Raw genomic sequence first — 144,179 nt, forward strand, 5'->3', positions numbered from 1 at the left:
GATTTGCTTAACAGTTCTTCTATAACCTCTCTGGGTCAACAATGATTCTCCATATTTTGAGCCTTCTTTGGGTAGCATAAGAATTGGGTCATCATCAATGTTTCCAATATGGAAGTACTTGTTTGACATATTGCCGCCCCAAGCATCACACTAATTAAGGATCATAGGAAAGACAAGTAAACAAAATAGTGTTTTCTTCATTTCTAATTTCATAATTCTACATTACTGCATTCAGTTTGTAGTGAATGCAAATCTTTCCATGTCTCTTGTAATCTTTTTGATCTAAATGTCTCTTAATTGAACTTGTAAAAATTGAACTCAAGTTACATGTATTCTCCAACTATTTTCAATAAGCTACCTTTAAAAAGAAGTTAATTTGATTTCCTTTCTTCATAACGAAGTAACCACGACTTTGTTTTCATTAGTGTTCACTTGCATCCTCACCTCTTAGCTAAAAAGAGTGTTAGATTTTGCCAAGATCAAGAGCTCAATGAAATGTACAAAATAGAGACACAATATAGGACAAGAATAAACTGTATTCTCATCAATAGAAAATGATCAATAATCAACTGGATTCAATAGTTACATACAATGAATAGAGGCCTGCTTATATAGGCAAGGCCATATGGATGCATGAGCACACAAATATGACATGTGTCTCAATGAGAAACAAGGGTAGGTAGGAAATAGGTGTGGGTAGGTAGGAGAAATAATATAATATTCCACATGAGGTGGATCACCCACCGAAGGTGGAATTATCACTCCACAATAAGTGGATATGATAGTGTAATAACAAGATCAACACCATAAAAGGTGGAATTTCTCCTACACACACTATCCCAATGTGGCACAAACACCCAAGTGTCTCATATCCAAACTACTATGAAATGCATTATCCTAAGTAAACTTAAGTAAGTGTAATAATATTCAAGATGAATAATTATTTACACCAACACCCCCCCCTTAAGTGCAACTTAGGGGAATGCACTTAACTCTACAATGCAACTAAGCAATGCAAGATGGGTCCCAGCTACTAGGCCATGTTAGGTACCCATGAACAAATGTAAATGCATGCAAACCAATGCAATGAAATCTCTCACAAAGTGGGGAAAGAGAGAAAATCCCAATGGGAAAAAACCCTCCCCCAAAAGAGAGATGAAAGCTATACAAAAACTCTTAAAGAAGTATGTGAGGAACAAAACCCCATGTGAGGAAAAAGTCCCCCCATATGAGAGAAGAAGAGAAGTCAAACTGTGACCCCCCCTCAATGGAGAATCTGCACCAATGATAGAAGCTTGATGTATGAAGAAACTGCTCCACGAATGTCGAACAACATTCCTCCCCTTAAGAAGAAACAAAACCAAAGGTGTATCCATGAAGTCTCCCCAATCATGAAGGGAAGATGTATGAAGAAAACTCATGATGAAAGGAATCTCTGAAAACTGCTCAAGTGTCCCCATGTCGATGCTGAAAGATACCCCCTCCAAAGGTGGTAAACTATGCCACACTGCTGAAAAAGGCACTCCAAGATCTAGTGGAGATGGATGTAGAACATGTCCCAAAGACTCATATGTCTCCTCAAAACATAAAGAGACCTCCTCCAACTGCTGTACATAAGTATCCACAATCATGTCAACCTCGAAAGAATGTTCATGTAGAGAATGAACAAGAGGGTCAGAGTGTGCCCTCGCAACAATCGAAGAAGGATCATCTTCATCAAAGAGAAGATGAATATCATCAATGATGTCTCCCAAATCTGCAATGTAGGATTCCACAAACAAACCTGCAATGTTTGTCAAGTAATCATCCCATGAATCTGAAGTTGGAAGACAATGAATATCCTACTGCACTGAATCACATGAAGGCAAAACTGTCGCACTATTTGCATCATCAGGTGCAATAGGTGATGTGATATCAATATGAGGAGATGAAATACAAGACTCGAGAATGGGGTTACATGTGAGAATCCCCATGTTCAAGTGTCCAAAGTTCTCCTCAAAATATGAACCATCACAAGAAGTGTGATCATTATGTGTAGAATCATCAAATGTGAAATCATCATCATCAACAAAATCTGAAAAGGAGTATAACTGAGATGCATGATCAACCACCCCAGTTGCAATGATAGCTCTAGTCTCCATGTCTCTAATGAAAACTGAGTCAGGTGTGAACTCCACAACTCTCTTAGTTGCGCCATGTGTGATTTGATAGATAGAAAGGAGATTGTTTGTCAAGTGGGGTACACACAACACATCATTGAAGGAGTTATCCCCAATGTCAATAGATCCTTTCCCAATCACATCCATGTATGTATGATTGCCCATCAAAATCTGTGGCATGGTGCAAGGCTCAAATGTAGAGAACATAGACTGCGAAGATGCTGTATGATGAGAAGCCCCCGAATCTAGAAGCCATCTCTCTGAATCATGACTGATAGTAGCACATAGAGCTTTTCCTTTTCTTGTTCCAAAAAGTGAGTCTTCCCACTTGTAGAAGCCATGAATGCTTGCCCTTTTCCTTTTGAATGTGAGGAAGTGGAAGTTGATGAATCATCCTTCTTGTAGACTTTAGGCAAATCAATGTTATGCTTTTTGATGATATGTGTGAGCTCATCAATCTTCTTAGAATGGCAACAATGCTCCTCATGACCAATCTTTTTACAATAAGTACAAGGAGGTCTCTCTCTCTTTGGTGAATTATCTCTCTTGGAAGAGGATGAATCTCCTTGTTGTGGAGAAGATGGTGCTTTTTCCTTAGGCTTTGATTGCCATTTCTTCTTGTTTGAGTTGTCCTTTCCTTGATTTCCTTTGTTCCCTTGATTTGCCACTAATGCTTGAGACTTAGAAGCCTTCAGAATGCCCATGCTTATCAACTTAGTTTGTTCCATCATCAACATTTCATTGAAAGCATCAAATGTAGGCATTTTGTAGCTTGAACCCATTGTCATCCTATGGGTTTGGAAACTAGAAACAAATGCTGCATATTCTTGTGGAAGCTTGCCTATCAAGTTGAATATCAATTGAGTATCCTTCTTATCAATGCCACAATCTTTGAGTTGTGCCCTCAACTCATTTGCCTTAGTGACATAATCTTGTATAGTATCAAATTTTTTGGGATCTAACATGGTGAGATCACTATCAATTTGATATCCCCTAATCTCATCAACTTGACCATACAAGTCTTGAAACTTTTGCCAAACATCCTTGATTAGAGTACATTTCTCAATATGAAAAATGAGATCCTTTGATACATACTTTCTTAAGGTACCAATTGCCATGATATTTTTAGTGAGCCAATCCAAGTGACCAACTGGATCAACCTTAGGATCAGCGGGAGCAACAATAGTTCCATCAATATAATGAGTGAGTCCTTTTTCCATAAGTTTACTCCATGCATCAATTTTCCAAGTAGCATAATTATGAGGAGTTAAGAGAGGAAACTTAGAAAAACCCATAGCAGCAAAAAGGAAGGAACACAAAAGCACAAAAGCACAAGAGACACCCCCCCAAATTCAATCAATCAAAGTACCCCCCCCAAAGTGATGATTTTGACACTTTATACTTAGTGCAATTACAATGAGCCACTTGCAAAACAAGGCAAAGTGGACTTATGATGCAAATTTTACAACTTCTCAAATGAGATACAAGAGACTTCAATCAATAGTGCAATGAATATAACTAAGATTCAAGCAAATATACAAGTACCAAGAGAGCCAAAAAATGCCAAGATCTGAAAATATAATTTCTACTTACAATGGCATCAATCTGATAGCATCATGTGAAAGTAGATGAAAAAATACGCACTTTCAAAAAAAAGGGCACCTGAAAAGGAGGTCATATGACCCCAAACGAAGCCTTTGAAGTTGCAAAAACTGGGATTACTTAGGTACAGTCACCAAAAACTATATTTTTTGAAAAATCCATGCATCAAAATCAAAAAATTTCTTCACCACTGCGGAGAGCACGAAATTCTAGCCCATTTCAAAAAATATTGCACTAAAAAAGGAGCAAAAATGAGCAAGTTATGGCCATTTGAAGTTGAATTGCAAAATCAAAAAGCTCAATGAGAGGGGGGTCCAAAAATTTTCAAACCTGCTAATGTGGCACTGACATCAGCAAGTCACTGGGCTAAATTTGACGGCCGTATGACCGTCACAAAATTTCGCCCCTCTGCTGACTAGACGTCCGTACTGTACGAACGGATGACGTGGCAGGTGACTGTGCGGATGATTGTGCAGTCCGTACCGTACGGATTTGATGACTGGACAGGCTGATTCGGCAGATGACTGTGTGTACGGAAGTCTGCGTGGCACTGCACGGAATGCTGATCGGGTGTGACGCGTGGCGGCCGTATGGATGTCTACGTGGCAGGTTTGTACCTGCGGGCCAGTGGCCACCTGCCACGTGGCGGGCGTAGGTCCTCCGGTCTCGTTGAATGCCAGTGGAAGGAAGCGACCGGGAGCTGTTGCCGGTGGTAGGTGATGCGGCTCGGGGACATGCGGAGACCTGCGGGCGCTCGTGTGGCGGTGGAGCACAGGCTGCGTCGGAGCGGAGAGGGAGGGAAGCCGGTGGCAGAGGCGTCGACGGGGACGAATAGGTACGGGCGGCGGCGCGTGGACGCGCGGCGACAGAGACGCGGCGCAGGTACGGAGCGGTCAGACCTGCAACCTGCAACACGCAGGTACGTTCGGCACGGGGGGGGTCTGCGGACCCCCCAAAAAAAACTTTTTTGATTTTTTTCTTGATTTTTTTTCGAAACTTTTTTTTTTTGCTTTCGGAATTTTTTCCATTTTTTTTTTTCGATTTTTTTGAAAATTTTTCCGAAAATTAAATTTTTTTTTTTTTTTCGAAAAATGAATAAAAAATTGAAAATCCGTACGATACAAGCAAAATTGGAGAAAATTTTTTTCTCACCAAAATAGGCTGACTTTATAACCAAAATTCATGGAAACGTCCTTCTGGACGCAATGGCGAGGTCGGATCTGGTCTAGGACGCCTCCAAAAGATGCTGCTCTTCAGATCTGCCTCTTGACGTCGCAATAATGCCTCTTCAAGACGAATCAATGAAGCCCCAATGGCTCTGATACCATGTTAGATTTTGCCAAGATCAAGAGCTCAGTGAAATGTACAAAATAGAGACACAATATAGGACAAGAATAAACTGTATTCTCATCAATAGAAAATGATCAATAATCAACTGGATTCAATAGTTACATACAATGAATAGAGGCCTGCTTATATAGGCAAGGCCATATGGATGTATGAGCACACAAATATGACATGTGGCTCAATGAGAAACAAGGGTAGGTAGGAAATAGGTGTGGGTAGGTAAGAGAAATAATATAATATTCCACATGAGGTGGATCACCCACCGAAGGTGGAATTATCACTCCACAATAAGTGGATATGATAGTGTAATAACAAGATCAACACCATAAAAGGTGGAATTTCTCCTACACACACTATCCCAATGTGGCACAAACACCCAAGTGTCTCATATCCAAACTACTGTGAAATGCATTATCCTAAGTAAACTTAAGTAAGTGTAATAATATCCAAGATGAATAATTATTTACACCAACAAAGAGCTCTAAAGCCTCAAGTGATCTCTCAAAATATAATTTATTTTTGTTTCACATAAAATTATCAACATTTATAAATAACTTTACTATATATCTAATACGTTGAATATCTCCACTACCAACCTTCTCCATCCACTCTTTTAATTTATCAATATATAACCTAAACAAAGTGAAAAAACAAACAACCTTGTTTCATCTCGCAATGCAGTTCCAAATCATTCAAATATTTGACCACTTTGTTTTAATTTTAACTCTCAACTTACTCATAAAAACTATAAAATATTGTTTTAAATTAATTTGGAACTTTAAATTCTTCCACCCTATTCCAAAGTTTATTTCTACACCCGTATTAAAAGGTTTTTTAAAATCCATAAAACTACAAAAATCTAAAAAGTGACACAAAAATCAATAGTGAAACGCTTCATATGAACCTAAATGCCTCTACTTTTTTCTTGTTTTTCTATCCATTGGTAATCCTTTACTCAACCATACTTCGATTAACGATGATAATATAGTAGTTTGACATATTGCTGATATCTCCATTTTGATAGGGTGCCATGCGAGAGAAAGATGGCGGTGAGAATAGCGGCATTCCAATTCTTAGCAGAAAAAATAAGACATCTCTAAATATAGTTACGTTTCCAACGAGTAAAATAAAAGAAAACATTGGTTCAAGTCGCAGAAGGCGAGAGGTTTGGCGTGATTATTGCACATATTAATTATTTTTACGGCTGATTACGTTTAGCAAAACTCGCCGGAGTGGCGATGATATTTCTTTCCCGGCAGGCCGGCGACGCGTTTTGCCCGTGGAGAAGAAGAGCAGTGAAATCTACGACGACGGAATCAGCGACAAAGTTGACGGCCACGGTTTATATCAGCTAAGCAAATCAGTAAACCCTTGCACAAATCTTGTGAAGTTGGAGGTGCTGCGATCGAATTCATTTAAGGTGATGACGATGCCTGTCATTCTTACCGTTTACAACTAATACGCTATAATTTGTGTATTTTTTTGTAAGATTTTGCGCTTGATGTGCTGTAGATTTAAATTGTTATGCTGTAGATGAAATTTGTTATGCGCTGTGTTTGAATCCATGGATTTTACCCTCTGTTTGCTGGTTTATGGGTCGATAACACTTAGCTGTAAGTTGGACAGCACTTGTATGTGTCGGGGTTTACTGGCATTTTGTTTTGGCTTGCAACATAGTCGTGTAGTTTTGAGTTAATCTTACGTTGTCACAAGATTTCGCTGTGCGTCGGATAAATTTTTAACAAGTTTGTTTGGAATGCTGGCTATTTTGGCAGAGTTCGAGATGAAATTTGGCGAGTGCCTGTAAATCGTTGTCGTAGGCAGGGTTGGTTCTGGTTTGCGCTCCATTCGTAGTTGTATTTCTCTACATGCGGCTGAGGGATCGTACGTGGCGTGTTCGAGTCCGTGGCGGTATAATAATGGGGTTTTGGCTGTTTATTTGTAGCTCAGGCCTCTGTTTTAGCGAAATAGAACTTTAATTGATTTATTTACAGTCGAGGCCTTTGTTTTAGCGAAATAAGAACTGTAACTCGTTGTTAACCCCGCCGCTGGTTTTTTCAGCGCGCGTCAACGGAAATGACGTTAAATTTCCCTTGAGGCTGTGGAATCCTCTGGCTTTCTTCTGGCAGGGTATACAACGAGCATATTAAACGGCAAAATGGCAGAAAACCACGTGAGTCGATGTAACTTCAAACCTTCTAGCTACAACTTGCAAATAAGTTAACATCGGTGGGAGACCTGCGCGGACGGATGGTAGATTGGGGTGGATTTTAAGTGCGCAGTCTTGCGGTGATGCTGGCTAATTTTGAAAAAAGAAGCTGTAAATGCTAAATTGACCGTGAAGTTTAAGGAGGAACAGAGTAGGCTTTACTAGGTTGGTAAATATTAACTCAGCTCGGGCAAGAATGGTTTTGCATTGTGAAGAAGACTAGGTGGCTATAATAAGACTATTAAGTTGGGGATCGATGTGTGCTCATGGAAGGTTATTGGTATTGTTTATAGCATACAATCATAAAATCCGTGAGATTATGTGCTGGTTTATCTGTGTATTTCAAAGTCTTTTGCTTCTCTGTTGACATTTTTTTGTATATTTTATTGACCTATCAAATACAAGAAGTTCCTTTACAACTAATTGATATTTTATAGGGAGTGAAGACATAGGATTGTGTCAATTTGATTTTCTTTCAGTCTTCTAAACTCTTTTACTTTGACGTGGAGATAGTTTCGAGTATTTTCGGGACATTGATATTATAGATTACAATTTTCTTCCTTCTAGTTGCTGGAAGTCGTAACAAATTGTTTTATTGGATGAAATATTTGCCTCAAGTTGTTGTATATCATAGAGTAGGAAGGGTTGAGCATTGGAACAGAAATTGCATATTCAATAGGTGTTTTATGTAATTAGTAACGGCATCGATCTGTGCATATTAACTCATTGGTGTTGTCTGCCCTGCATTGGAGTAATTTTGACTGCATAAATGAGTGTAACAGGAGTACTCTAGTTGTAGATGTTAGACCCATTTTATGCCTGTATATTGCTTATTTGATTTAGCTTTGTTTCTTTTCTGACAGGTTAAGGTGATTATTAACTTCTTTATTGGACCAACGTAATACACACCGAGAAGGATCAAACTATGGAAGAGTAGGGAAAGCACTCTGTTGTTTAGTGTATGAGATTGAAATGGGGACTTGATTTCTAGTCCAATTTGACAGGCAAATTGAAATGGATTGTGAATCACAATTGAAGGTGGGCCAATATGTAGAAATATGCAAGTGGGAGGGACAATCATCTTGTTCGTGGATAGAAGCAAAGGTTATACTTTCAACTTCTTTGCATTATGGAACTAATTTTTTAGATGTATTTGAATTATCCTATGTCTTATTTTTCTTGTTAGTAGTCCCAATATTATATTTGAGTGCATTTGTTCTATTTAAATCTAATTTAGCTCATAGACAATACCTGCAACAGCATGCGATTTATTTTTACATTAGAAAACAATAATGGTACATGTGAGTGTACATTAGACGGAAACTTAGAAGTCATATCAAAGTCCTCTCCCAACTTAGAAAACTAGGGTTAACACATACTTTGGCAACCACATTTCGAGATTAAATATCTCCTCTAAAAGCATCCAGTTTGCCACAAAATTAGCAGCTAATGTTCCTGGAAGATTGCTGTTAGAATAAGAGACGATGATTTCTCTGTAAATATTAGATCGACAATACAATTATACAAGTATATTAAAGGGGCATGCTTTACTGTGGTGAGATGATGTCCAGAGTTACAAACAATGATAGGGGAAGGAAAAGATTCACAATTGGGACAGTTCTTGCTTGTGGATTACTAGATTTTGTTAAGGAAGCTGTGGAGCTTGAAAAAGGAGATGATGATGAAGGAATTCTACTAGTTGGCTATTTGTGCCTGTTCACATGGAGGATGGTTTAGTGTAATAACCCCTACCAAATTTTTCCACAAACTTGTATATATTTCAGCCCAAAATCACACACATTTCGTCAAACAGTTTGAAAATCATAAAATCAAGGAATAAATCTGATTCGAAGGGCTTAGAACAGCTTCAACTATCATAATCACAAATAGTTGCCTTACATGAAGATAGTCATTGACATTTTTAGAAACACTTGGCATTCGACAATTTAATTGCTGATAAAAGTTTATAATGCAAATACATAGCTGAAGGTAAATTTTGCCAACCTTCAATTTTTGAAGACTCTCATATTCGTCAGAAATTTTATAAATCAGTCCTTTTTTGCCTCATACATGGTTGTCGAAGTGAATTGGCTTGGTTTGAGTGGCCGACTGGTGGTATTTTAGGTTTGATATATGCATACAGAGGTGTTTAAACCTTGATTAATCTGCCTTAATAACCTGCAAACTGCTTTATAGCTGATTATGGTGAATACTCATAATATTGAGTGCCCAAAATCTGCAATCGCCTTTCCACTAATCCATGCTCTCCATTATAACTCTATAAATTCCAACGCGCCTCTATACAATGTAATGTCCCTTACTAGGTTTAGGCCTGTTTTAGCTATAATTAATCTATTTCAATATACTTATGACTTGAACTAAATTGATTAGGAGACAAATCTATCTTAACATGAATCAAATCTGTGATGTTCAATTAATTTATCAATTATTAATAAGTAAATTGTTCATCTACCATACTAGATAATTAATTCTATTATACTAGATAATTAATTTTATCATCCATAATTCTTAATGCAAGTGCCAATCTTTGTCACTACTTCAATTCTAAGGAAGAAGAGGATGTCTATGTTACCAAAGCGCTTAGAGACCAAATACAATAGGTTCCCTCAAAGTTTACAGATCCAAGCCCTTACCTATCTTGGGTCTATCCCCTCAAGGCTTATGGGTTGCTGATCCCCACCCTATCTTGGGACTTAACCTATTGCTTGGATTTAGACTGCCCCTCTTTGGAAACAATTCAGTCCCTTCTTCTTAGGTACTGACAGAAATAACAAGAATTAGACTATAAGTATACTAACTTGTTATGTATTATGAATATATATGAAATTAAGTATGACTGTCATACATATTGCAGTCTATATTAATATTACTATTAAATTTTGCATAAGAACATTATCAGGCTTCATATATTAAGCATACATATTAAGCACAACCTCAGGCATACCACCAAGAACAAGGATGTTACTGCCTGCAGTTCTGATCTGATCTGATCTGATCAATGGTGATGTCACTAGATGCTTTTGATTCCTTCCCTTTATATCTCTCAATGTGAGGGAGAGGTCACACCTCTTCATCATGTATGCCCTTTGGCAAGAGACACACCCTTTCAGCATTAGCACCCTTTGAAAGAGTGCAACTCTTTATTATTTCTGCCTTTTGAAAGGGACACAACCTTTCACAATCAGATCTGCACTTCATATTTAATCAGAAGTTAATAAGGCAACAGAGCCAGTTGAAGCACATGTTGAAGAAAGAGTACAAGCCAGTCGATCCAGTTGAACCAGTATAACCAGCATAGGGTGGATAGTAGCCCTAAAGGCCCTCACACACCCCCTCATTGATTGTTCGTTCTCGCCCATCTCCAGAAGGCTGATAGTCCATGCAAGGGAGGAGATTATAGACTATGCCAGCTATATAGGTAGGGGGCGCGGGAGGGAGTTATTCTGGCAAAACAGAACTATTGATTGGGAGAGTAGGCTGGTGTGACTTCTGATTCCCAAAATTACCCCCCCTTCAAATGAGTTCTCTTCTCCCTTTTATACCTCATATTTGGGGGAGTCACAACTTATCATTTCATGCCTCTTGACCATTCATTTACTTAATTAAATTTTAATTATATTTAATTATATTTTCTTATATTTTTAATCTAAATTTTATTTTTGTTCTTTTATATTTCAATTTTATTATTTTATTTATTATTAAATTCTATTTCAAAGTGGGGACATTACATACAAGTTGCGGCTGGCTGTAACATACACCAAACTCTCACAAATAGTATTCAATGCAACATTTCATCACTTATGATGTCCTCATTTGGACAATGGTCAGCATCAGAAGCATAGGAATTTAATATAGAATGACCAATACAATAAAAAATGATCTTTCTTTACGAATTTATTATTTCCTTGCAAATTCATAATAATTTTTTTCTTCGTAGCTTCCTACAGGCATACTTAAACATATAACAAATATTGCAATACTTTGGCACAAGTTCATAAACTTTCAATCAATTAGCACACCTTTGAAACTAGAAACATCAAATAAAATGCAAACCTAGAATGCTATTTGGATGTTTAGCATAAAACTCTGCAAATCTCATAACAAAACATTGCAGAATCAAATGGCACAATTATTCAGCTCCTTTGTGAATCTTGTGTGAATCCACCTTTGCATTGGCTAGGGAGAAATCCTTAATCAAAACCAATCTTCACCATAGGGTTTTCATCCTAGGGTTACTACTGAACAAACCCCCTCAACCTTCACAATTGGGTTTAAAGAAAATGCAAATGCCAAGAATGAGGATTTGTCTCCTCACTACCTCCTTTTATAGCCATCTCAGTAATTTTCTAGAAATTATATATTTTTTTTACCTTATTGACTTTTATTTTATAATTTATTTTTTCGAAACCTTAAGTCACTTAATGTCTCCTTTTTAAATAATTAAATAAAAGCTGTCTTTTATTTTTTATTTTTCGACAACTTAAAGATTTAGTTATTTAATTATTTAAATTATTTTTCGCACATCCACCAAAAGTTACAAACAATATTAAGATAATGATATCAAATTTCCACAGTCCATGATGATAATTGCAAAATTGTTTCTGGATTCAATTGTGTCAGATTTTTTTTTGTATCATCTTGGTGATGGATCACGGAGTGTGATCCGAAACGTTGATGCAAAAAAATCTGACACAATTGAATCCAGAAATAATTTTGCAATATTAAGATAGTCCAAATGTGAATTTTGTTCACATCACACAACCTTACATTCTTAGGATATTAATCTATCTGAAAATTGATGCTTTCCAAAAACAATAATATTCTCCAAGAAGTGTGGAGTACTCCTAGAATGTTGAAATTGCACCCAAAAAGTATCGTTGGACCCATCTTGATCTCTTGAGGTCATTGCTACTATTAGAATTCCTTTCCAAAAGAGTAGGAACTCTCCAAAGAAGTTGGAGTTTTGGAAGATGTTAGAATGGGCTAGAAAAAGAGGACATTACATGCAATGAACTTTGCAAGGTATTTGAATTGGTTGTGACTAGCCATATAGGATGAGTTTGGAATGATTATTCCTATGTCCATGGAGGAAGCCTATTAGGGCATGTTGAAGGCAATGGAGAGGTTGCAAAGACAATAACGTGCAAGTCAATGGAAAATTTGCACATGGAAGCATGATGTGCAATGACAAGGCAAAGTAAGCACAAGTGTACAAAGGAGAAGCAAGTATATTGCAAGGTTGGGAGGATGCACCAAGGAGAAAGGAATCCTTTCGAGAAGGATGTAGATGAGGAAGTAGTTTCTCTAGAGAAAAATCAGATTCGGAGAAACAATGTACTATGCATTTGAGTGCCTAAAGGTGCAACAAAGTAGCATTGCATGAAGGGAAGTGAGCAACCATGTTGCTCAAGGAAGTTCAAGAAGTAGTGCATCAATCAATGGGGTAGAGAAATTGGAGGGTGGAGAAGCGCTTGTGATGAAGTGCATATTGTTGAAGCCAACAAAGGAGAACATGATGGCATAAATGAAGAATATATTTTGCAAATTAGGAGGAAGTGCTGCAAGATGATTATTGTTAGTGGTGGCACAGGTAATCTTGTTTTAGTAGAGATGATGGAGAATTGGGCTTGTATAGGATTGCGCATCTTGCTCCATAAGGGTGTTATCATTGTTGAAGATATGCGAGCTATTGGTGAACAAGTAGTACAAGTTTAGGTTCAGAATTGATAGGTATGAAGATGAGGTCCTATGTAACATAATGTTGATGGATTGTTGCTATGTTTTGCTAGGTCGACCTTGGTAGAGTGACAAGAAGGTCTTGCTTGATGGGTGCACAAATACATACACTTTGTGGTAAGATAGTCAGAAGTATGTTTGCTCTGTTGAAGGACCAAGGTTTAGAAATGGAGAGTAGCCCATGAGTGTTGGTTAAAAACTCTCAAGAAAGGAGTTCGTGAAGAAAGTTAGGAAGCAGCATTTATGTCTAGCATTCATGTTAAAGTTTTCATAGAGAGTGTGTAAGGTGCAATAGAAAAGTTGCTGCTTGAATTGAAAGAGATGCTAGTTGAATACAAGGATATCATGTTGGAGGTTGTGCTCAATGGATTGCCACCCTTGTGTAGCATCATTCATGTGATGGATCTAATTCCTAGATATGGCTTGCAAAATAAAGTGGCCTATATGACGATGTCATAAGAGAACAAGGGGGTAAGGAGGCAAGTGGAAGAATTGCTTGCAAAGGGGTTGATTGGATAGAGTTTGACCTTGTGTGCAACACATGTAATGCTAGCACTAAAGAAGGATGGAGAGTGGAGGATGTAAATCAACTCTATGACCATTAATAAAATCAACTCTAGGACTCATGAAAATCAACTTGAAGAGTGGCTACCACCAAATTAGGATCGAGGAAGGTGATGAGTGGAAAATAGTATTCAAGACTAAGGATGGGGTCTACAAGTGGCTAGTGGTGTTGTTTGGAATAACAAGTGTGCCTAGCACTTTCATGTAGTTTATGAACAAGGTGTTGAAGCTATTCCTTGGTAAGTTTGTCATTGTATATTTGGATAGTATCTTGATCTTTAGTAGGATGAAGGAAGAGTGCTTGGTGCACATAAGGCAAGTATTGTAGCGGTTGTGTGAGGAGAAGTTGGTGAATTTGAAGAAGCATAGCTTCATGAAGATAGAGCTAGTGTTCTTGGGATTTGCAACCCCACATGAGGGGTTGAAGATGGACCTTGAGAAGGTGAGGGCGATTGGCAAGTGACCATCACTAAGGAGCATGATTCAGGTTCAAAGCCGGGTTGGCAAGCTTCTATAGCAAGTTTATTAGGAACTTAAGTGGGGTTTGTGCATTTATGAGGGATACAATGAAGAGTGATAGCAAGGAGTTTGTTTGGACCATAGTCACAAAGCATTGATTCCAACTATTGAAGGGTGATGGAACCAACAATGTGAGCATTACCTAATTTCATCAAATTATTCAAAGTGGATTGTGATGCAAGTGGTGTAGTGGTTGTCACAATATCGAGTTGAGAAGACAAGACAATTGCATACTTTAGTGAGAAGTTGAATGACATGCACAAGAGTTATTGGATGAATAATTAGTAATTGTATGTGATCATACAAGTGTTGAAGAAGTGGAGCCACTATTTGTTGCTCTAGGAGTTTGTATTATATATGGACCTTTATGTGCTGCAATTCATCAACAGTTAGGGCAAGATAAATCTACGACACTTGAAATGGGTAGAGTTCTTGTAGAGCTACTCATTTGCCTTGAAGCAGAAAGGTAGAAGTCTAACAAGTTGTAGACTTATTGAGGAGAAGATGTGCATTGATGAATTAGATGTGTGGCGGTCATGGGATTTGATTTGATGGAGTTGCATGTGCAAGATGTAATCTACGACACTTGAAATGGGTAGAGTTCTTGCAGAGCTACTTATTTGCCTTGAAGCAAAAAGGTAGAAGTCTAACAAGTTGTAGACTTGTTGAGGAGAAGATGTGCATTGATGAATTAGATGTGCGTGGCAGTCATGTGATTTGATTTGATGGAGTTGCATGTGCAAGATGTAGAATTCATAGAAACTTGGAGAGTGTGTATAACATGTGGACGTCAACCAATCATAGTGGTTGGAATAATTTTTGCAAGATGGACTATTGTTCAAGGGTGTAAAATTGGGTATATCCAAGGGGTCAATGAATTAAAATTTTTTCAAGGAGAAGCACAATGGAGGCTTGTTTGGTCATTTTAGCATTAATAAGATGATGTTGTAGTTGAATCAAGGGTATTATTTGCTGCACATGTCTATAAATGTATGAAAATTTGTGCAAAGGTGTAGGATTTGTTGGTTGGCAAAGGACAAAAACTAGGACCTAGGTTTGTATCAAGCTTTGCTAGTTCTTGAGAGGCTAAATAACACTTGACATTGGATTTTGTTCTTGGTTTGCTTAGAATGCAACGAGGCCATAATTCCATTATGGTTGTGATGGATGGATTTTTTAAGATGGCACATTTTGTGGTATGCAAGCATGCAAATGATGCATTGTAGGTGGTAAAGTTGTTCTTTAGGATGGTGTGGCTGCACAAATTGTCACTTAGCGTTTTGTTGAGTAGGGACAATTTGTGGGGCAAGTCTAGTGAAGACCGTGGAATTAGTTGAACACCCAATTGCAGTATAGTTCAACATATCATTGATAAATGGATTGGCAAACAAAGGTGGTCAATAAGAGCTTGGGAAACCTCTCGTGATTCTTGGTGGGAGAGAAGCCTAGACTTTGAGATTTAGTTTTGACACAAGTAGAATTTTCCTATAAAAACTTAGTGAATCAAAGCACTAGAAAGATGCCATTCCAGAATTTTTATGGGTAGGGCTGAACAGAAGTTGTCGAATTGCATGGTATTACAAAAGTACAAGTAAAATAGTGTAGAGGTGAAAGATTTAGTGATTTATGTGCAATGTAAACAAACAAGTATGCATGCAGTTGGAGTGAGCCAATATGATATAAGGAGTGTGTGGATAAGAAAAGGAGAGAAGTGGAATTTCAAGTTGGTAACATGGTCCTAGTGCATTTGCATAGGGAGAGGTTCCTAAGGGGAATGAACAAGTTGAAGTAGAAGAAGGTAAGGCCATGCAATGTTTTGCAAAAAGTTGAGAAGAATGTGTTTGTGGTTGAGTCGCTATAGGGGATAGATGTATTGGCTATCTTTAATGTTACAAACATATACTCTTATGTTTATGTTGAGGGACAGCTTGAGGTGTGAATGAAGACATACATATTGGAGTAGTGGATTGGAGAAGAGAATTCTCGGAGAAAGTACAAGAAATAGAGGTAGTGTTGGACACTAGAATCAAGAAAATATGTAGGAAGGAGTATAAGCAGTATTTGGTCAAATGGAAGGGCAAAGAAGTTGAGAATGCGACATGGTTGAATGCATTAAATTTTGAGTATGGCAGATTAGAAGAGGATTAATTGGAAGGTGCAAGGGCAAGGATGCATAAATCATTTCTTACCCAAAGTGTTTGATGCATAGGTATTTGGGTGTAGAACAAACTTTTAGAGTAAGCGGATGGTGCACAAATATTGATGCATGTGCAATATTGTAAATATATGGAGGCTAGAGGTTTTACATAGTGGCGATGTGCATAGTTGAGATCAAAGTGTGATAGTATGCACTTTGGAAAGTGGCCTATGTGATGCAGCATAGGATTTTGGGGGTTCCAAGCAAAAACTGCAAAATTGCCACAAAAGCTTGATTATTTTCCCAAGCTAAAATATCAGCCCAACTTTAAATTTTTTCAACACTATAGACTAGGGGGACATGAAAACATTCCAATCCTAGAGGTCAAATGGGGGCGTCAATTTTTGGAGGAAAATTGGGTGTGTTGCACAGGAAACGACAGATGGCAACTCTCAAGTGGGAACATTGGAAAATGTTAAGAATCCAAAATCTTTGGTTAGAAGAGAAAAAGTAAACAAGACAATATCATAATGCAAGCTATGTTATTTGAATCCGAATTAGAGTTGGACTTGGGGCAAGTGTGGACTAGGTTCATTTGATTAGAATATGTGTGTGCATGATACAATTACCCCTTCTAAGTCAACTAGGGGCTAGTGTTATGGAAAAAGAAATCATGCAAATAAATCAATCTGTCCTAACAGATGCTTGGGCATTGCTCTATTGCTAGCTAGATGTTGATAGCCATGATGAAGTTATCTGTAGTCCGCCTCTAGGCCTGGCTCCACCATTAGTTGGGTGTACAAAGCCCTAGTAGAGATACTTGAATCACTCAAAGAAATTGAGTTTTAATAATCTTATTTCATTTTTGTTCAATTTCATTTTTTCTTTTGATTTTTTTCTTTTCAGTTGAATCAACAAACAATCAAGCTCCTTACTTGGGCTGGGGACCACCATTACTATGCGGCAAAATCAATCAGGAAACAAAAAACTTGATTTCCTAAAACCACAATGGGTCACTCTAGTAAACTAGAAAGTACCATATGGTATCAACTTATTAAATGTTTTTGATTAGTAGAATTGTCATGTATACTTGATGAGTCTCGGATCAATTCATATAGGCCTAACAAAGCTTGGGAAACAGTTTTAACTTGTGTAAAATGTCTTCATAGACTTGAAAAAAGGATTGAGAGCATTAAGCAATGCTTTCCCTGGAAAGTGTGCCATAGGGTAGCTTGGTAACACAAGGCAAAAAGAGGCAGGAAACCAAGCAAAACAACATAAAAATGAAAAAAAATAGTCTCTCCAGAAAATCAGTTTTTTCGTCTCCTTCAAATTTGCATAGGCTATCATCATTCACAACCAAAGCATTTTCGGTCTCAGTTCTTAAAGTAGCATTGTCAGTCATATTTTTCCATTTGTGCCACTTCCCATACTAACAAGATTCAAGAAGTCTGGAGAATTAAACTGGGCATGCTGATCAGCAGGGTGAATTCTATTGATTGAATATCATAGGATGGACATATCTTTTCTCAGCATCAGTATTAAGCCCATCATGTTTCAATTTCATAAGTTTGAGTGCATGGTATACAACTAGAATGATTCTCACAGGCCTTGTTTATTCATTTGAACGTTTTCCTGACTTCTTGGAGTGTATGCTACTTACCTTGTCTTTCTCATGAATATTGGAATCAGTGGACTTAAAACTATCACTGTGAGAATCATCAGCAGATGGATGACTGATTAGATCCACTGTTAGCAATGACAAAAGACTCATCAAATTTATTATGTCTATCATTTTCATATTTTCATTATCAGTATGGTTAGTATAGTCAATACTCGGCATGTTATTAATATTAATTACAAGTTCTTGATACTTGATGTCTTCCTCAGTTGACTAACTTGTTTCCATGAACTCATTATTCTGACTGCCCTTGTTTTCAGAACTCTCATGACTCATCATGGCTACTTTTAGAAACTAGAATCTCTCTGGGATGAATTAATCCTTTTAGAATTAGGTTTACCCTGGTGAGGAAAGTAAGACAATTGATTTTTTGATGTTGGGTTGTAACATGCATTCTATGTATGGTATTAACTTATTTAAATTATTTTCAATTAGTAGAATTTTCATGTATACTTGACGAGTCTTGGATCAATTCACATAGGCCTAACAAAGTTTGGGAAATAGTTTTGTTTTGTTTAAAATGTATTTGTAGACTTGAAAAAAGGATTGAAAGCATTAAGCAATGCTTTCCCTGGAAAGTGCCATTGGGTAGCTTGGTAACACGAGGCAAAGGGAGGCAGGAAACCAAGCAAAACAACATAAAGATGAAAAAAACATTGTCTTTCCAGAAAATCAGTCTTTTTCTCTCTTGCAAATTTGCATAGGCTATCATCATTCACAGCCAAAGCATTTTTGGTCTTTCCAAAGGAGCATGTTCAAAGTCATTTTTTTTCATTTGTGCCACTTTCCATGCTATCAAGATGGACAATCAAACTGAGCATGCTGATCAGCATGGTGAATTCTATTAACTGAATATCATAGGATGAACATATCCTTTCTCAGCATCAGTATTAAGTCCATTATGTTTTCAATTTCATAAGTTTGAGTGCATGCTATACAACTAGAATGATTCTCACATAGGTCTTGTTCATTCATTTGAATGTTTTCCTGACTTTCCTTCTTGGAGTGTATGCTGCTAAAATTTATTATGCCTATCATTTTCATATTTTTCATCATCAATATGGTTATTAAATTCAATACTCCACATGTTATCAATATTAATTACAGGTTCTTGATACGTGATATCTTCCTCATTTAAAGATCTTGTTTCCATGAACCCATTATTTGGATTTTTCCTATTTTCAGAACTCTCATGACTCATCTTGACTCTTTCTAGGAACTAGAATCTCTCTGGGATGAATTAATCCTTTTAGAACTAGGTCAACCGTGGTGAGGAAAGCAAGACAATTGATTTTTTCTTGTTGGGTTCTTCCTATTAAAGTAATTTTGTAGTGTTTCTATAATGGGCATTCAGTTAGAATCTTCCCCTTTTGTGGTTAGTTTCTTTTTAGTATGTTTCCTCTCGTGTTTCTATTCTTGATTGTTTCCGTTATAGAAAGATCATCTTGTAATTTTCTATATAAGGAGTATTCCTCTTCTTAATTTATATACAACGAATTATCATTTCATGGTATCAAAGCATAGGTTCTTTTTTGGCAAATTTGTGGGTTTTTTGATTTTGGAAGGGTTTTGCTTGATTTTTTCCACAAAAACCAAGGAGTTTTATTTCTGTTTACTACTTGTGATGGCCGCGAGTAAAGTTTTTGAACAAATTGGGGGGTATTGTACGATTTTCTCCTAAAAAATTGTGGATGGGTTTTCAAATTTTTCTCCACAAAAAATCATGGAGGGTTTTGTATGATTTTCTCTTCAAAAATCTTGGTTTCTTTGTTTGTTTTTTGCACGATTTCTTCACACAAAAATCATGAGTTCATTCTCTACTAAAGAATTTTCAGATGTTTTTCCACAAAAAATCATGGAAGGGTTTTGGATGATTTTTTTATAAAAATTAGGAAGGCTTTTTTGATTTTTTTCCCACAAAAAATCATGGAAGGGTGTTGTATGATTTTCCATAAAAATCAGGGAGGGTTTTGCATGTTTTTTTTCATGGTCATGAGGTTTTACCGGTCTTCCATGAAACAAAGGTTATTGTCGATTTTTTCACAAAATCGTGTGTAATGTCAGCATCACATGGAGGGTTTTCTAATTTTTTTTCAAAAAAAATCATGATGGGTTTTTTGCACAAGTTTTGAGAAGCTGATCTCGGTGTCTCTGGATAAAGGGAGGGATGGCTTTGTTACCCAACATCATGTTGGAAGGATTGTGGTAGAAGGATTATGATAAACTTGGTCATATCTAGAAGTTTTGTAGAACTAGGGAGGGTCTCAGCAGCAAGCTCATGTCACAGAACGTTCTGAGAAGGGGGCAGCCTTCTATGCATTCGTGGCCAAATGACCGCAGATTATGTCAAGTTCCCTGTAGGGTAGTTACCGGAATGACCATTAATGGAGGGTATTAAAGTAATTTTGTAGTGTTTCTATAATGGTCATTCAGTTAGGATCTTTTCCTTTCGTAGTTAGTTTCCTTTTCTGTCTCTATTCTCGATCGTTTCCATTATGGAAAGATTGTCTTGTAATTTTCTATATAAGGAGTATTCCTCTCCTTAATTTGTATACAACAATGAATTATCATTTCATTACCATGTGTTTTACACCTGCCCGATAAAGCCAAGTCTACCAGTCAGAAATATCATCCTTTGAAACATGCATAGGAGAGGTAGAACTGTCTTGTGTATCTAATGGAAGAATGCTAGTGCCTACATTTTCCGATTTTTGAGTGTATTGACCATCTTCATTTCTGGCATTGCCTTTATCTATTCCAGTAACAAGTGGTAATTTTTCTATTGTCTTTTCATTTGCATTTTCAGACTTGTTTTTGATTTCTTCGTTTTCAGCCTTGTGTGATTCATTTCAGCCTTTTGTTGGTTTATGTTTTCATCATCCAAAGACTATGCCTCTGTATGTTGACTCAAAATAGGTTGAACAGCTACAAATGCACTTCAAACAGCTTAATTTTGACTGTTTTGGATAGAAAACTGCTTTTGTAATTGGCTGATATGCAGGGCATAACCCATTGAATTCTGAAAATAATTGACCTTATTTTGCAAAAGGCTGATCTGATTTGTCTTGTATACTGTTTGTTGATAATTTTGTGCTTGTGAACTGTTGTAATAGATTGAATTGATGCATGATTGTGGCTGGGATTAGGGTTATGAGGGAGAAGGTTTTGGTTTGTTTGGCAGTTGTTATTTATTTGTTTCAAAATGAGAGTCCTGTTCATAGCATATTGCATGTTGTTTACCCCTGTTGTTTGTCTAATGAATATTTCATAATTCCTAAGGCTTGCAGGTATGATTCTAAGATTTCCTTGTCCTTAGGCACATAAGAATCAATAAAGGTTTCAACTGTCTGACAAAATCTGAGCGAAAGCATGGTAATTATTTCATTGGGTCCTTTCCTTATCAACAAGAGTTATCTCCATGCCTCTCTTGTGTCTAAATGTTTGCCAAATTGTCTCAAAAAGGCAGCTTCCAGCTGAGCTCACGAGTGCATTGAATGTGCTTAAAGATGCCTGTAATGTTTATAGGCCTTTTTCTCCGAAGTATAACATAACAAGATGCAAACAACTTCCTCATTCACAACCTGATGCTGAACAAACAGGTTTTTAAATGTTTTACATGATCTTGTGCATTTTGTTTATTAGGGTAGAAAGAAGGGTTCCATCAAATGAAGTCCTTGGGAAGCCTAGGGAACTCTCCTTGAAAAGATAAAGGACTATCCATTGGACTATGCATTCTAGCAATATTTCTAATTCTTCAAATTTAAAATTCCTTTGTCAGCCCTCCTTCCATTGCCAATCTGTTGATGACTCAAGATAACATGGGTCAAGGTGTCAGCCAACTCAGAATGAAAAACCACCTTTTTCTTGGAAGGAGATTAGATGATCTCCACAAGGTCCTCAGGGCTGCCAGGTTTTGGTTAATTTTTGGATGGCATAGTGAAAGATGAGATTCTATTTTCACAAGGGGTCCGGTAAAGATTCAACTAGCACTGATTGCAGGGTGTTGTCAATCTCAGGTTAAGCAATGGAATGCAATAAACAACTAATTGGTTCCTACCTTAATAAATTTACAAGAAAATGCAAAAGATTAAAGGGAATGTAGGAAAAAAAAAGACATTAAGAAAGAGAGGAAAGGAGAGAGAGTGAACCTACTGGCCATATAATAGTTTTTGACTTAATAATCTTCCATGCAAATACATGATAAACAACTAAACACATTGTTGGTCCTGGTGCAACATGTCATGAAACCTGCAAGGGTCTCGGAAAATTAGTCAATTCTACAAGTATATTTGTTAGTGAAAACAATGGAAGAAATCCATCACCAAATTACTTGAGCAGATGATAGCCAGTGAATTCATGAACAAATATCCATTAAGCATGAAGGAAATGTACTCATATGAAAGGTTAAAACAAGTTATGATTTCTGTGTATACAAATAGTAAGAGTCAGACTGGAGATGGAATGTCTTCCCACCATATTACTTGCATAGAAAAAAAGTGAGGCAGATACACTTCTGAGGCAGATACACCTCTAGGTTCAAGAGAGATTGAAGGAGTCTTAACTCAAGTATAAAAAACAACATGATTGACAAAGAATAGAGCATAAGTTTGATATTGCTGACATGGTTTGGGTATACTTGGGCAAAAAGTGACAATAAGGGCCTTAATGGAAGCTTAAAATTCTGTAGTATGGCTTGTTTCACAGCATAGAGCAGGTGGGGCAGAATACTTTTTGTTTGGAATAATATATGAATACATTTGCAGTGATCAAAGTTGACTGGTTATGCTTGTTTGACCCTTCTATGTTGGATGAATAGCAAGAGATGTACTTCCTTTTAATATTTTTGTGCCAGAAGACATGGATGAGTTGGAGGAAGATGTCAATCTTGATAAGAAGGCAAGGTGGACCATGTGAGGAGAATGGGAAACATGGCTGATTGGAAAAACAAGGTAGTTCTTGAATAAGGCTGAGTGGATGTTTTGTGAGGATGTGGGAAATAAGTTCCCACATTTGTTTGTGTCCTGAGGCTTTTGGGGACCAAAAGCCCATTGGTGAGGGAGGTATAATCCAAAATTTGGTTCCACAATCAAGCTTATGCTGTAAGCTCAGTTGCAGTAAGGTGTAGGTCACTTTTTGGTCTTTTTTGGTATTGCTGCAGGTTTGAGTTTAGATGCTACAGGTGGTCTGCAAGTTGTTGCAGGTGTTCTACAACATGCTGCAGGTGAATGATAGGCTATTGCAAGGGTTTAGAACTTTAGAAACATATTGTAGGTGTCCAGAAAGCTGCCGCAAGTGTATTTAACACGTAGGCTTTTTATTCATGTTCTAAATGGCATAGAGCCGCTTGAGGAGTCATTTCTGATGTTGCAAAGGTTGTTTGGACATCATTCTTTTGTTAGAGCTGATAGTTGGAGCGATTCTAGAGCTTTCAGAAATATTAGAGTGCTGGAACAGATGAACAATGAAAGTGTGAGTGGAAAATGGTTCTGTAGTTGACTAGAGAGGTGGTTTAGAACATTGTCATGAAGCATATGGAGATAACTAGCCATTCACATACTAGCTGCAGGTCAGTTCTGAGTGCTTAATAACATATAGGAGGTTGTTTTAGGGCAGAAGAATGTATTAGGGATGGCTTTATCCCTTCCGAACATCCATTTGATTTGTGTCTTGTTTCTCTCGGCAACATTTTGTTAGGGCAGCAGCTGATTATGCATCGTTGGTAGGTTGCTTATTTGCTTGGGAGCTGCAATAGATTAATTTCCTTGGCAAGTGATACTCCATGCATTGCTGGCAGCTGTTCTGGAGGAGATGGAGGCCGTTTTGCTTGCCCGCCTAGGTGTTTGGTAGGTGGTTGAATGATTGTTAATTGGTGACCATTGGGGTATTGAGGAATGCCCAACTTCCACAATTGGGAATCACTAGAGAAGTATATAGGGCAGCCAAGAAGCCGTTGGTAGGGTGTTTTTATCAGTTTTTGATGATTTTTCAACAAAAATCATGGGTTTTTTTGGTGATTTCCAAATCTTTGTGATTTTGCCTAGGGTTTTTGGCAATTTTTTTTTCTGTTTTTTGACAACTTTTCGATGAAGTCGTGGATTTTTTAGCACCTAGGGTTTTCTTCAAGTTTTTGCTAATTTTTCAGTGGCCAAAGTTTAAAATTTTTTAATAGTTTTTTGATAAAATTGGGTTTTTGTTTGCTAGGGTTTTGACCAAGCAAAATTCAGGTTTTCTTTATTTTACGTGATTACAAATTGTGGGAGGCTGGCTTCATTACCCAACATCACGTTGGAAGGAAACCAACGGTTGATTGACGAGAATTTCAACACCTAGAAACAATGCATCCTCCCAATCTTCGAGTATAGATGCCTAGATAAGATTGTCCTCAGTATTGACACTTGGCCAATGGTTGTGGATAAAGACTAGGACAAGTTTGATGAGCATGATTGACAAGTGGTCATGCTGATCAAGTTATTAGTTACAAATGAAATGCTTCCGAATGTTCAAGCAAGAAAAACCTCTGAAGGAGATTTGGAAGCATCGGTGAGATCTACATGAGATGTTAGATAAAGGCAGGGTCTTCTTCCATAAAAATATGCTTTTCTCAATCATGATGGATGAGAAGATGTCTTTGCAAGATCATTTGATGAAGATCAATGACATTCACGCTCAATTAGAAGCCATAGGTCACAAGATGGAAGAAGATATGGTGGTTGTAACATTGAAAAACTTACCATAGGCATATGAACATTTCATAAGCACTCAACATCACATCTACCAGTGTTGACTTGAAGTTCAAGAGTTGTTCAACAAGCTCTTGCAACAAGACAGATGGAAGAAGCAGTTTGGTAGCAAGAGTGATACACAAGGACAAGGACAAATGCAAGCAGTCTTAAAGAAATTTCAAGGGAATAACGAGGGCACTTCAAAGAATATGAAAAATCACATGCCACTATTGTGGTAACCTCGGTCGTATGAAAAATCACTGAGGAAGAGGTTGGCTGAAAAGAAATCCAATGCGAGAGGTCCTCCATCAAAAGCTCATGTTGCAAAGGAGAAAAAGGAATCAACTTTCTATATTTTCATGGCCAAATGAGGAGCAGATCAATCAAGGTCTTTTGTGTAGTACATAGATTTTGGATCCTCTTGAGATTTCACCCGTAGGAAAGATTGGTTCATGGAGTGCACAACTTGCTCAGATTTAGTTGTCTTTGGTGGTGGTGAGACGTACACGGTTGTTGGCAAAGGAAATGTGTAGATATCTTCTAGAGGTGCAAATCTCATCTTTCAATTTGTACTTTGCACTTAGTGAGCCAGATTATGTGCCATTGTCCCAATTTGGATGTCATATTTAGCAAACATAAATGCTATATTATTGACAAGGAATCCAAGAAAACCATTGTTGTTGGTATCAAAGATCATGGTTTGTATTGACTTGTTAATACTGAATAGGTTAAAGAGTGCATTGGCAGCCAAGAGTACATCAGATTTTAGTACACTATGACATCAATGGTACAGGCACCTCAACCTAACCTACCTTTCTTAGTTGGCAAAAGAATCTAGTAGAGGGTTTACTTGATATACAACAATAGATTTAGGGTGTTTGTAGAGCTTGCCAAGAAAGGAAGTAGCATAGAACTCCATTTTCAGTCGGACAAGCTTTGGAGAGCCTAGAGAGTTCTACAGTTGGTCCATGTAGATGTTTGTGAACTGATGAATACAACATTGGTCATTGGTGCTAGCTACTTTCTTTTGTTTGTTGATGATTTTAGTAGGAAAGTGTGGGTGTTTTTCTTTAAGTCTAAGTCATATGTGGTTAAGGAATTTCAAATGTTCAAATCATTAGTAGAGAAAGAGTTAGGATGTGACATCATAACTCTTAGATCTATGTAGGTGAATTTTGTTCAAATGATTTCAATGAGTTTTGTGCTAAACACAAGATCAAGCATCAATACACAACACCTTATACTCTAGCAAAATGGAGTAGCTGACAAAAGGAACCATACAATTACGAAGATGGCCCAATGCATGTTGGAGAACAAGAGTGGTCCTTAGAAGTTTTTGGCTGAGGTAGTTTACATTGCAATTTATCTTCTCAATAGGTCTCCAACACATGCTATGAAGGAGAATTCTCTAGAGGAAGCTTGGTTTGGGAGGAAATTGAAGGTGAGTCATCTTAAGGCTTTCAGTTATACTGCATATGTTTGAATTCCAAATGCAACAAGATCCAAACTGGGCTTGAAGAGTCAGAAGTTGATGCTTACAAGGTATAGTGATATTCATAAAGCCATAGGCTAATTGATGTTGACACTAACCACTTGACATTCAACAAGGATGTTGTGATTGATGAAGAAGTTGGGCCTTTCAGCTCCCTTCAGAGATCAAGGGTACTAAAGATTAACCTTTAAAGGCTAAAGATTTAGGCATCTAGCTTCCATTAGCTTCACTTGAAGGGGGGGACTGATGATTTTAAACATGTGGAATCTCTCAGGCAGGTACCAGTTCTAGAAGATTTTCTGAAGGAGAACTTGGATCAACATCTAGATGTCATAGAAACAGGCAGCACAAGTGATGGTGGTGCTAGCAACAATATTGTACGCAAATAAAACTAGTTAATTAAGTTGTAAGCTGTAATTGTCTTTGTTAGTCGGTAGCTGAAGGATGGTAGTTACGGTGTGACGGTTGGCACTCGCACCCCCTCGGTATCTTTATATACTTCCGAATGTAATTTGTAAGAGACGATTATGAATGGGATAACATCTCTTATATTTTATTTGATATCTATGGCATTATTATTTTGCATTACGTGTTGTATCTATATGCTTTAAGCTATTCACCTGAGAGGGTAAACATTTGGCGTCGTTGCCTAGACATACTTGGGAAAGGAAGGAGCGGATGGCGAACGGACACGATGGGCCTACCCGTTGGTGAGATAAACCCAGAGGCCGATGATGCGCAAACAGAGCTCTACCACGGAGAAGACACTACAACGAGGGAATTCTCAATCCTCCTTCAGGTGGCCATCAAGACCTACGTCCGAAGGGAGGCCATGGAGGCTGAAATCCCAACAAGTGCTGTGTGGACTGCACTGGAAGTTAGCCCCGCAGTAAATCGGTTGATGAACCACCTCCCCCGGTTGCTTGCACATGCATCATTGGCACAACGAACTCGCCTGGAGGAGATTGCCCGGGAAGAGCGACGCCAACAAATCCTCCAACAGTACGAAGAAAACAGCCGTTGGGAAGTGGAGTGTGATGGCACGAGGCCAAGAGGAAATTGAACCCTGAATCCCAGAGGGATAAAAGAACATTCTATATTTGAATAAAGGTGTCATAATATTGACACAAGTTGTATTTGATGAGATAAATTAATAAAGGAGTGTTTTGTTTTTATGTGTTGTTATTTATGGAAATGTATGGGAATTAATGCCCAACCTATTAAACAAAGATAGAAATAAGAAAGCACAAAGGGAGGAGTGGGAGGCCGCATAGAGGGCCTTGATTTTGGAACAAGAAGTAGAATGTAGACGGAGGCTGAGGCAACTTGCCGAAGGACGACCTATCGAAGGGTTGCCCGAAGGGAACCAAGGAGGTGTCACGGAGGGGGTAGAAGCCGAGGGAAATTTCTACGCGTCGCCAGAACACCGTAGGGTGAGAAGCCATGAAGAGTTTTTGGAGGAAACAAGGTTATGGAGGAATCTAGTTGAAGAGACTTGGGATTAGTTCAGGAACTTATCCCTTACGCCATGAAGTGAGGACCACCAAAGGGAGCCAGTAGCGGGCGCAGGTGAGAAGGGAGGGGAGGACAATCGTACGGTTGTAGGCGCGGGGGAGCTGCAGACACATGACAGACAAAACACCGTACCCTCAGTCACCCAAGCAGGACACACCATCGGTTCCGGAGGGAGTGGCACAGGTGCATGACAGACACAGCCACAGCCACATCCGGGGACACGACCCCCATCAATGGCCAGTAAACAGAAACTGCCGAAGTTCAATGTTGATGAGAAGGAAGATCCCATCCGCTATTGCTGCACTTGCAAAACCATATGGTTAGCGAACGGTGTTATCGATCAGGACGAATGGGTAACACAATTTCCAACAACCTTAAGGGGAGTGGCCATTGACTGGTACTCAGATATGGATAAGGCCAAATTCGACACATGGCCCGACTTGAAGGAGGAGTTCGGGATAGAGTTCCGCCTCCTTAGAAACGACAATGAAATAGTAGTCGAAATCTATGGCACAAAGCAGAACAAGAACGAGACTGTCCGAGCCTATAGTCAGCGGCTCAAGGAACTGTTGGGGAAAATGGAGAGTCAACCAGCAGATGGGTTGAAAAAGAGATGGTTCGTGGAGGGACTGAAACACTCCCTCCGGAAGAAGATGAAAATTGTTCCACCAACCTCGTTCGAAGACGCATATAATAGAGCGATGGATCTTGAGAGCGAGACCAAGACATCCAAGAAAAAAAAGGATGGCTCATCCGAGGATGATGACTCTTTCGAGGGAAGCAGCAACAGCGATGGCGAGGCAGGCAAAAAGGTGCAAACGCTCCAGAAAGACATGGAGCGAATGAGGAGATAATTTAAAACAATGAGAAGCACGGGTCGGACCGAAGGCGGCGTATGGTGCACGGAGTGCAAAGAGGAAGGACATACGAAGGGTACTTGCCCGAAGAAGGCCTTTTGTGAGATTTGCCAAGTGATGGGACACTCCATTAAGGAGTGCCCATGCAACATGAAGACCCAAAGTACGCAAATGAATCAAGTGTTGTTCACTGAGTAGGCCACAACATCCGCACCAGCGGGTACGGCCCAACAAACCAACACAACAGCATCATTTGGAGGTTACCGGGACAACACACGCGGCGGTGGAAGGAATAACAACAATAACAATAACAACAACAGAAGCCGTATCTAGTATGACTCCAAAGGCCGACCAATGATCCAGTGTAGGGCTTGTAATCAGTGGGGGCACTTCGCCCGTGATTGCATGAAGGAAGCCACCCCTCAGCACCTCTGCCGATGGTGTGGGCCAGGCGACCATGAGGACGCAAATTGCCTTAAGCCAGGGGTTAATCTCCTCAACATCGAGAAGACTGGTGAGAAAGAAGTAGTGGCGATCACCTGCGCTTAGATGAAAAAGGCCACTTATCCCGACCCTCGTATGGAGGAGAGATTATGGGAGGCAAAAGCCAATATTGAACATGAGATGACGGCCGAACGATGGAACAACGAGGTGGTAAGTACATCATCCCGTACGGAAGCTGAAAATAACATCATTGGGTAAGTACTGCAGATGGAAGTACCTATAAGGGTAAAAGACCTTCTAGAAACAATGCCACAATTGAGAACTGCCATTTTTAGTTCCATACAAACCACTGCACAGGCACCTTTGCGTACCACATGGGCGGAAGTTTCGGTCAACCCCTCGGTTGACCCAATGTTGTTGGCCTTAAATAGTGGTTGACATCCTGCTGTAGTAGAGATGGGAATTCTCCGGACTATCCTCAAAGACACCATCGTGGACAGAGGTTCGAGGGTGAATGTACTACCAGAGGATACGTGGAAGAAGCTCGGGAAGCCAACACTATGGCCACCCACGTTCAACTTGGTAGGTGCAGACTAGCACGACATCAAGCCACTCGACACCCTGATGGCCCAGCCAGTCACCATTGGCATGCAACCCTTCATACTAGATTTTGTGGTAATCCCACTCAAGAAGAAGGGGTACGACGCCATCTTGGGTAGAGGGTGGCTGGTTATAGCAAAGGTGAACCACGACTGGAAAAAGAACACCCTTTCTATGGAGAAAGAGGGGCGTGTTGACGTGTATTTTGTACACAATCACACACAGAATAAAATACCCAAAGGCATCTTATCCTCTCTTGAATAAAGTCTCTAATTGCTGAAGATATCGCAAGAAGGATCAGTTAGGGTGACTCCAATGTTCTTTTAAGTAGGGTCTCTACGTGTGGATAAGCTCCAGTGGTATGATGTGATTTGCTGGAATCACAAGGGGACTTACATTTGATGATTGAACTTCTGATTTGCCTTTGAATATTGCTGGAACACAGGATCTTACTGCCTTAGATTTAAAAAAAAATGGAAAAAAGATGAGGGCGAAGAGAGGATCTAATCCTAATACTAAGAATGTAGGAGCAATGATTGATCTTTGATGAAACTCTAACTAGGACTTGTTTTGACATTGCAGGACCATCTCCACAAGGCTAGTGCGATCTTCGAAGGGAAGCTTTATGATGTTCAAATCATCACTGCAGGCATAGACACCATCAGGTTGATGCATATCAATGAAGAAGCGACAATTGAAGTTAAGCTTAAGCTGAACGATTCCAGTTGACTACACAAGGCAAGTCTGCAATCAACAAACTGCTAGTAGTATGGATATGCGAATTTCACCATCAATCAAGCATATTTCTTCCACTCATCTAATAACATGAAATCAAATACGAGAAGTATAAAGACCATGCAAATTGTCGAATTGACCCATAAATTTCACCATTTCTTCAATGAAGTTTTACAAGTCTCTTACAACAACATCTTGGCAACAATCTTTGCCTTCTCTCTCTACTCTACTCTAATTGCTATTCTATCAACTTCTAACTACTCTCTATCTACTAACTGCTTCCAACTATTTTCTACTCTCTAACTGCCTTTACAAAATGAAATGCCAGGGCATATATAGTGCCCACAATACAATTTGATGGCTTAGATCAATTCGAGATCAATGGCCAAGATTTTACAATGAAAACCCTAATTAGGGTTTGTTACAACCATTACATAACATTTAATGCTTGACCAATGATAAAATTGTATTGCTTGGACACATGTCCTCTCTAGGAAATTCCACCAATGGATTGCTGGGGTAGGTACATCGGAGTTTGTGCCACCTTCCATGAGTTAGGTACATTGAATCTGGATGTGCTGAGGTAGACCACACTGACTGGAGAAGTGATGACTAGGATGCCACCTCGTCCGACACTTGTAACTTGGTAAGTATTCAACTTGATGTTGTTGAGAAGCTAGCTTTAATTAATTCATCTGGAACTATTTGCTTCTTCAACGAACCTTTATTCTAACTCCTTGTGTCCTTGATGTGCAGGATGATTGATGTACCTCGCCTTGGAATACTGGATTGGAAGGGGTCGCCCTTATCTTGATGATGCTGGATCGAAGAAGGTCGTCCTTGTTGATACTAGGCTGGAGGTCGCCCTTGTCCTTGCTTGATCGTCCTTGATCTGGCTTGATTTTCCTTGAGAAGAGTCCTCCGACTTGTAGATCTTTCGAGCTTGGAGTCGCCATCTTGATACCTACACAACATTTCAAAATTAGTAATAGATTCTGCAATGTATAAACGTAGATTTAGATTAAAGATTGAATTTAGGAAACTTCATGATAAGTCTTTGAGTTATCATTTCCTAAATATGATTGAGCTACTGGGAATTCAAAATTTCAAAATTCAAAATTTAGATTGAGACTATGACGATCAACATTCAAAATTTAGACAAAAGAAGACCTCGCCATACCTTGCTCGAGAGCTAACTCTAAAAATGCAAAATAAGGCAATTCGCCTAGGCAAAATCGAAATTTGAAGTTTTCAACGTGATCTTCCTCTAGCGAATGCCTTCCTTGTCAATTCCACCACCTTTGGGGTCTTCAACGTGATGATGGCAAATTCGCTCCACTTCAAACCAAGTTCGCACTCCCTTTGATGATATTTCGCACTTTCTCCTTGTCTTCCAAAATCGCATGTGCAAAGATGATAAAATGATGATTAAAAATGCAATAACTCACCTCTCCTTTATAGGCGCTCACCTCCTTAATCTCCCATAGGCCGACTTTTTTAAAATAAGGCAATTAAAAACAAATTTTAAATAAAAATCAAGGCCGACTTTGTTAAAATATGGAAAATAAAATCCAAGCGCCCCAATTTTATTAAAATTAATAATTAATTAAAATGCCTTCGTGATTAATTTTTTTGATTTTCTAAAAGGCAAAATTAATTAATAAATGTTTCATGCGCTATTTTTAAATGCTAATTTTAATTGAATATTTCAAACTTTATCGATTTTTAGCATTTAATGTAATTTGAAAATGATGTTGGCGCCAAACATGGAAGATGTAAGGGGTACAAACCACATCGCTCTGGTCCCTGGGAGAGGGACAGGGGCGATTTAGCGTTTTGCTCTTGTATTTCTTGTCTTTTACGTTCAAAACCACCTCCTCTATGTTGAAACTGGCATCTTCATTGGGAATCCTGAACTTGATTGATTCAATGTTGTAAATGAATGCCCCTTAGATCATTTTCGCTCTGGTCCCTGGGAGAGGGACAGGAGCGATCTTGTATTCACTCCTTGGCCTTTGTCTTCTAAGTTGTCAAATTGATTCGTGAGGTAGGCAATGATCCCCTTGTTTGTTTCACACACGCAAAACTTCTTCTTTGCAAAGCAAACTTGTCCTTCAAGTGGTCTTCGCTCTGGTCCTTGACTGGAGGACAGGAGCGAATTTTAGTTTCTAGCTCAAATTTGTCATCTTTTAACCTTAACTCCTTGTTCATCACCTTTCAAATGACGTTTTCAACCTTGTGTAACTTTGATTTGAGGTGATCCTTTGGAAAGAATGATTGATTTTATGAATATCGCCCTGGTCCTTGACTGAAGGACAGGAGCGAATTTTGGTCTATGGTGCAAATCCTCCATCATATTGATATCAAATTATCTTCAAGGCATAAAATAATGTCCTTTATTCCTTCTTGAACGTATGAAATGGGAGTGACATTCAACATTTAAGCACATTTAGACATTTCGCTCTGGTCCCTAGGAGAGGGACAGGAGCGAACTTGGCATTTCCATCCCCTTTTGCGGTCCTTGCAACTTTATTTCTCTCGAAGCATCTTCAAAACATCATTGCCCCCTTGTACCTTGGTTTGGAGTGGTTTAAACTTGGAGGGAATATTAAATAGTCTTGATTTCGCCCTGGTCCCTGGCTGAGGGACAAGAGCGATTTTGCTTCCACAGGCCAAACTATCAAGATTTTAAGGCTTCAGTCACTTGACAAGGCAAAATTAAGCCATTTCCAATGCCTAGGATCAATTATTAAAATTTCCAAAATTTGGTCAAAATCATTCAATCAGACAAAATTCCATAATTCCATCATCAACACTTAGGCAAAATTTGGACTCGCATTCAAAATTCCGACTGCACCCAGACAGACTTACTTGACTCCTGACAGATTCACCTCACTTCAAAATTGCATCTTATGGGAGGAAGCTCAACAACTCTTCAAAATAGACTGGACTCTAGCTTGAAAACATCAAAATGGAAACCCTAAGACTTAACCCTAGTCTAGACGACTGACTCACTAACCCAAAACCCTAAAAAGGCAGAGAGAAGAATAGGCAAAACGAGCAAAAAGAGGGGGTCCCCATTTGCAATGGGGCGATGTGTGAAAACGTCACAACAGGGCAGAAGTATACCATTGATCTGAGGACCTAGGTTGTCGGCGAAGAACTGGTGTCATCTGTCTTGGATTCGGAGGATTCAAATAGATGGAAGTGGGACTCCTATGAAGGTAAAGACGAGAGGGAACCAAACAAGGAAGGAGTGCTGGAACTTGGCGGATGTTCAGAAGATGACACTTCCTCATTGAATGGACTCTTCCACTGGCAAATGGAAGACTATGAAGTGTTTCACCCAGCTTGTCACATGCTACAGATTGAGGACGAGCAAGGCGAGAAGGAGTTTCCGCCAGAATACACGGAGTACAAGGATGGAGACGCCAAAGTAAATGATGCCTCGGCATACGAATTTTCGAAAGATAGGCCAATGCGGTACAAAGACCCCACTGTGAAGGAGACAAACCTGGGAGACACTACCAATCCTCGAAAAATCTGGGTAGGCAACGATTGGAGCCCAGTGCTGAAGGCTGGAGCATTCAAAATCTTCTTGGAATACAAGGATGTATTCGCGTGGTCCTACAAGGATCTGAAGGGGGTTCCGCCATAAATGTGTGTCCACCGGATACCATTGGTCCCAGGAGCTCAACCGGTACGGAAGAGGCCATACCAAATGAACAAAAACTATGTTGCGAAGGTGAACGAGGAAATCGAACGGATGTTGGAGGCCGACATCATATTTTGAGTGGAGACAAGTGAGTGGGTCTCGTCGATTGTGATTTCACTAAAGAAGGAGGCCAACGAGATCCGCATTTGCGTGGATTTTCGGTGCCTCAACGCAATCACCATCAAGGACCCGTTTCCCATACCCTTCACAGACAGTATCCTGGAGGAGGTGGCTGGCCATGAAATGTATTCATTTCTTGACGGCTTCTCAGGGTACAACCAAATTTCGATAGCTGAGGAGGACAAGCTAAAGACCACCTTTGTGGTGGAAGATGGAGTCTATGCGTACAACCGGATGCCTTTCGGGTTGTGGAACACTTCCGCAACCTTCCAGAGAATAGTTCTTCACATCTTTGATAAGATGTCGGTGGGAAATTTTAAAGCCTTTTTGGATGATTGGTCGATCTTCAGTAGTGAAGACACTCACTTGGTGGCGCTGAGAGAGTGCATGGAGCGATGCCGAAGGGCCAGGCTCGCCTTAAATCCACGGAAATGCCGGTTTATGGTACCACAGGGGAAGTTGCTGGGCCATATTATTTGTAAAGCTGGACTGAAAATTGACCCAGATAAGGTACGAGTAATTATGGAAATGGAGTTGCCCATTGATGTGACAGGAGTCAAGTCCTTTTTTGGACACATTGGATACTACCGGAAGTTCATCAAGAACTTTGCCCAACTTTCATTTCCACTCGTCAAACTAACTCGAAAAGGCGAACCTTACATATGGGAATCAACACAAAAGGAAGCATTCCAGGAACTCAAGACGAGACTCGTGGCGGCACCCATTTTGGCCTATCCAAACTGGGACTGAGAATTCTACGTACACGTGGATGCCTCGAACTATGCCATTGGTGCTACGCTGGCGCAGGAAGGGGCACATGGGTTGGATCACCCCATCTATTTTGCGAGTAGGTTGATGTCGAAAGCTGAAAGGAACTACAATATCACCGAGAGGGAGGCCCTCAGGATGGTCTATGCCATACAAAAATTTCGACACTACCTGCTAGCGACACCCTTCACCTTCTATGTGGACCGTCAGGCCTTGATGTACCTGGTAAACAAACCCATCATCCAAGGTAGGATAAGCAGATGGCTACTGCTACTTCAAGAGTTTACGTTCACAATAATTGTACGGCCAAGCAAAAGCCATGTCATTGCTGACCAATTGTCCCGGATTAGGTTCGGAGAGCCGCCAGAAGGGGTAAATGATGACTTCCTAGATGCCCACCTATTTAAGAACGCAGTACTACCACCATGGTATACTGCCATCGGGGAATATCTCTCCACCGCCGTATTCCCCCAAGGCATGCCGTCGGGAGAGCGAAGAAAGCTTGTGTTGAGAAGCCGCACATTCCAGCTGATTAATGGGTTATTGTATAAAATGGGGCCCGATGAGGTGTTATGCCGGTGTCTAATGGAGGAAGAGGTGCCAAGTGTCATGAGGGAAGCACATGAGGGGCCCGCAGGAGGCCATATGGGACCAGACACTACGACAAGGAAGGTATTACTAGCAGGCCTCTGGTGGCCCACATTGTATAATGATGCGAGAGAATGGGTAGTAGGTTGTGATATGTGCCAGAGAGCGGGGAGGTCGCTAAAAAGGGATTTCATGCCCCTCAACCCTTCGCATGCTCAAGAACTATTCGAGCGCTGGGGGCTGGATTTTATCGGGCTGCTCAAGGTGAGTCACGCTAGGAGGTGTCGCTACATTGTGGTAGCCACGAAATATTTAACTAAGTGGGTTGAAGCGCAAGCCCTACCTGACAACTTAGCTGTAAGTACAACAAGATTCATCTACGAGCAAATTATTACACGATATGGGATCCCTATGCAGTTGACAAGCGACAGGGGTGGACATTTTGTGAATCACGTTATTAAACTCCTTACTACGGAATTCAAGATTTTCCATTCATTGTCTAGCCCCTATTACCCGTGAGCCAATGGGCAGGCTGAGGCTACCAACAAGATTCTCGTGGGCATGGTTTACAAGTCGTGCGGTGTCGAGGGAGAAGACTGGGAAGAAAAATTACCTTCGGTCTTGTGGGCCTACCGCACAACCTATAAGTTGACCACCGACCAAACTTCGTTCCAACTCATGTATGGGCAGGAAGCTGTGGTGCCAGCGGAATTCATGGTGCCAAGCCTTCGCATTGTAGTGGAGAACAGACTCGGGGATATAGAGAGCCTAAGGGAGAGATTGTATGCCTTAAGCAAGCTGGACGAAAAAAGAATGATGGCATAATGGGCCACAGAGGTAGCCTAGAAAAGACGGAAGGTCTGGCACGACAAGCATCTTCGGCGAATGAAGTTTAGTCCGGGGCAATTAGTGTTGAAATTCAATGGGAGGAACGAAATCAAACTAGGAAAATTTAAAGTGCGATGGCTAGGGCCCTTCAAGGTACGCGAGGTCAATGCCAACAGGGAGATTAAGTTGTGGACAGTCGACGGGAAGGAGATACTTGATGCCGTCAATGGGTTGAAATTAAAACAGTACCACGAAAGACGGGCGACCGACCTCGAACCCTCTAGACGGGCGACTGATCCTGAACCCTGTAGAAGGAATAACAATTAAAAAAAGAAAAAAGAAAAAAGAAAAAAAGAGAGTATGGTCGTACGAGTTTGTATGAGAAAAAAAAAAAAAATTTAAATTAAAAGAAAAAGAGGAAAAGAACACGGGGGAATCACCGGACGGTGGACCACCGAACGGTGGCAACACCGTGCGGTGGAAACCTCCGCAAACATAAAGGCACCGCACAAGCACATAGCGACATAAGGAAAACACGCAGCCCTGACCCAGCCCACACACGCAACCCGCACCGACGGAGTAGTAAACCATCCCGGGGCCATATAACACACGAGCAAAGTATTAACGGTATGACAAAAAAGGGAACAACATTACCGTACGGTTCCAGCAGCCCGGTGAAGGTACAGGGAAAGAAAAAGAGGCGTGTGCTTGATTATTCTAACCCTATTCTTTTTAAAAGAGGGCACAAACGACAAAGGGAGCATTATTTAATGGACGCCAGTGGGAAAAGTTGGCAAAAGCAGTTATGGCAGTTACCTGTTACAGTGCCGTCAACCTCAGGGAACTAGAACGTGGTCCGGATCCTACCTTCGGGTGTAAAGGTAAGAGGTGGCATGGTTGATAGCAACAAAAAGAAAGGGAAGAGGGTACAATCCAAGGTGTAACAGACTCCCGCAAAGAGTGAGGTGACGATGGACACGATCACTTTCGAGGGTTTAACTGGCACAGATTGCAGAAAATGGTGAAACGAGACCCCGAATGATGACCCTATGAAGATACAACTTCGACTTGCATAGGTACAGTGGGCCATCCAGATGCCAATTTTTTGCATCAGGGACTTCGAGGTGGTGCTGCGGGCCATGATTGGTACTTATGACTCGCACAGGCGGTAGTCAGTATTTGATTATGACCATCAACAAATTACAGTATCGTTTGCTTCGATCGAATTTACTAGAGTTTTTGGTATTTCGGGGGTGCACGGAAAGAAAGTGGATAAGGCATAGAAAATAGCCCCAGATTTCAAAGACAAACTTCTGAAACTAATGTGTCGCGACGACCTCACACAAGCGGAACTTGCTAGTCTTCAGCACGCAAGCAAGAGTCGCGGTCTGAAGAAGTCGTTTCTAAGAGAAGAATATGGCGGTGTCTGGTGGATGTATTGAAGAGCCGGTTGATGGGAGCAAGTCGGGCTTCAGATATTGCCATGGCACAGGTGGTGCTCGTGAATGGCATCCATAACGGTATAGTATATGACTGGGCATCTGTATTAGCAGATAGGATGGAGGAATTCATGACTCTCCAGCACAAGACTTTCTACATGCCCTACCACGCTATCGAGCTCTTTTTGGATGCAGTATGCCTTCGGGGCTCACCGGACGAGTACTTGGTGCCACAAGGTCGTGTACACCCTACTCCATGGCACCAAGCGGAGATATCCACTCTGGCACGAAATGGAAGAGGAGGGTAGTGGTTTCAGCGTCGGCAACAGAGTCGGAGTCCACCAGTAGTGACCCCAGTGAGGAGGCAGAGGACAGTGATACGGCCACGGAGACTAGTTTCAGAATGGTAGGTCAGAGTGGGCAATAGGTAAAAGAGGACATGGGGGCCACATCAGTAGCAACCGCACAACCTCTCGATGGGTAGACGACTCCAGCAGGAACCACGTTGCCTCCTCTAGGCGCTACAGTGACCACGTTACCTCTAGGTGTGGTAGTGCTGGCCGTGCCCGTTCCTGGTTTTGGGCAAGGCCGGACACCCGTGATTATGGTTCCTCCACTTGCGGCTGCGACACTGGTAGAGTCTCTGGTGGTCGATGAGAGTCATCCCACGACAGTAGTAGAGTTTGGAGGGACAAATGCTGGGAAGATGGGGGTACTAGTGGAACTTCCTGGAGAGAGTGGTCCCCCTTCTCAGCAGGATATGAATGCATGGCTGAGCCGGTTCAAGTTGGCACCAATAGCCCCGGCTGGAATGGTAGTTCTTTCTCCAAGGCGTGAGCAAAGTCCTCACGAGGTTGTGGACCTCATCGGAGATGGTTCGCCAGAGCCGACCCGGAGTGTACCGAGGGACCACTCACCCATCCGTGAGTTGATGTTGAGCCCTACGTAGGAGTTCACCCCGAGCTCCCCACAGACTTCCCACGAGGCTATGGAGGAGCATGGTATCGTAGCATCTTCGAGAGGGGATGGTGACAAGGAATTAGAGCAGTTCCTGGCTGATATGGTAGTGGAAGCGAGACGGGTGGTAGCCTCCGTGCGGTCTCAGGGCGAGGCCCGGGCAGACGATGAGTTGGAGTGGCTACTGGGGTTTATGAGGGACAAGTGCAGGACCCACTTTACTCAGTGCTTTGAGTTTGGTGGATGGCTTACCATAGAGATCTTAGAGATGTTGGAGAATTGGGGCCTCCGGGAGCAGGTTGGCGAAACCAGCAGACATGCATTGTTGAGGCAACTAGAGCAGTCCTTTTGAGAAACTTACTATGAGTTACGGAGGACGCAATATATTGCCGACAGTACAGAGACCTAGTGCAGGGAGGCCATGTTGGCACTGGACAAGTTGGCTACTAGGCTCCAGCAGATGGAGGAGCTCCACAGAGAGCAATTGGCTCGGGTGATGGCCGCATGGGATGAAGAACGAGCTGCCTTGGAGACAGTGTTAGCCGGAGAGCGGACGGCTAAGGGCGCCTTGGATGCACGGTTAGAGGAAGTGCACGAAGACAGGACTCTATTGGAGAACCGACTGCGTAGTGCTTTGGAGCAGGTGGACCAGAAAGACAAGGAAGTCTTGGAGGCAGCATTGATGGTGAAAACAACGATGGAACGCCAGATGGTGGTGGAGCGGGACCTCAAGCTACGAACTGAACAGGTCTACGAGTTACGTGCTCGCTTGAGCGCCGCCCCCTCTCCACCAGGGACACTTCCTCCACCCCCTTCTCAGTCCTTTATGTTGTAATCCTTACATGTTGCTTTTCAGTCGTCAGGGGACGACCTTGTTTTTTGGGGGGGATGATGTTAGCGGCAATATTGTACGCAAATAAAACTAGTTAATTAAGTTGTAAGTTGTAATTGTCTTTGTTAGTCGGCAACCGAAGGATGGTAGTTATGGTGCGACGGTTGGCACTCGCACCCCCTCGGTATCTTTATATACTTCCGAATGTAATTTGTAAGAGACGATTATGAATGGGATAACATCTCTTATATTTTATCGGATATCTATGGCATTATTATTCTGCTTTACGCTGATTTGGATAGAGAGGTTTCTAAAAAGAGATCCAAGTGGTAGTAAAACACCATTGCTAATGTTTGGGATGATGAAATGATCAAGGGTTATTCATCTAGAGGCAAGAATTAGTTGAACACAATTAACTTTTCTCTATTGTCTAACATTTAGGAAATTTACAAGCCATAGATGTTTGAGGAAGCAAAAGGTAAACCTAAATGGTAAAAGGCCATGAAAATCAAACATTAGAGTCTTATGAAAAATAGACTTGGATTCTTTAGATCTTCCATCAAGGAAGAAATCCATTGATTGTGAATTTGTTTGCAAAGTCAAGTACAAATCTAATGGTACATTTGACAAGTACAAAGCATGGTTGGTCGCAAAAGGGTTCTCACAAAGAGAAAGTATTTACTATGATGAGACCTTTGCTCCTACAACAAAGATGAGCACCATCTATTTAGTTTGGCTATGGTAACATAATTTTGTTGGAAAGTCCATCAAATGGATGTAAATACCTTCCTCAATGGTGACTTGGAGGAAGAAGTGTACATGACTCAACCTCAAGGTTTTAGGTTGCAAGGAAGGGGCATTAGCTATGTAGATTGACTAAAGCTTTGTATGTCCTGAAGCATGAACCTAGGGCACAATATTAAGATTGATAGCGACGGTGGGACCACTGGCGGTGGCACCACCGGCAGTGGAACCACCGTACGGTGGCAACACCGACGGTGGGACCATCGATGGTGGACCACTGTGCGGTGGAAACCACCGCTGCTGCAAGGAATAAAGGCGCGGAGACATAAAACGCAGCCCCGCACAAACACGCAACCCCCGCACAAACGCACTCCGCCCAACAACGCAGCGCCCACGCAAGGCATACACAGCCATACACAGCCATCCAGGAGGTAGTTAAGCATTCGGCGTGCAGAAGGAGGCCCGTATGGTGTGTATGGTAGACAGTTGGTCGTGTATTCTGTATGGGGTGATCCGTACGGTGGAGGGGTGTTGACCGCATGATTGGAGGTGTCAGTGTTGTTGTTGACCGTACGGGGAGGTTGTATGGCCGGGGTGCCATCGGGGACATTACAGTGAAAAAAAAATGACGACCAGATTTAAAATCATTTGATGGAGTCTGGAGCCAAGACACTGAAAATATTAGAGTGGAGAAGACGGGTTTTGACATCTTAAAATATCACAGAAATGATGTGTGCCATGGACTTTCGTGTGGTTCTGAGGGTTGTAAATTGGTGTACTGGCGCTGCCCCCGGACCCCGCAAGGGGCACTGCCCCTCGACCCTGCTGGGGTGCTACCCCAGACCCTGCGGTGGCGCTGCCCCTCGACCCCGCTGGGGGCATTGCCCCCAGACCCCCAGTTTATTTTTGAGCTACAATACACTTTTTCAGTTGGCCGATCGACATTAGAGAAGGCACGGTAAGTGTTGGGTTGTCCCGTATTGTGAGAAAGAAGCCTAAAGCTTAGCATTGGCAGGGAAGCCATAAGCCGTAGAGGGAGACAGATTTGGACGTTGCAAACAAACAGAGTCTGAGGGAAGGCATTGTAGGCACGCGAAGTTGTACGGTACCAGGGAGTTATTAAGTTTAGTTATTAGCCTTTGGGGAGTGTGATGGAGGATTTGAGGCGTCTCCTAGCCTTTGTGCCAGAGGGTTGTGGCCACCTCCATGTAGGAATGGTACGCTTGAGGAACTTGGAGTATGTCTCGGCTGGACGAGAGGTTGCCTTGGTGGATGCAGAGAGGGCTCGGGAGGAGCTGACCACCAGGTTGGAGGCAGTACTAGCGTGAGACGTAGCTCAGCGTACCCAGGAGTTGGATGTCGAGAGGGCAGCGTGGGTGGCTATTGAGGACAAATTGGCTAGGGAGACAGTATCATTTGAGTAGCAGTTGGTGGAGGCTGAGACTGAAAAGCGTGTTTTGCAGACAAGTTTGGTTTAGGCACAGGAGGAATGTGATGTCAAAGGAAGCAATAATGGTGAAATCCACACTTGAGCATCGGATGGTAGCAAAAAAGAGTTTTCAGGCGAGGACACAGCAAGTGTATAAGTTCTGGGCTTGCCTGGCGTCAGTAGTTCCTGCCGTTCATGTCTATTTTGTATTAAGTCGTCCGGAGTCGACTTCTTTTCTTGAGGGGATGATGTTGCCGGGAATAATCATTATGTTATGTTGTCATATTATGTTTATGTTGTCGTCGGTAGTAATGAGTTACAGCGGTCAGTTAGTTAGTCATCCTGAAGGGCAGTTGGACACGACAATTGGTTGCACCCCTTCGGGTATTATATATTGCATACCTTTTCTTCGAAGTGGCATCAGAATAGTGGTATCAAATGTGATGTTATGGCACTTGATGTATATGGACTGTTGAATTAATACAGAGATTGGTTCTTTAATATATTTCCATTATGTTCTGTGTATTTACTTTCTGCATTTAATCGTTCACCCGAGAGGGCAAACAACAATATTAAGATTGATAGGTTTTTTGTTCAACATGATTATATTGAAGCATGAACCTAGGGCACGGTATTAAGATTGATAGGTTTTTTTGTCAAAAGTGTAGGCAATGAGATCATTTTATTGGTCATTTATGTAGATGATATCATCATTACAATTAGTGAGGCACATTGAATTGAACAAATTTAATATAATTTGAATAAGGCTTTTGACATGACAGACTTAGGTCTCCTACATGATTGCCTAGGTGTAGAAGTTTGGCAAAGAAGTGGTAATATTTATATTTCTCAATCTAAATATGCTAGGAGTTTGCTTAACAAATTTAGAATGATAGATTGCAAAATCTCGTCTACACCTTGTTGACGTGTTTTTTATGACAACACCTAATACAGAATAAAGTTGCCTAGATGGTCACTTCACTCTCTCTTGATCAAAGTATGATTGCATGCTAAGATTGCAGGAAGTTCATACAATCGACTCCAAGGTTCCTTTATGCTATGGACGTGACTCAGTTGGCGGATGTGTGATATGCTGGTAATCCAAGGGGACTTACGTTTGAATCGTTCTTTCACTCCTTTGTTGTGGCTTGGAACTTCATCATCAGATATGGCGATTCTGTGATGCTTCTGCTTCAAAATGAACTAAAACTAAAGGGGAAAGGGTTAGAGGATCTAAATCTACTCCTAAGGGCAATGATATCAATGAATAGTGCTCTGGTGGACAAATTCCAAATAAACCAAGCTCTGCTTCACCAAGTTTAACTACAACTCCGCAAGAACCGATGCAATCTTCTGAGGATGTTGAAGGATTTTCACATTGAGAAAGTGCATTTGAATACCCAACACGACGCAATTCAAACGACTATTCACAATCAAACTTAGCACAAATTTGGTGGCTCAGGCTAACTTTGCAGTGCAACTTACAATCAGCAAGATGCAAAAAGTATGAACCATGGAAATTCATCAAACACCATTACATTCTCCATTGAATCAAAGCACTATTCTACTTCTACTGTAAGTGAGGAAGGTGAAACCATGCAAGTTTTGAAAAAATAACTTAAGTGGACACCATCAGAGAACAATATTTCATTGTTATTATCTCAAAAACTCATCGCAACAATTTCATACAAATCTCCCTTTCTTTACAAATGAGGGGGGTCACCCCTTTATATAGGCTTCATGCCTTGGCCACATGCAAAACCCTAATTATGGTTTTCCCCTAAAAGATTTCCCACACATGATGCAACAAGGTGGAAATCAGCAATAAATGCCCATTATGCCCATATACAATCAATTCCAACCCATTACAATTGGTATCCAAAATGCATTAAATGCACCATTTCCCACTAAATGTGCCCAACATGCAATAAATATTCCTCCATGCAAAAAAATCGCCTCATCATGCCATAAACGCACCATCATCTCCACATGCGACGGTTGCTTGCAAAAGGAATCTGCCATAATACCCTAAACGTGATGGCTGCATGCAAAGAGATGCTCCATTAATTTAGCATGCGTTGACCCTGGAGAGAGAAAACTTTATCTGGGAAGAATTTCCTTGAGATTTTGAATTTCCCTGTCTTTGAGGATATTTTTCATCAATTTTCAACATCTCCTATTTCTTAGGAATTTTTTCAAATTTGAGTTTTGGGGTCCAGGAGAGAATTATCTCACTATTCCAAACCTGTCATCATTTTGAAATTTGGATGATTTTTGATGCTCGAAAATGGATTTTTTCAAAATTTTTGCTAAGGGGAATTTTCTTGTTTAGTTCATCTTTGATTCCTTCCTTGCCTTGGAATTTTTTTTCACCTTCAATTCATCCCGGCATGGAATTCATGTTATGAAGGAATTTTCATTTTTCCTTGATAACTCCATTTTGGAGCAAATCACTCTCCTTGGGCTCTAAATCACCCTGAGGGAGGAATTTTCAATTTCTTCATCTTTCCTTGGCACTGGGGTTTTAGCTCTTTTTCCTTGCCTTGGGCGTTAATTTCACTGGAGCAAAGAATTCTTGTTTTTGAGCATTTCCATGGCAATGTTATTTTGGCGCCCTTCTTCTTGCCTGGGCGTTGTTTTCACCTTGTGATGGAATTTTCAATGTTTTGAATTTTCCACGAGCCTTTGATTTTAGCACCTTGACTCCTCGGGCACATTTTTGCTTGAGCAAGGAATTTCAAGTTTTTAAACTTTTCCATGGCATGCTTGATTTGGTGCCCAACCTCTGACTTGGGTGCCAATTTCACTTGGTCAGGGAATTTCATGATTTTGAAGTTTTCCAGAGCTACCCCCATTTGGCGCCTTTCCTTTATCTTGGGCGCCATTTTCATCTGGTCAAGAAATTTGACTTTTTTCTCACTTAGACTTAGTTGATTTTGATCATTTTCGGATCAAGATGCCATTTTGAGGAATTGAAGTGATTTGCTATCTCTAGACTTAGAAGATTTTCACGCTGCTATCCACTTCTGGAAGGGGAGTTCCATACTTAGCCATTTTTTGATCAGTAGCCTGCTTTTTCAAACTTTCCGGATTTAGACAATTCTTCAGGATTGTTCAGTCTTCAGTGTTTGCTTGTGAAGAACTTGCCAAAAATCGACTTTTCCAAAATAGTAAGTGTTTCAAAAATGTTAGGATTAGGGCAAAATATGTCAGGAAAGCACTTACTAAATATAGAAGCTTACTAAAAATAGTAAGTTTGATTTTTGGCAAAATTAGACCAATCCAAGAGGCAGTGAAATCCCTAAAAAAGGAACTTTCTAAAAATAGAAAGTTGCTTAGAATTCATTCAAATTTCACGTGCCAGTTCCTTAGAGGGGAGGCTCCATTGCAACTTTCAGTTTTTGAAAACCCTAAAATCTAGGACTGAAGAATAAACCCTAAAACTAATAAAACGAGCCCTAGACTTAGCAAAATTGCCCAAATGAAAAGCAGACTTGATCAAGTTGACCCCCAAACACTTGCAAACTGAGGAGACTGACGAGAATGCCGCAAAGAGACCCAACAAACAAAAACCAAGAGATCGAGAGGGCCTAAAAAGTAGGGGGTCCCCATTTACAATGGGGCGATGTGTGATTAGGTCACAACACACCTATGGAGAAAGGGTTGAAGCTTTCAGCCAAAATAGACTCAAAGGTAATAAATGGGTCAACATTTAGGTAACTAGTGGACAACCTTATCTATCTTAGAAACACTAAACTTGATTTAAGCTATGTCGTGAGTTACATCTCCAGATTCATGACAACACCAAAGATAGAACATTGGGTTGTAGCAAAGCGGGTGTTGAGGTAGGTGTTAGGGACATTTGACTTTGGCAATCTACACAAGAGAAGCAAATATCTTAGGCTGGTTGGGTTCATAGATTTAGATTGGGCAAGTTTTTGTTGATGATAGAAAATTCACTTCTAGATATATTTTCAATCTTGGCACAAGTGCAGTTACATGGACCAGGAAGAAGCAATAGGTAGTAGCTCTTTCCTCAATAGAAATAGAGTATGGAGGAACAATCAAAGCAGCATGCCAAGTATTATGGCTTCAAAGGATGCTTTCAGAAATGGAAATGTCTCAAGTATGACCCTTCACCCTTGTTTTGTGACAATCAAGGGGTGCTAAAGCTTGCCAAGAATTTAGTCTTCCACGAGCATTCATTGTCATTTCATCTAGGAACTTGTAGAAGATGGATCAATGATGTTGCAATATTGTTCAATTGAAGATCAAATTGTAGACATTCTTACCAAGTCCTTGAATGCTAACAAATTTGTAAAAATGACAGGATAAACTTGCTATAGTTAGTAGATTGACCATTAAGGGAGGGGATTAAAGTAATAGTGTAATATTAAGTTTCTAATGGTCAATTAAATCGTTAGAATAGACTTTACGGATATTCTTTTATTCCATTAGATAAGTTCTTATCCTTTGCTTTATTAGTTGATCTTATCCTTTATGGATATATCTTTTGTAACTCTTATTTATGGAGGTTTTTGCTCGTTTGTTAACATCAAATATCTTTTTAATCATTTTGTGTCTTGTATTTTTCGTAATAATAATTTAGTAGACTATTACTGCATATCAAAATTGTGATGTACGATCATGTTAATTAATGCACACTGCAACTAACTCTTGCTTTTTGAGATATGGAATTGGTATTCATGTCACAGATTTAGTCAATTTGATTTGGTATTCAAGGAAGTGTTGATCTACTAAAGTTGATAAAAAATTGTAAAAAAACATGATAAGAAATCGAATATACCCTTATAATTATATTTCTGAATAGATTTTGATTTTCCATTAATATAATAGTGTTTATGGGATCCCAATCAGATACTGTTCAGTAGATGACCCTGCAAGCACATAGAAACAATCTGAATGTGCTGGAGGTACTAGAAGCTTAAAATGCCCCTACAAGTACGTTCCACAAAAAAAAAGACATTTCCATATTTTTAATTACTGTTTCCTGCATCATGGAACATGAAGAATCCTTTATTGCCTTAAGATAAAGCAGCCGCTACTATGTAGTGGGTTAAGGTTTCTGTATTAGGTTAGACATTGTAACTTACAACACTTTCTTTACCTTGCAGATTTTAGATATTGAATGGGCAAATGGAAGGGCACAGTTCAATATTTCATTCATAGATGAAAATAGAAAAAGTAAGTTCTTTCTACAAAATAGTAAACTTATTTCATTCAAATACCATATGTTCATTTCTTTTATAAATATAAGTTTATGAATACAGTTCGGGATTATATTAAAAGATACCTTGTAATTGTCTGTAGCTGTTTCAAATAGGTCATATGCCTATTGATTTTAAAAAATCTCTGTGAATATGGATATGAACATTCTTAAGAAAATCTGTGTATAGCATCTCATGTAAGTATAAATTCAGGAAGGAACTTGATCATTGGTGGAGATTACACCAAAAGCTCAGCATTTGATGAAAATGGACCTTTGATTCGACCAAGGCCACCAAGTAAGGTCTATTGTATTTCAGAAAATGGTGAAAGCATAGCCCATCCTTTATTCAAAGACAATTGGCAAGCTGGGGATGTGGTAGAAGTGCGTTATGGAAATTACTGGAGACCTGGAAGAGTAGTTGAGATGTCGTGTACAAAAGAAAAAATGGTAAGGAATTCAATCACTTTGTATCTAAAAAATAGCAGAAACGCCAGCATAGTTCAAATGCCTTAAAGCTATATTGGCACTCCTTCAATTGAGCAATTACAAGTGGTATTTTTTTGGGACAATAATGAATTGTTATAGATTTTCAGTGATTTTAAATACCATATTGATTAGGCATTACATCAAGGGATTCTTTTGTTGAATGGGACTGGTGTAGATATACTTTTATGATAGCTCAAATATCAAGGTTGATTCAACCATGGAGATCAGGGCACAAGTTACCTGGATGGGCAAGAGTTGGTTTCTTGTCAATGATGAAACGCTTCAGGTATGTCCTCAATTTAATTTTTTTTTCCATTTGTTAATGGTTATTTACTCTGTTTGAAATGGAATGTCAATAATTCAAAGTGGATTTTTTTACTTTGTTTTTCTGAATCTAGAACTTTGCACAAGTTTCTTTATAGATTTGTTTAATATTTATTGTTAGGTGGGTGCTAAAGGCAGCTTCAAGAATAAATTTAAACCATATGTTGGTGAAGGTCTGTTGAGTCCCAATAGGGTAATTGTTACAGAATTTGTTAGAGAGATTTTCACCGAATATCCTTCATTTGCAAGGACAATCCAAAGAAAGTGTCTCGGTCGCAATGGGAAAATGGCAAGTTTCAAGTGTTTAAGTTTGTGTTTTAATTATTAATTTGCAATAACTTGTATGGTTGTATAATTACCTTATTTTCTTGCATAGTATAGTTCTCAACTTCTTTCTGTAAAAGGACTTTTTTCTTGGCTCCTGTTTTTTCTTTGTAATATCACTTGATGTCAATCTTGAATGTAGTCTCTGTTTTCTTTTTGGTGCAGTCTTTCCCTGTAATGTTCATGACTAATTATCTCTCAGGGTCACAAGGTACGGTGACATTTGAGGATAGTGACAGGCTTGGATGGACAGTAGAGTGGTGTGCATACATGCAATCTGGGCGTAGGCTTGTGTTCACCAATGGATGGGCCAAGTTTGCTTCTGATCACAATGCAAAAGATGGGGATGTCTTGCTTGTTGAAATCTTGAACCCTAATCGCTTTAAAGTTCAAATTTTATCAACAGAAAGTGGCATGTGCATTAATGAGAATGCCCTTAAGGAGAGGGCAATTACTCAGGTTAGTTGTGTGGAAATTTTAGTTATATGTACTTGTAGAATAGCTTGGGTCCAGACTATATTGATTTCCTTGCCATTCATAAGAATAAAAGAAACTTAGAATTTAGCTGTTCTATTGCCAGTGAAAATAATTTTGCTGTTGAAGAAGGGATTATTCACAGGTTCTCATAGAATAAAGTTATAAACTTCAAAAGTACACAAATCAGTTTAACAATTAAATACTTTTGAACTGAATGGTCAAAGATAGCTTGCTTCCACAGAAAATACGAGTGTAACTTTTGATCTCTCCAGTTGGTTTTTGAAAAGACATGAAGATGTGTGGGTGATATTTGGTATGCATTTTTTTGTTATGGAAATTGCACAAGTAACCTTATTGTCTCTGACATTCGTATATTTCTTCTATTCAATCAAAGATACCTTTCTGGGTTAGAGAGTACAATGTCAATCTTGAAATTTCTCGAATTGGTCTTTAGAAATAAACGAAGATCTATGGGGGATATTTTGTTGCCAGGAAAACTCAACTTTCTTGACAGATGATCCAAGGAGTTAGGTCTCATTCTCAAAGGATATCCTCTCAGTCAACTAAATCGAATCCTAACTAGATTACCCTAGCCCGAAGGAAGAAATTGCACCTGTCTTAAGAAGTCTATGTAAATTTGTTTATTACCTTTGGCATTATGGTCATGATAATGTTGGCAGATAGTGTAGACTTCAAGTTCCGATTTCTGTGTTGTTGTCAAAGCAAATTCTCTTCATCATCTGTTGGCATAATTTTGGATTGTGATCAATTGTGTCAGAGTGTTGAAGCAACTCTCTCATAAATCTATTCAATATGCCATGCATTTTGGTTGTGGAAAGTACCTGTTTGTGCTCAGACAGTCTTCTTAAGTTCTTACAATCAATCTACAATATATAGAACCTTAGGAAACATGATATTTGTTTTATGGATTCGATGGATATGGTGGTGCAGTTTGTTTGGCTCTATCATCATTTGTCAAGTCTGTAAGCTGGCAAACATGATCTGCTTCCTTGAGAAAACATCTAGAGGGTTATATATAACACACTTTTTATTCTTGTTATTTAGGTATATAAGTGTAACATTAAATATATAATCAACTATTTCTTTCAGCAGCTACACTTGTTCTACAAACCAATGCTAACTAAAGAAATATAAATGAAAAATCTTAAGAGTTTAAATTTGTGTGTGCCAAAGTCATATTTTGAAATACAGTTAAGAAATGTTTCAATCTAAGATGAGGAATAGCATTTAGATGTATGAAAATCCTACCTCATGTGCTTGATGATAGCTACTGGATATCAAAGAACTCAAATGTAGTAAATGGAGAGGGCACCATGTCCATTGAGATTCAGTGATGTGAATTACACTGAAGAATTTGTTGATAAGAGGTGGAGTAAATGTTTTTAGTATGCATGTTAAAAAGATCTAATTATGCAAGTATGAGCAAACAAACCATTTTTGATATCAAAACAATTGAGATCACATGCATTGTCGCTTAACACAGACCATTGGTATCAACTATCAACTACAAGAGCTACACCTAGAATAACAATAATAAGGAGTTCATAAGTAAGCTTACTTCCACCAATGGTACAAATTCAAAACAAAAATGGTTTGTTTGCTCATACTTGCATAATTAGGTCTTTTTAACACTGACGAATTTGTTGATAAGAGGTGGAGTAAATTAGATCTTTTATGGGATTTTTCATGGTTAGAAATCTTTTATTGCTTAGGTGCTCTTCAATTTTGAGGTGGCAAGCCACCGATGAACTACATACAAATGATGGTCTAAAATCAAATTGAAAATAGCTCAACAAATGATCAAAACATGTGTCATGTTTGCTGTGTGCATAGACATGACATATTTCAATGATCAATCATAAATGAGCTACTTTGCTATTAAGCCAAATTATGTCATGTAAACAGTGGGCTTATGTGCTTAGGAGTTTTACATTTCGTCACATAACGAGACATCACTTATGTCACATGCTTCCCTTTGAGTAGGAAATGAGTGGTTAGCATATCATACTGTCCTCATTATAAATAGGGGTTTCCCCTCATCGTTTGCACTAAGCTATTTCTAGTATTGTGGAGTACTTAGCCCATATTTTTAATTTGAAGTGCAATCCTTTACTTATTAGATCTGCAAGTCTCCCCATTTATCTTAAGTGTTTTGTATAGTGCTGCCCCATATGAATGCAAGTATGCTATAAATATGGTTTCTTCCCTCATCTTTTGTATTAATCTATTTCCAGTATTTTCGATAAGTACTTTTACCATCTTTTTAGATTTGAGGTGCAGTCCTTTACTTTTTAGATATGCAAGTGCTCCCATTTATCATACACTTTTGTGTAGTTGCACCTCTTATGAATGCTAGTGTGCCATACTAGGGGTTCTCTCATCTTTTGTATTGATCTATTTATAGTATTTTGAAGTACTTTAACCGTATTTTTAAAATTTGAGGTGCAGTCCTTCACTTTTTAGATTTATCTTACAATTTTTTTATGTTTCTGCCTCTAATGAATGCAAGTGTGCTATAAGTGGTATCTAATTAGATTATAAACCAATCCCTTTATGTCATTGGAGAGTGGTAAGAGTAATTTATTTAGTTCAAAGAAGAAACTTTGTGAACTCTTGGGAATTTTTATGGGTGAGAACAAAATTATTTGTTTCATCAGCTAGAAGAAGATTCTTCATGAAGATAACAAATCATCATGTGTGGGATGACCTCCATGAAGATGAAGATGTGCTACATGGAGAATGGGATGTTCTATATTACCATAGGTGATATAGAACAAGATTCTTCATGAAGATAACAAATCATCATGTGTGGGATGACCTCCATGAAGATGAAGATGTGCTACATGGAGAATGGGATGATGACTCACCACACGTGGTCTAGTATGGGGATCTTCATGAATAAGACCATGAGGAGCAATGAAGTGTGGAAATAATTTAGGATAGAAAAAAGAAAAGGAAGGAGTTAAATTGGAGGAAGAGATGGAAGACGAGAGTAGTGAAATGAATGAAGTTTAAATCTTTGCACTGAAAATTTCTCATCTTCTTTCACGATGTGACTAATGTTCTTGTTGGTATTATTATAAGATGGTTTGAAATGAAGAGTCACAGCCATCATTGGAAGGACATGCATAAATATAAAGTAAGGAAAATGGGCTAGATGCATGGAAGGGCTTTGCTTCACCCTATTTCATGGTTTCCAAATTCCTAACATGCAAACCCTACAAGTCACTTGGATGGAATGTTAAAAACAAAGAATAATTCATTTGGAAGGTTTATGGTTTAGACTTCAGACCTTGTTATTTATTGTAGAAGTAATTTTGCGGAAGACCAATATTAGTTGCTGTTCAAATTCTTATTATTCCTATATTATTCTACACCTTAGTTTATTTGTATGTTTTTTATAGTGAATTTTCAAATGTTATTGAGGAGGTTTTGGGAGGCCAAACGACATTATTATTTTCAAATTGGATGATGTCTTTCCATATTTTTAAATCCGTTAAATGACATACTTTTGAGTCTTGATGAATACCATAATTTCCATATGTTTTAATTTCATTTTGCATCCAATATTCCTTGCACATATTTGAAAGTTTGAGATCGCTAGCTTTGGGGATATCGTTTTCATGGGAGATGGTATATTGTGTAGCTAAACAAAACATACCTTATGATTTAATGTAGATGAGTTAATTTGCTATTTGTTTAGTGACCTTATTGTCTTTAAGGATTTTTATAGTTCGTTATGTAAAAGAACACGTATGAGACAATATGGACACAAGATAGGTGAGTTGTGGTTAGGGTTTCATGGCCTCTTATTATAAAAAAACTTTATTTTTCACCCTCATCTTATGTATCAATATATTTCTAATATTGACGGATTACACTTTTGGAGAAGTAATTTGTATATTTTGGATTTGGAGGTGCAATCCTTAATATTTTGGGTTTGTGGGTGCTCCCATATATTTTATGATTTTGTATATAATATATGTATTAATGTCACAATATTATGAGGATTTCAACTATAATCAGTCTATTTCTAATATCAATGGAATTATACTTTTGGAGAATTATCTATTATTTTGGATATGTTAGTGCAATATTTTACTTTTTGGGTTTGTGGGTATTTCTTATTATTATTATGAAAACCGATATATACAAAGAAACCAAGCAAGAACATGAGATCTTGAAAGAGAGATACTTATTGGATATATTATTCAAAGAGCATTAGTTATTTTATAGGAAAGTGACAACATAAACCTTATAAATCCTAGGGAAGTTGTAAATATTTAGTTATTTTAACTTCTTGTAATAATTTGTCCCTCATGGAATTGGGCCCCATGCTTTGGAGGGATCTCAAGTTTCCTTTGATGACGCACTATGCTGCTTGGAAATTGTATTATGATGGGTGTAAGAGAATATTGAAGATGAGTGTTACAAAGTGGACTAGGGACATCATCTTTGGCTACTAAAGTGAATCCATTAACCGTACAAGGTAAGCTGGTTGTGAAATTGTAATTGGCGATTATTCATAGAACTCTTGCAAGTTACATTGGACCCCTTTGGTCTTAAGGGCAAAGGTCATTGTTGGGAGTTACATTCTTTGGTGTGCAGCTTGGGTGTGTGTTTTATGCGTGTTAGTAAAATTTCTGGGTATCTTCCTTGCTGCCCAGATCTATTGCAGCATGTTTCAGTGCATTTTCAGACATGTACCATCGTTTCTATTCATCCAATCAAAGTAACATATTGTCAGTTTATAGCCAGGTTGTTGAGTACATGTTATCTGGCACCTTCGTGAGGGTTTTTTTTATCATCAACACTTTTTACGGCAGTACTTTTCTTATTAGCACTATGTAACAGCAGAGACACTTGTATTTTTGTACTGTTGTATGTGAGCTAGCATTGTAACATTGGATGGTAGTATTGCTAGTGTGATTGATCTTGTGTATTGTTGATACTTACCCCTCTGATTAAGTGGTAATACTGTATTCACTCACTATTGGATAAGTGGAAGAGTTGTTCTTTATTTTTTCATTGAATAAGTCTCTGTTTTGGTTGTTACTCACCCCATTGAACAAGTGGTTACATTTGTACTAAGCTTTCCAACTGCATAAGTGGAAGTGCCCTCTTGTTTACCCATTGAATAAGTGGATATTTGAATCTCACCCCGTTGAAGAAGTGGTCGGGTGCTTTCCTTTTTCAGTATTGTATGTGCGCTCCATTGAATAAGTGGTGTTGGCTAGCTTGCCGCCTAGCTCTTTCTCATTTCAATTGCTGCAGTTTAGTTTTTAATGTAATCCTTTCACTGTATGCTCTCGACTTGACCATCCGAAGATTTGGGTGATCAAAAAATGGAATGGATATTGCATTGTAACTCACTTATAGTCGATGTAAATTTCAAAACAAAAAAAAATATAGGGTGGTTATTACATTGACTATAATTTGAGTGAAGATTTTTATTGGAAGTAGTGGACTCTACATCGTACCATAACTCTCTTGTAGAGATTAACACATTGAGTGTGTTTTTGGGTTTCTTGTAAAGGTTTTCCCAAGGCATATTATGTGGTCTTTTATTGTTGCTCTATGGAAATTTGTATAGGATTATTTTTACTTGCATTGTTTCTCTCATTGATTTTCTTTCATTTGGTATTAGAGCTAGAGTTATTGCTTAGATCCATGGGAGGAGAGGCTGATATATTACCTCTTGTTTGAGTGGGAGCGTTATGTAGGTGAGCTCGTAGGTTAGTTCTTTTGCTTAGTTTGCTTTGCTTGGTAGTAGTTTCTTTAGTCTTTAACCTTTTGCTTGTGAGAAGATGCAGTGCCTTTGTCATCAGGATGTGATCAAGTCAGGTAGTCTAGCACCCTTCTAGACTAGTTTGGAGTCTTCTCAGTTCTATGTGATAGTCAGGTTATAGGTGAGAGATGAGTGAAGGAATGAACTTGGAGTATCAGTTGTTTTCCTTGGATTTCCTTTGGATTTCCAGAAGGAAATTCAAGAATAAAGTCCTCACCAAAGGCAAAATGGGCATCGTGATGAGGCAAAGCATGGATTCAATGCTCAAATCAGGTTAGAGGTGAAGTGATTAATCAATCTTTGACCTTCACAAATTAATGACTTGAGGGAAAGATGAGCAATCAAATGAATAAGATGAAGTGCTTGATGGAGATCAACCAAGGTCTAAGAAATGATGAAAGAGGAAAAAAACTTCCCTCACCTCCCCAAATCCACGACCTAGGTGGAGTTTTTCCTTGACATGTTGAAATCCACGACCTAGGATGCATTTCTCCTTGGATTGAGGAAATCCACGCCTTGAGCATGAAGGAAGCAACGTGGATGAAGGAGGAAAAGAAGAAACATTGCTCATTTACATCTTTAACTTTGAAAATGAAGATCAAGCAAATGGCTAAGTGATGAGGAATAAAGGTGATTGATGCAATCAACAACTTGAAGAAGGCAAGCAATTTCTTCCCTCACCACCCCAAATCTGTGGCCATCTTAGGAAGAACTTCCCTTGCTGGCAAAAATCCACGGCCATCCCCTAAAACTTCCCTCACCCCCTCAAATCCATAGCCTTCCTTGCAAGATTCCTTTACCCCCTCAAATCCATAGACTTCCTTGCAAAGTTCCCTCACTCCCTCAAAACCCCAGTCATCATGACATCTTTCCCTCACACTCCCAAATCCCCGACCATGATGAAATTCTTTCCTCACATGCTCAAATCCACGGAAGTCATTTGATCTCTTCCCTTGCCAGCCTTTCAAAATCCATGACAGTCTTGGCGAAGGGCATTAATTTGTCTAACACTTGGTAGAAACACCAATCAAACCTCTAAAAGGTGAAATCTCAGACTGAAAGCCCCAATCAGACCTGGAGTGAGTGAAATCAGTAAAATCAGACATGGGATCATAACTGAGAACATTATTTCCCAAGTGAAAATCAGTCATTTCCAGATCTAAGTGAAGGTTTGAAGGTATGATTTAGGACAGTATGGAGCACTTTATTTACGTAGTTCTTGATTTATATTTGTGCTATTTTCAGGTTGAAGCTAGAAGTAAAGCATATAAAAGGGAGGAAGTGAGGATGGTACAACAATGAAGGGGTCGAGGAGGTTCAATCACATGGAGAGATCACACTTGCAACATCAAACAATGCAATGAGAAGGAATTCAAGTATGACAAGAAGATCCAAAGAAGAAGGAATGATGGTGAATCAAAGAAATATAACACCTCAACCTAGCAAGTGGAATACGCCAACATCAAGTTTTGATTCAAGGATGGAGGACTTCGGGCATTACAACACGATGATTGTAATCATCATGTGAGAGACTCCAATAATGCAAAGAGTTGCTTTACAATGAGGGATTCCACAAAGATATCAAGACATACAAAGCCAAGCATGGATGGAGGACTCTTCAGTGCAATGAAGAATAGTTCAACCACATAGAAGATCAAGTTACACAAGTGGCAAAATCAAGAACTAAGACATGAAAAGATGCTAAAACAATCTTGAATTTCCTCTGGAAGTCCAAGAATTGTTGCCAGTACAACAAGAGAGTAATCCAAGACGAAGGCTTCAGGTGAAGGGATTCAAGATCAAGGATAGGCGAAAGGGATTAGGTCGGATAAAATGATGCAATTTGGGAATATCTTCCACCATCATCTCATTCATCACGGGCTTGGAAATGTTGAGTATCAAGAGGTATGCCTCAATCACCTAGACTTTGTGATGGTCTCCAAGATGAGCAAGCCGAGGTCAAGGCATTCATCTTCAACCCAATCACGTCATTCCAAGTCAAGGCATCCAGATTCAAGGCACCTGACTCATCTAACGAGGAGGATAACTACCACATGTGGAGGCACAAAGTTTGATGTACCTAACTTGATTATTTATTGGTCAACATTCAAAGGACATGTGTCCTAAAAAAATGTAATTTAATCATTTGTCAAGCATTAAATGTTATGTAATGGGTGTAACAAACCCTAATTAGGTTTTCTATATTTCAATCTTGGCCATTGATGTGGATTTGATCCTAGCCACTCAATTGTATTGAGAGCACTATATAAGGCTTCACTCTCTCATTTGTAAAGGTTAATAGTTAGTGAGAAGATAGCAGATCATTATTAGTTAGAGTAGAGTAGGAGATGTTAATTTTGTGGATCAGAATTAAAATTTATCTTCTTCTATGTATTATCTATGATTGAATTGTTGTATAAATCTGATTGTCTTCTTTTATGTTGCAGGAGAGGGGGAGCATTTTTTTATTTCAATATCCATTCTCACACATTTCATTTGGTATATGTAGTGGGCTGGGTACGGTCAAGCGATGCCTTGACTGGCCATGTCTTTTGGACATGGCCGATCAAGACATCACTTGATCGTGCCCCCTCACGATAATAAATGTTTGAATGAGAGACTTCATTTATCTCTCATTCAATCATTTATCTTACCGAGGCTATCATGCATTAACACTCCCTCTTAGCTAGGTAAGATAAATGTAAAAGGTAGTGGGAGCAATATTCATAAATCATATGATGCTTATCTTGGGACCATAGTTTCAAGATGTGAATTGCCTCTGTCGGCGATTCTATTCACAAACTCTTGAGTGGATTGCCTCTGTCGGCGATTCTATCCATAAGCTCTTGTGTGGATTGCCTCAGTCAGCGATTCTATCCACAAGCTCTTGTGTGGATCGCCTTAGTTGGCGATTCTATCCATGAGCTCTCACGTGGATTGCCTTAGCCGACGATTCTATCCATGAGCTCTTACGTGGATTGCCCCAGTCGGCGATTCTATCCATGAGCTCTTACGTGGATTGCCTCAGTCGGCGATTCTATCCACAAGCTCTTACGTGGATTGCCTCAGTCGGTGATTCTATCCATGAGCTCATGTGGGTTGCCTTTGTCCGCGATTCTATCCACAAGCTTTTACGTGGATTGCCTCAGTCGGCGATTCTATCCACAATCTTGAGTTATTGTAAGATCGTCACCTTCCAATAACCTCAAAAATACAAGTGGAAATCATTTGGAAGTCGTCACTTCCTTATGATTTACACAGGGCCCATAAAATAATTATTAGTATTAATAATAATAATCAATATTTACAATTTTTACCTCAGAAGTGCTCAATCTTGATTAGTAAGCTCCCTCTCAATCACAAGGTATCTTGAGTTTCTTCTAGAGAACATATTTTTCTGAACATACGTCTGAATTTCTGACTTCAGCAAGGGACACTTGTAGTTTAAGTTTGAGAGGACAAGTTCTTGCAATGTGGCCATATTCGAGACTTTCATGGAGATATCAATCTGATCTTAATCGGATCTTCCTTCAGGCGGTTAGGCTTTATAGAAGGAAACCTGGCTCTGATACCATGTTAATTTTGTGGATCAGAATTAAAATTTATCTTCTTCTATGTATTATCTATGACTGAATTGTTGTATAAATCTGATTGTCTTCTTTTATGTTGCAGGAGAGGAGGAGCATTTTTTTATTTCAATATCCATTCTCACACATTTCATTTGGTATATGTAGTGGGTTGGGTACAGTCAAGCGATGCCTTGATCGGTGCCCCCTCACGATAATAAATGTTTGAATGAGAGACTTCATTTATCTCTCATTCAATCATTTATCTTACCGAGGCTATCATGCATTAACAGGAGAAGGCAGAAATTGTTGCCAAGCTTGTAAATAAACATCCTTTTCATTGAATTCATGGTGGATAGTGGTGTTTCTTCTACATATTGCATGGTTTTTCATTGTATCCTCATGTTAGATGACGTTCATTGATTGTGATGGAGTAATGTGTGGATGTTGATAATTCCTTTGGTTCACACTATTTGTAGTTGGATGATTTTCAATTGTAGCGCATAGTTAGCTTGAACATTAAAATGTGCTAAGTTCAATTGTGTATATGTTTATTCAAGTTGCGCCAGTGTATTGGGTATTTGGATGAATGTTCACAATATGAAAACCTTCCATTTACCTTGGAAGATTGCATTGGTTTTGTGGAGTTGTTGGCGAAATGGCAAAGCGAAGCCTGATTTAAGGAATGTGTCTATCTTAGCATGATCTAGTACTATCATTGATCTGAGGAGTAGTGTAGTCTCTCTAAACCCTTATCCTTTTTATCTTTTTTTCAAGCCAAGTAAATTTCCACATTCCAGCCGCATTCAAGCAAGAGTTCAAGTATCAATGTAAGTTCCCCTTGTGATTCCAACAATATTACATCAACCACTGAGCTTATCCACACGTCAAGACCTAACATTTGGAACCTTGGAGTCACCTCAATTGATCACTTAGTTCAACATTTGAGGAGATTTTGTTCAAGAGAGGATAAGATACCTTGTTATTTTATTATGTGTATGAAATGCATAAAAACACATCAACATATGTCTTTTGATAGATCTAAGGTTAGGTGATAGGATTCTAGTAAGTGCTAGTCTAGTGTATAAAGAAAAAGTTACCCAAGTTAACAAGCAATGGATTAGAGGATCTTGTGAGGAACTATAAGACTTGTGAAACAATTTGGTCAGCAAATGGGCAAGATGATAAGATAATTTGGGTATGGTCTTTTCTAGCCACTTTCCGAGATGTGGCGATTGATTGGTATACAAAAATTGACAAAGCCTCTCAAAACACATGGGAGAGATTAAAGAAGGCCTTTGAAGAAGAGTTTAAGTTGCTTCATGATGATAATGAAATAATAGAAGTTTATAATACGAAACAAGGTAAGCATGAAAATATATGAGTTTATAATTGTAGATTGAGAATTACCTATAAAGTTAGAATATAAATTGGTTTGTAGTTTTAAGAAAATATGGTTCATCAATGGTCTACTTTTGTCTTTAAGAAAATCTGAAAAAATCTGAAGGTAGTACCACCCTCTTTTTAATATAGAAGCCTACAATATGACAATGGTATTGAAAGTGAAGACAAAATGTCCTTGAATGGCAAAAGAATATTTTTGCATCCACTAGCTGAAAAGTTGGGGGCCAAATGCTCATCTTTCCCAAATTTCTCCAAGTTTCCTCCAAAATTATGTTCACACCAAACCTGCCATCAACAATTGTATCGGTGACATTCCTTCCATGGGTCTCCATATTCACCACCGTTGGTTTCTTGTCATATAAACTGTCAGTAGCATTGGATCATCACTTGATCACCTGACATCAGAGGTTTAATTGTTAGATCTTCATTCTCACTAGATTCCAAATTAGTTGTTGCATGCATTGTCTCTAGTCTACTTCTGTAATAACTTCATGTGCGAATAAAGATATGCTTTTACTCCAATTTGGTATGCATTATCAATTCTATTCACTACTTCAAGTATTCATTCTATCATATAGGAAGAGTTAATAGAGAATAGTCATCTTCAGGAAAATAATTAATCAGCACAAAATTGTAAAAGTAATCATCTAGGCTTAGATTAGCAAAAGCCAATTAGCAAAGTTTTGCCTTCTCATCTGATATGATTCAATTGGATACCATCAAATTGATCCATAAATATTTTAACTTACTTGATATAGCTACAAATCCTCCTATAAGTCGTTTTACCATTATTTAGATTGTTGATAATGAGAGTGGAATATCCGTTAAGATATGGTTTCAAACTCTTGACTTAAGTCCCCACCTAAGCCTTGAGATTAGACCTTTAGCTTCAGTTGTATTATTCAAATTAATGCTAGTAAAATGAGTGCTTGGTGACATCATTGTACCATCATGACTTATAATGTGGACACCAACCTCAAACTAACTCAAGTTACTTTATGATGCACTTTCAAACTTCATTATGGCCTAACCACTCTTTGGATGACACCAATGTACAAGGGATTTTTTTTTTCAAACCTTGTGTAGAGAGTGATAAAAAGGATTCCCAATCATAGTTCAATTCCTCATAATACAAATCTTTTAGAGATTTGCCTCTTTGGACTTAGAAATATTAAGAGAAATAATGCTTCAGGTGCATGCCTCTACTATATCCTACTAAATTTTGTCCAGAGTCTTCTTCTTTGCATTATAGACCCTATTATGCCTTTGAAGCCACATGTTCCAAAGAATGAAGCTTGGAGCCATGTTCCACAATTCTTAAAAAAGATTAAGAGTTGTAACATGTTGCCAATCATTGAAACTATCCTTAAAAGGATTATGGAACATCCACTTGAGATTAAAATTGTCTAAAAAACTTATTCTATATACTCCTCACAATATCACAATGCAATGTTAAGTGAGAACAATCATCCTTATGAGTAAACCATAAAGAATACTGACTAGGACCATGGAAACCCCCTTTTAGAGATTGTCCTATGTGAAGATTTAAGAATGTTAGGACCAAAGATTAGAAAATCGCCACAAACTCGCCAAACTTGGCGAGTCCGAGCCTGAGACATGCTCGCCGAGTCTTTGGAGCTCGGGCTCGGGCTCGATCGAGTTTGGTGAGAAAACTCGCCAGACTCGCTGATTTGGTGAGTTTGGCATAAACTCGCCAAACTCGGCGAGTCCAGTGCTTGAAACTTGGCTACTGGCTGGGTTAAGTAAAATGACAAAAAAAAAGCATTTTAAAAAGTTTTTTTAAAATGAATGGTCTCGTCTTTGTTTACTACAACCTTCGCCTGAGAATGAGAAAAATTAAGGTTACAACATGTCAGCCAATAGAAAAATAACACTCGACGCCTTTATTAAATAATAAGTTTTTTTGGCCTTGCGGGGCACTGCCCCTCGACCCCACCCTGTATGCCCCTCGACCCCACCTTGGGGGCGTTGCCCCCAAACCCCCGTAAAAAAATATGGGGGGAAATTGCGTCGATAGAAGTAGGGAAAATTTAACCTTCGAGTTTGACACTGATTGGATCGACTAGGTAGATATAGAGGTTGAGATTGTAGCCATGGCAGAGGAGGAGCGAAGAGAACGAGCACAGACAGGAGATTCAGAGCTAGATAGTGACATGACTGTTCCTGATGTTGGTGAGCATGGCATGGTGTCACGGGGAGCGGCTATGGCTGTCGAATCATCCAGGACCTACCTTAGACGCCTTTGCAGGGGGGTGGAGCTGGAGGGTGCAGCCGTGCAGGCTCCTCTGAGCCATAGGCTTGTAGTTGTATTTACCTTTGGTATTTGTATGAAACATTTGATGATGTTCATATGATGACATGGATTTTTTATTCCATGAGTTTTGTAATATTGTATACATTTGACAATATTTATATATCTTTGTTTGTTATTTCCTTCAGCGACAATTTGCGTTTATGCTTATGTGATTGATGTATACTTGTGTGTGTAATCAAATGAGCCGAGTTTGATGATGTTATTGTGTCTTTAAGGTGTATTCAATAAAGGGTGCCTGAAACAAGTTTTAAATCTTTAAAAATCTCTAAATTTCTTGAGTTTTTCACTTTCCTGAGTCCAGCCGAGTCAAAAGCCGAGTTTGACTCCGAGGCTCGAGTGCGAGTCCGATTCGGCCTTGCCGAGCCCAAGCCGAGTCCGAGTCCCGTTTCTTTGGTTAGGACAGCCAAAGAAAATAGTTCACTTTTGGCCAAGCCTTTGAGTACCAAATCTGATCCAAAACAAACGATGAGGGATTATGAATATGAAGAAGCATACCATATCCTTAAGAGATTAGATCCCTATCCCACAAAGTTGCATGGACATGGATATGGATACAAATATGGATATGGTATCAGATGCGGAAACGTCCATTTTGTAAGAATCCCAATTATGGATATGGCTGGATACGCCATTCATATGAAAGACACACATATTTAACACAATTTTCTAAGTTATTAGAGGAGATTTTCATTACTTCAAAAGCAATATAGACATGTAATTGCTACATAAATAATTATAAGTTGATTTAACAATTTACAATAGGCAAAAATAGTAGAGTTGCATTGGAAGATAACCCCAAAAATGGGTCACTGAAATAGAAAAACATTTAATTTGTCTGTCTCATTTGGTGTAGGTTTTGTTTATACCAAATTTTTTGTTTTCAAAATGCATCAATGAAGTTTTTTAAAATTAAATTTAGGAAGATTTATGTCAAATATTATAAAAATCAAACCACATAGTATCCGGCATGGTTGGAAAATCAAGGTTGTTTGGGCACGTGTGTGTACTGTATCAAATACGTATGTGGACCGTATTGGATACGGGGATTCGTGCGCCCAGTGAGGGACAAAGAAGTTTTCAGCTACTCTGCTATCCCATGTTTATTCCACTTGAAAAGATCATCATCTATGCCAAATAGGTTTGAAGCTTTAAAGGAGGACTGATAGCTGAATCCTAGAGTCTTCTAGAGTATCAGGGAACTTAGGAATAGATTTCCACTTTCTTGGTCACCCCCTTTCCTTAGTATCCTCTTCCCAATAGTCATTGACCATTGTGTCCCAAGAATTTTTAAGGGTATTCATCAAATGGTGAAGTTCTTGGAATTTTTTGAGAGGTTTATAAGAAATCTATTTTTCATCCCCAAAGAAAGTGTTTGAGTCATTTTGAATGATTGTAAACACAATTGACTAATTAAATGGTTAATTCTTTCACATCCTCCCAAATAACTAATCCATAGGGGGGATCATCTCTATGAAGAAGGCACAAAGGATTATCTCTTGATAAATATTTTCCGTGGATGCTGATCTAGGAGGCTTCTTTGTTGGATGTGAATCCAAACTAATTTAGGAGAGCTTGGTTGAAGAGAAAAGTATGTGCAAGGCTGAGACTAGTCCTATTCATACCTTGGCAAATGTCACTACAAGAAACTAGGGGATATTTAAGGTTATCCCCAATGCCCGTCTAGCAGAAGTTTGAAATATAAGAGCTTTTGAAAATAACAATTTTTTGCAATAGTATTCTTCAGATTGAAGGAAAATGTATATATGCAAACTTAGATTGAAAGATTCAGATCACAATACTCAGAAACAATAATCAGATTCAAACACCATCTTCAGATAATGTTGAGTTTAATACAATCTCATCAGTCCCATTCCCATACACACCATTGCTAAGTTCAGATTAAAGAATTACATACAAAAAAATCAGACTAGTTGCTCAGACTTCTATGGTAGAATTTCCTACTTGAATGATCTTTGTTCCAGTTGTACATGCACCTTCAATATATCAGAACAGAATTGATTAGCCTTAGACCTACACGAAAAGTGCATCAGATGATGATGTTGATAATTAAGTTGAGAGCTTGCGTTTTAAAGCACAAGCATGGTTAGGTAATGAACAGATCACCTTTCTTAGATACCATGATCCCTTCCAGATCCGTAGGCACCCAATCTGCTTCAGATTTTGGACTTAGGCTAGTGCAAATGTTAGGTCTGTATATAGTCCAACTTTCTCCTTGAGTGCTGCAACTAAGCTTTGCTCCGTAGAAGACAAAAGCAAAGGGATCCCATTATGACTCTAGGTGATACTTCATCTGAACAAAACTCTTAGGATGGCATCCAAGAGCTCTAAGCATCCATTTAATTCAAGTGAGATGAATTCTTCACTCAACAAATAGAAGGGTCTTCATCCTACTATCATATGCTTCTTAGGTTTGTGTTTGAGGAAGCAGAGGCATTTGTTTAAAATATGAAATAAACTTCATCGATACCCTCCTCAATCACAACAGACACATACATATATCAATCCCTATGTAGGTCAGCCTCAGGATGAACTGCCATCAAGTTGATGAATACTAAGGGGGGGGGGGGGTGAATTAGTATACCAAAAAATACTGAACTCAAACTCTTAAGCAGTTTAGCAGTTAACCGGTATAACAGATTTACTAACAAACTGGTTAAGACAAATGCAAACCAAACAACAAATAAAGCATTCACCCACAAGAGCATAATCACCATAACACAAGATGTTTTGGCGTGGAAACCCAAATGGGAAAAACCACGGTGAGTAGAAACTCACCAATAACTATCTGCAGAATAGAAACCAGACCGGTTAAGGTTAGACCGGTTAAGGTCATACAATGTTCTTCACCAGAATAGATCCTGTTAGGAATCTAGATCTCTGTTAGGCGATAAGTCCTATTAAAGACTACCTTGTGAGAGGATTTCAGATTCACAGTTATGAACCACCTTGTTAGAGGATTTACAAAGGCTTTGTTGGGCCTACCCGGTTAAGGGTTTCAGACTTGTCGAAGATATGAGTAATCAACAAGTAGATGATCTAGATACTAGCACAGTATGCTTGGTTAGATCCTTGATAGCTCATTGTTAATGCACATTTAGCATTACTTCAGTCTTCAATATCTCCACACTCTGTTTCTTCACACAGACCTAATCTTCTCTTCTATAATCGCACATACATAACCCTTATCATATAAAACCCTAGACATGATGTCCTTATAAAGGAGTCTGATTTCATGTCGGTCCAATAGGATTACATTACAAGTTCCTAGGTTCAGTGCATCTAGACACATTTGGTAACATGGCACAAAATCACCGCCAAAGTGTCGGTGGATGATAACTCATCATAGAAATACCGGTTCATACAATTTTACCGATTACCGGTTGTCTAAAGTGAAGACTGGAAAAATGTTAACTACTGCTTTGTTCCTTTGTACTGCTTGAGATCCTCGAACCGCTTTAGGTCTTCATACCGCTTTAGGTCTTCAGTCAGTTTGTGACTGGTAAACACCTTTCTGCAAAACACCGATAGTCTAAAGGCTATAATACATAATACCGATTGGAACAAGTACCGGTTGAGCATAACTCATACATAAAGAAAGTGATCACAAAACAAGTGTGTGTCCATCAATGACAATCACAACATCATCAAAAATGCCAACACAAGTCAGCTTAAAGGAAACCACCACAAATTTGAACAAGGTCGGCCACCAAGGGAAAACAACCAAAAGCTAAGTAGGTTGTTCCATAGAGTTGACTTGGCCAAATTATTTTTTTGTATTAAGTATCATAGAACAACATTACAATAAAGCTCATTTTTTGCTCATTCGAGCATCCGCATTACAAGCTTATTACAAATACCAGCTCCTTTCGAGCAAACTTATTACAAATACTAGCTCCTTTTGAGCACCAAACTAGAAACAACAATTGGAAGACCAAGGGTCACAACTTAGAAATCCACTTTAAACAATGTGACAAATACAACCAATGGAAGACCAAGAGACACAACTTAGAATTCCACAAAGGTGTCTCTCATGGGAGTTGAACTTGGGTCTCCACATTGAGAACTCAATGCTTTAACCAACTAAGCTCAACCCCCTGGACTTGGCCAAATTATTTAAAAAATTGTATTTATTTATTACTTTTATTAATAATTTATTTATTTATTTGAGAAATTAGGGCTGGCCGACCCAACCAAATTGTATAGAGGAATAGCTTGGAAGATTGATGATAGGAGAATGACTCTATTTGCAAAAGACAACCATTTGCCTTTCCTCACATTTAAAAATTGATTCAATTTTTTCAAAACAAGAATCCAAATCAATTTCTTGTATCTTCCTAGAAACATATGGAAACCCATATAGGTAGTTGAAGGACTTCCTTTCTTGAAAGGTAGACATCTGTAGAGAAAATCTTGTTCCCTATTGTTGATATTGAAGAAAAAGACAATAAATCTATCTCTTTTAACTTTTTGGCCAAAGCATGTTCATAATCACTTAGAATGTTCTAGATAGTTTTGTCTCATCAACAAATTGCTGATGAGTAAGCTCTTTAGACAAGGAGGAAGCTTGGAGCCCTTTTAGAGATTTGGCTTTGAGAAATCCAATATACTTGCCAAGAGATTCTACCATAACAATCAAAAGAAGCAAGTGGATCCTCTTGCCTTAAACCCTATGAAGTCATAAAGAAACCTTCTACCTAGCAATTGACCATGATCGAGAAATTGGTAGTAGCATCGTAGCTTTTGACCTGAGTTCTTTAATCAAAATGAAACGTGAACTTTGCCAATACATGGTCCAAGAAGTTCTTGTTGACTCTATTTTAGGCTTGTGAGATATCTAATTTGAGGAGCTTTCTATTCATTTTGCTTAGCTATAATGAGTAAATCAATTTGTGGCTTGTGCATTGTGACAATACCATTAGTGATTTGTTTCCCTTGAACAAAACCTCCTTGCTCCTTTGAAAAAATAGTAGGAAATTAGTGACTTTTTAACCTATTAGTAATAATCTTAGAAATAATCTTGTAAAATATTGCTTAAGGAAATTGGTCAAAAGCCCTTTGATTTTGATAGCATCCTTCTCCTTGGGAATGGAGATCAAGTTCTTAAATTAAAATCAAACATGAACTTTGCCAATACATGGTCCAAGAAGTTCTTGTTGACTCTATTCTAGGCTTGTGAGGTATCTAATTTGAGGAGCATTCTATTCCTTTTGCTTAGCTATAATGTGTAAATCAATTTGTGTTGTGACAATACCGTCAGTGATTTGTTTCCCTTGAACAAAACATCCTCGCTCCTTTGATAAAATAGTAGAAAATTAGTGACTTTTTAACCTATTAGTAATAACCTTAGAAATAATCTTGTAAAATATTGCATAAGGAAATTGGTCAAAATTCTTTAATTTTGATAGCATCCTTTCCCTTGGGAATGAGGGTCAAGAAATTAGAATCAGGCGATTTCAAAAAAGATTCAGAGTCTTGAGATTCATGAACAACTTCCCATAGCTCATTCCCCATAATGTCCTAGAGACTTTGGAAAAAGAGGGCTTGAAACCCATCTAACCTGAGAGCCCTATCTACATTGATGCTAAAGAGAGCCAACTAAACTTCCTCTTTAGAAATATTCTACACAAGCCTCTCATTTTCCACTTTACCGATCAAGGAGGGGATCTGGTCAATAAAAAGTTCTTGCTTGTTAGAACCGTCTTGATTATGCATTGAAAGCATTTTCCCCTAGAAATATACCAAGGAGCACTTGAGCGTTTGAGGGTCTTTAGTAACTCCTCCATCTTCCAGTTGAAGCATGGAGATGTTATTTCCTTGTCTTTGGAATTTGAAAAAACTTAATTTTTTTTTATTTTCTTATTGGAGCCATTTGATTCTAGAATTTTGCTCCTAGTAGATCTCTTGTTTGTAAATATCATAAAGCCTATAAGATACCTCTTTTTCTTGTTCAAAGAGATGATTCAAATTGATGTTATCCTAGTAGATCTTGAACCTTAGTCATTCTTTTCTCTATAATAGCTTTTTCTTAAAATAGATTTTTGAACTCATGATGGTTCCATCCTTTTATTCTGAGCTTAAGAGATTTCAACTTATTATTGAATATGTACATTCTTGTACCATAGAGCTCATGCTGATTTTGTAACAAGAAGAAATAACTCGGTCAAAATCAAGACGAGTTAACTACATTTTCCCCAATCTAAATGGAATGTGTATGGGGAAAGAATTAGGGTCAATGGTCAAGGAAATTGGCTAATGATCCGAGCCTCCCTCCATAAGAACTTTAGAGTTGCAAATGAAATTATTGTCTAACCAAGAGGTAGAAGCCAAGAAATGATCAATCATAGCCAAGATCAGATCATTTCCCTCCCATCTATTATAATAGGTGAACCAAGCTCTTTTAGGATGAACATACTAGAGGGAAGAATCTCTAAGAGAGAAGGAAGCCCTTCCTTTTTAGGAAGAGGAGCTCCACCCTTCTTTTCAGAAGACTCAAGCCTAGCATTGAAATCATTAGCCACTATCCACTTAGTTTCTTCATCCACTTTCAACAAGTCTTTGATTTAGCTTCAACAATGAATCTTTTCCTAGATTATCAGAGGACCATAAACATTAATAAGAGAAAAGCATAGATTAGAGGAATTTCTTGCCTATTCTAGATTATGGCTAGACAACCAAATTCTACCCTTGGCTATCTGTGTGTAACCCCTTGTTTGTGAAATGATAAATGATAGTTCGATATATACAAAGGAGACGAAGGCTCTTTAAATAAGCAATTACAAGCAAAGTTTCTAAAACAAAAATGAAACACCGAAAAGAAACATTCTAAATAAGAACAAATTATGAGAAGGAAATATCCTAAAATAACTAACCGAATGACCATTATAAAAACATTACATAATTACTTTACCCTCCTTTATGTTGGCATTGTGTTGTCATTGATGTCAACCGGTAATGGTGTCATTGATGTCAACCGGTATAGCATGTTATTGGTATAGCTTGTCACCGGTAAATATGGGATGTCAACCGGTATGGATTGTTGGGATGTTGACCGGTATGGATTGTTGGGATGTTGACCGGTGAATAGGCATTGGAGACAGTTGGCATTATGGCAATGCCAACCGGTGAGTGATGTGTTGGCAGTGTATGGTTGCCAACCGGCAAGCATGTGACTGGTAAGAAAGCAAGGTTGAGCAAATGGAGAAAGTGCAGGCAATCGGTAAGCAGTTGGATGTCATACAGTAGGACTCCCACCAGATGAAGATGTTATCATAGGATGAAGATATGACCGACAGAGTTTGGGCTGCTGCGAGTTAGTAAGGTAGACAAAGGGGATGTCAACCGGGTTATATGCTTTGATTGAAGATATATCTGCTCAATGACAACAAATTCATATTAGTGCTATACCGGAAGCAAAAAGAACAATATATTGGCTAGCAAGTGACAAGGATCCACACTCATTGGGTGATTGGCAGGTTAGTGCATTGGTTCATCTACTCCCACCGGTAAGTGACAATGCTCTGGGATAAGACAGAGAAGTTAAAGGCAGGTGATTGAAGGCTTATACCAGATGACCATAGTGGAACATGAGGAAGCCAAAGATGTGCACCGGATCAGCAAGAGTAAGTATGCTGAGCTACAAGGACAGAAGAAGAAGAGTAAGAAGTGATGGGTTTGTCACTTTGACAAACCGGTTGAGGTGAGATCCGAGCTAATGAAGGAGAAGGAAAAGCTTAGCACTTGCAGACATGGATCTACTCCGAGATGCTGATGTCAACCGGAATGCAGATGTAGGCTGATGCATGACAGTTGAAGTTTGATGGCATGGTGTCATCAAGGTTATTACCGGTATGAAAGCAGATGCATTATCAACCAGTAAGTTGGACAACCAGTAAGCGAGCAAAAGATACAAAGTGAAGAGCTCTCATTAGATGAAGTTATGCATGGTGACCCACTCTGGGTACATGCTATGATTGACAAAGTCGGTGATCGGGCTGATATGATCCCAACGGCATAACAGGTGACTGCATGGTTTGAAGGTTGACCAGTTAGTGTATAATCGACAAGGTGAGATGAACCGGTAGGTATACCTCAGTTGTGTGCTGTGGTTGGTGACCATGCCTGAACCGACATAGGGAGCAGTGGTGGATGTCGACAAAGAAGATGCATGGGCTCCAGGTGTCAAACGTGCAGTGGTCAGTGAAGTGTGAGTCGGTGAGGTAGTTGCCGACTGGGTCTGCATTTAATGTCGACCCCGAAAATCACGGGTGAGTTGCAGAGGTTTGCGGTTCGATGTAGATTGAAGATCAAAGGGATGTAGTGGTCGATGAAGGACGTCCAGTTGCAGATCTGATTTGGAATAGGAAACAAAGAGATCATTTATTGTGATTGACAGAAGCAAGTCGATGATCAGTTTGCCGTGTTTGCTAAATATAACAAACGTGTATTGGAAGGAAAGAGATATGGCAGTGTCGTCTGGTTTGTGGCAGGTTGTGAATCTCGGAGATGAGATTAGATCCGATCTGATTCGCCTCGTGTTTGGTGAAGGAAACCCTAGCGTGCCAAGTTTGAAGCTATGTTTTGGCAGGAAGATTGATGGATAAATAGGCAGGTAGAAGATTGAAATTGATTGATGCTGCCAGATGTTTTGATGCTGCAAATTGGATAGAGGAGAAGTAGAGAGTGCCCATGGATCAGTCAGAGAGTAAGTTGCTGAAGATCTTAGTGACTGAAGGTTGGAAGGTAAACTGGTAAGAGGGTTTAACAGAGGGTTAAACCGGTGAGGCCAAAGTAACCGGTAAGCTGCTAAAGATTGTAGCAGTCAAGTGAATCGGTAGTGTTCCAACTGGCAAGGAGGCAGTAGAGTGTGAAGCAGTGCAAAGTGAGAATCAGGGGAGGTCAGGCGAGGTAGAGACTGAGCAGAAGAGGAATCAAAACCGACAAAGTGAACAGAACCGATAGAGTGAAGAGTACCAGTGGTGACAAATAGCAGTGGGTCTGAGTGAGCAAAGAACTGACAGAGAACAAAGCAAAGGTGAACTGATGAAGAGATTATATGCGAAGGTTACAAAACTCATTTGTAATCGGGTTATTACTATTGTATTGTTTATAGTCATTGTAATCACCGAGTTGGTGCTCGTTGCAGGCGTTGGTGCTCCTTGGGTTGGTGCCCTAAATCAGTAGGGGTTGGTGCTCCTTGGGTTAGTGCCCTAAAATCAGGGGTTGGTGCCCTAAACATTGTAATATAGTTGTTTATTGTGAGGCTAGATTGGAGCAGTAGACTCCAGCAACATTTCTCACCGAGGATTTTCCTATGTTGGGTTTTCCTCATATATCTGGTGTTATGTGATGTGCCTTTTGTGTGTGCTTGCATTTTGGTCTTCTCCCTATCTCACGGGTATATTCTCCTTGTGTTAGATATGCTAACCGGTACACACACTTAGGGTTAAAAGGTTAAGGATTTTGAAAACCACCGATTCACCCCCCCCTCTCAGTGGCATATTGTGTTCTACACCTCAATGGTCATTCTACTAACTACCCTACAAAAAACTTGACATGATTTGCAGGTCATTTGGCCACGAATGCATATAAGACTGCCCTCTTCTCTTTAGAATGCTTTGCAACATGAGCTTGCTGCTGAGACCCTCCCTGGTTTTGTAGAACTTCTGGATATGACCAAGTTTACCACAATCCTTCCAACATAATGTTGGGTAACTATCTATCCCTCCCACTATCCAAAGATATGGAAACCGAGATTAGCTACTCAAAAACTTCTGAAAAAACCACAATTTTGCCAAAAATCGTCAAAAGAAGCAGCACCCATGATTTTGTAAAAAAATTGTCAAAATCCACTTGTAGAAGAAGACCATTTACCCTAGCAACCTTAGGTGCGACCCAAAACAAGCTGCAAGAAACCACATTTTTGTGGAAAAGCTCGTCAAACCCTTGATACAATGCTGAAATCACACACGATTTGTGGAAAAATTGGCAAAAACCATCGTTTTGTGAAAAAATGGTAAAACCTCATGACCACGATTTTTAGGAAAAAATCATGCAAAACCCTCCCTAATTTTTATGGAAAAAATCATACAAAACCCTTAAATGATTTTTGTGGAAAAAAAATCAGAAAACCCCTTCATAATTTTTGTGGGAAAAAAAAAACCCTTGAGAAACCACAATTGTTGTTAAAAAAAAATCGCCAAAAAAACATGAAAAAATCATGCAAAAGAAGCACCCAAGAGGCATGGACAAAAACTTGAGCCGTTGCGAAAAATTGTCGAACTCAAAAAACCCTTTTTGCGTCAAAAGAACAAACGCAGAAACCCTTCAGCTAGAAATAGATAAAAAGCCTTTTTTCACGGATCAGAATAACTCAGAAACATGGGCAAAACAGCCTGTGAAGGCATCGTAGCGCCCAAAAACCCGTTGTGATTGCCAGAATCGATGACGTCAAGCTGCAGACAAACCTATGGGTGTGTGATTTTGAGCAAAAGACTTTTGACGCAAGGAAAAGATTGTCATGTGGGAGAAGCGGCCTTCGCATGGCCTTCAGACTCATCATATGAGTTGAAAGTTGAAACACAATGACCCTTGATGCCTAGAAAGTCACATGGAGCCCAGACGCTGCCAAAAACCCTTTTTTCGTGCAGAGAATAGGTTGCGTGAAAAAATCTGTGATGTCTAGACTGAAAAGGGTGCCATGTTTCACCAAAATACCCCGAGAAAAAACCCTTTGATGTGTGAGAATTAAGAAGATCCAGTCGCAACGACCCTGAACGTTGCAAAACCCTACATGATTTCCATTTAAAAATACACACGACCTGCAATGTTCACACACACACCTCTGTGCAATGAAGAAACCCACGCACTTAGACTGTAAAAAGATCCATGATTTTCGAACCCAAAACCCTTGATCTTTCAGAGGTATTAACAACTCTCCAAATTCTTGAAAAAACCTTCTGTGAATTCAAAGAAACCCTTCGCATTGCACCCACGATTTTGTAATAAAAAATTGATTCACAAAATTTTTGGAAATTAATTCCAGGTAGAAGCCATGAATTTTTATTAAAATTCATCAATTTTTTTTTAACCCGCTTTGATACCATGAAATGATAAATGATAGTTTGATATATACAAAGGAGACGAAGGCTCCTGAAGTACGCAATTACAAGCAAAGTTTCTAAAACAGAATCGAAAGATTGAAAAGAAACATTCTAAATAAGAACAAACTACAAAAAGTAAATATCCTAGACCAACTAACCGAATGACCATTATAGAAACATTACATATTTAATTTTATAGTTTGCTTGGAAAGAGAGGCATATTCTGGACTTCTTGATTGGAGTTGATTTTAGTTTCTTGTATAATATGGATATCCATATTGAATTTCTATAAGAATCTCTAGAGCAATCTTCTCTTGGAGAGATCTATCCTGCAATGTTCCATGAGAAAATATTCATTGGGTAACCTTTGTTTGCTTGGTGCTCACCAAGCCATTCTCTAGCTGAGATTGATTGCTAGCAGTTATATCTGCTAAAGCTACAAATTGTAAAGTGGTATATATATTTGGTCGCCTAATCTTTGAATGTCCCAAATCTCCTTTTCTTTTTTCAGCCCTTTCGTGAGTTGTCATCTTGCTTGAATTGTTTGGTTCCAAATTGGAGTCGCCTTGGTGATGCTAAGGTTCTCTTGTACCTTCCTTTTGAAATTTAGGACTGATACTGTTGTCCTTGATTTTCTTTGCTGAAGGATCCATCTGCTTTTTAAATTTATCTACGAGATTTTCTAAAACTTTGAACTTGTAGACTTTCAGCAGATCTTTCTAATCCTTACTTTCACTTTCTTGGAATTGCACCTCTTTAACAATCTGCATGCCATCTTATTCTTTTTGTCTGGGAGCTTGTTTCTCATTGTATGCTCTTTTTTTGGGTTTCATAAAATCCTTCTAATCTTTCTCAAAGTCTTCTTAGACTTACGTATTTGCATTTTAATATGAAGAGTAGGGCATTCCCTGATAAGATGTCCATATTCATGGCGTCCCAGACATCTGAACAACAAACTTTCATAATCCAGAGATTGGAACCATTAATACTTTTTAAAAGAGGAATAGAAAGTTCAAGTTCCACACATATTTTTGCATAAATAGAAATACCTTTGCAATGGAAAGGCTGAGTGATCTCAATACTCGATCTTAAAGATTTGGCAATTGTTTGAAAAACATTTTGGGATCAAAACTCTTGAGGGAGAGTGTACATTTGGATCCAAACTGGAGCTGTAGAAGGTATTTCCTTCAAGGGTTTGAAGCCCACATGCGAGTGCTTCATAAAGAGCCCAAAATTTCGGTAGAAACAGGAATCACCTCCAAAAATCACATTTCTATCTGATCCACCGGCAAAAGTAGCAAAAAAGTAATCCTTTGGCAGAGGCTTGTAATTCAAGGTCTTTATTATGTTTCCAGTTTTTACAAGCTCAGAGGTGCAACTCTTCCAGAGGTAGCTGGATGCCAAGGAGTCTGCAAATCAAGCTTCTTCCATGCAAAGAGTCCATGTTCGCATGGACATCAATATTGATGAATGAGGAATCATCTGAAGTTGATATGCATTGATTTAGACTATTTCTGAGCTAATCCATTTTGTGCTTGCTGTTAGCCACTAGAAAAGCATCAATTTCTTGTTGTGAGATGAGAATCCAGAACTTGTGATCACATTTTGAAATGAATGAAGGGGGATAGATCCTGCCCCACTGGGACCCACAGAGAGTAAACCAGAAGAAGGGATAAGGAAAAACCAAGAATACTGAGGAGAGACAACAGAAGCGGAAAATCAAATTTTCAGAATAACAACTAATATCCATATTTCAGAAGGCATTTTGATCACCACAACATGCCCTTCAATTTTTAATTATTTTATCTTGTTTGTTAAGAGGCCTTTGACTATATCCTTTTGTTGGTTTATTGTTCTGTGAATTGCCAAAGTTGCTCGAAATTTATTAATATGTAATGTATTTCTGCAGGTAGCCTCTAGCATAAATGATATCTCAGAGATGGGGGCTAAAGATTTTTGGCCGAATGCACCTTCACAAGTCTTTCAAAAGAGGTTTGGCATTAGCGATCAGGGAATTACAATGAGGGAGGGAAAGGCAATTCATTTCAGAAATGGGAATTATGCAACTCCTCAACAAATTAACGGGGAAGAAAGTATAGGTGGTCAAAAAGCAGATGTGGATTGCTTACAATACACAATTGGGGATTCTAAACAGGAACTCAATATGCAAGCTTGTTCCCTATACTGTGATACTTATTCTGCGATTAAAATAGATCATGCCACTGTAGAGAATATGGTGGGGACAGATTCCTTTGGCTTGACTTTGAATAAATGTTCAAAAAGTCAAGGGCAAAATAGAAATGGTCAAATTGTTTCTAGCTTTGAAAGAAAGAAGCCCGCTAGGTCAATAATGAATCTCACTACTGTTCAATGTGATGGTCATAATGTATGCACCAAATTTCAAGAGAATTTTGACTCAAGTGAAACTTTAATGGACAAACAACAAATTGTTGCTGGATCACAACATATTGGTTCTGCTATGCTTTTGGATAAGAGGGGGCTGTCAGGATCTGAGAAAGCAGATTTAGGAATTAATTTGGAATCTTGTTTCTATCATACCCCTTCTATATCGTCATTTCATCATGCTTTAGCTGGTGGGCGTCAGTATGTTGCCTCTTTCTGCCAATCAAGTGCAGAGAAGTGCTCAGAGTATGTGTTTTGTGGATTTCGATTCTGCATGCTTCATATTCTGGAAGATCCATCAGCTCCATATAAGCAGTGTGATTTTATTGTACCGAATAGCAGGCAGAGATGCAGATTCCCTGTTTCCCTCTGTGTTGCAGATACAAGGTTATTTCTTCCATTCTCAATCAAGATTTCAATTTTATGACTGCAATTAGTTTAGTTGAGTCTGTGTGATGAACAGATGAAGGCAGTATATCCGGTTCTTTTGAAGATTTTCTACTTATATTTGGCAACAGTTCTTATGATTATTATTCCAATTAATTAAAAGATTGCAGTTATTGAATGTATTGGTTGATGAAAAAGTTTCTTGACTGTTCGTTAATTTTCTGTTACAGATTTTGTCAGATTCATAAGCAGATGGTGATTCCAAATTTAAGGTTGGAGGTCATCACTCAACAGGAGAATCCTTTTTGTGGAAGATTTTCATTGTTAGTATTAGCAGCCGCAGTTGCTCATGATCACTTGGAGTGCTTTGTTCCTCCAAAAATGTGGGAACCTCAGAGATTTAACTTAGTTGATGATAGTGTTGGAGCATATCTAGTGCCAGATGTCATACCGTTTCCTGCATTAAATACATCCTTAGTAAATGTGGTACATAAACAATTGCACCAGGCTTATGAAGATGGTCCAAGTGATATGCAGCCAGGAAAGGATTATCCTGAAAGAGAAAAAGCAGCGCATTATAGGTCATGCACAGTTGACAAACTACAATTGGAAGATCAAAAAGGGGTATCTGAATCAAGCAATACGCCAGCATGTGTAAGAGATGAGAGCAATGGTTCTGGGACAGATGTTACGAAAAAAAGATGTCAACATAGTCCTGATGCTACTTCTTACAAAGATATCAACGGAAGACATGTCAAGCAGCGTTGCACTGAGACAGTAGAGTTTGGTGTCCCAAGGCAGATGACTGATGTGAAGAGTACAGCAAGGGATATGAAAATAAAAGGAACCTTTTTTGAGAAACAAATGTTTGGAGATACATCATGTCCAAATGTTAGACCTGGGACTCCAAAAAACTTGTCAAAAGAGGGTAAATGCCAGACCTATGAAAAAATTAAGAGTCTTCTATGTCCTGGATCTAGTGCTAAGAGAAAATATTTCTGGTTTCACAGGGCACCCTCTTTTGTGGAAACAGGACCAATTGATTTGATAAGGGTAGGCTTAATGTGGAATCCTATGAGATTGTTGGATTGCAGTGGAAAAGATTCTTTAGCTAAGCAATCTGACAACCCTCTTTTGATGCCTATTATTGATTTAGGCCAGTTGGACTTCACAACCATGGGTTTGAAGTGCCCTGTCCGAGAGCCAAAAAGAAGTGCTGGAATCTTGAAGAAGGACAAGGTGAGATTGGACACGAAGGAATTAATGTCAGGGTTTCCTGGCCATAGTGTATCCTTTTCTCGGTTTGTTGGTGTAAGAAGACGACCTTGGGGAGCTTATGGTGCTGAAATAAGAACTCCTGAGGGAAAGAGACTTTGGTTGGGGACCTATCCTACTGAAGAGGCAGCTGCTCGTGCATATGATGATGCAGCTCGCAGTTTGAGGGGTGAAAAAGCAGTGACTAATTTTAATCATGGATCTGAATTAGAATCTCCTTCAAGATCCTTTAGAGAGCAGGCAAGTTTATTTCGAGAGGCACCAAGAAAGAGAAGGTCAATGAATAGTAAAAGAAGAGATGAAGACCATTTCCTACCAGATGAGAAGGCGGGAAAGAAGATGTGGAATCTCCCCCAAGGTAAGAGAAAACCCCCCTTCCCGTATGGCAGTGACTTCCTGTCAATCTATGGAAATAATTTATCACATTACATTGGTATGAACGATAAAAGCTCTTGTCAAGGTAGAACAGGTCCCATTGCTGAAATTGAAGGGCAGAATTTCATTTCTGATGGACTTGAGACAGGTACAGCTTGGAATGAGTATTCTCAGAAACTTTCTGGTGAAAAAGGCTCAAAATTCAGAGACAAATTTTCAAGAGTGTACAGTAAGAAACAAAAATTGAGGAAAACTGTTGACCTGAATAATTCCAGCCATTGTGTTTCATTTCCTGAAAGCACACTGGATGGAGAAGAAATTACAGATTCATTTCTTCAGAGGAGTTATCAGAGGAAGAATTCTAGACACATTGCAGCATCTGTAGCTGGACTTCAAGACATTGACTGCCCTCCTGAGTATTTGAATGCTAAAGATAAACAAAATGATAACGAGATTGAAACAAGTTATGTCAACTCTCATATGATAGCAAGTGGTATGGATCTTGACGAGCACGATATAGATGAAATAAGGGAGGACAAAACAGTAACCAATAGTGAAAATAACTTTTCATCTCAAGAACAAAGTCAATATGTCAGAAAGGTTGAGAATGAACCACACTTCTATGGTGTGAGAAAAACTTCTTCTGGTAGATATGAGGCAAGTCTTTATGATAGGACTACAAAGAAAAAGATGTACATTGGGATGTATGATAGTTTAATTGAGGCAGCTCATGCAAGGGACCGGAAGGTAATAGAATTGGGTGCTGATTCTGTTCTCAACTTTCCCGAACTTCAACAGCAAGATGATTTGAAAAATGATTGTAGCATGCTTGGTTCTATATTGCACAAAAACCTCTCCAAGATACAATCTGTAGTGCATCAACCTTCAGTTAAAGCAGAGAAACTTTCTAGGATAGCCATAGGGAAAAATGTGAAGAAAAAGAAAGCAGCAAATTTCCACAAGCTTCCTAAAGCAAAGAGAAGTAAATTAACAGTGCATCCTTCTGCTTTAAGGGACAAGGTCACAAGCCTGTATGAACCACAGTTTTTTACTTCTGAGGAGCAACACTGCACTCTACTGCAGACTGAGGAAAGAGAGGTGGAAGACATAAAAACTTGTTCTCTTGCCTCTGCCTCTGATTTTTTGCAGATTGAGAAAACTAGTCATGATATAGAGAATACTTATGCAATTGAGGGAAAGAAGGAAAGGAAACCTTTATCAGAATATGTTGACATTTCCTTTAGTGAAATGAGTAAAAATGAAGATGGGCAAAAAACTTCTCATTTTGAAGATCATTGTTCACGCTTGCCAAAGCGGGGGTTGATTCCAGGATTTCATAGAGATTACAAAATTGATTCAGAATATGCTCGTGTGTATAGAACAACATCTAAATCAAGGGCTATGCAAATTAGGAGACGTCGTGACCAGGTCAAGCTTGTTAATGAAAATGGTATACAGAAGGAAACTGTAGAAAGATGTGATTGTAATGTTGCAAAAAAAGATTTTGAATCATATAAGATTGAATTAGAAGATGCTAACATCAACCTCCTAAAGAAAAATGAAAACTCAGAATTCCACTTGCCTTCAAATACAGTGATTGATGAGGATGGCCCTTCATCACATAACAATGTCCATACATGTAGCTCAGGAAAAAAAGAAGAGGTAAAGGCTGAGGATGACATTTTTGATGATAAAACTTGGAAGAATGGAAATATTGGTTTTGATGTTGAACCTGAGGCCAATTTAACGGAAGAAAATACTCATGTTCATTGTCTGAAAGAAAATGAGGGAACTTTCTCTGAACTGCTTCTCAACACTAAAGTGAAGAAACTTAGATCAAGAAGAGGCTTGAATTTGAAAGATCTGCAAGAGACATTTAGTGATAAAAAATTTCAGGAAAAAGCCTTCCCTCTTATGCAAGAAAACTCAGAAGAAGGAACGAGTTGTCCTCAACAATGTGGAAAAGTAGGAAGATCCCGTAAATTTCGTCAGTCAGGGGCTTCTAAGAGGTCAGGCTTCACAAGGCACATTGATTATAAAGGTGTTTACAGTAATGGAAAGAAATTTCAATCTATATATTATAATCCTATATTGAAGAAACACACCTACTTGGGAACGTTTCTCACTGGAGAAGATGCTGCTAGGGCATATGATCAGATAGCTTATGATCAATTTGGGACATCTGCAAAACTTAACTTTCCTCATGATGAACTAGATCCAAATGAAAGTCAAGCAGCAAATCAGAAAGTTGGCATGCAGGCTCAATTGGAGCAGACATTACGATCTCAGAAAAAGTTGGCCACTGGAAGTAACCTTTATGGTGAATGTTGTTCCAAGCAAAATCAAGTAGAATCTAACAGAGAAGTGAGGATTTTGGAAGAAGATGAAGCCTCAGCAGGTGATTCTGATCATGAATATCCACAGTCAACAAAATACAACACTAGGTGTCTCTTGAATACAAAAGGCACTCACGGAAATGAAAGATTTCCTGATGCATATTTATCTTCGGGGTTTCTTGTTGAGATGTCAGACAGCAAAGTCTGTACCTCTCCAAGGAGGATAAATTTGCCACTTGAAATTGAAGATAAGTCGGTTTCTACTTCTGCAGAGCACCCAGACATTGATGATGTAAATGGTCTAGGTGCTCCAACTTCTAATGCTTGGGGTGAGCTTTTGAAGGCCAGTGAAGTTTTAAGCTTTCCAGGAGATAACTGAACCTTATGTACCATGGTGTTAGAAACTGCACATACTTTAGTGAATGTCACATGTCAGAAAAAAAATTAATTCTTTTGTCTTTCATTTGTACCCTGGACATCTATTATTATTATCAAATTTAGAGCACTATTCGTTCATATCATAGTTCATCTAAAAATGTAATAGAGGTTAGAAATAAAATTCTGGCTATAGATTTAGTTTGACATGCTAGTATATCTATTGGCTTTTTTTATCAATGATTACTTCCAGTTTATATGATAAGGTACTTCAAATTGCAAGAACTTGAGTTGTCTTTGCAGCTATTGCATGCAGAGTATATGTTTGGAGGAAAGAATTTCGCTACATAAATTTCAAGTTTGTTGTAATAGTATTCCAAGCATATGAATGCACTTCAAATGAATCAAGCAAGTAGGGAAGCTATAAAAACTTGTCCTGCACATTGGCCATAGCTTCTGAAATATCCCATGCACACACAATAAAACAGAAACTTTCCTGTGGAAGATTTTCACCAATTGGCATGCACATAAATTGTAGTCCATAAGATATGCACTTGCTAGGTTCCCCCAAATCTCTATAGATGTTATGGTGATTAGTTATACACAATTCATTTGCTTGGTTCTAAAGGTTTTCATTCTATACATTTATTATTCAGCTGTTAGCTTGACTCCTCAATTCTGTATAGATGTGATGACGGTCATGCTAACACCTAAGTTATTGTCTTGTCCCTTGAGTTTTTATTCTACACAATCCCAAGTCATAAGTATAGTTGTGTCCTTTCTCAATAAGGCTCCTCTCTTCTACGATACAGTATTGTATGAAGAGTATCTCAATCTATCCACACGTGGAAGAGTATCTCAATCTATCCACACAAGGTGGAAAATAGATGGTTCCATTATTTTACCGCAGAAACAAACTGAATAACTGATGTAGGAGTGTCTACCTTTAGCTCACCCCCTTGGATGAGCTTGTGGGTGTGTGGAAGGCGATGCACATGGCAGAATTTTGATGTATAGGAGTGTGGTACAAGTGGTGGTAGCATAGGTACTAGGGAAATGCATAGAGGATAGGCATCGGTAATGCTGTGAGTTTGAGGCTCCACATAAGGACATGGACGTCACTTAGAAGGCTGTGCTAAGGAATGGACCCACCCAAGGGATGGCACATAGGACAGTCACAGAGGAAGTCCTAGAAATGAGATCAAATATCCGAGCAAAAGCACACGATGTGCATATAAGGGAGTTGGTATTCTTATCAACTAAATATACACCCTTTTACCAACTCAACTACCTGTTGAAACATGAGATTGTCTTGTAGAGTGCGGGCTTTAATTGTTGAGACGAATCTCCAGAGAGGGCTGGCTCCCTTGGAGCTTCACCTAGCTGCATACTTGGATAAAAGGATAGAAATGATTGCTTAGAACAAAACTAAAACTATTGAGGTGATGCACCAAGAGGATTCAAGACTTACACTGCTGTTTTAGAAACACAATATGAACAGCTTCTCAAGTTAAAAATTATACAACTCATACTTTTAGATGTACTTTGCATAAATGTTTCAAAACTAGGTTGAAGGTACTTAGAAATCTATCCTTAATTAATGCCGAGAGGCATTCTACAATGGCAGCAGGGGGTGGAGTGAAATGGTGTGTTAATTATAACTTTTACCTTCTACCTTAAATTTGACAACCATTCACATGTCAAAATATTAATATAAATTTTAAACTTAATATTTTAAAATAAACACCATATAAAACCCTTGTTAGAATTATAAAGTTTAGATAGATATATAAATTACAATAAAAATAAACACATTTTAAAATAATCCACCATTTCATAATTACAATTTAAAAAAAAAATATATATATTTTATAAATTTTTATTTTTAATGATTTTTTTATTTTAACAATGATAAGAAGTTTAAAATTTAAATATAAAAAATTAGACGTCAATTATCGAATAAAAAAATTGTATTAGAGAAAAAATAAATAATGTGGATACAATCTAATATATTTATTTTTTGTATGTAGTAAATATAATTTAAAATGAAATAAAATAATTTATAGGTAAAATAGTTCCAATTGATATCGCTTGGCATTTTTTAAGATAGATTTATTTAAGATATCTATACTAGTTGGTTAACACAAATTACAACCTCCAAAATAAACATAAATATCTTTTTGCATAAAGGCAATAAAGATGAGACATAAATTAAGGAGAAAAGATCACCACAAGGTCACATCAACCATCTGGAACAAACTTGCACAATGAAACAACTCTGAGAAGGTAAAAAGCTTGATTTTATTGATGAAAAGATGTTTACAACAGCTGTACAAATCTGAAAATGAGTTACAATACAAATCTGAAAATGAGTTACAATACAGAAAATAGACAAGAAAGAACTTTGTTTCAGGTTACAATACTTATCTAAATAGCAAGAACTAACTCATTCTAAGTGTGTTTTTGTAGCCCACAACTATCTCCTAAAAGTCTGCAGTATGTACAATAAAGAGAGAACAATGTTTTTCTTTATATACCCGATCAACACTATTCTTGGGTGTTCAGCTGAGTGCTCATTGACGAGTTTTCATTTGCCTTGAATTGTTGGAGCTTCTTCCTCTTGGTGAGTTGCTAGATGCTTGGGATGTGTTGGAACTGCCTCCTAAATTCTTGGATAGTCTACCAACTAGGTCAAAATTGCCCCAAACTGTTATACATCTGCTCATTTGGCCCTATATTCCTGCTCCACCTTGTCCAACTGCCTTACCAACTTCCAAAAGAAGTAAGAAATGTGACCTTTTTCATGTTTTGTTGAGTAGATACTGCTTTGGGTCAGATGAAAATGAAAATGTCCATTAAAGACCCTCCCAATTGCTTGAAACTGAGTCATAAAGGTTTCAAACTTCTCTCTACATGTGCTCCTACACTCGAGGTCTTTATGCAATCAAAAAGTCAGCTAAGGGTCCTCATTACTCCCTTTGGTTGGATGTTTATTCATGCTCTCTGCCCTCATTATCATATCATAATAGGGCACTCATCCTTTTGTGTTTTACTTAATGAGTATGACTATCCTAACCTCTTTTAGTCTTCTAGAGGTCCATGTACTCTACTATGATCTTTGTCTTCTTATTTAGACATTAAGACCCTTGATTGACCGTGATTTCTCACCATGAACCTCATGCACTCAAGACGAAGGTTTCCACATTTGATAATCCCTGTGATTTACTGTGCCTTGATTCATATTTGGTGTTGACAGTATGACAACCTTTTACTTTAAAGGTTTTATCCTTCTTGACTGTTACTAACACTCCCAACATCATTCTCTTTTGCCACATACAACCCTCAATCACAATCCTTACATGTTCTTTTGCTTTGTGCACAATCATCCTGTAACATCACTTAACTCACTATCACTCGTGACTGTCATGTTCATGTGTGGACTGAAAATATCAAGAAGACCTTTCATCAATATTCTATGCCTTTTAGTTTTATATCACCTTAGTCTTGCAATCTTGTCTCATTTATATATATGACTATCTTTTAAGAGTCCTGTCTCTTTCTGCCATTGCTTTTTGTACTTGCCAATGATCTTCCTTTTAACAGTGGTACCATTGCCATGAACCTCTATTGCTCTTTTTCTCCTTACGAGACTAAAAGTTTGAAAGCTTTCTCATGACTATGACTTCCATGGACTACTTAAAGATCTTTTAGCCTCTGCTATTTGTTCCTTTAGGCTTCTTGGACTGCCCTCCATATCCTTGAATGAGGATCTTTGCCCTTGTGATATTACTTTCTTTTGATGGTTGTGACATCCATCATTTAGATTGTGTAGACTGCCCATATGAAGAGTTATTGTGTCCTTTCCTCAAACATTGTCATATGCTTTCTTTCTTCTTTCTTTCTCTCTACAACTTATATTAGCTTCAGAGTTAGAAGGCACTAACTCATCATAGATATTCATTTTAGCCGTAATATTTGCTGCATTAAAAGTCATCTTCAAGAAGATATTCAAACACACTGGAATACTGAGAGGGGAGGGGGAGGGGTAGAGTGAATCACAGAAAGAACAAAACATTCAACATCAAACCACAGCGAGCAAGCTGTTTGGATCTACTGTCCAAATGCGCCCTTACAATAATATAAGCAGATTACAACTTTGTTTTAGGGCCTTAACCCAAGGAAGCTACATCTTCCCAAATACTAGTTTTATGAATTTAAGGAAAGGAAGTTCACTACTCCTTGATGATCACAACAATTATAAGAGACTTTAACTTCAGATTAGCATGAATAATTGATAAATTCCCACAGCAACACTTCTGCACCATCAGCTGCCTTCGGCTCACTACCTCTAGCACACTTATGGGTTTATTCAAGTAAGACTACCTTTGGTTCACTGCCTTTGGCATACATTAAGCTCTTCTTTGCCACACACTGTACTTCACACATCAATCACACGTTTTTGCAATAATTTGATCTCCCATTCATATCTTCTGCAAGCAACAACAAACTCTCCATGTCGACCAAATTGAAGCATATAAACATGAAATGTGCATCGGCCAAAGAGGTCGGCCCCAAAAACATCTACGAAGAAAAGAGAACTATGGTCCGATCCAAAAGATAACTAGGACCTAATTTAACTTAGAACATATCTCCATGCTTGCAAGAACATCAAAATAGTGGCATGCACACTCCAAGTTGGCCGGGGTGAAACATGTAAGCATGAAATGTGCATCCCCCAAGGAGGTCGACCCCAAACACTTCTGCGGTGGAAGGGAAGTAAATGTGGACCAAGGCAAGAGATAGATTGGACCCAAAACACCTTAATGCACATCACCATGCTAGCGCAAATCTCAAACCATTGGCACAAATATCCCAGGTCAGCCAGGCAACCATTTAATCTTCCAAACATTCATTCTAGTCACCAAACAGTTTTGGAAAGATCAGGAACCACAATGCGGAGCTCATGACAACATCATTCTTGTACCGTTCTCTCATATTAATACATTCCATTGAGCTGGCACAAACAAACAGATACTGAGATTAGTCATCACATGCACACCAGTCAACACAGACTTGAGATATAGCAATTAGGCTCATACTCGTGGTACACCTGAACACTTGAAATTTGAAGAAAAGTAATATATAAAAAATATGAGCAAAAATGTGAAATGTAGAGAGGTGTGGAGCATTCCTCTGACCCATGTTGATAATTAGCAACACTTGTCTTACCTTTACATGCATTGTGAATAACTGTATTGACTTTTGTGACCTGAAATGAGAGACATATAGACTAAACATCCTCCTTTGTCTCTGAAATGAGAGACATATAGCCTAAACATCCTCCTTTGTCTTACTTCCAAACCGCATAATCATATCTTCAACTGTAGAGAAATGTAGTACAAATGCGATACAATCTCCAATGCGGCACAATCTCCAATGCTAGAGACAACACCAATACTGACACAACATACTTGAACTATCTCTTTTGCAACAATCTATCAATCAAGAACATTTTGACATCCAACCATGACTATTAGAAGCATTACATTTGACATCCAACCATGAACTTTCAAATCAGCACACATTTGACTTTTAACCATGAATATCAGAAGTATATAAACATAGGTTGAGCATATTGCCAACAATCTCCCCTTTGGACATCCAAAGGAGAACATTCAATATCACACTGCTCCATATCTGCAACACAACACACTTTGGACATCCAAAGGAGAACATTCAATATCACATTGCTCCATATCTGCAACACAACACACTGCTCTATATCTGCAACAATCATAACAATAATGCTTCATATATGCAACAATCTCTAGTTGACATCAATAACAACACCCACTAGTGCTTATGGGGCTCAATTCCGACGGCCGTTCATCGGAATTCCGACTATTTTTCGTCAGACTGCCAACAAATGCAGCCATTGAAAACTTGTAGTCAGACACTACAATAGTGCTCGCCAACGTCGGAATTCCGATAGCACCCAAGACTCTTTCAACGACGGCCATGACTACTCATTCGACGAGAGAATGCCGTCGGTCATACAACAAATTCCGACGGCACTCGGGACTCTTCCGACGACGGTCATGACCGCTCATCCAGCGAGAGAATGCCATCGGGCATACAACATTCTCGTTGGATGTTCCCTGGGTGGACGTCGAAATTCCGACACCCGTCCGACGAGATAATGCTGTCGGACATACAACATCCTCGTCGAGTGTTTCATTGTCTGGCGTCAGAATTTCGACGGCATCTAGGACTCTTCCGATGACGGCCATGACCGCTCATCCAACGAGAGAATGTCGTCGAGCAAACAACAACCTCGTTGGATGTTTCTTGGGTGGACGTCGGATGTTTCCTGGGTGAGACTCTTCCGATGACGGCCATGACCGTTCATCTGACGAGAGAATGATGCGAAGGTTTCTTCAGTATTAAGTCAAAAAGTATGCAAATAATTGTGGCTACCACCAGGATCAAGTAACATCTTAAACATTGAATGATGGGAAGGTTCTCCAGCCAAAAACATGTTTGTGGAGCATATTTTCAAGTAGATTTATTTAGACAATCATTTATTCAAGAATAACATCTGCCAAAGAGTTTTAATAGGAGAAAGGCATACAACCCCAAAGAGTAAAGAAAGAAAGAATGAAGTTACACAATGCAATATGTACTTGCACAATGCATCCAGATGTTCAACATAAAGGGGTTATAATGATGTATCCAAATGTAAAAACAAAGCAAAACTGTGAATTACCAATAATTCCTGTCTTACAGGTACATGAGAAACAACATTAAAATGCACTTCCTTCGTGGTCTGAAAAGAATACGCGAAGATACCACAAGACAAAGAACACCCATATTTTTTTTAAACCAGACAATTATTGGAAATCAAGGGATAACAAAAGGGAGTTAGATTCTAAGAATCCCATACAGATTTGCAATAAAAGTTGTTTATTGGCAACCAAAGTGTTTACCATTAGAAGATAATGGTACACATGCAGTGTAAATACTCCCAACCTTCAACTTATTCATACATATGAATTATAGTAGGCAAACATTGAGTTATCATTAGCATACACAACTGTGACATTATCCACACCATCCAACATCACCCTATAATTGAATGCTACTAAAATAAGATTGTATATGCAAACATCTTAATGTGCAAATATCTCAGCTAGAGTATTAATTAGATATTCGTATAAACAAAAATGAGCAAAAAGCAGATGGACCTTACCAATCTCAAGATCATGCGAAGGATGTGCCGCAATAGACCTCTGAGACATGGACGAAAGAATTCTTTCATTCAAAGGTGGATGAGGAGGGTGTGAATCCTTAGTTCCGTTGCCTGCAGCATTGGTACTGGGGGTAGTCATGGTTGAATCCTGTGATACGAGCTTCTTTGTTTCACTTATTTTGGCTTTGAAGAAAGACGCTTAAGAAGATTCCCTGTTCAACCAGTGGAAAGGGAAACAAGTAAACCCAAGCCCCTAATTACACTTTTGATTAACAACAATCAACCAATGATTGAGCTTAAATTTAAACAGATCCTACATGGAATAATAGTATTTCATATATGTCATTACCTGCTGATTGATACAAGAAGCATATTCTAAGTATTTACTTTAAATAAATAGTGAATAATAAGGAAAATGATCTAACTCATTGAGTTGAAAATTTGTAACTACCAAGCAAGAGGGGAAAAGAGTAGGTCCAGGTCATAATTATGCACAAAACAATTAAACTTTTATGATCCAATTAAATATATGGTACATGTCATTACCTGTTGAGATACAAAATTGTTCATACATGGCGCACTTTCTAAATATATGTTTTAAGTTTAAACAAACAAGGCAGAAAACAAGTAAAAAGAAATAAACTGTAACTAATTTAGCTGAAAATGAATATATTTCATAATTGACAAGCAACAGAAGAAACAAGCATGTCCAAGTCATAATTACATGCAAAACAATTAAAGTTTCATTTCATATTTCTGACTACCAATGCCAAGAAGATCGACGATTATAAATTATAATGACTTTACTATTTGGAAAACTCTTCAATATAAATATAAAATATGATCCTCTTTCAACAAGATTTGATTTTACAAAATGATTTGTTGAATAATAAAGAAGCTGCATGTATATGATCCAAATGGTAAAAGTGCAACAAGAGAGATAACAGATCTAGATTGAAGGGTTGAGATTGAAGGATTGGTTAGAGGATAAGAACAAAATCACTATCAAACCACAATAAAGACAAAGCAACACTATGCATGCACCATGAAAAGAGCATCTTGAAGTATGATTTTGGAGCTCAAGAACACCTATAGAGTAGTGATTAAAGCTATAGATCTTGTTCTTGGTCTTTGAAAGTCACACACAAAGAAATGGCAAGGTTGCATTCGAAAGAACCCAAGGAATAGTAAGGAACAACCTTGCATCTTTTGAGACTTTTATTATAGTGAGTAGATAGAATTAAGTACAACACCTTCAACAAACATCTTCAAGGTTTCAGTTTCAAGGAACAAACACAATCTAGAATTAGTCACAAAATACTGTACAAGCTATCAAATGGGAAAAAAGAACAGTCTCTATCGAAGACAAAACACTAAAAATGAAAGATTATGTCAGAATAATAACAATACTATTACCAAAAGAGATTAAATGCTACAACCTCATAATACATATCGCAAAGACAATCACTGTATAATGAGAATTCTCAGAGAAACAAATGAACATGGGGGTTGTTAATAGGGTAGTTCAATGATAGGAAGTGCAAGGTCAGGCAAAAGATGCCATAAACCCAAAAAATACAGTCATTTGAAATCTTAGAAAAGTGCAATGAAAGATTTTAAAAAAAGCAGTGAGCTGGAAATAAGGTTGCATGAGGAAAAAACAATGATATTTGTGCCTAATGAAGACAGAGCATTTACATTCATACACAGTGACCAAGGAGTAGTTGCAAGCTTTCCTTGGACTATTATAGCAGTCATAGTAGAATGATAGCAACAGCTCAAGATTTGTCCGAAATCTTGTTAGGAGAAAGGCCATGACAATGATCAACAAGAGAAGCAAAATAAATAGAGAAATCTTTAATGATGAGGAAGCACAATGAGAAAATAAGTCACAGTATGATGAAGGATAAGCAAAATGACCTTGTAGCAACCAATATTCCCACCCAAAGCAAGTCTAAAATAGAGTAATAGTGGGATCCAAGAGTTTTGATCAGTCAATAGCCTAGTTGAAGGTATACTAGAAAGCTTAGTGATCAATCAAAATATCATGCAAATACTTTAATGCTCAGTTGCATCATCATGAATCAATTCAAAGGCATAAGAGGGGCTTGAAATTTATTTATGTAGCTATCATATCACTGTCATGAGCCATCAAAGAGTATTCTTAGAATCTCTAATGATATGTTAATATGAGTTGAAAGTGCCAAATAGGTAAACAATTTTTGTTTACTTAAAATGAGTTCCAACCATTTTTACTTCTTGAAGTTCATATGAACAGTTAGACTCTATCATGCAACCACTAAAGGGGTTTAATTCATCACTTGATTGAATAATGTAAACATCACTTCAAGGCCTAACAAAGTGGAGGGATTTTGAAGTAGTTCTAGCAGTCTTAGTGCAGTTATGAACCCTTCAAGAGTTAGTTATGACTTGAGATAACTATCTGAGCAATGCCATTAAATTGAGAAGGTTCATATGCTATATGAGACTCTTCAAGCCAAACTGAGAGGAACACAAGTACCATGAAAGACAATGCTTCTTCAAGACAACCAATAAGGAAGGTTACCATTAAATATTAAAAATGATAGTGAGATGTTAAAATGCAATGAAAAATACAGACAAGGAGTATTTAGAACATACAAAAGGCACTATGAATTTACAACCACCGTTATAGTATTTTAGAGCATAGGACAGTCAATAAGGTCCCTAGTTTTAAATCACAATTCAAAGGATAAAAGCATCAACCATGACAACGAGGATCTTATCCAAATAGATAGTCCCACAAAGCTTAAGAGTTTGCAAATACAAGGATAAAGTTTGAAGGAGGTTAGGAAACTGCTAGACTATAATATGAAAAGAAATCATGAATGAGCTTATACTAGTCATGATCAACAACACAATGAGTAGATTAAGAGGAGTCATGACGAGTAGATGTTATGTTGAAGAAGGTGGATAATCCTTTACACTATTAAGACATCCATTGAGAAGAAACAAGTTGTTTTGTTCACTGTCATGAAGGCAAAACATAGGTATGAAAACAAAGGAGTTCACTGTCAAATGACCGGTAAATAGGGTTTTGACACTAAGATCAAAGACCATTACATCAAAATACAGATGTATTCAATCATTCATAGCAAAAGTAAATAGTGCAACACCATAGATATCTGAGATCAATGACAAAGTTCCAGTTATACCAAGCATGGATGGCAGAGGTTGTGAACAACAAAGTATAGGTCTAAAAGGAAGGCATATATAGTCCTAACAATAAAAGGGAAAAATGGAAGTGTTAAAACTTGAGAATATAATTGATACAGTGTTTTGATAGTCAAATAATGCAACATACATAGTCCATATGACATACATAGTCATAGCAAAAGTTTGGGAAAGATGGAGCAATGACAACATCAGAATCTAAGATCAAGGACAATCACCAATCAAAATTGCCAACAAAAGAACAGTTCTAGCACAAAGTCAGTCTAAATACCATAGGAATCCATGATAGTAGTAAATTAAAGGTGACCTCGCAGTCACCCAAGCAAAAGGCATATACTCTACAATATTTCATTAAAATCAACCCTGTTTGATAGCCCTTGTAATAATGATAGTCTTTGAAAAATGTCAATGCTTAGGGATGGAGAAAGATACATGCATGATAAAATAGTAAAGGATTTGTAACCACTTTAGTATAGAGAAAATATATGGATGAAGGTTATCATGAATGAAAAATGAGGTCAACAAGTCATCCATGCAAAGTGTATTGATAGGATGCAATACAATCCTTGAGAACTCCATGTGTAATAAGGTTTGAGATAGGGTTATGAATCCATATGTCAAAATGACATCCAAAATGCAGTGATATATGAGAAACAATCTCATATAGGTTGCAGACCAATCATAGAAAAAGACTTTATGCTAGTGTTAAATATGGTAGGCCACATTATAAAGATTAAATACCAACCATGAGTCTCAATGACAATGTTTACTTATTTTTTGTGGGAAACATAAAGACTAGTAGGTGAAAGAAGCAAAAAGATATAGTCTTCATGAGAGTTGCAACACTCAAATGATCATGAGCCGTAATACAAAAGACTCTCAAACCTACAAAAACTAAAAATCCTATAGTAATCATGATAGGGGCCATGCTTTAATTAAAAGGTTTGTTCCAAGACACTTCCTCAAGACAATAGAAGGTAGTGGAGAAAGCATTTTAGAACAAAAGATTGTAGTCGTCAATGGTATAAAAATAGTCCAATGGAAAAATGTTAGCCATAGAGGGTAATTATAACCTTAAGACAACCCAAATTAAGAATGATTCTCATGAAAAGCAAGAGCCCTAATAACATTTATGATGTTGACAAGGACAATACAAAGATGTAGGTCCAATCAATTATAGTATGAAATGGAGATGCAAGCTAGGCCTAATCTCAGTTAGCAACCAATCCATGGAATGAATCAAGTCAAGGGATATGATGGAGAGTTTCATTCAAAATCAAAGAAGGTAGCCTTCATGAAAGAATGTTTCAGTTTTAATGAATGTGGAGTTTCAAAAGAAGACAATATACAATGGATAGAGTGTTGAAAAGACGTTATCTCATAACAAGCCAGACAATGGATAAAGAATCATCAACAAGTTTGTAGTCCTAGAGTTAGATAAGAGATGATACAATATAGAGCTTTAAAGCTCAAAAGGGAAAAAGAGAAAAGGGCTTACAAAAATCTCCATAGTCTTGTGAAGGCGCATGGGCACAAAAGAATAGCTCAAGAAAAGTTATTTTTGACTGTTAGAAGAAGAAATACAAAGTCATAAGTCTACAACAAAAGACAGGGTATACCATAAATGGCTATCTTGTGATTGTTACAAAGTAAAATTAGGATGAACTCAAAGAGACATTTACAAATACAACCTACCCTTTATAATACCTAATTGAAAAAATGGATGCAATGCAAGTCCTTGTATCAATAATGTTTGGCAGGTAGTAAAAAACTAGAACAATAAATTCCATATAAAAGTGGTTAGACTTAAAATGATAAGGAAAATTACAAAATGCTAAAGAAAATGTCAACTAATAAAAAAACTTACAAGGATGAGGAATATTCACAACTTTTGTAGTCGCGCCATGGATATCAACACTAGAAGCAACTCATAGTGTTAGTGTACATACAAGACAATATGGGAGTTCATTATACCCAACAACTTGTGGTGATGTTGGTCGTGTTGGCTCTGTTGGACCCTGCAATTAAGATTCAATATACATTATTCAATAAGATTAACTATGCAACATAATGAAATATTGAAAAGGGTGTTATCTTATTAAGCTTCGCTTGGTTTCAAGAAAAGTTTAATATTCTCTACTTAACAGGGCCAACCACGTGAAGGTGGAAGCTCATTTGGCCCCTCCCCCCCCTAACATCACTCTAAATTCCCCGTTAACATCTAATATTTATTCATTCTTTCATCCATTATTAAAATATAACATTAATTAATTATCACATAACATTCATTAACACAACATTCATTAACATTCATTAACACACAACATTCATCAATATTCATTAACACATATCATTTATGAACATTCATTAGCACATAATTACATTCATTAACACATAAAAATCAGTCATTATCAAATAAGGTAGATTAAAATCATTTTTAATTTTAATTTTTTTGAAGCTATGTAAAAACTAGTGGAGCATCATTTTCTTCATCATTTCCCCCATCTTCAGTTGTTCTGCCCTCTTCTCGTGATCTCAATGTATGCCTAGTCCTATACAAAGGACAAGGACACTGAACCAAAGGGGGGTCCTCTGCAATAACAAAGAAATGGGTTAAATTCAAAACATTTTTATTATTGTTACAAGTATTTCATTAATTTAAAGAACATAACTGTGGCGCTCTTTACCTGATTGGGCGACACCATCTTCCACATAATTTTGTCTAGCCTCAACCTCAACATGTTGAACACCCTCTAGATCCTCTGGAGTTGAAATACAAAAGGTTACATTAATCAATACACTAATTGCAATTAAATTTGTTTAAAAGAATAACAATGGTCCTCTTAACCTGATTGGGGAACATCACGTTCCTGATGTTGTCTATGGCCCAGGTCATGCTCCACTTGGTCACCACCGACTACATGCTCTAAAATATTAACAAAAAAAGTTACATTAATTACTACACTAATTGCAATTTAATTAAGATGTTTAATTGTATTAATAATTACATAAAAAAAATTGAATAACAAATGAATACCTCCACTACTGGGATGCACATCCGGACCTTCATGTCCAGGTTGTGTTCCACGATTAACAAGTTGCATTCCAATGTCATGCACATTGTTATCATTGCTTGCTTATTTAAAAAGAATATAGTCACTTTATGTTGTAACTTAACATCAAATAGATTATTGGTAAAGTATTCAATTTGAAATCATTTTCATTTAGCTTATTTACCTTTGTGACAGATGCATCAAAATCTCGTGTTTGCCCATTCAATTCTCGTAGTCGTTTAACCATGCTTGTATAGCCTTGCTAATAGGCAATTCTCTTGTCATCTTCTGTGAGCGCTCTATTGAATTCAAAGCCTTGCATTTTTGCTTCGTTTCGTGAATTTTGCTTGTATTGTTTGATAAAAAAAAATTGTTTGCAATTTATAAAAATTTTGATGCAATATTTCATTTACTGATTCTTACAATTCGTGCAACAATTTTCATATAACCATCAGAGCTGAGTTTGTGTTGCCCGTGCTTTTCTTGTCTTTCCTTGGTTGCCTTTGACATGTCACTCACTGTATGAAAACTTTGAAATATGTTAGATTATATAAATATAAAGAGTAATTAGTACATAATTACATTCTTAATAGTATCACATACCTTCTTTTGGCGTCTGGTGTTGTATTTCCTTTTTTCCTTTCAATTCTCTCCTTGGCATCCAAAATCAGGTCCTTCCACTCCCTTTTTGGAATCATGGGGGGATGCTTGTACTTTACGTTCTTCTCTAAATGTGTCCTGTATTGGTCCCTCACATACTTTAGATATGTGTCTGATTTTTCAAGGAGTTTGGTTTTGTCGAATGTGTCATTTTCGAACAACACAACCATAAGATTTGTGAGTTCATCTTTTAACTTTTTTTCTTGGTCATTCCACCTTTAAAGCAAAAACAAACCTGTTAGATTCATAAATAAACTGAAGCTACCTTTGATATAGTTCAAGAAAAGGATCAAAGGAAAACTATTCTAGCAATGATATGAAATCAAAATAGTGGATTAGGGTTAGGTCACATATGATGTTCCACCTTTTACGTATGGTGGGCCCAAATATCTGCAATGCAATGTCATTAAGATTTTTATAAAAAATATCATTTCCTGCAAAAAAATCATGGGATCATTATTCCAAAATGAGTGATTGGTAAGTAAATTACAATTAGACTATATATAATAATAATTTTAAAGTACCTGGAACCTTCTGTATCTTTAAGGGCATCAATTCTTCATCGCTCACCACCAATGTGGCCTGCATCGTTCCCATACTAGCAATATGAGAAGATCCAGGAAATGATGGTATGTTATCAATAGTAGTTGCCTCTGGCGCATCCTCATGTGCATCTCCTGCTGCAAAAAATGAATCCACTATGAAATGCCCCCAAGAAAGAACGCGTCAAGGGAAATAAACACATAACGAAAGAGAGAGAGAAAGAGGGATTTACCAATAGTGGGCGGGTCAACATGACGTGCAGTAGATGATGTCTGCATGCTGCATGTTGCCGACATTGCAGTCCGCAATACAGGTGGGGATAACCTTAGATGAGGCGACATTTGCATAGGAACATTGACAACACCTGAAGAATTATACATTAACTATATAAAACATTAAATATATGAAAATTGCAAGAATTGTAAACAAGGATGAACCTTTATTAAGAATTGTAAAGAAAGATGAACCTTTATTAAGTGTTCGATGCTAATCTTAATGATACAACAGTATGGAGGAGGAAAAAGGTAGGTAAATTTGTGACAAGAGGACAATGTAAAGGAAGAAGGAAGGATACACCTTGAAGAACACTGTAATGTATTATGGTTTGATAAAATCAATAAAATTTTGTGTTTTGAAACTTGTTAATTGCAAATTTCCATGACAGACACGTTTAATGCACTGTTTCAAGTTTCTTCTCATCAAGAAAATGAGAACTCCCATGAGTAACTCGCCATTATTGTTCTATGACATGGCTACATTAATGTTAGGTACCCTGCACAATCCCATTTCTAGCCTTGCCAAAGCAATATATGTGCTTAGGAGAAAACTCTCTATGGCAACTTTGTAATGACATCCATCCATTGCCCTATTCCAACTCATAGACTATGGTGCAAAGCTCAGCATATGGACACATATAGAGATTATTATGTATCACCTAGCAAACATAACATCTTTTCACAATAGGAAAGCTTTTATGAAAAATAAAGTGATAGACCTGGCACATATCTTATTCTGAACGTGCATGTCCCTATGTTGAAGGCAATAACTACACTTAGCAACTTCCTAACTGTCTCAATGATCTTCGGGCATCTCATACCATTCCCTTAATCTTCCTGGTCGCCATTATAGTCTATTGGAGCTGTGGTGAAGCAACAACATAGCAAAGAAAACCATGCTTTTCTGCAACATGGCTCTCTTTTCCTTGGGGTGGGAAAACTAATCTCTCTTTTAGGTGCCCAAAACTAATTAACACTTGACTTGTTCTTCTTTTTAACTTTCCCTCTCCTCTTCTTACGTGCCTAAATCTCCACAAAAGCCTTTCATAGAAGATGACTATTTTTTTAAAAACCTTTATACTTCTTAACTTCCTAGAAGATATATTTGGCAAAAAATGACAATATGTTAACAAGGTATAAAAGGAGATAAATTGACAATGGTTTCACACAATGAATGCAAGTTGTGGGTAATTAAAGGAAGTCTATTATATGTTAGAGAAGTCGACAAAAGTTTTAAATGTTTGTTTACAATTATGTTTAACAACAAGAGAAATTTTGTCACAATTTTAGGGATTATTAGTAGAGGAATCTTTGAGGGTTCTTCCCAAGTAGTTGGTTGATGTTTGAAATGTATGGATGAAAGTTTTGGATAATTAGAGGAAGTCTATTATTTTTTAGAGAATGGGACAACAACTTCAAATGCTTGTTTACAAATATGTTCAACAACGAGAGAAATTTTGTCACAATTTCGAGGATTCTTAGTAGAGGAATCCTTGAGGGTTCTTCCCAAGTAGTTGGTTGATGTTTGAAGAGTAACAAATTTGGGGAGGGAAGTTGAGTTGATGATGTTGAGAGAAAGATTCTAGTGTAACACCTAATATAGGAGTGAAATCAATAGCATAAGTGGAGTAAGTGTAAAGTCCTTGTGATAGATGGAAGTGGAAGTGATGATCTACACAAATGACATGGAAGTAAACTAAAGGCCAAGGATGGAAGGGGACTTGCTATTTGAGTTAGGATAATATTGCACTGTGGGTGCATATTAAAAAGAGATCCATTGGAAAACCATTGTGGAGGATTGAGAAGAAAGAAAAGAGCTTCTAAGAAGGATGGTGGTTCCAGGGGTCTTTAGAGAGGCGTAATTTTGTAGGAGTCTCACTAGAAAGGTTTTATAGTTAACCTTTGGAAAGAAAATTCTAAGGGACTTTGGATCACTGGTAGTGGTCTAGCAACAATGTGATTGGCTAAGGATCACCTATGGTGATCCAAAAGGCGGTTTTATATCTCTTGCAAAAATGAGGTGGACAAAAGTTTCAAATGTTTGTTTACAATCATGTTCAACAACAAGAGAAATTTAGTCACAATTTTGGGGATTCTTAGTAGAGGAATCATTGAGGGTTCTTCCCAAGTAGTTGGTTGATGTTTGAAGTGTAACACATTTGGGGAGAGAAGTTGAGTTGATGATGTTGAGAGAAAGATTGTAACACTCAATATAGGGGAGCGAAATTAATAGCATAAGTGGAGTAAGTGTGAAGTCCATGTGATAGATGAAAGAAGAAGTGATAATCTAGACAAATGATAGGGAAGTAAACTAAAGGCCAAGGATGGAAGGGAACTCGCTATCTGAGTTAGGATAATATTGCATAGTGGGTGCATATTAAAAAGAGATCCCTTGGAAACCCATTGTGGAGCATTGAGAAGAAAGAAGAGAGCTTCTAAGAAGGATGGTGGTTCCATGGGGCCTTTAAAGAGGTGTAATTTCATAGGAGCCTCACTAGAAAGTTTTTGTAGTTAACCTTTGGAAAGAAAATTCCAAGGGACTTGGGATCATCGTTAGTGGTCTAGCAACAATGTGATTGGCTAAGGATCACCTATGGTGATCCAAAAGGTAGTTTTGTATCTCTTGCAAAAATGAGGTTGTGTGGAGTCAATTGTGTGCAAGTGGCTAAGGTTCATTTGTAGTGATTGATAAGGGAATTTTTATTTCCCATAAAAATGAGGTCTTGTAGAGTCACTTGCATGAGTATTTGACTAATTGTCACGTATAGAGATCTAGAGTCAATTTTGGATCTCACATTCAATGAATTCTTGTAGAGTAGTCTTGTAGCTAGCTAAGTGTCACCTATAGTGATTTAAGAAGACAATTGTAGTTCTCTTGCAAAATGAGGTCTTCTAGAGTTGGTTGTGTGATTAGCTAGAAGGCAATCTTAGATCTTCACAACGAGATCTTGCAAAGTTTGCCTTGTGGTTGGCTAGAAGATGACTTCAGATCCCTTATATGAATGGGGTCTTGTGGATCACATGTAGAGAGCAACATCCATGAGGTTGAAAATAAACTAAAATTGAGGGTCACTTGTTATGGTCCTCAAATTTAGTCATGCTTAGTTGTCATAAAGGTTGACGAGGTATTTATGAGTAGAGGAAGATAGAGATAAACAATGGAGGTTGTGAATTGGATATTTGACTCCAACAAAGTTTGTTAAAGTTGGTAAGCCAGTATAGAGTAGTTCTTGAGTGGTGCAATAGTGCACATGGAGTAGGTTAGCAACCTTGAGAGTTTGAAAAAGTCTGTGTAGCAACACGTCATGGTTGAAGGTTTGTGATAAGTAGATTGGGAGAGTGATAACTATTTTGTTCTTACAAAGTTGACTAGAGTGGATTAGATGTTAGGGTTTAAAGCATATTCGAAGCAAATATGAACTAACAATTATATGCAGATTTAAATATAAAAGATAAAGAAATAAAATAGGACATAGATAACACAGAGATTTAACGTGGTTCACTCAAAATGGGTTACATCCACCGTACACAGCCGTCCAATCTTTCTTATTATCCAGCAAAAATAGTACATCAATCCTACAATGCCTTAAGCATCCTAGCCACTTATAACATGTGTTTTTAGGGCAAAAAACAAAGTTGGCCTTTTTAGGTTTTTATTATAATGTCGGTTTTCATCAACAAAAAAAACATCCCAATTTTTTTTTTCTTAGAGGCTGCCGCCCCCGAACCCCCACCGCGGGCTACCGCTCGCAAACCTGGGGCCCGACCCGGCCCTAGACCCCAGTGAGGATACGTGCTAAGTGTACAGTACTTTGCTGATCAGTCGCTACATATCAACAATCTCCCACTTGGAGACTGATTAGGCTCCACACCAAACAATCTGCCACTTGGAGATTGATACTAGATGACACCACTGTACTTGCAGCATCCACTGGATAAAACACTTGGACAGGACTAGTATAAATTCAACAATTATCAATCAAGAAGACCAACAAAAACTAATGAAGAAATCAACTTCTCTTGTGGAACTGCCTTCGTGAACATATTGACAGGATTTTCACTTGTGTGAATCTTCTCAAGTCGTAACTGACCCTCCTCCAAAACAGTCCGGATGAAGTGGTACCAGAGCTAAATGCACTTTGTCCTTGAATGAAAAGAAGAGTTCTTTACAAGATGAATGACACTCTGGCTATCAGTATACAATGGGTGATCCTCTTATGTCTGACCTAATTCCTCCAGAAAACATTGTAACCAAATCATCTCCTTGCTGGCTTCTGTAGCAGCAACATACTCAGCTTCAGTGGTTGAAAGTGCAACAACCTTTTGCAGCCTAGAAATCCAACTGACTACAGTTCCCCCTATAGTAAAAATATACCCTGTAGTACTCCTCTGTGAATCAATATCACCTACCAGATCAGAGTCAACAAATCCACTCAGAGCAACATTAGATCCTTTGAAACATAATGCCTTCGTAGTAGTTCCTTTCAAATACCGAAGAATCTATTTCACAACATTCCAATGTTCCATACCCGGATTACTCATAAACTTGCTCACAACTCCCACTGCATGTGCAATATCTGGCCTTGTGCATACCATTGCATACATCAGACTACAACAACTAATGAATACGAGGTGTTAGACATTTTATTTACCTCTTCCTGTGCCTTTGGGCACATCTCCTTAGTCAATTTGAAATGACTAGCCAAAGGTGTACTAACTGCTTTTGCATCCTGCATGTTAAATCTTTTCAACACCACCTTTATATACTCACTTTGGAACAAATTCAAGGTTCTATTTTCCATGTCCTGTGTAATCCTCATACCGAGAATTTTCTTAGTTGCACCCAAATCCTTCATAGCAAATGACTTGGCTAATTTCTGTTTAAGATCATTTTAGACCTAGCAACAAGCATGCCATCAACATAAAACAACATGATAATATAACTGTCATTATCCAATCTCTTAAAATATACACAATGATCAGAATGACATCTATGATAACCATGTTCAGCCATGAAACTATCAAATTTTAAATACCATTGTCGGGGTGCTTGCTTTAGGCCATACAAACTTTTCTTCAACCTACACACCAAGTTCTCCTTACCTTTGACCTCATATCCCTGTGGTTGCAACATATAAATTTCCTCCTCCAAATCTCCATGGAGAAAAGTTGTTTTGATATCTAACTATTCAAGATGTAAATCATCTACAGCCACAAGACTAAGTACAATTCTAATTGAAGTCATTTTTACAACTGGAGAAAATATTTCATCATAATCTATACCCTTTTTCTGTGCAAAACCTTTTACCACAAGTCTGGCCTTATATCTTTTCTGACCTCCGTCCTCCTCCTTCAGCCTATAAACCCATTTATTAGGCAAGGCTCTTTTTTCTGCAGGTAAAGGGACTAAGTCCCAAGTCTTATTTTTCATCAAGGAGTCCATCTCCTCTTTCATGCTTAGCTCCCACTGTTGTTTGGCATCCACCTGCATTGCTTCTTCATATTCTTCTGGTTCACCAGAATCAGTTAGTAAAATAGAATACAAAGAAAGAGAAAATCTTTCAGGGGGTCTATTTAACCTTGTAGAACGTCTAACACTTGCAGGAGTTTGTGGGACAATCTGTTGTTGCTAAGCATTAGATACCTGTGGCATTTCATTTTCAGGAATCTCATCCAACACTACATATCTTTGTTTGTCTTGTTCATGCTTCTTTTCCTGCATCTATTCTTTATACATGACCTTCTCATTGAATATAACATCTCTACTTCTAATTATTTTCTTAATTTTAAAATCCCATAACCGATAGCCATATTCATCTATCCCATATCCAATGAAGGTACATTTCTGAGATTTAGCATCAAGCTTGGTTCTATTTTCTTTATCAACATGGACAAAAGATTCACAACCAAAGGTTTTCAAGAAATGAATAATTTACCTTTTTACCAGTCCATGCCTCCTTTGGAATATCACCATCCAAAGGGGTTGAAGGTCCTCTATTTATCAAATAGACATTAATATGTACAACATCTGCCCAAAAATGTAAGGGCAATCCAACATGAAATCTCATGCTCCTTGCGCATTCCATGATAGTCCTATTCATTCTCTCTGACACACTATTTTCCTGTGGAGTTCCTAGAACTGTCTTCTGCTTTCGAATCTCATTTAAGGAGCAGTAATCTTCAAATGCTTTGCTGCAATACTCACCTCCATTATCCGATCTGTGACACTTCAAATTTTTTCCTGTCTCATTCTCAACCAAAGCTTTCCATTTCTTAAAAGTTTCAAAAACATTTGACTTTTGTTTTAGGAAATATACCCATGTTTTTTTGGTTGAGTCATCAATAAAAATAACATAATAACAAGATCCACCAAGAGATGATACCTGATTCGGTCCCCATACATCTGAATGCACAAGCTCTAACTTCTCACTCTTCTTCTCTTTCCCAACCTTGAGAAATTTGACTCTTTTCTGTTTACCATAAACACAGTTTTCATAGAACTCTAAATCAATCTTCTTTAGTCCTGACAATAGATTTTTGGAGTGAAATATTTTCATCCCTTTCTCACTCATGTGCCCAAGCCTATGGTGCCACATTATCAAATCTGTTCTTGCAACATCTATTGTTGTTGTCCCTGCAATAACTTTATCTGTAGCAGTTAAGGTAGAGTAAGTGTTACCAGTACACAGATATAATGTGCCTACCTTCGCACCTTTAGCTACTACTAATGATCCTTTAGTGACCTTCCAGATACTGTCTGAGAACGTAACTATGCAACCTTCACTACCTAGTTGCCCTACAGAAATTAAATTTCTTCTTAAATTAGGAACATGTTTTACCTCCTGCAGAAACCAATCATTTCCATTTTGCAACTTGATCTTTATCTTTCCTTTTCCAACAATTTGATAGGGCTCATCATCACCCAAATATACCTCTCCAAAATCACCTTGAACATAATCTAGAAAATATTTTCTATGGGGTGTAGCATGAAATGAAGCCCCAGAATCTATTACCCAGGAATCATTAACATTATCCAAACATAAGATTAAAGCATCTTGTAAAGTATTACTTGCAATATTAGCTTCCTTACTGTCATTTTCATTTTTGTCTCCTTTATTTTTCTGAGACCAACAATCTTTCTTTAGATGACCAGGCTTTCCGTAGTACCAACAATCTTTCTTTCCTCTAGATTGAGAGTGTCATTTCTGTTGGATTTTGCCAAGATCAAGAAGTCATTGAAATGTACATGAAAGAGACATAATATGGGACAAGAATAAACTGTATTCTCATTAATAGAAAATGATCAATGATTGTTCAATAGTTACATACAATGTAGATGAGCCTGCTTATATAGGCAAGGCTAGGGATATGTATGAGCACACAAACATGACATGTGGCTCAATAAGAAACAAGGGTAGGTAGGAAATAGGTGTGGGTAGGTAGGAGAAATAATACAATATTCCACATGAGGTGGATCACCCACCGAAGGTGGAATTATCACTCCACAATAAGTGGATATGATAGTGTAATAACAAGATCAACACCATAAGAGGTGGAATTTCTCCTACACACACTATCCCAATGTGGCACAAACACCCAAGTGTCTCATATCCAAACTACTATGAAATGCATTATCCTAAGTAAACTTAAGTAAGTGTAATAATATCCATGATGAATAATTATTTACACCAACACCCCCCCTTAAGTGCAACTTAGGGGAATGCACTTAAGTCTACAATGCAACTAAGCAATGCAAGATGGGTCCCGGCTACGAGGCCATGTTAGGTACCCATGCACAAATGCAAATGCATGCAAACCAATGCAATGAAATCTCTCACAAAGTGGGGAAAGAGAGAAAAACCCAATGGGAAAAAACCCTCCCCCAAAAGAGAGATGAAAGCTTTACAAGAAACTCTCAAAGAAGTATGTGAGGAACAAAACCCCATGTGAGGAAAAAGTCCCCCCCATATGAGAGAAGAAGAGAAGTCAAACTGTGATCATCCCTCAATGAAGAATCTGCACCAATGATAGAAGCTCGATGTATGAAGAAACTGCTCCACGAACGTCGAACAACATTCCTCCCCTTAGGAAGAAACAAAACCAAAGGTGTATCCATGAAGTCTCCCCAATCATGAAGGGAAGATGTATGAAGAAAACTCATGATGAAAGGAATCTCTGAAAACTGCTCAAGTGTCCCCATGTCGATGCTAAAAGATACCCCTTCCAAAGATGGTAAACTGTGCCATACTGCTGAAAAAGGAACTCCAACATCTAGTGGAGATGGATGTAGAACAATGTCCAAAGACTCATGTGTCTCCTCAAAGAATAAAGAGACCTCCTCCAACTGCTGTACATAAGTATCCACAGTCATGTCAACCTCGAAAGAATGATCATGTAGAGAATGAACAAGAGGGTCAGAGTGTGCCCTCGCAACAATCGAAGAAGGATCATCTTCATCAAAGAGAAGATGTATGTCATCAATGATGTCTCCCAAATCTGCAATGTAGGATTCCACAAACAAACCTGCAATATCTGTCATGTAATCATCCCATGAATCTGAAGTTGGAAGACAATGTATATCCTGCTGCACTGAATCACATGAAGGCAAAACTGTCGCACTATCTGAATCATCAGGTACAATAGGTGATGTGATATCAATATGAGAAGATGAAATAGAAGACTCAAGAACGGGGTCACATGTGAGAATCCCCAAGTTCAAGTGTCCAAAGTTCTCCTCAAAATCTGAATCATCACAATAAGTGTGATCAACATGTGTAGAATCATCAAATGTGAAATCATCATCATCAACAAAATCTGAAAAGGAGTATAACCGAGATGCATGATCAACCACCCCAGTTGCAATGATAGCTCTAGTCTCCATGTCTCTAATAAAAACTGAGTCAGGTGTGAACTCCACAACTTTCTTAGTTGCGCCATGTGTGATTTGATAGATAGAAAGGAGATTGTTTGTCAAGTGGGGTACACACAACACATCATTGAAGGAGTTATCCCCAATGTCAATAGATCCTTTCCCAATCACATCCATGTATGTATGATTGCCCATCAAAATCTGAGGCATGGTGCAAGGCTCAAATGTAGAGAACATAGACTGTGAAGATGCCATATGATGAGAAGCCCCTGAATCTAGAAGCCATCTCTCTGAAGTATGATTTGTTGTAGCACATAGAGCTTGTCCTTTTCTTGTTCCAAAAGAGTGAGTCTTTCCACTTGTAGAAGCCATGAATGCTTGCCCTTTTCCTTTTGAATGTGAGGAAGTGGAAGTTGATGAATCATCCTTCTTGTAGACTTTAGACAAATCAATGTTATGCTTTTTGATGATATGTGTGAGCTCATCAATCTTCTTAGTATGGCAACGATGCTCATCATGACCAATCTTTTTACAATAAGCACAAGTAGGTCTCTCTCTCTTTGGTGAATTATCTTTCTTGGAAGAAGATGAATCTCCTTGTTGTGGAGAAGATTGTGCTTTATCCTTAGGCTTTGATTGCCATTTCTTCTTGTTTGAGTTGTCCTTTCCTTGATTTCCTTTGTTTCCTTGATTTGCCACCAATGCTTGAGACTTAGAAGAAGTCTTAAGAATGCCCATGCTTATCAACTTAGTTTGTTCCATCATCAACATTTCATTGAAAGCATCAAATGTAGGCATTTTGTAGCTTGAACCCATTGTCATCCTATGAGTTTGGAAACTAGAAACAAATGCTGCATATTCTTGTGGAAGCTTCCCTATCAAGTTGAATATCAATTGAGTATCCTTTTTATCAATGCCACAATCTTTGAGTTGTGCCCTCAACTCATTTGCCTTAGTGACATAATCTTGTATAGTATCAAAGTTCTTGGGATCTAACATGGTGAGATCACTATCAATTTGATATCCCCTAATCTCATCAACTTGACCATACAAGTCTTGAAACTTTTGCCAAGCATCCTTGATTAGAGTGCATTTCTCAATATGAAAAATGAGATCCTTTGATACATACTTTCTTAAGGTACAAATTGCCATGATATTTTTAGTGAGCCAATCTAAGTGACCAACTGGATCAGCCTTAGGATCAGCTGGAGCAACAATAGTTCCATCAATGTAATGAGTGAGTCTTTTTTCCATAAGTTTACTCCATGCATCAATTTTCCAAGTAGCATAATTATGTGGAGTTAAGAGAGGAAACTTAGAAGAACTCATAGCAGCAAAAAGGAAAGAACACAAGAGCACAAAAGCACAAGAGACACCCCCCAAATTCAATCAATCAAAGTACCCCCCCAAAAGTGATGATTTGGGCACTTTATACTTAGTGCGATTACAATGAGCCACTTGCAAAACAAGGCAAAGTGGGCTTTATGATGCAAATTTTACAACTTCTCAAATGAGATACAAGAGACTTTAATCAATAGTGCAATGAATCTAACTGAGATTCAAGCAAATACAAGTACCAAAATAGCCAAAAATGGCCTAGATCTGAAAGTACAATTTCTACTTACAATGACATCAATCTGATAGCATCATGTGAAAGTAGATGAAAAAATACACACTTTCAAAAAAAACGGCACCTGAAAAGGAGGTCGGATGACCCCAAACGAAGCCTCTGAAGTTGCAAAAACTAGGATTACTCAGGGACAGTCACCAAAAACTGCATTTTCTGAAAAATCCGTGCATCAAAATTAAAAAATTCTTTCACCACTGTGGAGAGCACGAAATTCTAGCCCATTTCAAAAAAAAATTGCACCCAAAAAGGAGCAAAAATGAGCAAGTTATGGCCATTTGAAGTTGAACTGCAAAATCAAAAATGCAAATGAGAGAGGGTCAAAAAATTTCCAAACCCTGCTGATGTGGCGCTGACGTCAGCAATTCACGGGGTTAAATTTGACGGCTGTATGACCTTCACCAAAACTTCGCTGCCTGGCTGACTGGGCGTCCGTACCGTACAGACGGATTACGTGGCAGACTGATCGGGTATTCCGTACTATACGGATGATGATGTGGCAGAGGTGACTGGGCTGCTGATGTGGCAGTCCGTACTGCTGACCGGGCGTATGGAGGAGCTGACTGTACGGTCTGCGTGGCAGTCGATTTTTTGCGTGTCGGATGAGTTGGCAGAGGTGCTGACGTGGCGCTGAGTTGGCAGCCGGAGGCGTAGAGGTGGAGCGGCGTGCTGAAGGAAGGAGCTCGGACAGCGGCGGAGGAGACGCGGCAACCGGAGCTTGGGTGCGGCGTTCAAGCGGCGTGGAGAGGATGTTGCGGAGGCCGCCGGGGGACGTGGAGAACCTGCGGTGGTCGCTCGGGCCGGGAGGAGTACGCGGCGACCGGAGCTGGCAGAGGGAGCGGCGCCGGAGGCCGCCGGAGATGCTGCTGGGCGCCGGAACAGAGGACGTGGTGTGCTCGGAGCGGCGCTGTCCGGAGCGGTGAGTGGCGGGATGTACGCGGCGCGGCAGACGAAGCGGGGTACTCTGCGGACGGGTACGCGCGGCAATCAATGCGACTGACAGGACATCTGCGGCAGGTACGTTCTGTGTGCACAGTACCTGCAATCTGGTACGAACGGCACGGGGGGGGTCTGCGGACCCCCCAAAAAATGATTTTTTTTTTGTTCTTTTTTTTTTTGAATTCTTTTCAAATCTTTTCGAATTTTTCCAATTTTTTTGATTTTTTTTCAAATTTTTTTCAATTTTTTTTATTTTTTCGATTTTTCAAACAATTTTTCAGAATAAATTTTTTTTTTTTTTTGAAAAATATATAGGAATATTCGAAAAATCCGTACGATAAGCAAAATTGGGGAAAAAAATTTTCCTCACCAAAATAGGCCAACTTTATAACCAAAATTCATGGAAATGGCCTTCCGGACGCAATGGCGAGGTCGGATCTGGTCTAGGACGCCTCCAAATGACGAAGCTCCTCAGATCTACCTCTTGACGTCACAATAATGCCTCTTCAAGACGAATCAATGAAGCTCCATAAGCTCTGATACCATGTTGGATTTTGCCAAGATCAAGAAGTCATTGAAATGTACATGAAAGAGACATAATATGGGACAAGAATAAACTGTATTCTCATTAATAGAAAATGATCAATGATTGTTCAATAGTTACATACAATGTAGATGAGCCTGCTTATATAGGCAAGGCTAGGGATATGTATGAGCACACAAACATGACATGTGGCTCAATAAGAAACAAGGGTAGGTAGGAAATAGGTGTGGGTAGGTAGGAGAAATAATACAATATTCCACATGAGGTGGATCACCCACCGAAGGTGGAATTATCACTCCACAATAAGTGGATATGATAGTGTAATAACAAGATCAACACCATAAGAGGTGGAATTTCTCCTACACACACTATCCCAATGTGGCACAAACACCCAAGTGTCTCATATCCAAACTACTATGAAATGCATTATCCTAAGTAAACTTAAGTAAGTGTAATAATATCCATGATGAATAATTATTTACACCAACAATTTCTTTGACTTCCATCGCGATTTCTCATTCATAGGGCCTTTTCCTCTTTCCTTTGATATTCCTTTGTTCTCCACATTCAAAACACTACTTGATGATGTTGAAGTCTCACTTGTGCTTTTCCTTCGCATTTCCTCGCTTAGGATAACACCAACAATATCATCAAATATCAAAGTATTTTTACCAGAGATAGAGTTACTTACAGCCATAACCAAGCTATTCCAGCTTTCTGGCAAAGAACATAAAATCAAGAGAGCCCTAACCTCTTCTGCAAAGGTAATTTTTACCGAAGACAGTTGACTGGTAATTGTATTAAATTCATTTAAGTGCTCTGCTACAGATCATCCCTCACTCATTTTCAAATCAAACAAACGCTTCATAAGAAATACCTTATTTGAAGTTGAGGGTTTCTCATACAACTTAGCCAATGTCGCCATCAAATCTACAGTCGTTTTTGCTTCTGTTATATTGAATGCTACAGACGGTGCAAGACACAATCGAATGGATCCCAGTGCCTTGTTAGAGTTATCTTGTATTAGCTAATAATTATTTATTTAATTATTAGTCTATTAAACTCTACGCTTAAGCTAAACTTAGGCATTTAATAAATGTTGTAGGTATTTAATAATTATTCTAATTATTAAATACACATGATCCCTTTAGGGTTTCTTTAGGGTTGCATATCTTTAGGGTTGCTATTATCCTTTTATAAGGATTGTATTGTACTTGTTAATTAAATTGATTCCCTTTCTAAATGATAATTTTCTTCTTCAGAGCATTTATGCTTTTTTGCTTTATGTGCCTCCATTCTTCTCTTGTGACAGGTATTTGCATGCAGGTGTTCTTGGGATCTCTGAAGTTGTATTTTCTCAACTTCTTCATGGTATCAGAGTCTATATTTGCATGCAGGTGTTCTTGGGATCTCTGAAGTTGTATTTCCTCAACTTCTTCATGGTATCAGAGCCTACATCTACTACTGCTTGTTCTTGATTTTTCAGAGGATTTTTTGGAGGAGGGTTTCAAGCTTTTTCAGAGTTTTTTAATTGGATCTAGGGTAGCTGTTTTTTTGTTTTTTTAAAAAAAAAAAAAAAAAAAAAAAATCATTTTGGGCTCAAACAAACCTCACCGTTGAGCTCAGAACGCTCAGAAACCTCCATTTCCACATAAATTTTGACAAATTTGGGTTTTAAAATTTTTCTTTGGTTTTGCCTTTTTTTGGCATGAATTTCTAGAAATTCGCCAAAAAAATATTTTAAAAAACAAAATTTAGAGCAGTTTGGGCAAAAAAGACCCCACCATTAGCTTCCGAAGGGCGTTTCCAGTCATTTTGATATATAATTCGACCTATTTCAGTGACAAGTGCATCCGGGCCATGATTTTTTCATTGGCAAATTTTACGAGGCACAAAAATCCATATGGCTGTACCTGCATATGCGTAAAAAAAAAAAATTTACCCTTTTTTTTGCCCTAAAAGAGGGGTTTGGTTTTTTGGCCATATCTTGGGCATACGGAGTCGTTTTTTCGAAAACAAATAGGTGTCGGAAAGCTAGTTCTGAGCCGGACCTCATGATATTAGTAATTGTTTTTAATTTTGCTATTTGACTATATTTTTTTCTAGTCAAAGTGAGGTCTTGTTTTTGCACTCCGGGAGCCATAGAATGAGCATTCGACCTCCGTTTTTTGAAAATTTTATATTTTTGGAAAGCGTGTGTTGTGTACTTTCTAGAAATATGAGTTTTTTATTTCCATATTTTACTCCATGCATATTTTATTCAGTTTTTTGTTTTTCAACACTCTGGTGGATATCTTGGTTGTTTCAGGTCTCGGGATCTCTTCTCTGAGTAGGATGTCTCGGTTTTGGTTCTTCTTTCTATTTCTAGTCTTTTTATCATTGTAGCATTTCATTTATGCAAACACACTAAGATAAAGTGCCATCATGCATTGTTTACTTGGGATCTTTCACATCTTGTGCCTTATTGTACATGTACTACTTATAAAGTGCCATGAGGGGGTTGATGTTTGCCTTTTGTTTGCCATCTACCTTTGTCTATTGAGTGTTCCTTCCATGACATTCGCCTCATGATGTGTGTCAAGTGAGTGTTCCTTCCACGACACTATGTACTTTCTCTGCACCTTTGATGTTCCTGGTTCTTTGTCATGCAGTTCTTGTTGGCCGTTCTTTTCAGTGTACATGTCCCTCTCTCTTTTTAGCATTATGGGGAGGTTTGTCCTGTTGGTTCTAATGCTTCCTTGGTTTGATTGATCAGCTCTTCAGGCTTTGGTGTCTCATGCCATTTGTATCTTCGAGTTCATTTGTTTGCCTTTGTTTGTCATCTGATTCAAATAGTGTCATTTGAGGGCACTCATGCAGATTACAGTCTTCTCTACCTGGTCATGTTCTATTTCAGTGGAGGTTCTTCAGATCAGTAGTTACTCTTCGACAATGTTTGCAGCTATTTCTTGCTTCAGTGGTGTTCTTTTTGCTTTTCCATCTCTTTTTGGAGTAGAGTTTTTTTCCCACGTGGTTTTCTCTATTTCCCCGGTTCATAGAGATTTGGTTGTGATTGGGTACCTCATCAGGCCTTGTTGCCGGGACCCAAATTTGCCTTCATCATGTGGTTGCATTTTTTGCTTCATGCATTTAGTTTTTTAGCTACTCCCCAAGTTCATCTTAAGGGGGGGTGTTAGAGTTATCTTGTATTAGCTAATAATTATTTATTTAATTATTAGTCTATTAAACTCTACGCTTAAGCTAAACTTAGGCATTTAATAAATATTGTAGGTATTTAATAATTATTCTAATTATTAAATACACATTATCCCTTTAGGGTTTCTTTAGGGTTGCATATCTTTAGAGTTGCTATTATCCTTTTATAAGGATTGTATTGTACTTGTTAATTAAATTGATTCCCTTTTTGAATGATAATTTTCTTCTTTAGAGCATTTATGCTTTTTTGCTTTATGTGCCTCCATTCTTCTCTTGTGACAGGTATTTGCATGCAGGTGTTCTTGGGATCTCTGAAGTTGTATTTCCTCAACTTCTTCATGGTATCAGAGCCTATATTTGCATGCAGGTGTTCTTGGGATCTCTGAAGTTGTATTTCCTCAACTTCTTCATGCCTTTCTATTTAAAATATCCCACTCTTCATCTGATATTATGCTCGCTTTCTTTGCCTTTCCTTCCAACGGTCGCCACAAATCCTTTTGATACAGGTAATCCTCCATCTGCATTTTCCATAACTGATAATTCTGGTCGTTAAACTTTTCGGCCTTGAATTTGGAATCCTTCATTGATCCCACTCAAATCTAAGAGTCCTACCAATTTACAAAAAACCTCGCTCTGATACCAATTGTTAGGGTTTCAAGCAGATCCGAAGCAAATATGAACTAACAATTATATATGGATTTAAATACAAAAGATAAATAAATAAAACAAGACACAAATAACACAGAGATTTAATGTGGTTCACCCAAAATAGGTTACGTCCACCATACACAGTCGTCCAAACTTTCTTATTATCCAGCAAAAACAGTACATCAATCTTACAATGCCTTAAGCATCCCAGCCGCTTATAACATGCATTTTTAAGGCAACAAACAAAGTCGGTCTTTTTAGGGTTTTATTACAATGTTGATTTTCATCAACAAAAAAAACATCCCCAAAGAAATTTTCTCAGGGGTTGCCGCCCTCAAACCCCTGCCGTGGGCTATCACCCGCATTCCTAGGGCTCGACCCCGCCCAGACCCCAAACCCCGGCGAGGATATGTGCTTAGTGTACAATACTTTGCTGATCAGTCACCACATATCAACATTAGAGTGGGTGGTTGAATTTTGTTTTGTGTGTGTCTTGCAAAGGGAAGTCCATGTGCAACCATCCTTGGTTAGCAAGTGTTTTAAACATAAGGAAGGACAATGTGTATCATTGAGAGAAGGGGGTGAAGAGTGAAATTTGTTATGTGTGGAATACAATAGACAAGCTACTCATGGATGTAATAAAATTCCTTATATGAATGAATAATTGCCTTTTTTTTGTAAATCCTTGTGTTGTTCTTCTGTAGCTTCCTTTTTGTGACTCTAATCCTTGCCCGATAATTGTCCTCTAGTAGACCCCACTTTCTGTGCATCATTAAAATTTGGTTTGTTGTTTCTAGCTAACAAGGTTTTGAGATCCTTTGTTTTTATCGCAAGAAGACATGTGGGCCACAACACAATACTTAATTAGAAATATAGGTTTTATTGTATCTACTTGATGAGTGAACTAGGATACTAACTTTGGATAATCACCAATAGAAAAAGAGTGGGTAACAAGATTGACCAAGAAATAGAGACACACAATGACGAGGAGGAAATAAATGAAGGATAGGTGTCTAAGATTTATATGTTTATGAACTTGAGTTGGAATACAATTGGGAATGTCACTAACTTAATGTAAAAAGAGTGGATGGCATTTGACAACAAGAATGTGTCAAATAATATTTTATTTTTCAATGTTCATATTTAGTTAGGAACATAAAATTAGATCGTATCATGCTCATGTAAATAACAAGTAAGGCTTAAGCAGAATTTAACAATGAATAAAATATAAGAGAGGATGAAAAATAAGAGAAATAACAACAATATTTTCTTGGGAAAGCCTTTTTGGGGAAAAAACCCAAAATGTAGATTTCTATTTATAAACCCCAAACAAGTTTTCACAACATATTGAAAACCACCCACAAGTGATGTAGCCTTTGTGTCCTCAATCTAACAACATATTGATAGTTAACCAAAACAAAGAACCTACAATACTTGCAAATCATCCATGCAAATCCCAAACTCCATGCCAAGGCCTCAATATATAGGCAAGAAAAACCTAGGAAACCACAAATCGAGAGCTAAGGTTCCCAATTCCATGGTCAAAGTTCAAACAACCTTCACATATGTGAAGCTTCCCTAAAAACCCACATACTTGCCCAAAAAAGCAATCTAAGATGCTTTTTACAAGTCTACTTTATAATCCCTATCTTACAACACCATAGTCTCTCTTACAAAAGTTTTATACCTCTTAACTAAGAACAAAAAAAATGATGTCAATACTTTCTCCTATGAAAATTGGGGTGTCCCATTCCCCATATGCATTTTTTTTTTGCAACCTCCTAATATGCCATACAACAATTGACATGCATCAAGAAGTGCAACCTCAAATGGAGTGCCCTACATTTTCATATTGCCCCATTTAAGTACATATCTATGATGATAGACAATCCCCTATGAGAGGCATCAACCTTGTATATAAGGACTAGTAATTGATGACCTACATAGTGTCATATGTGGTGGATGACCGTAAGGAAAATCTAAGCCACTAATGTCTACACAAGTGACAGTGATTTCAATTAATTGAAACAATAGTGAATAAGCTTGCAATGCAAGGTAGAAATTGCCTCAATAGAAGGGAAGCTTGCAATGCAAGCTAGATTGGTCTTCCAAAACCCCAAGCTATATAAACATTCCTCACTATTGAAGCTATTGGTAGTGAAAGCTTTGGTCTTTGGTGGATCGAATGTCATTTTCTATCACCCATATTCCCAATTTCATGTACTTGCCAATTCAAAGCCTCTTTAAAACCCCTTTCCATTTTAACTTCAACGCATTTTTGGCATGACTTTGTAATTAATCTCAATATATTTACTTGGCTTGTTCTCCAACATATGGGTTCCCTATAATGATTAAGAAAGTAGAGATGAGGATTGCATTGGGTTGGTTACAATGGGTAGAACTGGAAGAGGAATTCAAACAACAAGAACTATGGAATTTGAGCTTGAGCTATGATAGTTGCACTTGTGAGAGGAAAAATATGGTCATTAGGGTTTCACATCCACCATTAAGGTGAAATTCTAGAGAACATTTCCATCTTAAGACCACCTCATGGTTGAGTGGAAGTGACACGAGAAACTTACCAAGAGATTCATCAATATATCAATCATTTTTCGTAGCCTCAATAAGGTAACCACAATAATTTTGACCTTGAATTTCTTTGTAGAATTTTGATATGTTGTAAAATTTGTGCTAGAATAAAACGGTTCATATTTTGGTTTTATAACAAATGGATAGGGCTTCTATGCTAGTGGATGTAATAAAATATGCAAACTAGTTGTAGGAAAATGTTCAAGTAACATTTTAATATTTTATCAACTATATATTATGTTTACAACAACACCATTATGATTATCTTGGTTGGACCTCAAGGTACCTTGTAGTTTCTTACGTTTTGATTATTATTGTGTATGCCAACATTGTTGTACACTTGTGTCTCTCTAATTTGTTTTGATAGGTTGTTTGCTTTTCCCCATATCTCATGGTACTTGTTTTAGTTGTTCAGTGACTAAACTGTTAATCAAGGGTTCATGCCCTTCAAAAATTGCTTTTATCAATATTAAAAATAATATAATTATAATTAGAAGACCGTTTCCTTAAGTGTTTTGTTTCAAACATGATACAATTTTTTTAATATTTTTGTATAAGATTGTTTAATATCTTTCTTTCTCATTGCTTGAAATGTCTAGCTTGAGGAATATTTCTAAGACTATTTATTTTTACAATAAATTTGTTGGATATTTTTCTTTTTCATTATTTCAAATGTCTAGTCTAAAGGATATTTCATTTGACTATTTCTATGTGCATTTTTTTTTTGTAGATATAGGAAGCTTGTGATTTGAGTATGATTGAAATAGTGATGATTGTACATGGTATCATTAGTTCAAAGTAGACTAAACAATGCAATTATGGTTAGTTTATTAAAGAGAAGCAACAATGAAACCTTCACTTAGTTTATTGTTTGATGTGTGTAGACAATACCTAATGACGTTTTTAGCATTAAATATTTGTATCATCTTCACATACAAAATAGTTTGTGGCATTGTTTCTCTCATAGGGCATTTATTTGACAAGGCCTTCATTGCCTTGTTGAATCCCTACATTTTTGGTAATGTTGCTTGCATTAGGATAAATATCCCTTTCAATTAATATGGCCCAAAATAGATTGATAATATGAATCTCAAGGGCAAATAACTCTTTATAGATCATGTAGGAGCTTTTCCTTAGAATATTATAGTCATTTGGCTTATTGAAGTTTTATTTGTATGGTTTATTTCATTAATAAATGTAGACACACAAATGACCTTTGACGAGCACACAATTATACTGGGGGAGGGGGGTGAACTAGTATAATGCAACTTTTATCAATCACAATAACATCATTTATTCAATATCATGCACATGAGAATAACACAATAACACACAATATTTATGTGAAAACCCTTACAAGAGAAAACCACAACAAAATATTTCTTTTATGATATTCCTTTTATAAATTTTATAGGCACCAACCTCCTAGAGCCACCAACCCCTCATTCAAATTGTGAGCACCAACCCACTGGAAGCACCAACTCCCACTTTTAAATTTGTAGGCACTAACCCACTGGAAGCACCAGCCCCCACTTATGAATTTGTAGGCACCAACCTACCGATCTCTTAGAATAGAAGGACCCAGTCTTCAAAGTAAAATATGATATATGTGTGCAAACTTCCTCTTCAAAAATTCTACATGAATCCGTTCATACCCTTGTTGAAATCTTCACAATACTCTTTCACAAATCATGCATAAGTTCGTTCCAATGTCTTCATAAAATCGTATCAAAAGAATCTCATAAATTTGCTCATGTGTTTGATATATATATTTTTCATAACCTCTTCTTAATCCTACCCTTTATGCACACAATTAATCCTTCATATGTTGCTCATGAATCTGCTATAGCATATGCCTTATAAATTCTGCATATATACTTCTTAAAAGTCTACTCTTCATATGTTCGGATTTGCTGGTGTATAGATGATATAACTCTTTGTTCAATCCACGTTGTCTATATCTCGCACAATGATGTCTTTATATCTTCCCCAGAGAGGCAATTTCATTTAGAGACATATCCTTTCACCTTTAAAATATAACTCTTCATTTAACATGGTAATTGCATCTCTTCATTAACAAATTTGATTATGTTTGAATGATATATCTTTATTCTCCATTCACATCTCTTATTACATTTCAATAAACTCAACCTATCTTTACAAGTCATACCCACATCATATATCTCTATGTCTTCATGAAAAGATGCAACTCTTAAGAAAGAGACAACCCTTTGAATGGGTATGTTCTTTGATAACAAACTTCTAAATACTAACACTAACTTTGAACATCTTATTCATCTTTAAATATTTATTGTGATCTATAAATGCTTCACAAATTTGCATATGTCCTTCTTCTAGATCTGCAATATTCTTCATATTTCCTTCATAATTTTTTCTCTTATTCCTCTTCAAGCACTTGTTCTTCAAAACTGAATGATATTTTTTTCTTGCTACTCACTCATATTCTTCTCCACATTTCAAAACTGAATGAGACATCTCTTTGAATAGAGGCGACCGTTTGAATATACATCACCTTTTGTTAACAATTCTTTATGTTGATTGTTTTTAAAAATGCTTCTATTTATCTTCAAATCAATTTGATTTTGTATAGATTCTTAAATTCAAATAATCTTCATTGCAAGAACACTTGCTTATTTTATTTCATATTCATCTTCTATTTATACCATTACATGGTCTTATGAAGAGAGGCATCCCATTCATGTAGAAAGACAATTCTTCAAGGGAAACATCCTTTGTTAACTAATCATAATAAGCTTACGAACAATCTTCAATACACCTTTGACATCAATGACAACCTTTTAACAATCGCACCCATACATCAATGATGATATGCTTAGACAACAAAAACCTTCTTGATATAACTTTGACATCAATGACAACTTCGTCTTGGTACCTTTGACATTAATGACAACATTTCCAACATGGTCATTATTGCTATTGAATGATTGACACATGGGTGGAAATTATTGTGAGCACTGTTATTTAGCTATTTGCAAGCACTTTTCTCACAATTATCACCTAAAGGATGAGATATAAAAAAAATGCTGATTGTTTTCACTTTAAATGAAATAATAATATATTATTATTGCTATAATTAAAAGTATAAATATCAATATTAAGATTTGTCACAATACCATCTACTTTTCTTTCTAAATTTAAAAGGAAAATACAAACTAGCAACTAGATTTAATATGTGGTGGGCATGCTAATAGGCATTTTGAATGGAAATTGGTGGTGACTTCTACAAATAGCTAACATGATTGGCAAACATTAAGTCATGCATATCCAAAAATGGATTACATAACATAGGCCACCTCAAACACCTCAATTTGTTTTGATGTATTTGTCCTTTATTTAATCACTAGAAGTAACTCATATAATTTATCATCAAACTTACTTTGCGGATGAAGAAATGAAGTGGATTCTGATCAAAGTAAATCATGATCTCCTTGTGTAAGAATTTTTGTTGATGTTGCCCTAACTTACACATGCAACACTTCCTCATAAACATAATAACTTTATAAGGAATCTTTAAATATTTATGGATTTCATGTAAAGTGGAATTTATGCCTTGAAGATTAACAATTTATGAAGAAAACAAAAATTATCATTTTCACATTGCACTTTTTTGAATCATGCAAAGTGACATAAATATATCATATAGCTTTGTTTGTTCCTACATGGCATGCACTTGACCACCAAAGTAACATGGGCAATGTCTTATGATCTTGCAAATTAGTCCTTTGGTCAAAAGGACCATTGAAAAGCAATCCAAAGAACCACATGCTTGGCATTGACTCAATCACTTGAATAGCAAAGTTACAAATGGAATGCCTTATGATCTTGCAAATTTGTCCTTTGGTCAAAAGGACCAACAAAAACCAATCTAAAGTAATATGGGCAATGCCTTATGATCTTGCAAATTGGTCTTTGATCAAAAGGACCAATGAAACCCAATCTAAAGAACCACATTCTTGGCATTGACTCCATTGAACCTCAAGACTCGAGCTACCTGTTGGATGCGAGACTTCTCACAAACCTCCTTTGAAATAAAATTCCAAGGCTAGTAATTAATAATTTATTTTAGTTGTAGTTTGATGGCATGCATATCAATATTAGGTCTTGGCACAAACCAATCCATTGTTCTTTCTAAGTTTAAGAGTCACAAGTTAATTCTAGCCTTTTATTAAGAGAATGAGAAATAGAAATTGTAGTTGATGTGTGATGGGTACATGGACGAATATTTTGAATAAGAGTTGACAATGTCTACCATGAGTAATTGGAATGATTGATAAAAGGTTTGAAGCACGTGAATCCCAAAATGGATTTCCATGGCATATATTATCTCAAACAACTTCATTTTCTTTGATATGCTTCTTTATTTTATCACTACATAGAATTGATATGCATTATCATCCAACTTACTTTGTGTATAAATAAATGAAGAGGATTATGAGCAAAGTGAATCATGATCTTCTCATGTAAGAGTTATTGCTGACATTTTTTGAAAAATTAAACTTATGCATACAACACTTTCTCATAAATGGAGTATCTTTATAAGGAGCCTTAAATGTTTATAGATTGCATGTAAAGTGGAATTTATGCCTTAAAGCTCAATAATTTTATTATAAAGAAAAAAACATCATGCTTGTACTCCACTTATTGAATCATGCACCATGACATAGATATATCATATAGTTTTGTTCATTCTTATGTGACACCCACTTGATCACTAGAGTACACACAAGAAATTCCTTCTAATATCATTGAATGATCCAAAGGACCAATGAAAATTGATCTAAAGCACCACATGCCTAACGTCAACCTCCAAACCTCAAGACTTGAGTTCCTTGTCATATATAAGACTTCTGGCCAAAATCCTTTAAAATAAAGTTCTAGGTTCATGTGTACCCCAAATATGAAACAAAATTGGCACTATGAACTTTAAACTATAGTTGAGTCGTATAGTCAACCAAGTTATAGATGAGACTCTAGGACTATCCTAAGATGTGAAAAGCCCAATAGACTTCATTCATGTAAAGTTTGTCTACAAACATCCAAACCTTCTAGACCTGAAACAATGGACTTGAACCCATAAACAAATTCTATAGATGGTAGGTTCTTCACTCGAAAAGGACTTCATGGACTTTAAACTTTAACTTTCTGGGACATGATAAAGTGAGAAAATCATGACTAACGTACCTAGAATTCTATTGAGTACAATCTATAATAATTTTCACATTCTTGTTTTTGGTAAACAAATTTTCCCTATATAATTGAGTGGAGTAGACATTTGAAGTATAGAATATCAAGTATAATCCTATGGAGTTCACATTTGGTAGCCCTGGGATTTTCTTTCACTGGATTCTAAAGGGGGCTCATACCCTCAATTTGTGTTAGTTCATGTTCATTTTTTATGGACCCCTAAATTTTCTTGCAATAAAGGTCAATAGGTGGCCCTGACTTCATTGTATTTCTACTTTCAAGTCTATAATTGTAAGGTGGTGCCCAATTGATTTGTGGTTTGACATGTGGAATTATAATGGTATTGGCTATGGCATAAGGGAATCAAAAATATATGTGGTGAGCTTTATCAAGTTTTATTGGTTCTTCAAATCAATTTTTGATCTCTCTATATGTAAGGAAGTAGCTCAACAATTTGATTTAATGGATGAGCTAGGGTTTTGTATGGTATTTGAATTCATGGCTTCAAGATCTTAAATGCAAACTTACTATCGACTTTGGCCTAAGATTCTTTTAGATCCTTCTAATGGTCTCTATAGACCTCCAAGCTTCACATGTCTAGCATGAGAAGTTGAATTAATAAAGGTTGACTATGCAAATTTTTTTTACCACATCGGACTGTTGATTCCAAAAGGGATCCTCAAATTTAAAATTTTAATCCTTAAATGTGGAAAAACAAACAAATTAAAATTCTCTCTTTCAATTTTGCGAACCACTCAAAGCTTAGGATACTTCTAAAAGATTGACTATAGACAAGGGCTTAAAATAGACTCTAAAAGTGATTTAGGTCAAAAAATAACATGGGTTTGAGAGTAAGATGTGCTTGATAGATCTACACATCTTGATAGAATTAAACTACATGTTGTGTTCACAAGCAAGACAATTCATAGTAGAGAATCATCTAAACATGATTACAACCTTCTATTGCTAGCCATTTCAAATAGAAATGTGGTACTAGAACTTCCTAACTATACTTTGTACCTTGCTTTTAATTGCCAAAATTCAACAAAGCTTATGTTTCTTTCATTTTCTTTTGTCTATTTACATAGTACACTTATTGCAAATGCCTATTAGCATGCTCATTGCACAATAAGTATGATTACTAGTTGATAAATACAAACATTATAACTATTCAAATTTTATAATAACAGATAATCCTAACAATAATGGACTTGAAAAATTTATTATCAATTTAGATAAATTATACCACATTATAATGAGGAATGAAGATTAGGTCACTCTAATTTTTTTATGCTGCAATCTATCTTGACTCCAATGTGGAATATGCCTCAAACTTGATGCAAGCATATGGATTATGAGCACTTGGATAGGTCGACAATGGGTATAAGCATAGTGATAAAAAAAACTCATTAACTATCAATTAGTACAATGCTTATACAATAAAATAAATAAATTTAAAATATAGCATAGGACTTGTAAACTTATATTATATTAATACATATTAGTGGCTTGCCACTTTTGCTTAAAAAAAAACAAACTTAGCACCAAAGTTGCTATATTTAAATCATGAAATTTTGAAGTCTTGGTTCTTTATAGAAAATATTAATATTAAAAAAAATTAAATAAAATGATTTGACATTTGATTGTGATTAATCATTATTTTGACAATAAAAAATAACTAATACTTGGAAGAAAAATGTTTATGATAATATTTTAAAATTAATAACATAGATTCAAAAAAAAAATATATATATATTTTCCCATAAGCTTAAGAAAAGAACCTAATGGTATCAAGGGACAACAAAAATAAGGAAAACTATTAATATAATAAATGATTTGTATTGTGAAAATTAGGCTATATGGTGACATATATCCTTTATTTATTCATCATTCAAGATATGAAATAAGGGTAGATTAATTCATTAATGCACTAATCCCACTACAATAAAAGTGCAATGTAAACATGTAGACTCATTAAAAGTTATGCAAACAACCTAATGGTGTACTACAAGTTTCAACAACTTAAAAGCCATGACAAGATGGTTTTTTCACTCCAAAATATCTTCTAAATGATTTATAAATTAGAGAAAGTTATGCGTTAATCTTAATCATCATATAGAGATCTCATATAGGATCAAAATAATTTCACTCTTAAGAATGTAAATAATAGTGAACTAAAAGGAATTAAGATAAAATGAACACCACAAAATGAAGATACAAGAATTCACCCTTGAGAACTCAAAATTTGAGAAATCCTTCGATAGTTGTGAATATCCTCACTTTCTCCCATTTTTCAAAGGGAAATACAATCTTATGTCTCTTCTTCATACAACCAACTTGAAAGAAAATTATTTTAGCCCATAAGATCTCTATAACAACTCTCTATCCCACACTTATAGGACTATATTTTCATATGGTAGTCAAGTGAACCTATGAACGAAACTAAGTTCAAATATTTCAACTCCATCCTTTTGCTATGCCTCTATAGGTGTTTACACAAGTTTAATAAACATGTATAATTTGATTAGTGATCCCAAAAGTAATTAAAAAAAAGTTAAGTGTTTTGGGTGTTACTAGTCATTTCAAAATGATAAAGGGTACTCCCCTTATAACCCAACACACAATAACAATAGAGAAATAAACAAAATATGCGAGAGAGGAAACACTTGCTTTTTATTATCTTAATGAAATGAAATTACAACATTTAGAAAAAACTTGCAACAACTACATGGCCATTCTCATTACAATAATTTGCAAGTCATAGCCACGATTTGCACTACTGGAATTGTCCTCTATAACCCTTGTTCACCCCTTTATATTACACCTATAACATCCTTAGAGTGTTCTAGAAAGTGTAACTTTTCCCCTTTTGGCAGCCATTTATCCATTAGTTCATTTTTCCCACCCAAGTGGAATTTCATTGAAACTTGAGTTTTGGTGGCACAACTTTTGAGAGCCGTAATTTTTGACTCAGGCATTCGATTCACTATATTATAACATATCATTGCAAAGCCTATGAAGAGCATTACAAAGCCTAACATATCAAACTCTTCATTAGCCTTGTCCTAAATATACATCTTATTAATATGTTTTTTCACTTTCTCATGCAAATTCTTTAGGTGCTCTACAAACTCTTTAGCTTCGACACTAATCTTTTCTCCTTTTATCAATATTTTTATTAATATTTTATTTACAAGAATCTAAATATAATGTGTCATTTTAAAGTATAGAGGCCCCCATAATACTTTTTAATGAATGGTCACTATATGGTGAGATATTTTTTACTATGCTAGCATACATAAGGACAATAATTTAAGTGATTGATAAAATCACAAGAAATAGGATTGATTATATTATAAGAATAATGATCTACATCAAACCATAATAAATCCTCATAAATTAATGTTTCTCTTTATGCATATACTAGAAAAATATCATCATGTATGTGAAACTAATACATGAATGTGAAGAATTTAACATGTTAGTATGATATTTTATCTCCCATAAAAGCATTGATCATGAGATCTCTAATGACATGTGATGCAGATCAACGATTGAGAATCTAAGAATGAATTGTCAATCGTCGTAGCAAACTCAAGCACAAAATTTTAACTTTCAAAATACATGATTTGCAAAAAAATGCATGTAAAAGCAACACCCTTATTCATGCTTCTCCATACTTAAGTAAATCTAAAAGTTGCACACTCTTAAAGATGCTTATTAAGACTAGTTTTAGAAATCAAGATCTAGTACAAGCTCTATTTTAGAGCATTTTCAAATTAACATGAAAAAACTCTATAAACATGAAGAAAATACATTAATTTATACTAGCTATACACATGAATATTTTATTCCAAAATCATTGTGTAAACTTTTATAGTTGCTCTCAAGAAAACTATCTCCCTTCTTGCAAAATTTTGCTTTCTTCTTTTCACTTCTAGTTCCCTAATTTTCTTTTCAGACCTAGGTTTTTAACTCCTCATCAATAACCAACAATATATCTCTATAATTCTATAATGCACTGAAGTCAAAGGAAAGATTGTATGGAAAAATATGATTAATATAAAACAATAAAAAAAAAATCAATATTGTATTTGAAAGGAAAAAAATTAACTAAGGGTCAAACACTGTGTGAAACACTAATATCGTGATTAATACCTTAAAATTAACACAATGTGAACTTTGATTGATTTCATATGGCAACAAAGAAATCAATAATGGATTATTGACCAGAACATTGAGATGAATAGTATTAAATAGCTTGTGTATTTATGATGCAATCATAGAAGAAATCTTGTTCTTAATTTTATGATTATATCATGAGAAAAAATTGATCTTCAATATCTACAATATATGTTTTCTCGATGATATCTAAGGTGAAGAAAATAGTGGAAGTATTAAGAAATTATGTGGGGCTTACTATACAAGAATTAAATTTTAGGACTTCCTTGCACCTCATTGAAGCCCTAAGACTAAGTCAATCATAATAGTAGAAGTAATAAGGGGTGACAATGATATTTGATGTGTTTTGGTAATGAATAGTAATGATTTTATTATTGATTGTTAGTGAAGTTCCATACAATTCAATGTGTGATTATGTTGAAGAATGTACATAAGGTGTGTTTTGATAATTTAGTTCACATGTTAGTTGTTTAGAGATTGATTATCATTGATGCTAATAGATAATGACTAATGATTGATTAATTGCAAGAGGATAATTGCTCCATGATTATTTTGTGTTCATCTATTATGTAATCATTTTTCTCATGTCAAAGGGTCATGGTATGATGTCCTTTTAAACACAACCATATATACATAATTCATCTTTTTGACACTCATATTGGTGGGTAAAGCTTAGACCTTGGGATTACTAATCTTGAGAAGTGAACATTCAAAATTTGAAAGCTAAGTGATCAAATGCCAACAATCATGTTCAAGGGATACAACTAGAAATGTTATCTTTTATAGGATGATTAAATTAATGGGAATTGGGTTACATGAGTTCCAAAGAGAATGATATGAAATAATTGAATATTGGATTTATTTAAGTAGGTTTGTGAATATGCCAAAATAATCAAAGTATGCCCTAAAATCATGCATCCAAAATACCAACATGATTTGGTGTAGAACAAAAGAGGAAATTGCAATGCATATAATTTTCTCCCCTACACTCTGGTAATAATGAATACCACTCAAAAACAAGGATCACATAGCGAATAGTCCTTACCATTAATAAATATTTGAAAGTAGAAATAATAATAAGTGTTGTTAAATAGTTAATTAATGCTATTGCAATATATTTAAAAAATATTTTATGTGTTATACTATGTGTTGGTTGAAAATTTTGTACACCTGCGAAGATGTGCAAAATTGTGGTTTCAGCCACAATGTGTGAGTATAAAACTCTACTAATTTAGGGAAGGCTCCCCCTTTGCTTTCTATTTCAACAATTCAAAATAAACTCTAACTCTAAATCTATTCTAAATCTGGGTGAAACTTTGTCTTGTTCTCTTTTCTATTCTTTTAGAAAAGAATCACAGCTGAAAGCACAAATGATTAATGAAGTAAACTAAATAAAGAAGCAAAGTTTCCATAAAAGGCAGAAAGTCCTTCGTTGCTTCTCTGGGACGGTAAAATAGAAAGGAAGCTCAAATTCTTCAACTATCTACTCTCCTATCAACCTTTTTAGATGATTTTATAGTAACCAAGCATAGTATGTAGCAGCTCAAAGTCTAGCTACATTATGCACCTCTTATGCACAAACATAGAAAATAAAAGCAACACAAAGTCTGCAAGTTACCCCCTTAGTTTGAGCGTCCTACAATAGTTTCAAACGTAACAAGAAACTCAAAGTATGCAGTATCAAATCTTAAAACCAATCTAAAACTCCAAATGCAATAAGCAGTTCAAAGTCTGCAAGATTGAGCTTGAATCCCTCTTGTATAACACCTCAAAACTCACAATCAATCTCCAGAAAATGTCTTCACATAACACCTTGAATCAACACAAAGTTTGAAAGCAATTTGCCTCTTTTAATTGACTGCAATCTGATTTACAACTAAGCTCAAAGTCTTAGAGTGTACATACAAACCGGGAAAATTTTGTTGCATTGCCAAAAGATATCAATTACAATAGACCCCCTCAAATATTTATAAGAGAGGAGCCTTGATAAAAAGGTGGGAGGAACCCAATTAACTTGATAAATTCTCTCAACCACCATGACTTATTCCAACTACAATCCTAATCTAACTCAACTTCTAGTTCTTTACATGTAATTACATTTTAAAAAATGCTAGTGAAAGTGACACTTGCAATTACAATTTTTTACATTACATGTAATTTGTCAAAACAAAATTACAAATGCATAACTGCAACTATTCTATGTGTCCGAAGACACGACTCTAACTACATCACCCTTTGTTTGTGATGATCTTCATGCTACTCCAGGATGCTAGAACTTGAAGTATTCAGGATTGGTGAAGACATCTCAAATCAGAATGAGAATTTGCATCCTTAATGATCTTTGTGTCCTTGGCCAATGAAATTCAATCTTATCTTCTCGCTCGGGGTAGTACTGGCTTTTCAGGAGGGAAGTTCTTTGCAAGGCCGAAATAAGAAGCCTATCTCTATCTTGAAAGCATTCTATGCTCTCAATCATTCATATCACTTATCCATCTCCTTGTGTGGCTTCGTCATGTTGTTGTTGTTTCTCCAATCTTGGAATCTGCTTACAAAATAAATCCCATGCCTTAATTTATTGATTTGGTAGGTTGTGTGTGCAAACACGACTGACATGGATGAGACAAAGGGACTGCAAAAGTGGGGCCAAAGCTCAATTTTAGGTTTTGAAGACTGCATTACATGTGTGAAAAAACAAGAGCATTGAGTCAAAATTATGGAGGATGAACATGCAACTTCATATGTTTAATGGGGAAAGACAAGTTTGCACTTGTAATTGGACCCTAGAGACTCATTTTCAAGTGTTTTTTAGTGCAGTTTGGACCAATTTCGGGTTTTGGAGGTTGACTGCAAGTGCAATGTGGAGAAAAGCTTTTACATTTCCACTTGTAATCGAGTCTTGAAGACCCGACTACAAGTCTGTATTGTTTGCAATCTTGTGGGAAAGCCTTCATAATCTGCCCTTGAAATTAGAACTTGGGGATTTGATAACAAATTGAACTTGAAACTTCAAAAGGGAAAATCTGTAACCACTCTTATGATGCATGATACATTCTACTTGCAATCATGAACTTTCACTCCTTTCCTTGAAACCCGAAAAGCCATATGAGAGAGTAATAAGAGGGAAGTATATCAATAAACACTTGCAATTGGGTCTTGAGGACCCAATCGCAAGTTACATTAGCACATAACTTGAAATCATTTACTTGGAATCAGGTCTTGAAGACCCAATTACAAGTAACATAGTGCACAATGGGAAAGATCTCAATCTCACACCTATGCAATCAGTTCTTAAGAATCTGACTTTGAGATACAATATTTCAGACAAATGAGAATGCAAGGATTATAATGCACTTTTAGAAAGGAGAGTGAGCGTGAGTCCGAGCATGAGAAATCCACCATTGCATCCTTAAAGAGAAATCCGCTTAACCAAGAAACACGACTAGGAATAAGTAATGAATCTTGGGAATGAACTCCTCAAAAACTCTTATAGTCGATTTGAGAAGAAAGGCTCCTCCTTCACTGCAATCTCTTCACACATAAATGCAAAACCACTCCTCCAGGGAAATTGGGCTGAAAGAGTCAGGCGCTAAAGCTCTTGAATTCGTTAAACAAGAACTTGTAGTCGAGTTCTAAACCTCCGACTACAAGTAAAATGAAAACTACTTTACTTGCATAGAGAATGACTTGCTATCGGTTTGAAGACACCCGACTACAAGAAAAGCCATTATTAAAATATGAAGTAAAAATGCATTGGGTTCCCAACCTGAGATTACAAGTAACATAAAGTAATGTTTAAAAGCAAAAAATCCACTTGTAATGGAGTCTTAGAGACCCCATTGCAACTAGAATGTCTAACTTGCAGTCACAACAAAGAGACCCCCACTTGACCTAAAACTTGACATCTTAAACAATGAACCTACTTGTAATCGGGTCTTGGAAATCCGACTGCAAGTAAGTGCATTTACTTGCAATGAGTTTACTTGTAATGACATCCAAAAGACCCCCACTTGCGATGACTGCTCTGAAACCCGAAATTGCACAGAAAATGACCAAAACGAAGGCAAAATCTAACCAAAAATTTCACAAAGATGGAAGATAAGATCATGATTGATTTACAATCAAGAAATGTAGATTTTCCACCTTGGGAAGTGTGCCCTAGAGCCTTAAAATCTCAAATTTCAAGCAAAAATCTTCTACTTGCAATGATTGCTATGAAACTCGAAATTGAAGAAAAAGCTAGGAAAATAAAGACCAAAACTCACCAAAACTTGGACAACTATAGAGAACACACCCCCTAATGATTTGATACTAACAAATGTGAGTTTTGCACCTCGTAAAATGTACCTTAGAGACAAAAATGACACTTTTTGAATAAAAATCTGTAGGGGTTGTCATATTTTTGAAAATAAAAAAATGAGGACAACACTATGAGTCCTATAAAATTTAGAAAAATGCAGATAGAGTCATTGATTTAAACACTAATAGTATGAGGTTCATAATAGTCAGCATGTTTTTTTGAGCCATGTGTGATGTAACAATACATGATGCATAAAGTATCTAGTTTAATCAAAAAAAAAAAAATCATTAGAATTTAAAAATATTTGTGAGAGAAAATCCAAATTTAATATTTCGATAGAAAACAAAGATTAAATAGATGCAATAGAATTTCTCTATTCTTGTTGTTGAGGACATGCACTTTTATATGAAACACTATATAAACATGTCAAATAGACAAGAATTAAATATTAAGCTCAATTTTTATAAAGACGCTAGACTACATCTATATATACTAGCATATATACCATATGTCAAATATAAAAACTAAATATTTTGAAGATAAAAAAAATCATATCATCAAATAAAAATTTAAACACTAATATAAAAAAAAAATAAAAAAAATCATAATAAACTCATAATATAATTACCTATCAATTATTATAATACCACAAAAAAAACTATAAAAAATAATTACATGCCACCCAACCATAAAAGCTACTTTCCACTTAACTCTTAATTAGTTGTGGATGTTTCATCTTAGTCAAATACATTATTTATCATTTCTAACACCCAAAAAAACTTTAATCCACTTTTTTCTAAACCTTAATTATTAAATCAAATTCCAATTATAGAAATCAAACTTTATCCTATTGTTCACATAAGCCACAAGGAAGTCCAACTCATTCTTAGATCATTAATATTAAATGAAAAATAAAAATACATATCGAAATTAGATTTACATTTTTTTTATTACTACAATTTATAAGCTTTTGTCCTATCATTAGAAAATGACACTTTAATAATCTAATTCTCCATTTCACCGGTATGATTTTGACATGAACTTTGTAATGCCTATCATTTTTTTTTTAATTTTTAAAGTTGGCAAAGTTTTAGTCATGGGTTCTTTTCCAATGTTAAATCACATCAAACATGTGGGGCATGTACTAATGTAATGGTTAAAATCACTTGTGTTATTTTTCACCTTTTGGATTTATTTTAATTTGTTTGTTTAGTGCAATGATTAGTATGTAAAAATTAATGATTCTATATAGAGGTTGGTAAATAATTTAATTTTGATTTTTTTTAATGTAAATTTATGTTAAAGATTTGGATTTTATCTTAAATTTATTTTTTATCTAGTCAAAAATATAATCATTAGGGTATAATTGTTAATTGTTATGAAGTTCAAAGTGTCAAATAGTTAAATTGTAAAGTAAGATTTTGTACTTAGAACAAATGCTAATTCATATAGAACATTTAACAAACACATAATTTGACCATTATCTAGTACAAATTGCAAGCCAAAAAGAATCATTTAGTCATATGAGTACTACAACAACATTCTGAGGCATTCGTTCAAAATTGCTTGTTGTTATTGAATTTGTTCAAAAGACATTGACTTGGCACCACATATAACCAAGAAGTACAAGAACTAGTTTTTACACATGAATTTGCATGACACTTCAAGGTGACAAAAAAATAAAATTCTATAATTTAGCGAAAATGGTGCCTACAACCAAATATTAGATTTACACAATTGATTAAGATTCACTCTTGTAGAATTAATTTTGAAATCATGAAAATAATCTTAACACAAATAATTTTTCTTTATAGAATTTTATACATATGCCTAACCATCTCTAGAAATTGATGGCATAGACTACTTAATTTAGGGCACTTAAAAAGGTTGTATTTGTTAGGAATTAGGTATTGTACACCTTGCATAATGTTTATAATGTATTATTTACTATCATGTGTGTGGTGCACCTAGGAGGACCTAGATGGATGTGGATCATTGTGAGTTAACATTATTGGGGTCACTTTATGTGTTCTATGTAACATTGAGAAATATATTTAATGTGGATCTAACATTGGGGAAATGTGTTTAATTTAATATTGGAGAAATATTAATAAAGTGAAAACTTAGTATCCAATATTAAATGTGGGGATAATGATTTTGTAACTCATGGTATTAATCACATGGTTTTAGGTAATGACACTTGGTGGTCTTGTGGGAGCTTGTTTCTATAATAAAAAAACTACAAAAGTAGTTGCCTAAGGTTGGCTTGTTGGCCATTTTGGCTAAGGGATTGAGATCATCTCTTGTTTATCATTCGTGAGGATTTGAAGAATGACATGGGATGCACGATTGCATGCTTGTTCATATGGAGTGCTTGTAGAGAGCTTGCATTTCAAAAGTGTTCATGGAGGACTCTAAAGATTTATTGTAATGACTTCATTGTTGAATAATACATGGAGTATGGATACTTTTGGAGACTATTTTTTTCACCTCTTGAGGGATTTAATAGGGTATATCTTGTGTCATCTTGGATGATTATGTTGTCTATCCTCTTGCATATGGATTATAAATACTTGTTTGAATAAATTTCTCATTTGGGTTATCTGGAAATTGTCATTATGTGATTGTAATTTTCCTTTCATTTGGTATCAAAGTCATGGTTGTCATTGTATAACCTTTACTAAGAAAATATAGTCTTAAAGTTGAAACTATGACTTGCATGAAACAATGAAGACATGACAAATATGAGAGTTTTATGTAGGTTGTTGCTCTTTCTAGATTTGGGGTTTTAGAGTTGCAGATTTGTGGGCATTTTATGTAGATCTAGGCTTATAAATCTTTGTTTGAAAAAGAGTTTTAATGGGTGTTCATAATGAGGGCTTTGGGTGGGGGGGAGATTTCACAAATGATTCCTTGGGAAATAATAGACCTCGTAATTGGACCTAGGAGGCCCAAGAGATAAAGATTGAAATAAAATTTCACCTATTTAGAGGAAGTTGAAAAAAGGCAAAAAAATTGCCCCCCATCCCATCATACGGTCATACAAATTGATAGAAAGAGCTAAATTTAAAACAATAAAAATAAACACAGTGTGGAGGGTAGGCAATACCCACCCCTAGCCCCACACAGGGTCATACCCCTATGGTGGGGTACATTGTAGTACCTATCACTAGTGAAACCGTAGGGTACCACTACCATAAGGGTGGTCCCCACATTTGTGGGTTTGTTAAAACAATAAAAAATATAGTAAATTTTTTCCACCAATAAAAATTTAGATTGCCACAAAAAAATTTATCAACCCAATTTAAATGGGGGGAGGTCCAACTAATCCCCAATAATAATTTTTTTAAATTAAAAATTGGAAATTTAATCTGATTGGAGGATATTTTGGACTTTGGTTATCAACACGTGTGTTTATAGCCTAATAGCTTTTTTTTTCACAAAGCATAACTTCAACATATAGTATCAATTGTTTGACTTCTTATAGTTGTTGGAAAGGTGGTCTTGGGCACTATATAGTGGTGTAATTATTTTTTTTAATTTTTTCATTTTGATAGTGAAATGCACAGTTGAAAAACTTGGACTCAATAATGACTTGGTTGGCCCAAAATTTTGAAAAATTTGAGACTCACTAAAAAAATCAGGAAAAAATCAATAATAACTCGACAAATTTATCGAACATTTGAAAATATAATATTTCTTAAAATATTCTTAAAAACACACATATACACCAAACTTGTATAACATATGTTGATCATCATATGTAAATCAAAGTTTGACTTAAATACATACTATAGACCAAAAAAGCAAGTGCAACATCTAAATAAATTTAAATTTAATACATATCATAGACCATAAATAAACTACAACCTATGAATATGTATTAAGTTCATATTTTGGCATCAATAAAAATTAGAAAAATCATAAATTTTGTCTACAACTAAAGCTCAAAAATATTGTTGCCACTAGATGGGTGTTATTGAAGTAGCTACAACATCTTCAATAGGTGCCTCAACAAATGCCTCATCCATAGTGATAGGTGCCTTTGTTGAATGACCAACTTCATCTTCCTCCTCTTGACGTGTTTCCACTTCCACATTCCATTTAGTTGCCTCCTTCTCCAACTCAGCTAAGAGATCATTAGTAAAGAATAGATCCACATCAACATCAACATCATTAGGCGCAACGATCCAATCTATTGAATTTGGATCAATTTCATCTAGGTCAAATGCTTCATGTGAAACATGCCCTTGTGCCTTTCTTTCATTCAATTGAATGGTGTACCACACATAGACAAGGTCATTCAATTGTTGTTGAGTAAACCTATATCACTTTTTGTGTGAAGGCCTCAAAAACACTTCACTTGCGTTCACAACTAGAAGCACTACAAGGGTAAGATAATATGCAGATGGCAAGCTTTTGAATATTAGGCATTATGGTACCGTAATCGTTCCACCACAAATCTGAAAGGAAAGAAAATGACATTTATAACTTGGCAAAGATTAATAGACGTAAAGAGTGAAATAAATGGTAAAATTAAATTAAACACATTTTTTTTACCTAGCACAAGGGTGGCTCTCCTACAAGTGAAATCGGGTGAAGATAAGAATGGCCCATTGACCTTCTTATAGCTCTATAACTCATCAAATATGTGTACTATCATAAGTCTTATCCTCATACAATTTCATACTCATTTGGGGTTTACTTTAGTTTTTCTCCCTCCTTGCCCTTGATTGTGACTAGTTCTACCCAAATAATGCCAAAAATTTGGAGATTCACTACTTGTCTTTTCTCTCTAATCTAGTTTTTTCCTAGGAGGATTGGATGAGGACTACAACACCCAATATCATAGTCTAGCCAAAAGGAGCCCAAAATTGAACACTCTAATGGTTGGAAAATGTCGAGTAGGAAAGAGCTCCCGATGTTGACCTTCTTCAAAATTTTCAACACAATTAATGAGGTTGAGTATAAAATTTAGTCTTATCCCCTCATTTGAAACACTTGTCCACAAGGAATTCAATTCACATCAAACAATTCAATTGACAAAGTAATCAAGCTTTCTCAAGTAGGTGAATCAAGTTTGTGTGAAAGCTTACAGGATCTTCCACCTAGCAACATCAACCTTTCATGAGACTTCAAGGCAATGAAATTCAAAGAAAATGTATAATATTTTAATTCTGCATTTCCTTAAGTTTTTTATCCTCTGCCTACAAGAGTAAGCTCTCTTTTCTATCTATCATTGTTGCAGGGTTAATTATAACTTGGGGTTTGACATAAGAAAACCCCTATACAACCCAACTTTCTCTCTTTTTTGTGTGTAGGATTCAAATTTGGTGGAGAATTACAAATTTAGGAAGTGCAGACCGAGATAAAGAGATCCAGACTTTGAAGAAGTAAAAAACCCCAGACAGTGGCAACTATTGCTATTGGCTAACACCTTTTTGACAAAATTTCAGGGAAATAATTTGACTGACATCTTTATTTGTAATCTATTTATAATATCTACATCAAACACCTTTAATACTTGGATGCCTAGCCACATAGTCTAGCACTTTTAGGCTCAAATTGCAAACACATGTTCTTTTATGATTCATATTTCTAGATGTATTCTTAGAGTTTGCATTTTTGTTATGTAGCTTACTATTTATGTTGATCATTGTCAATTTTACATATTTAGACCTACTTCTTTCATTCTCTCATTCTATCTTATCCAATCATATCAAAGCACAAAAGATAAATTAATCAATCCATTGTGTCCAACTCTCCCAACGGTTTGTAGTTGAGCCTATTGATTATTTCCCTAATATATATTGATGTGAACTGATTTGATTCCTAGTTTGCATGTTTGGACTAATGAACCCCATTTCTAGATAGTATAGTATGATGTCTCAAAGGTTCTCATCATCAACTAAAGTTTGAATAGATGTGTCAAGGTCAACTTGAACCTCTACATATTCTCTGAAAGTGGGAGAGAAATAAAACTCAGGGTTGAAATAGTAGCCACTAGCATAAATATGTTGGTAGAGTTGTCAGTTCTGCATATGATCAATTATGTATGATATGGGTTCATATTTGGTCTTGTTTGACCCATACAAATGTTGAATCACCTCTTTGGCCCTATCCATGGCCTCATATAGATACCTCATGGGGTTTTGATCTCCATCCACCATTCATAGAAACCTTACCAATGGTTCTGACATCTAGATATAAAAAAATTAACAAAAATAAAAAATTGTAATATTAGAGAATTAAAAAATAAATCATCAAATAAAGTTTGAAAACTTGCATTGATGATCTCCTCCATGATCAAAAATATATCATCAAAAATGGCCTTCACAACCTTCTTTGCTTCAAGATTCTTAGAATAAGTACCATCCAGCTATCTTTCACTCACAAACATATGCTTTAGTATAAAAAATGTAGCTAATATACTCTACAAGGTGAGGAAATTAGTAGCAAAGTGTGTGACCTCAATCACACAAGATCCTTAGCATTAGTGTGCTCTATCATAATATTTAAGACTCATGTGTGTGTTGAGAGACTGTTGGAATTACTTATCTATGTTGTCATTGATGTCAAATTTGGTGCTCTGGATTGGTATGTGTGATGTTGGTGATTAATATGAGATATGTATTATATGTGAATTGATATGTGAAAGGTTGTATATGCAGATTGATATGTGAAAGGTTGTATATGTGGATTGATATGTGAAAGGTTGTATATGCGGATTGATATGTGAAAGGTTTCATATGCTAAGTTGCAACATAGTGGAAGATAGGTATGTATGTTATAGATTGCATGATCCTTGTTATTTCTATTGCAATATTTGAGATGATTATTGCTCCATAATCATGAGGATATGAGTGTATGGATGTGAGAGGTTTTTGGTGTTGGTTGTGGCATTTGTTCATGTGCTTCGGAAGTTGTTCTCTAGATGTCATGTTTTAGTTGTATGTTCGGATATACTGTGGTGAGCAGATTCTTGTGTTTGGGTTCCCTCCAGCATCTTTGATTGTTGGTAACATTGATTTGGTGTTTTGGTTTTCACGTCTTAAATCATGTGATGTTGAATTGGATCATGATTAGTGCACTCCAAAAATTTTGGTCTTAAGTATGATTCGGTCAATTTCATTTTGTGCTTCGATAATTGTGACATTTTGGTCCTTTGAGGATATGTTATTTTTTGTTCTGACCGACCTTGAAGATCTCTACTAATATTCTACTCTAGTGATTGCAATGTGTCATTAAAATGTTCTTTTGTAAAATATCTCAGAGGTCAACTTGATGTTTTTGCAAATTAATATACATGTATATATATACATGATCCCTTTATGATGAGAAGTGTGTGTATATGTGTATGTGTATGAGTAATTATGTGGAAGTATATGAGAAAATAATAGAAGTAGTAAGTGATAGAGGTGAAGTGTTGGTTTGGTATAAGCAAAATTGTGTAGTGAGTTGGTGAAGTGATTTGTAGAGGTTCCTAGCCAAACCTGTTGCAAATAGTCAGAGTATTGTAGAAAGTTGGTGAAGAGTTTTGCACAGGTTCTTAACTGGATCTGCTGCAAGCAGATAGTGTGATGTCAAAGCTTTAACTAGAACTATTTTCATGCATGTGTATATGAAACTTTCTTAGTTCACTCCTTTTGGCAATAAGCCCTTCTGGCAGTAAGCCAATTGTATTTGAGTAGTAAGCTCTCCAAGCAGTGAGCCTATTTTGCAACATCATATAACTAGTTATATTATCTCAAGAGTTAACCCTCTCTGTGGTTTTTTTGTCTTTGGATTTTGCACATACAAAAATCTTTGGTGTCTCTTTTGTGGTTGTGTTATGGAATTTATTTGTGTTACAAGGATAATTAAGATTAAGTTATGTTCAACATAGTCAGTAGAATACTGATTCACCCCCCCTTTCAGTATTCTAGTCTATTCAATACTGTGGTTTTAGGTGTGCTTTATGATATTCCTTCCATATTTAACCATATTATTTACCTAGTTTAGTTTCTTTATGTCCACAAGGAGAAATCAAGACAATGGGTAGCACAAGAGCCCCAAAATAATGTTGGATACTTATCCATTTAAAGTTTGTTGGCTGCCTAATATGCAATATATTTTCGATCACAATCTGGATGTCATTTTGTACTCCCACTTCTATCACTACCTCATCCTACCATCTGTCCACACACCAAAAAGAATGGTGCAACCATTCTTTTTCTGAATTCTCCTTTTTTCTTCTGCTAGTTGGAGAGCTTTTTGTACCCCATCTTGCAATAAAACCCTGATGACTTGGGCCCTTGAACCCCTTACCTACCATGGTCAATGTAGTGGCCAATTACTCCCAATATAGAATAGAAGAAAAATTAAATGGAATATTATTGTAGAAACAAAATAGAAGCACATGCCAACTTTGCCTCATGATGAAATTATTTATTCCATGCAGTTCCTTGTATTCCAAGTTTCTAACCAATAATGTTATGTGGAACAAACAAGTTATCCATATGGTTACCCGCACTTCCTAATCCTCATCTATAAAGTCGATGAGTTTCCTATTCCTACCATTTGTCCACCCACCAAATAGAATTGTGCAACCATTCTTTTTCCGAATTCTCCTTTGTTCTTCTACTAGTTGGAGAGCTTTTTGTACCCCATCTTGCAATAAAACCCACTCAACTCATGATGACTTGGGGCCTCGAACCCTTTACCTACCATGGTCAATGTAGTGACCAATTAATCCCAATATAGAATAGAAGAAAAATTAAATGGAATATTATTGTAGAACCAAAATAGAAGCACATGCCAACTTTGCCTCATGTTGCAATTATTTATTCCATGCAGTTCCTTGTATTCTAAGTTTCTAACCAAGAATGTTATGTGGAACAAACAAGTTATCCATATGGTTACCCGCACTTCCTAATCCTCTTATTTGTGGCCTAATGGAAGAAGAGGCCCCCACATCTACATGCAACCCTATAGAACTCAAATATAACATTAGGGTTGCCATTGCCTCTATTGTTCTCTTTTTTCTGCCTTCATTTGGTCATATGTTGCAAGTATTTCTATTGTGTCCCTTGTAGCCTCTTTAGTACATTTTTCACATGGTGTAATATCTTAGCAAGTCATCTTTTCCAGGTGATATCTGAGCTAATTTATGCCACCATTTATAGTCCTAGTGCAATGCTTACAAACAACCTCTCCTCCCACTACACCTGGTGTCTCATGTTTCCAACAAGGGTCCCTATTTCTACCACCAACTCTACTTGCAAAAGTCATTTTTCTTTTAGAATAGTAAGAAAGAAACCTAGAAAAAGTGAGACAACATAAAAAAATAGTACATGTATAACATATTTGACATTGAAATGAATAAAATTTATTTCAATTTTAGTCTTTCAAAAACTATTGGAAATGCTATGTTTTGTTAAGGATTTATATTTCTAGTCTTGGTGACTGTTTTATTATCTTCATAAAGCTTACACAAATTGGCATATGTTCAATATTTCGTGTTCATATTTATAATTATAGGCTTTATCATGTTATCCATTCCCTCTTAGCATAAAGACATGTATCTAATTTAGAATCCATATACCATCTATGCTACTTAGAAGACATTTTTAAATGATTCATTCATAAAGGAATTCCTCGATAGTTGAATCCTTGTGACAAGGATTGCAACACCAAATCAAGGATGGATTGAGTATGGACTATAGGTTGGTGAAAATAATAAGGTTGCAAGTAGTTTAGGGATTACTAAAGTAAGGTTTGAACTTGAGATTATTGCAGCTAGGATTTTGTGCATATGTCTCGCAAATACTGTAGTGATTATAGATTGGGGATATTGGTTGATCATACAAACAATCTGGTTTAGGTCAATAGATTAATTTCTTATGGGTATTTGATCTTGACAAGATCATGATTGCAACCACTAGTTTCAACTCTTTCAACAATAATAATAATGTTGAATTATATGGTAGATAAAGGGAAAATGAATATAGTGTTATATCATGATTTATTGCATTCCTAGTAGCTACTTATATCTTCATTACAAAAATTACACACTAGCACTTACATAAATATTTCATCTTTCAAATTGTCCTGCTTAAAATTTTACTAATTAATTGTATACTTAATGTTTGTGAATCTAAATGACACTTTCTGGTTTTGAATATCATGCATTCAACTAATCTTACCCTAAAGCAATCTAATTTGAATTTTTGAACCCTAATCCAATACACAAACCTGTTGTGGTTTTCCAGTGAATTATTTTCAGCCATATTTTTTGAGGATTCATCAACTACTAAATAGAAATTTGAGAACTTTAAAGTCTTGAGTAATGACAAAAGATTGTCCATTCTAAGAAGCATGGTTATTCATTTTCTCAAAAAATACCAGTTCAAATTCATGCCCTACAGGTTGTGGTGTTTTTGCACATCATCATTCTTGTTTATCCCATCATGCCTATTCCTTTGTTGCAGTTGGGAAAACACATAAAAATGACTTGCATTTTTTAGGTTTTAAAACTTGTTTTTTTTTCAAATTTTTAGCAACAAGTTTTTTGTGGTTTTTCTTATTATGCTCATTGTGAGTTAGGAAAAACTCATTCATGATTTTTTCAATGAGTGACTCATGACGAAATATAGCTCACAAGTACTTGCGAGTCTACAAAAAAAATTGTCAAGTTTTGCAAGCTTGTTGAAATGCTTACTCGAAGTCATATGTTCCTTTTTTACTTTGAGAGGTCATGACATGTGCAAACAAAGTCAGATTTTGGACTTCGAATAGTCAATGAAAATTTTGTTTAGAGTAATACATAGTAGATTGGGTTTGGAGCTATTTTGGTAAGATTTATTTTTTGTTATTCCAATGAGTTGTTTATGGATTCTTGTGACTGTGGTGATTCTATGAGTTTATCACAAGTCATATCTTGGTAATTTGGAGCGAGTGTCATTATATACTCAATTGTACATCTTATATTACTCTCATTTGACATGGATATAAGTATTGGTTTGGATTTCCAAGTTGCATTATTGGGTATACAAGTTGTGCAAAGTTGTAGGTGGTCTATACTTACAGGTTGCATATATGAATCCAATATGGTTTGTATGTATGCATAAACAATTATTGATGCATATTCAAATTAGTGGCTTGGTTTAGTCACTAAGTTTTCTAATTTAATTGTCATATTTAAAGAGGGAAGATGCTTTTACTAGGTATAGCCATGATGGAGGACTTATATTGTTGACTATGTGATGAAGAGAGTGTTAAATATATGAAGTCAATTCTAGTATTATTGTGATGTAGGAGCATCCCCAGTTCATAGCAATCTTGCATCAACCAAAAATATTTCCTTTATGTTTTTCTTTCTATTTGTAGTTTCAGCATTTCTTTCTGTGTGTCTTGGATTTGGCTCATTGGATCCTGTGGAGTTGGATTTTAATTGAAGAATTGATCACCTTCCTTATTCCCAAACCATGGAGCATTTGGATCATTTTCTGATAAGTTATCACTACCAATTTTTGAGACAGTTTCTTGTTACCAATTGCCTAGACCTATTTGCATTGGTGATCTATCAGATCCCTTTCGTAGCTTGCGGAGCACTGAGCATTGATTTCGATGTTCTTTGGCATGTGGCCGACCTTTTCTTGTGATCTACTCTTCATCCTTTGGATTTTCTGTAAGAATTTCTTTGGCAGAGGCCGACCTTGTTGGTTTTGTACGTTAGGTCTTGTTCTTTGGGTTTTGTTCCCTTTTTGGGTCGATCGGATCCCCTTGGATCATATAAATCATTGTAATAGAGCATTGGAATATAACCAAGAAGTTAGATAGAGCATACAAGATAGATCTTAATATTTGAGGTCTCGGTTGTGACCTGTTCTGTATTTTGAGCATGTTTTAGCAGACATGTGAGTCGGTTTCTGTAACTCGTTTGTTACCGATTAGTTGTAATCAGTTTTCATGTTATAATTCAATCTGTTCTGCATTGCCTCCATCATGTCTTTGTGTTTCTATTGTGTTTACCCTTGCTAACCAGTTTGGATTGATCTCTTTGAGGTCCATCTTAATTGGTGATTGCTTCATATTCCAATAGTGTTGAATAGTCAAGAGTCTATAGGTAAGGCACTAGTGTTATTCTAGCAGTGATGAATAGTCGTTATGGGGTACCATGATAGTTCTTTAGGTTTGCACCCATCATAGTTCTCTGAAGGACCTAGCTTCAAGTTGAAGGCTAAAGGTTTGTGGTTGCGGAGGGGCTAGTTGTAGCCCCCCTACCACATTGAAGGCATTCACCAAAGGTGACTCACATTGAAGGCATTAAAATTTTTTAGGACTTATTATTTTTAGTCATTTTGACATTTGTCTGACATGTAGTCGCATGAGTCATACTTTTTATTTTTAAAAAGTTGTCTTCAATTAGGACTCTGCAACTTGGATGTAAAATGCTACGAGAAGTCATGTTTTTGTGATACTTTTAAAAGGTTGGAACTATGAAAATTCCTAAGAAATAGTACAAAATATCTTTGCCCATGGTTTTTTTCCTAACATATTTTTTCCAGGTTTTTCCACATGAATCTGCATGTGTATGGTTTAATGATTTCTCTATATAATTCTACACTGTATATTTTCATAACAATTGATATTAGAGAGAGGTTTTTTTGTGTAGAAGTTGTTGTTTTGAGAAGCAAACAATGACAGGAAACATCGTTACTAGATTTGAGGTGAAAGCTTTTTATGGTTTTAATTTTTCTTTATGGAAGTTGAAGATTCAAGCTTTATTGGTGGATGGATTTGCCCTAGTTGTTAAAGGGATGGTGTCAAAACCTACAACCATGACCCTGATAGATTGGAATGAAAAGGATATCATGTCTAGAGTAACAATCCAATTATCTCTAGCAGGTTCAATTATGTTCAATGTTGCAAAGGAGAAAACTACATATAACTTGTGGGAAAATCTTGCAAAGATGTATGAGACAAAGTTATTGACAAATAAAATTTTGTTCTGAAATAAATTGTATAATTTGAGGATGCATGACAATTCATCAATCATAGATCATCTAAATGATTTCAGCACACTAATAAGCAAGTTGGCTTTGGTGGGAGTGAAAATTGAAGAAGAAGATAAGGTAACAATATTGTTATGCTCATAACCAAAATCTTGGGATCGATTGGTTATGGCTCTTAGTAACTCAACACCAAGTGGGAAGTTGGTCTTTGAAGATGTGGTAGCTATAGGATCAATTGGTTTTGGCTCTTAGTAACTCAACACCAAGTGGGAAGTTGGTCTTGGAAGATGTGGTAGCTACAGTAATCTCTAAAGATTCAAGGAAAAATACATCTAAAGGATCTTCTTCAAATTAAGTCCCAATTATGGAAGAGACAAAACTCATGAAAGAGGTAATACTGAGAACGAACAAACCAGGTCCAAATCCAAGGGTAGGAAAAGAGTAAAATGTTGGAACTTGTTGGTATTTTGGTATGGTTTTGTCATTGATGTCAACACCTACTAAACACTTATCAACTCTGGCACTTTGGAGAATCAGCAACATTCATTGGCAAGCAAGTGACTTATGCACAGTCACCAGTATCTGGTACACCGGCAAGATATAATGATCACCGACACTTGGAATGATATGGAAAACACTTGGTAATGTCAAAGACATCATGTGGACACTTTGTCCTGGATTTTTGTTTATTGGTATATTCATATTTGCATATTTGTTGTTACCGGCAAATAGGTCCAGGGTTACACCAGCAGTTTTATCTTTTCTAGATCAGCACGACACGCTATGGAGATGATTAATTATTGTTGTAAATGCATTAAGCCGACATGTTCAATCGGTTATTGCATCGAATATTGTATTGTTTGTAAAATGTTTTTATTATAATATCTTGTAGAGCCGACCTACTAAAATTGGTCTTAGGTTATGGTATAAATGTAAGATCTTATTTGTAAGATCAAATGTGGAATACAAAAAGGATTGTGTGAAGGTATATGTGATAATAAGCAGAGCTATACACACAAATATCATTTGAAGATTGAAGAAGGGTTTTTGTGAAGACAATCAGAACTACACCGGTACTGAATCCAACATAGGAAGATGTTATTTTGTGCAGCACATTCTTATTGGATTTAACCATCCAACTATAGTTAGTGTGACTCCCATTTTGTGATTGAGTAGTGAGCTCTAGACGCTTGGCCTTTGTGCATGTGCAGACCCCATTTATGTACACTTACTATCTGCAGTAGTATCATCTGATTGTGGGTAAGGTTTCCCACGGTGGTTTTTCCCCTTACAGGGTTTCCACGTACAAATATTGGTGTTATGTGTTGTGGATGACTTTATCTTTATGTTTCATGCACTAATCCTTACCAGTATAGCAATTAATTGTTAAAACTGTCTACCGGCATATTAAATTGGTTTATCGGTATTAAGCATTAAGTTGGTTAAGTTGTTTTTCATTTGAATTTATTTGACAACTGATTCACCCCCCCCATCTCAATTTCCTCTGAGACCTATTAATTGGTATCAGAGCTTAGTCCTCTTTTGCAGAAGTTTAACAGCTTGAGGAGATCCAATGTCTACTAACTATTTCAGGAAGGGCAGTCCTAAACTTGATGGAACCAACTATGGCATATGGAAGATCAGAATGGAGACACATCTAAATTGCATTGGAAAGGGCATTTGGGATGTTATAAAGAATGGTTATACTGCTGCTGTACAAGGTCAACCTAGTCCAGCTAACTTGACTAAAGATGAGGAAAATGATTGCAAAGCAAGAGAAGCACTTTTGAGTGCATTATCAGATCAACAAATCATGGGACTATCAGATAGGTCTACTGCTAAAGCTATTTGGGATCATTTGGAAACACTGAATGAAGGAGATTTCACAGTCAAAATTGTAAAACTTGAAAGCTTTCGGGTCAAGTATGAACATCTGAAAATGGAAGAAGATGAAAGAATTTTTGCTTTTATGGAAAGAGTAAATGAGATTGTTTTGGGTATTAAATATTGTGGAGGAACCTTAGGTGAAGATGAAATTGTTTCAAAAGTTTTAAGAGGATTGCCACTAGCATATAAAATGAAAGTCACTGCTGTAAATGAGTTAAGAGCAATGCCTAATACATCAGTTACTAGGGATACATTGATTAGGAAACTTTTAGCCTTTGAAATTGAAGAATTTGGTCTTGTTGCTACTATAAAGACAGATTTTACCTTTAAAGCATCAACATTATGTGCTCCATCATTTGACAAATCTGATTGGAAAGCCTTTTATGCAAGAGAACTTGAAGAACTTGAAGCACTATTGCAAGGAAAATGCCTAAAGGTCTGGTTGGAAGTAAGTATGAAGGTAAAGCACCCTTTTAATGTTTTAACTACAATAAGATTGGTCATATGGCTTCAAGATGCCTTGATAGACATGCTAGACTAAGAGAAGAAGCTAGAAGAACATACAAGCCTAACCCTGAATATCAGAGATACAGATTTAAGAAAAATAAAGACAAATCTTATTACATTGTTGATGAAGGTGTGATTGATGATTCTGATGAGGATCCAACAGACAATAGATGAGTTTTTGTTGCTATAATAGAAGATCAACTCGCACCTACTGCTCAATCGGTAGTACAGACCCTAGCAGCTAAGGTTGAAGTAAAGGATGAATGGATCATTGATTCAGGATGCACACATCATATGACATGAGACAAAGGTAAATTCTTGAACTTTCAAGAATACAATGGAGGCTTAGTAAGATTTGGAGATGACAAAGCTTGCTCAATCAAAGGTAAGGGTACAATATCTCTTGATGGTAAGCATAACACTGACAATGTTTACTATGTTGAAGGATTAAAGCATAATCTTTTGAGTTTTGGTCAATTAGTTGAGAAAGGATTTCAGTTACAATTTAAAAATGGAAAATGCAAAATCATGAACAAAACTAGTTTGGAAATTGCAATCGGTAATCAAACTAGAGGTAATATCTTTCATTTGAATAACAGTGAAAAGACATGCTTGATTGCACATATAGATGAAAGTTGGTTATGGCATAAGAGACTCTGTCATGTAAACTTTGATTGCATGGTGAAGATCAGTACTACTAAGGCAGTTAATGATTTACCTAAAATTGTCAAACCTCAGAATACAGTATGTAAAGAATATCAATTCGGAAAACAAGTTAGAGCTAGTTTCAAAAGTATTCCAGAAAAATCCAATAATGCTCTTGATCTGATTCACACTGATTTATGTGGTCTAGCTAGAACTAAAAGCTTACAAGGTGATAGATATTTTATGCTAATCATTGATGACTATTCTAGAATGTGTTGGGTTACTTTTCTTAGAGAAAAATCAAAAGCACTAGGAAAGATCAAACTATTCAAAGCAATGGTTGAAAATGAAACCGGTAAGAAAATCAAATGTCTAAGATCAGATCAAGGAGGAGAATTTACATCTGAGTTTAATATATTCTATGAAGTGAATGGAATCAGAAGACAGCTATTAGCACCTCGGACACTGTAGCAAAATGGAGTTGTTGAAAGGAAAAACATAACTATCTTGGATGTAGCAAGAAGTATGTTATCAGAAGAAAACCTACCACATGTAAATTGGAGAGAAGCAATCAATACATCGGTCTATACATTCAATAAAGTTCACATCAAAGGTGAAACCGGTAAGACCCCTCATGAACTATGGTTTGGTAATACTCCTACTCTTAAGCATTTTAGAATTTTTGGAAGTAAATGTTATATCAGAAGAGATGAGTATATTGGCAAATTTAATACTAGAAGTGATGAAGGAATATTTCTTGGTTATTCATCTAAGAGTAAGGCATATAGATGTTTTAACAAAAGATTGCAGAAAATTGTTGAAAGTACAAATGTAAAGATTGATGAACAATTCAAAGGAACTTCAAGGTATATAGACTCTGAACCGGCAACAAAAATTTTCGCAAATGAACCTACTCTAAATCCATCGGTACAAAATGAAGATCTAGTTACCCCGGTATCATCTGATAATTCCACAGTAACTGAGGAACCGCAGCAAACAAAGACACCCTGGTATGTAAGACTGAATCATTCTGAAGATCAGATAATTGGA

The 144,179-nt window shown here is 37.1% G+C and overlaps 1 protein-coding gene across 10 annotated transcripts; it reads left to right on the forward strand.

Annotated features, from left to right (window-relative positions):
* The first annotated feature begins 6,302 nt into the window (after window positions 1-6,302).
* On the forward strand, window positions 6,303-80,193 carry LOC131060881 (uncharacterized). 10 transcript variants are annotated; one of them, XM_059221318.1, is made up of 12 exons: window positions 6,303-6,528; window positions 6,884-7,019; window positions 7,170-7,482; window positions 8,181-8,421; window positions 46,639-46,722; window positions 46,896-46,965; window positions 47,202-47,437; window positions 47,652-47,762; window positions 47,922-48,089; window positions 48,290-48,583; window positions 74,745-75,625; window positions 75,856-80,193. In XM_059221318.1, exons 5-12 carry the CDS (start codon window positions 46,711-46,713, stop codon window positions 79,988-79,990), a joined length of 5,907 nt encoding a protein of 1,968 aa, XP_059077301.1. In that variant the 5' UTR covers window positions 6,303-6,528; window positions 6,884-7,019; window positions 7,170-7,482; window positions 8,181-8,421; window positions 46,639-46,710; the 3' UTR covers window positions 79,991-80,193. The 10 variants fall into 10 exon arrangements, with proteins under 10 accessions (XP_059077301.1, XP_057850280.2, XP_057850279.2 ...); XM_057994297.2 differs by lacking the exon at window positions 46,639-46,722 and adding an exon at window positions 6,642-6,721 and having other exon boundaries at window positions 6,884-7,482; XM_057994296.2 differs by lacking the exon at window positions 46,639-46,722.
* Window positions 80,194-144,179: the final 63,986 nt, after the last annotated feature.

The sequence above is a fragment of the Cryptomeria japonica genome, chromosome 5, assembly GCF_030272615.1.
Source record: "Cryptomeria japonica chromosome 5, Sugi_1.0, whole genome shotgun sequence".
Taxonomy (NCBI): Eukaryota; Viridiplantae; Streptophyta; class Pinopsida; order Cupressales; family Cupressaceae; genus Cryptomeria; species Cryptomeria japonica.

Excerpts from the sequence above, each read along its gene's own strand:
- LOC131060881 (XM_057994297.2), top strand. The coding sequence starts at position 8,332 with ATGGATTGTGAATCACAATTGAAGGTGGGCCAATATGTAGAAATATGC. Across the intron at positions 47,438-47,651 it reads CGTGTACAAAAGAAAAAATG|ATATACTTTTATGATAGCTC; the intron begins GTAAGGAATTCA and ends GGACTGGTGTAG. Across the intron at positions 47,763-47,921 it reads TCAATGATGAAACGCTTCAG|GTGGGTGCTAAAGGCAGCTT; the intron begins GTATGTCCTCAA and ends ATTTATTGTTAG.